Source organism: Notolepis coatsorum (assembly GCF_963971535.1).
Source record: "Notolepis coatsorum genome assembly, chromosome: 15".
Classification (NCBI taxonomy): domain Eukaryota; kingdom Metazoa; phylum Chordata; class Actinopteri; order Aulopiformes; family Paralepididae; genus Notolepis; species Notolepis coatsorum.
In genome coordinates, this window is record NC_140179.1 from 37,470,487 (window position 1) to 37,614,665 (window position 144,179).

At 42.9% G+C, this 144,179-nt stretch overlaps 1 protein-coding gene and 2 long non-coding RNA genes across 4 annotated transcripts; 1 reads left to right on the forward strand and 2 right to left on the reverse strand.

Moving 5' to 3' along the window:
• Positions 1 to 6,484: 6,484 nt before the first annotated feature.
• Positions 6,485 to 14,118, reverse strand: LOC311241596. The gene is made up of 7 exons (XR_014620561.1): positions 14,042 to 14,118; positions 13,128 to 13,157; positions 12,902 to 12,956; positions 12,569 to 12,653; positions 12,056 to 12,129; positions 11,174 to 11,299; positions 6,485 to 6,712 (listed from the first exon to the last, which is right to left on the reverse strand). It is a non-coding gene; the product is annotated as an uncharacterized lncRNA (long non-coding RNA).
• Positions 14,119 to 43,068: 28,950 nt separating this feature from the next.
• On the reverse strand, positions 43,069 to 45,544 carry LOC311241700. Its single transcript, XR_014620565.1, has 3 exons — positions 45,491 to 45,544; positions 43,941 to 44,681; positions 43,069 to 43,653 (listed from the first exon to the last, which is right to left on the reverse strand). It is a non-coding gene; the product is annotated as an uncharacterized lncRNA (long non-coding RNA).
• A 2,682-nt stretch (positions 45,545 to 48,226) lies between these two features.
• Positions 48,227 to 121,173, forward strand: net1 (neuroepithelial cell transforming 1). Of its 2 annotated transcripts, XM_084330691.1 has the most exons (11): positions 48,227 to 48,411; positions 72,835 to 72,892; positions 94,570 to 94,632; positions 111,719 to 111,826; positions 113,226 to 113,390; positions 114,719 to 114,781; positions 115,518 to 115,691; positions 116,267 to 116,524; positions 116,984 to 117,154; positions 117,642 to 117,828; positions 119,092 to 121,173. In XM_084330691.1, exons 1-11 carry the CDS (start codon positions 48,242 to 48,244, stop codon positions 119,583 to 119,585), a joined length of 1,911 nt encoding a protein of 636 aa, XP_084186817.1. In that variant the 5' UTR covers positions 48,227 to 48,241; the 3' UTR covers positions 119,586 to 121,173. The 2 variants fall into 2 exon arrangements, with proteins under 2 accessions (XP_084186817.1, XP_084186818.1); XM_084330692.1 differs by lacking the exons at positions 48,227 to 48,411; positions 72,835 to 72,892; positions 94,570 to 94,632 and adding an exon at positions 107,906 to 108,224.
• The last annotated feature ends 23,006 nt before the right edge of the window (positions 121,174 to 144,179 follow it).

Genomic DNA, 144,179 nt, shown 5'->3' on the forward strand with positions numbered 1-144,179 from the left:
GCTCAGCGTCAGGACGCCACTGCGGCCCTTGATCTCACCTTGTGGTGAAAGTTTGGGAAGGAGGCGAGTAGGTGACCACACACCTGCTTATGAAGGTAAGCGGATAGGGGTGTGGCCAGACGAATGTTGAGATGTAAAGGTACATTATGGAATTTTTTATTCAGTGCTCGTGCACGAAGTGAAGTGCGTGCAGATGACGCTGAGCGTCACCATAATTCATAGAACTTGGTTATATACATAACCTTACATTAATGGGTGTCATTTTCAGAGCTGTTTTTTCACTGCAAGTGAGTAAATTATCAACACAATACTGTGTAATATCAACACTTCAGCAGAGTTATTTGACCTCAGTGTTTTAATAACTCAATGCAGTGTTAATGAGCATTGGAATTCACCTCAATCAGAGTTAATTTGTTATCACATAAGAGTAAATTATCAACACTAATATTTACACTCTCAAGTGTTATTAAACCTATAGTGTTAAGTTTAAATAACACTATACAGTGTAAGCGAGTGTTAAATTTGTATAGTGTTAAGTTTAAATAACACTATACAGTGTAAGCGAGTGTTAAATTTGTACTCTAATTAGAGTTAATTTAACTCAAACATTTTAACACAGGAGCAAGAGTCAATTTAACACTTCGTAGTTGGACTCATATACACTCTGGAATAGTGTTAAATTCGACTCTTTAAGTGTTAATTTGACACTTAAACTTGGGTGTTCAGGTCTGTGGGACCTGTTATCAATGTGTATACTAAAAGATAAATATGTTTTATATGTTCATCTGTGAAGAACAAATAAAACAATGCATGTTCTGTGTTCTTGTGTTTGGGTCCACTGGACCCAAAAGTGTGGAAATTGTAGTTGAAAACAAGTAAACATGAAATTAAACAAAAGGGTTCACTGTGCACCTTCACTGTCTGCCTCCACCTTGCTTCATTTATTCATTAAGTTAAACATTAATTATAATGGATTCTTATTTTTAACAGATAACATTTTATCACAAAAAACGAATCACTAATGACTTTTATTGTTAAATAACAATGTGAGGTAAATGGCAATATATATATGCTGTCTATCTGCTTGTAATTGAGATAAAGTTAACATCTGTTATGTTTTTTTTTTTTCTTTTTTTTTTCTACATATTTCTACATTATTTAAAATTCCATAATAAGACCCCCGGACATTGAGTGAGGGTTAATAACACCAACCATCGACGTCCCTTGTGAAAAAATAGGGACAATGCACATTAATAAACATTTATATGTAAACATGGCAGATTGTAGCTATAAGCTCATTTACATATTTAGTCCCTTTGCAGGTTGAATTGAACACAAAACATGCAAAGAACATGCAATACAAAGGCAATGAACAATAAAGACAATAAACAATGTACATAATCATGCAGTACAAAGACCACATGCTGGACAAAAATAAACAACAAAAACATAAACAAATGTACATAACCTTATTACAACAAAACTCTGACATGACAATACACAGGACTAATTGACACACAAACAATTAACACTGTATGGTGACTGCTCTTTAAAAATGTGTATGTTATGTACAGTAAGCAATATTGTGTGTATGTATGTATGTATGTATGTATGTATGTATGTATGTATGTATGTATGTATGTATGTATGTATGCATGCATGCATGCATGCATGCATGTATGTATGTATGTATGTATGTGTGTGTGTGTGTGTGTGTGTGTGTGTGTGTGTGTGTGTGTGTGTGTGTGTGTGTGTGTGTGTGTGTGTGTGTGTGTGTGTGTGTGTGTGTGTGTGTGTGTGTGTGTGTGTGTGTGTGTGTGTGAAAATTATCGCATTTTCCAGAGTTTTATCAGGAGTCACTTGTGCTAGTTGCATATCTTGTTGGCAGCAGTTGGTTGCTATGCAACATTTGAGAAGATCAGGTGGGCAAGCCCCTTAAGGTGATTGTGCAACTGTCTACGTTTTCTGATCCTTTTTTTCTTTTTGAAATTGGAGTGACGCATTAATTAAAGTAGCAGGGAGAGAGACAGCTCATAACTAGCAATGTAGCACTTATTTTATTTATTTTATTAATTCATATTTTACCTTTTATTTTACCAGGTAGTCACTTGAGATCAAAGATCTCTTTTTCGAGCAAGACCTGGCTCATGTCATGAGAATTACAACACAACTACTCATACATTACAACATCTATCACAGTAGAAAAATATCAACAAAATAAATCTTTCTGTAGCATAAAAAGAAAACATAAAAGGAAATAAATTAAATAAAGTCAATGCATTCTTACTTTTCACTGGTTTAAAATACAACATTGTTTATTCACAACTTTGACCATTTCCTGCATACATTTAGTCTAGCTGGGACACCTTGTGGAAGTAAACACCCAGCATGTTGATCCCCTGAATGTATACAGTTGGATCTGAAAATAAAGGGAAAAGCACATAAAACCCATTACTTATTATGTGCAAAATAAATCAGATTTTTTTTTTTTTTGCGTAGTGCCCTTTTACAAGTGCTGTAGACCGCGTTTGGCTACTAGATGTCGCACTACACCTCCCCTCCCATTGCTGTCACATCACAACACCTCTGATTGATTGATTGATTAAAAACTTTATTAACAGATTGCAGAATGGGTACAATACAGTATATGGCTCAATACAAACAACTGCTAAGAGGATGCAGACCAGAAAAAGGCTTTCGTCTTGTTTACATAAGGGTCCTCTATTTTCAATTCATCAAGACATTTATGACATACAAGACATACAAATATACAGTACTGTGTAAGAAAAAGAGACCATAAAAAAATATACATCCGAAGGGGAAGAAACTGTTGGAGGGGGTTGGGTGGGTGGGGATTTTGACAGTACCAGGGCCAGTTTCTAATTGCAGCCACCCGTAGGTGCTCCTTGAGGGCGGTTTTGAAGGTGGTATAGGGATTCACATTCCTTCACGGTTTTGGGTAGGGCGTTCCACATTATTGTGGCATAATTGCGAAACATGTTTGAGCCGAATCTGGGTTGCACATGATTTGTGGAACTCTGTTGAATATAGAGGGTGTATGTATGGTTGTAACTGACTGTAATTGCTCTCTACTGCCCTCATGACTGCATGTATATCTGTGTCCACTGGAGAGCACTGTAGGCAGAGCGTCTACTGTCTACACCAGGTTGGGACTATATAAACCTTGGTTCCCTCCTACTGTTCCTTCTTCTCACTTCTGCCCCTCCCGGAGAGGAGATGATATGTGCTGCTGTATTATGAGACAACATGATAAATAAACCGCTGCCAGCAGAGCAAGGCCAAAGATGGAATACCATGCCTCTTGTATACATTATTGTCGCCCCATAGCCAAATCTGTTAACAGGTTATGGGCCCAGATCTCGCAGGGGTGAAATAATAAAGGTAGTTAGCTTAGCTGACGTGTAGGCCAGAGCAGCACCGGGAGTACCGCGTGGCTAGATACTAGGCCAACGGAGCTTAAGCTACACCAACCACCTACCACCAAGAAAGAGGATGGCGACCAAGGGAAGAAGCAAGTGGCCCACATTTAACGGGAAAGCGGAAGGATATGAGCTCTGGGAAGAGCGCATGCTATGTTGCATGCACGGCGCGGGACTCAAGGCGGTGATCCTGGCGGCCCCCGCGGGGCCACTGACGGCGGAGGACCAAGCACAAGACGACAAACTAAACGTGGACGCATACTGTGAGTTGGCGCCGCTGCTCGACGATATGAGCTTGGGACTAATATTCCGCGACACGAAGGACAAAGGCCGAGAAAGCCTGGGAGTGTTGAGGGAGCATTACATCGGACGGGGTAGTGTCCCTCTACGTAACGTTAACGGCCCTGAAGAAGGGGCACACAGAGACGATGACAGAATACATCATCCGAGCTGAGCAGATCATGATGCCGCTCAAGAGTGCAGGAGAGGCACCAGGAGAGGGGCTAATGATGGCAATGGTGATGAGAGGACTGCCGGAGTTATACAGGCCGTTCGCGCTACTGGTTACCCACGGTTCAACGGACATGACATTGGGGCAGTTCAAAGCCAAGCTGCGGAACTTTGAGGCTTCAGAGGATATCCACCCAGACGTCGCGGAAGCGGGGGGGGATAGCACTGAAAGCCCGAGCGACACAGAGGGAAAGGGCCAGGCCCACGACGGAGCTGATGTGTTGGCGATGCGGAGAGAACGGGCATCGGAGAGATAACTGCAACAAGACAGTCTGGTGCAACTTCTGCAGATCATCGGGGCACACAGACAAAGAGTGCCAAAAGAAACGAGACCAGAGCGCCCGATACACACATGGGCAAGATGTCGGCCAGAGACGAGGCAGCGCACATGGACAGGATGGCGGCGACGGACGAGACCGCGACTACAAACAAGATGGCGGCGATGGACGAGATCGCGGCCACGGCCAAGATGGCGACTGTGGACGAGATGGCGACTACAGACAAGATGGCGGCAACAGAGATCGTGTGACGGGTCGAGATGACGCACGGAGAGCGGCGGGACGAGAGGATTCCGTCTTCGGGGCGCGGACTACAGGCGTCACCCGGCCAACACAGCACCGGCAGCTCCCGAGGAAGGGGTTGATCGTAGACACAGGTGCGTCGTCCCACATCATCAACGACAGGAGCAGTTTCAAGAACTTCGATAAATCCTTCGAGCCGGAGGGACACAGCATGGAGCTGGCAGACGGGAAGCGCACCTACGGGTTGGCGCAAGGGAGAGGAGACGCACAGGTACGCCTTATAGACAGTAAGGGACGCCGGTGTACACTGTAAAAAAAAAATCGGTAGAAAAACGGTAAAAGTCTGGCAGTTTGGGGACATTGAATTAGTGTAAAATTTACATTGAAATACCCTAATTAAAATAAAGTGGAAAAGCAATAAATTTACAGATAATTCTGTTTATTATTTGAGAACCCGAGAACAGAGAATCACTGTTAATTGACAGGTTAGGTTCAGCAGTGAAACACTGTTATTTTACAGGTTTTTTCCTACATTATTATGATCAAACACCTTCAATAAAGTGACAGAACTTAAAGTTCAGCAGTGAAACACTGTTATTTCACAGGTCTTTCCTAAATTATTACGATCAAACTCCTTCAATAAAGTGACAGAACTTAAAGTTCAGCAGTGAAACACTGTTATTTCACAGGTTTTTCCTAAATTATTATGATCAAACTCCTTCAATAAAGTGACAGAACTTAAAGTTCAGCAGTGAAACACTGTTATTTTACATGTTTTCCCAGAATTATTACAATCAAATTCCTTCAATAAAGTGACAGAACTTAAAGTTCAGCAGTGAAACACTGTTATTTTACATGTTTTCCCAGAATTATTACAATCAAACTCCTTCAATTAAGTGACAGAACTCAAAGTTCAGCAGTGAAACACTGTTATTTTACATGTTTTCCCAGAATTATTACAATCAAACTCCTTCAATTAAGTGACAGAACTCAAAGTTCAGCAGTGAAACACTGTTATTTTACATGTTTTCCCATAATTATTACAATCAAACTCCTTCAATTAAGTGACAGAACTCAAAGTTCAGCAGTGAAACACTGTTATTCTACATGTTTTCCCATAATTATTACAATCAAACTCCTTCAATTAAGTGACAGAACTCAAAGTTCAGCAGTGAAACACTGTTATTTTACATGTTTTCCCATAATTATTACAATCAAACTCCTTCAATTAAGTGACAGAACTCAAAGTTCAGCAGTGAAACACTGTTATTTCACAGGTTTTTCCTCAATTATTACGATCAAACTCCTTCAATAAAGTGACAGAACTTAAAGTTCAGCAGTGAAACACTGTTATTTTACAGGTTTTCCCATAATTATTACAATCAAACTCCTTCAATTAAGTGACAGAACTTAAAGTTCAGCAGTGAAACACTGTTATTTCACAGGTTTTTCCTCAATTATTACAATCAAACTCCTTCAATAAAGTGACAGAACTCAAAGTTCAGCAGAGAAACACTTTTATTGTACAGATTGTTAGAAACAAAAAGCTTCAAGTGTTAACAAACGATCAGGATTGTAAAACTGCTTTATTTTGGAAGCAAGTGTGCTGTATAAAACAGATTCAAATGATTTAAAACTTTAGCTTGCAGTGTTTGTTCAAATATAATGTTTAAATACAGTATGTAAAGTTAAAAACCTATAGAAGTACAATCTAAACACTATTTATGGATCAATATGCATGGCAGCTGCCACCATTGGTGTGTGAATGTGTGTGAATAGGTGAATGAGAGGCCATACGCGCTTTGGATAAAAGCGCTATTGCTATATAAGTGCAGTCCATTGAACATAACATAATGGCCAAGTAGTAAATTAAACTTTATGTCCACAATTCTGAACTATCCCTTCAATGTCATCAGATGATTTCAACTTTTAAAAGCGGAGAAAGCAACATATTGTGCTGTTGAACCGAGGGGGTTGTGGTCAGGTCTACAGTTTTTTAGCTTTACCATTTCAGTTTTATATTGTTTTCCACAATATTCTCCCGACCCCTGGGGGCTCCATAATATATGTGAACATTATACTGTTTAATTCAGAATCCCAACTATACAGTGTATTACTAAGTAAAAATCAAAACATACCACACCACAAAAGGTCAATGAATCAGTGGCACAAGTGAAGAGCAGATAAGGAACAATCCTCCAGATTGGCAGTAATCAGCTGGATCCTTGGTGCATGGTGCATCTGGGAAAATGAAAAAAAAGGACACTATGATTCACTGGAAAGTCCGGGACTGTACATTAGGAGGGGGTGGGTGGTAGGAAAAAAGATATATACGGTGGGGAGGAGACTGTCTACAGATACACCTGTGTGATGTTGCTACGGAGTTAAGCTAATAAACGTATACTATACTCACAACCACAGCAGGGGACACAACTATTTTGTTACCCTGCCATGTGGCGGACAGACCTCGCAAATGTCACTCGCCCAATAGCCTCCAGCTGCAACCACTCGAGTCCCTGAGTGATGACTGCTTGGCGCCGCCTCGGTAGAAAAAATTCCCTTTTCATGATATTTGGCGCCTCTGATTGGCTCAATTTTGTTTCAATCTGTATGCATCTACAAATCATATTATACCAGGTAGTCAATTCCGTTAGACTGCGAATCAAATTGACGGATCTCCCCAATCAAATTGACGGAAATCCGTCTTGAGACGGAACACTTTAATGCCTGCATTCAACATCGATTATCTATTGTTCAGGATGTAGGAACGTTATACTTTTTCATTCATACAAAAATACAAAAATACCTTCTAGAATATAAGTATGTTTTATCATTTCCTGTAGTAATTCCTAGAACGTGAGTTATAGACCTAAATGCATCGATTGCCGTTTATTCCCTAGACACGCTATATTAAAAAATTCAACTGTATATGATCGTATACGTTATGCGTCATCATGCACGGAGGAAAGGGGGGGGGGGCGGCGTTTATAATTACGTGATCGTCAGTAAATGCTTTATGTAGTATGGGTGATATATTGATCAGATGGTTTGCAGTGAAATGAATAAATTGGGCTGAAAATAACCAGGGTTTAGCCCAGTCAGATTTAAGGCTTTAAGACTTTTTAATGCCAATCAGAATTAAATTTAATACCAATTTCACGATAACAAAATGGCAAAAATCATGGGTACTCTCAGTACTCATTCAAGGGTACTACGACTATGCCTGCACCTCATGGTACCAAAGCACCTCAAAGGCACTAAAAACAAGATTACAAACATCACAAAACAAACTGGTCAGACTACTGCTTAACCTCACTCCTAAAACCCACTTTACCCCTGCCCACATTCAAAACCGCTCTTAAAGAGCACCTACGGGAGACTGCAATTCGAAACTGGCCACCGTAAATGTCCACCCCCCCCCCCCTCCTCCTAATGTACAGTCTCATCCCCATCATATATATATAATATTTTCTGTTAGGATCTCTGGGTAACAGTACTGTATATTATTTGCATATCGTATATGTCACAAATGTAACAGTACTACAGTATATACCTGTATGTCATGTATGTCCCTATGCCATAAATGTCATGATGTCATGTATGTTTTTACTGTATTTATTTCTGTATATGTTCGGACAGAGATACGGGATGGTTTGAAAGCTCGGCGTTGCTAATAAATATTTTTAATATTTTTTATAAACTGCTCAAAGCGGCATTATTTCCGCCGTTGGGTGATCACAGCGCCTGCGCACCATCCCGTATCTCTGTCCGAAACCCTCGTGCAACTGTGAGCACATTTGTAATGTCTCTGTGATACTTGTATAACGAACGGTTCGGCCAGAACCAGTCCTTCAGGGTAAATCTAGGTTGGTTTCCCATTGAGGAGCAAGTGACTGTGGATTCACTCGGTGCAGCACAGTCACGAAAGGGGCTATGGACCCTGATGTAAACAAGACAAACGTCTTTTTCTGGTCTGCATCACCTTAACAATTGTGTGTATTGAGCCGTACTGTATTGTACCCATTCTGCAATCTGTTAAATAAAGTTTTCATTCATTCATTCAGCCAGCCGCCGCGCTCACTGGGGCTATTGATAGCGTCAATTAATTGTTGTTGTTGTTGGTACTGCCGCTGCGGATGTGAACGGGGCCGGAGGGGCTTTGGGAGGATGGGAAAGTTATTATTATTATTATTATTATAATAGTAATTGGCTATCATACGTGCCTAGCTAGCGTTAGCTAAAAGAGCCCTCGCAGTGAAGTTATTATTATTATAGCTATCATACTGCAATATAAACTGAGTTTTATAGTGAAAAGAGCAGCTTTATTTTGGTCAAGATTGAAGGCTCTATATTGCAGGAAATTGCACATACAGGTGTTCATTAAATGTAAAAAAAATAAAATAAAAAAAAAGAATAAAAAAGAATCTTGCACCCCCACTTTCAACTATAACTAGGCGGCCATGGGTGTATATATGAATTTTGAATGCCATGGCGAAAAAATTCAATATTGATCTCAATAACGCTGTACAGCGAGATCCAATAGGGTCCAGCTGCAGACTCGGAGCCTCGGTCCAGATTGGAACTTCCGCCCTGCCACAGGACTATTACTCCTGTGACAGGGCAATGCGCTGATTGGCGGAAAGTACGGAAGTATCTCGAAGTACGTCTGACGTATCTCGAATTACGTCTGACGTTTCTCTACGTTAGCGAACATTAAACGTTGTATTCATAAAATAATATAAATTCAGCAGCATGGGGAGGGCCGGGGGGAGGGGAGGTACAGGTAGTAGAAGACATAGAGGTACAGGTCACATAATTATAGTACAGTGGAGAAGTAAAAATAGAATAAAAAGGCAGTGGAAACAATATACAATATTATTAACTCTAATAATAACACGCCTCGCAGGCTCATTATAATACGAGAGCCGTGGGTCTGCATTGTATAGAGCGGATCCCCCGGCCGTATTCAAGCGCTGGAGCGCTTTGCCATGGATCAAACTGTATTAATATAGTAGTAATAATAGTAGTTGGCTAGTTGCGCGCTTCTGGCCACCTCCCGCAGTGCGCGCATACACACATACTGTCTGTAGCCTATACAGTACGTGCAAAATTAGTTGTCAAGAGCCAATCGCACAGGTTGCCTCATCTCATCTGGCTCTGCAAATAGATCTAGAGTCTGAATATCATATATAGCCTGCTGATGATCTCTCTCAAATCCATTCTGAGAACGGAATGCAGTGCCTGCGACGCGGGTCTTGATTGATTGATTGATTGATTGATTGATTGAAAATTGTATTAACAGATCATGCTGGACCTACAAAAGGCCTTTGACACTGTCAATCACTCCATTCTTGATTGAACATTTTATTAACAGATTGCAGAATGGGTACAGTACAGTACAGCTCAATACACACAATTGTTAAGGGGATGCAGACCAGAGAAAGACTTTCGCCTTGGGGGGGGGGGGGGGGGTCGGGTAGGAGGGGTGGGTGGGTGGGGGACACTGTGCAACTGTACAAGCAAAACTGTACATTGGAATATTGACAAAACCATACTTGGTCATTTACTGTACATTGGAGGGGGTTGGGTTACAACACAGGAGCAGAGTATAAACAACAGTACAGGAATGAGAAACAGTACTGTACTGTTTTGTAGGTCCAGCATGATCTGTTAATACAATTTTCAATCAATCAATCAATCAATCAATCAATCAATCAATCAAGACCCTCGTCGCGGGCACTGCATTCCGTTCTCAGAATGGATTTGAGACGAGAGAGAGAGAGAGAGAGAGAGAGAGATCATCAGCAGGCTATATATGATATTCAGACTCTAGATCTATTTGCAGAGCCAGATGAGATGAGGCAACCTGTGCGATTGGCTCTTGACAACTAATTTTGCACGTACTGTATAGGCTACAGACAGTATGTGTGTATGCGCGCACTGCGGGAGGTGGCCAGAAGCGCGCAACTAGCCAACTACTATTATTACTACTATATTAATACAGTTTGATCCATCGCAAAGCGCTCCAGCGCTTGAATACGGCCGGGGGATCCGCTCTATACAATGCAGACCCACGGCTCTCGTATTATAATGAGCCCGCGAGGCGTGTTATTATTAGAGTTAATAATATTGTATATTGTTTCCACTGCCTTTTTATTCTATTTTTACTTCTCCACTGTACTATAATTATGTGACCTGTACCTCTATGTCTTCTACTACCTGTACCTCCCCTCCCCCCGGCCCTCCCCATGCTGCTGAATTTATATTATTTTATGAATACAACGTTTAATGTTCGCTAACGTAGAGAAACGTCAGACGTAATTCGAGATACGTCAGACGTACTTCGAGATACTTCCGTACTTTCCGCCAATCAGCGCATTGCCCTGTCACAGGAGTAATAGTCCTGTGGCAGGGCGGAAGTTCCAATCTGGACCGAGGCTCCGAGCGGAAGTTCCAATCTGGACCGAGGCTCCGAGTCTGCAGCTCGACCCTACTTGCGAGATCTGGCGGTCAAAGCATGGCGGGCAATAACCCTTTACAGCGTGGATGTGTTAATAATGATTTGAAGATGTTTACACTTTTTTTTACAACCCTACTGTTCTCCCAAGAATTAAATAAAGGTTTGATGATGATGACATGTCCTAGAAGAGAGATATAGATAGAGTGGGTGTGTTTGTGTTTGTACATGGAAGTTATACTCACATCAGCTTAAGGGAGATGCCATCCATGTCAATTCAGCATAGGATGATTCAGATGGCCTTGTGGTCAGCAGGGTCCCCCTCTGGCTGCTGGCCTCTGGTAGAGGTGTAGATCACCAGTGTCATCCCTCTGAGAACACAATTAGACTTTAGACAGTGGCTTGCGAGCACGATGAGCCTCATTTCTTTATTTTGTGATTGCTCTATCTATCTGATCTTATTACAAAATACTTGCCTCCTAGATCACTAAATGCGGGGCTCCTATCCTATTGAACATATTTTACTTTGTGTGTTTATTTTAACAATAATTTGTGATGCCATCACACAAACTGGCATTTAAAGGGTCAAATTTCAAAAAGTCCTGCACCAGAATGCAGGAAATTAAGTTTTTGTAACAAAATAATTGTGTGTGTGTGTGTGTGTGTGTGTGTGTGCGTGTGTGTGAGAGAGAGAGAGAGAGAGAGAGAGAGAGAGAATGATGGACAATTGCTTGCTGTGTGAGAGAGAGAGAGAGAGAGAGAGAGAGAGAGAGAGATAGAGATTAAGTACATTTGCTGAAATACAGTTGTTCTTAATTTTCTCACTTGCTATGTGAGAATGTTAGTTATTATGTTCTCAATGCCCTTGCATTGTATGAGTTGTGTGGACGCGTTTGCTAGTTCTAGTGCTATCCCTTTGTACATTGTGGCTGTGTCTGACAAAAGTTAACAATAAATAATGGTATTAGGAATACATTTGCCTCCTGCGTGAACTGTGCATAGCTGAATAGACTGTATTTTAACACCGGTCATATGGTGGTACTTGGAGAGCCAGCTACATTCTCAGGTGGTACTTGGTGTAAAAAGTTTGAGAACCACTGATCTATCATGTATAAAATTCAACTCACAATTCTACATGGGCTTCAGGTGGTGGTCTGCGTCTTCAGGTGGTGACATACTTCCCGCAACTGGCGAAGAATCTCTGAAATATTGGATTGTTTGACAGTGACACACAACAGAATATTATTTTATGCCTGAATTTCCCCAAAATGGCTAATTGGACAGCACTTCTCCACCATCAGTGGCTATACGTGTCAGATAGGTGCAGATAGGAGAATCTGTCTGAATGACAAAGAAATCGCTTAACTCTCCCTCCCTCGGCCGCTATTGGCGCGACGGTGTAGCGGTCATTCCTATATGGCTATGACTATGAGCCCAGATGCAACGAGTATATTGTCTACTCAAAATCAACTAAGTGTCATGATTACGTCATTACAACCTGGGACTTGGATGGGAGAGCAGGAAAGATCCAATGTCTTCAGTCAAAAATCCGCCAATCAATGCAAAGGTAAACATACGTCTTTAGAGACGTTTTATATAAGAATAAACACCAGTGAACTTGTGTATAAAATTCAACTCACGCTACAGGCAGTCTCTGCCTGCGTGCAACTGCTGGTCTCTGGTGGTAATTCAGGAATGGCTTCAAGTTCCTCTGGCGAAGAATCTCTGAAATATTGAATACGACAATAAAAATGTTATGCCAGTGAGAGAGGGAGACGGAGATAGAGGGAGAGACAGACATAGCACTGCTGTGTCATCAAATGACAAAGGCTTTGGCAATGTAGGTGTTGTGTGAAGTGGAGGGGGTCGAGGTGAGAGAGACAGAAAGACAGAGATGAAAACACAGATAAAGGTGTGAAGTTTGAAGTGGGGTGAGAGAGACAGACAATATTGAATTGAAAGATAATACTTACTGAGCTGAATCAATGGCAGTGTGGTAATAGGGGCTGGAGTTATACATTGGCATTCCTAGAGAAAGAGCAACATAATTAACAAAATAAGGAAAAAATAAGCACCATCAAAGTAGTTATCAATGAGCACCATATAACCTACAGTAGCAAGTGTACCTAGCTCCATATACCTAGCGCATGTCTGGTGGTAAAAACAAAACATGATTTGAGAATGTGTTAGTTAACTCACCTTGATAGCGGCGATGATTGCCAGCGAATTCTAAAAAGAAGACGATCAAAATATTCAAAAAACCTTGTATGCAATTTATCAAGACTGTGTATATTATATATATATATGTTTAGAGTAGCAGGAGCTAGAAGTTCAAATATGTCAGTCTTTCAAAGCCCCATTTTTTATATATAACAAAAGGCAGAATGAACATCACTGCCGCCCTGCTGGATTAAATTCTGAATTGCAGGTAGGCCTGAATAAGTATTTACTGTGCAAAATAACCAAAACCAGATAAATAATATCTGTTTTTTTATGAAGCACAGATCATGTTAATTAAGTATTCTGAGTCTGAGCAGACAGAAAACCATCTTACCCTCAGCAAGGGATTACTTTGTGCTGAAGACCCACAATGCAACACAACAACTGCAAGCTAAAATGCCTCACATACAAAACGAAATAAAATAGAGCCATGGCTGTGTCCCAAGTTTAACACAATTGAACTATAATAAAGTATTTGTTAACACTAGTTACAACAATGCTTATGTAACTATTAAAAACGTACATTTTAATCACGAAACAAAATGGCAGAATAACGTTAGCTAGCATGATAGCTAGCTAACGTTAGTAGCTATAATAATATGCATCACTATTTGCTCAAACAAGCTCCAAACTATTTGCCACGGCACAGAGATAACATTTAGTCAAACGATAACAGCCCGGTGATGGTATCTGAACGGAATCATACTATTCCCATAAGAACTCACTTACCAGTTAAGTACCATCTAGCATGTTAGCTAATAATGCTAACAAGCTTCGTTCTAGCCTACTAGTTGCCACCACGGTAATAATTCACAAAGTAGCATGTAGTCAAACGATGACAGCAAGATTATGGTATGTGAATGGCATAATACATAATATTGTCAATGACTTACCAAGGAGTTTGGCTCAGACTATTTGTCAAGCAGTCAGTGAAGACACCATCCATCGCGCCAAAGTGTTTGAATACCTCAAGTCCTGTGAGATCTTCTAGGTCTCGCGAGTTGCTTAGGACTATACCCTCTCGAAGGGGAGGGGAGGGGGAGGAGGGGAGGGGGAATCTACTAAATTGATTCAACGACAGTTTTTCAAATGTTGAAATGGTATCTGTAATTAAATATTGAATCAACATAGCTTTTTCAACCTCAACCAAAAATAACCAATCTGACTGTACATTGGAGGTGGTTGGGTGGGTGGGGGGGTTGGGTAGGAGGGGTGGGTGGGGGACACTGTACAACTGTACATAAATATTACAGTGACAGTCCAGTTGAGTTAATGGATGGAGGGGGGGGGGGGCGTTGACTTGCAACGGATGGACTATAGTGCAGCAATGCAAGTTCAATTCACAGTTATTACTACAGACCGGTGGCACTCACCTCTGTGGTCATGAAATGTTTCGAGAGGCTGGTCAAGGACCACATTTGTGCCTCCCTCCCCAGTGATATGGACCCTATGCAATTTGCATACAGGACAAACAGGTCCACTGACGACGCGGTCTCCCAGGTACTGCACAGCACCCTCTCTCACCTTGACCGTCAGAAGGGGGGCTATGTGAGACTGTTGTTCATACAGCTCAGCGTTCAACACCATAGTCCCCATCACCAGACTGGTGGACAAGCTGATCGAGCTGGGTCAGAGCTCCGCCCTGAGCGCCTGGGTACTGGACTTTCTGAGTGAAAGACCCCAGGCGGTCAGGGTGGGGGGTCAGACCTCCAACACCATCACCCAATTCAATTTCATCAATTTCATCTCTGTGCGTCAGAGTTAATTTTTTTACAGAGCGCTAGCTGCTCCCTACTTCCAGTCCTTGTGCTAAACTATAGGCTATAGTTGCTTGCTTCCAGCCCTTGTGCTAAGCTATAGCTAGCTGGTCCCTATACTGCTTCCAGCCCTTGTGCTAAGCTATATAGCTAGCTGCTCCCTACTGCTTCCAGCCCTTGTGCTAAGCTATAGGCTAGCTGGTCCCTATACTGCTTCCAGCCCTTGTGCTAAGCTATAGCTAGCTGCTCCCTACTGCTTCCAGCCCTTGTGCTAAGCTATAGGCTAGCTGGTCCCTATACTGCTTCCAGCCCTTGTGCTAAGCTATAGCTAGCTGGTCCCTATACTGCTTCCAGCCCTTGTGCTAAGCTATAGCTAGCTGCTCCCTACTGCTTCCAGCCCTTGTGCTAAGCTATATGCTAGCTGGTCCCTATACTGCTTCCAGCCCTTGTGCTAAGCTATAGCTAGCTGCTCCCTACTGCTTCCAGCCCTTGTGCTAAGCAGGCTAGCTGGTCCCTATACTGCTTCCAGCCCTTGTGCTAAGCTATAGCTAGCTGGTCCCTATACTGCTTCCAGCCCTTGTGCTAAGCTATAGCTAGCTGCTCCCTACTGCTTCCAGCCCTTGTGCTAAGCTATAGGCTAGCTGGTCCCTATACTGCTTCCAGCCCTTGTGCTAAGCTATAGCTAGCTGCTCCCTACTGCTTCCAGCCCTTATGCTAAGCTATAGCTAGCTGGTCCCTATACTGCTTCCAGCCCTTGTGCTAAGCTATAGCTAGCTGCTCCCTACTGCTTCCAGCCCTTGTGCTAAGCTATAGGCTAGCTGGTCCCTATACTGCTTCCAGCCCTTGTGCTAAGCTATAGCTAGCTGCTCCCTACTGCTTCCAGCCCTTATGCTAAGCTATAGGCTAGCTGGTCCCTATACTGCTTCCAGCCCTTGTGCTAAGCTATAGCTAGCTGCTCCCTACTGCTTCCAGCCCTTGTGCTAAGCAGGCTAGCTGGTCCCTATACTGCTTCCAGCCCTTGTGCTAAGCTATAGCTAGCTGGTCCCTATACTGCTTCCAGCCCTTGTGCTAAGCTATAGCTAGCTGGTCCCTATACTGCTTCCAGCCCTTGTGCTAAGCTATAGCTAGCTGCTCCCTACTGCTTCCAGCCCTTATGCTAAGCTATAGGCTAGCTGGTCCCTATACTGCTTCCAGCCCTTGTGCTAAGCTATAGCTAGCTGCTCCCTACTGCTTCCAGCCCTTGTGCTAAGCTATAGGCTAGCTGGTCCCTATACTGCTTCCAGCCCTTGTGCTAAGCTATAGCTAGCTGGTCCCTATACTGCTTCCAGCCCTTGTGCTAAGCTATAGCTAGCTGCTCCCTACTGCTTCCAGCCCTTATGCTAAGCTATATGCTAGCTGGTCCCTATACTGCTTCCAGCCCTTGTGCTAAGCTATAGCTAGCTGCTCCCTACTGCTTCCAGCCCTTGTGCTAAGCAGGCTAGCTGGTCCCTATACTGCTTCCAGCCCTTGTGCTAAGCTATATAGCTAGCTGCTCCCTACTGCTTCCAGCCCTTGTGCTAAGCTATATATCTAGCTGCTCCCTGACACATGCCTCCTCTATTTGAACGACCACATCAAACAAGAGGTGGACGCGGGCAAATACTGCGGCATGGTCATGCTGGACCTACAAAAGGCCTTCGATACTGTCAATCACTCCATTCTGATTGACAAGCTAAAAGCAATTGATTTTGATAGCTTATCAGTGAGCTGGATGCAATCCTACCTGGAGGGGAGAGAACAGATGGTAGAGGTAAACGGTATACTCTATCCCCCCCCCTCACAGTGAGCTGTGGTGTTCCACAAGGAAGCATACTAGGACCGCTACTCTTCCTAATTTATGCAAATGACATGTCGTCAGCCTGTGACTGCAACTTGTTCCTGTTTGCGGACGACTCAGCCATGCTGGTCTCTGACAAGAACAAGTTGCAGGTTGAAAAAACCCTCAGCTCGGAACTATATAGGCAAAATCTGCATATGGCTCGCTGATAACAAACTATCATTACACATGGGCAAAACAGAGTCCATTCTCTTCGGTTCAAATAACAAACTCAGCAAGACCGACGGCTTCTCAGTTGCAGTGCATGGGTGACAATATTGTCACAAGGAAAGATGAAATTACCTACCTGGGTTCCATCCTAGAGGCAAATCTTTCCTGTGACAAAATGGCATCCAATGTAATAAAAAAAGTCAACCAACGAACTAGATTCTTGTACCGGATCTCCTCTCAAGAAACAAGAATACCCTGAAGACTCTGGCAGGAGCCCTCATTCAATATACTACGACTATGCGTGCACCTCATGGTACCAAAGCACCTCATAGGCGCTTAAATCTAAATTACAAACATCACAAAACAAACTGGTCAGACTACTACTTGACCTTACCCCCAGAACCCACCTCACCCCTGCCCACTTTGACAACCTAGGATGGCTTAGAGTAGACGACAGAGTACAGCAACTTGCAATGGGCCTGGTCTACAAGATACACTATACGACTAAGGTACCCATGTACATGTCAAAATACTTCCCAAAGGTCAGTGAATACCACAACCACTAGAGGAAGCTCAACAAATCATGTTAAACCCAGATTCGGCTCAAACAATGAACTAAACACGTTTCGCAATTATGCCACATCAATGTGGAACGCCCTACCCAAAGCTGTAAAAGAATGTGAATCACTACCCACTTTCAAAAACACCCTCAAAGAACACCTATACGGGATACTGCAATTCGAAACATGGCCCCTACAAATTTACATTTACATTTACATTTAGTCATTTAGCTGACGCTTTTATCCAAAGCGACTTACATGTTCTGTACGACAAGCCATCAGGAAGGGCACAAGCTGAGCAACAATGTTCATCAAAGTGTTGAGTGCTGGTTAGTTTATTAGGACAAGTGCATGACAGTACGGTTAGTTAGGGTTAGATTATTTTTTTTTAATTCAGATAATGGTTGAAGAAGTGCGTCTTTAGTCGACGGCGAAAGATTGGACGTGTTTCGGCTGTCCTAACTGGGGTGGGTATAGTTCATTCCACCATTGTGGGGCAAGGACTGAGAATAGGCGACTTCTCTTTGATGACCCTCCCGGAGCTTGGATAGGAGTAGGTCTGAGGCGGCCAGAAGATGCAGAGCGTAGGGGTCTTGAGGGTGTGTAGTTAGAAACCATTGATCGGAGGTAGGCGGGAGCGGTTCCCTTTGCCGCACGGTATGCTAGGTCGAGGGCCTTGAAGCGGATTCGTGCAGCAATGGGGAGCCAGTGCAGGTCCCTAAGAAGTGGGGTGACATGGGCCGACTTCGGTAGGTTTGAGATCAGGCGGGCCGCTGCGTTCTGAATGAGTTGAAACATTTCCTAACCCAGTTGTCCAGTTGCAAGACCCGACCCAGTAAGACATTTATATTAAGTCATTGTTTTCAAATAGTCATTATATAATAGAAATCTGCGACTGTCGTCTTGTCTTAAAATGTACATTTCCACGTATTTTACCGTAACAATATGCTAGCGTACATGTTTGTTCGTGCAAAGCAGCTAAAGCAATGAATGTGTTCATGCACACATGTAAGAATTAAGAATGGGAAATTCAGAAATAAAAAGTATACACTTGGTAGAATCAATATGAACAAAACTTTGCATTATATTCGAAAATCATTTAAGGTGTATTCGTGCACACGTGTCCCGCATGTCTTTGGAAAGACCAGATTACTTATTTGCCATGAAAGAGTTCTCTGCAGTATATGACAGCAGTCATAGAGTGTATATTTTCAGCAATACGTTTGTTTAGGTTAAGGTTAAAACTTTTTTTATCTTTTTTTAAATGTGATAATATTTCCACAGAGGTTGTTACAGCAGGATCTCACTGCCACCTATAGTATAGCGGCGCCTATGTACATGTATGTACCACGTGGATGGTTTGCAGGTTATTGTTACGAGACCGCCGCCATCTTATGACCGCCGCCATCTTATGAGTGAAAACAAACGAATTTCTACCATCAAATGGCATTTCACTATTTCGAAAGCCTTTCTAGGCGAGATATGCGTCAAATAAGCTTGCCCTGATTGACTTGTCCAAATTGGTTCAGTTATCTGCAATATTGGCTGAGATATATTAAACAGATTTGTTTGCGGTTTTTTGATAATCATGTCCTTAATTTGCATATAAATGATACATGGGACACTCTGACAACTTTCAAATCTAGAAACACTGGTTAGAAGTATATTTCCGGGGGGTGCATGATACCCCCCTCTATCCTAAAGATGATTAAAGCCCAACCTCCAGGTTAAACCCTACTGATCAATTATGGGTAGTTTACATCATTGGTATATAATTTCATTATTTATTTTTTTCCATTTGACACCGGAAATGCCACTCTGAAAGAGTTAAAAAGGTCCACGCACGAATAACATGCACGTGCGAATCAAAAAAGCTTATCAAACGCCGACGTCACTACAGCCAGGTGCATATTAATGAGCCGAATCTAAAAGCTAGCACGGCCGTGACGTCACTTCAGGAAATGCCTTGCCCGTCCGGGTCATAGTACTAGTTCAATGGTGGCCCACTAGGTGCATCACAGTTAGCCTATATAGTATATAGCTCCGCCGTCCCTGCTGCCTACAGTCAGGACCACTACACTGACGTTAGCCTATGGTTCTCTCCTCTTTGTGTGCCCCCGTCCTCGCGGGTGTCCTGCGGAGGAGCTTGTGGACGCGACAACAGCGGCGGCCGTTGTTAGCTCATAGCTATCGTGAACCACTAGCCTTTACGGGCTCGAGCACCCTACAGCATAGACATCTATATTCTATTATAGATATCTATGCCCTACAGGCTGCCACCATTGTCGCCGTTGTCGCGTCCATGGCCCCCCGGCAGGGTACCCGTGGGGACGGGGTGTACAGAGAGGAGAGAACCATTTTGGGTCGGCCGTTCATGCCGGCCAGCGAGCCGGATGTCGGGATATTTTGTTAGCACAATAGCTACCAAGCTAAGCTATGTTAGCTAAGTTAGCTAAGTTATAAACACAATATGTGTACAACGACACAATGATTTACATTATTACAAATATGGTAACGTGGTTGTGGCTTTAGAGATGGGTGGCTATAATCACGGAGCAATAGTGTTAGGTGAAACAGATACATTTTCATTCGGCTAGTAGTAGCAAGCATATATCAGTGCCATGCCACTAGCTGTGTGTGACTCTCAGCGCCCCCTGGTGCCCTGCACCTGTTGTGACGATCATTTCGATTACATATGAACCATTGATTAAAATATGCACGTGCAGTGATTGTGTTGGGCAGACAAAATGTTTGATAAAAACGCTAAAACTGGGTCAATTTCAATACTTTTTTTCCCCATTCTTCATGAAAGTCACTGTTGGCCTAGTCCACATTGTTTATTGAACAAAAATACAACAGAAGGTTTTGTAGATACAGTACTGAATTCTGCCATCCGGACGCATGCAATTTGAAATATGATTATAGAATATAAAATATCAGGCCTAAAATGGTTATGCGGTTAAAATGCGATTAATTAGATTAATTTTTTTAATTGCCTGACGGCACTAGAAATAACCTTTTTTGAAGTTTATTTGTGCTTCACTTCCACTTATTTTGTCTCAACAGTTTGGATTGCAGTTCCGCTTCATCAGTTGCAACATTTAGCCTATCTGCAGATTTAGGACAGGTTATATACACATGCACACACAGAACTTCCTGGAATTGTTAGATGTAACATGAGATTTGAGGGAATACTTAACTTCTGAAAAATGCCTGGTCATACATGTAAATGTAGGTCCTGTGGCCTGTCATTCAAATCGCTTAAACGTTATGTTGACCATCAGTTACTTCATAGACATGAAGCAAACAAGCAATTCCCTTGTGGTGTGGCTGACTGCAAACATCAGTTTCTGAAGTATACTGCTTTGAAAAAACATATGTACCGTGACCACAGGACCATCTCTGCTTCACAAAGAAATTATATAGGATGTTCATTCAAATGCGAGGCCGCAAGTTGTCAGGAGCAATATACTAATCTCAGGGATGTCATTGCACATCTGAAATTGCATATATTGAAAAAAGAGACAGTAAAATGTCCATTTGCAAATTGTGACAAAACCTATAAAGTAAAATCATCATTCACTAGCCATATCGCACGGTTGCATATTAATCAAACAGAGTTGTTTGTAACCCCTGGCCCTACACAATCGCAGTCTACTCAGGATTCCGCTGAGGTGCAAAGGGATTTAGATGAAAGTCATGTAGCAAGTTCATCTGACGACATGCCAGATGACACTGAAATGAGAGCCCTGTATCAAAAAAATCTATGCCTTTTTTACATGCGTCTGCAGGCTAAATGCCTCATTCCATCATCAACAATACAGATTATTGTTGAAGAAATTGACAGTTTGAATGATGCGTGTCATCGGTACACTAAGAAGGAATTCAAAAAGTTAATGGGAGCTAAAACAAACTTGTCTGAGACTGATATTGACAGTGTTTTGAGTATTTTGGGAGAAGCAGATTTGCATTCGCTGTGCAGCTCTCACCTTTCCACTGGGCACAGAAGAAAGATGTTCTTCCAAAAGAACTTTTCATATGTGCACCCACAGGCTATTTATCTTGGCACAGACGAGAATAGAAGGGAGTGCTATGCACAATATATCCCACTTCAGGATACTTTACGATCCATGTTAAAAGACCCAGTTGTGTGGCAACAGTGTGTGAAGCCACAAAATAATGCTGCTTCTACTAATGTGTTCACTGATATTTGCGATGGATCTGTTTTCAAGTCCAACGACTTATTCATGGAGCCAGGTATAAGCTTAAAGCTTATCTTGTACCAGGATGCATTTGAGGTAGTGAACCCTCTTGGATCATCAAAGAAGAAGCACAAAATTGTAGGAGTTTACTTTACACTTGCCAACTTCGAGGCCATCTATCGTTCTAGTGTTGACAACTTGCAGCTTTTGCTTCTGTGTCCTGAGAGGTACTTTAAGTACTTTGCACATGAAAAGTTGTTTGCACGGATGCTGTCAGATATTAGAGAACTTGAGAGGCATGGACTGGTCACTTCATCTGGCCAGGTGGTGCGGGCAACAGTCGTATGTATTCTGGGGGACAATTTAGGCTCTCACTCGATCGGTGGCTTTACTGAGAATTTCAGTACTGCAAGTCACTGCTGCAGGTATTGCTTAGTCCCTACAAATAAAATGGACAACCCGACAGACCGGTTTCCGGTAAGAACAGTTGAGACCTACAAGGAAGCACTGCGACAACTACAGGACTCTGAGGCAACACATGTAAAGGGACTCAAGTTTGACTCTGTTTTCAACTCTCTTAAGTATTTCCATGTATGCCAGCCAGGGCTCCCACCATGCATAGGCCATGACTTGTTTGAAGGCGTAGTAGCCTATGACCTTACCCTTTACTTGAGGTATTTTGTAAAGGTGAAGAAATGGTTCACATACACACAGCTGAACCGACGAATCGCACAGTTCAAATATGTGGGTTCTGATGCTGGTTCTGCTCCTTGTGAAGTAAGTATAAGTGGTATGAAGATTGGTGGTCAGGCGGCTGAGAATTGGTGTCTTTTGAGACTTCTACCAGTGATTATTGGGGATAAGATGTCGGATACTAAGGATCCAGTGTGGCAGTTACTGATCTTGCTGAAAGAGCTTTGTGAGTTGGTCTGTGCCCCCAAGATATCTGTACCTCAAATCTGTTTCCTCAATGTTCAGATTCAAGATTATCTTGAAACAAGGAAACAACTATTTCCCACAGAGAAACTCAAACCAAAACATCACTACCTCGTCCACTATCCCTCTTTGATCGTGAAACTTGGTCCGCTCATACGGTTGTGGACAATGAGGTTTGAGAGCAAACACTCATACTTCAAAAGATGCATAAGGAGGACACAGAACTTCAAAAATGTGTGTAAGACACTTGCAAACAATCATCAGCTGCTTCAGTCATATCTGAACTCCAGCTCTTTCTTTCCTGCAACTTTGCAAGTAAAAAACATGTTTCCTTACCACACTGACTTGTACAGTGACCAAGTGCGTGATGCGGTTAAAGCAAGCTCGCTCCCACATCCTGAGTTGGTGTCCACAGAAGTGCAGTGGAAGGGTACCCTGTATAGGAAAGGCTATTTTCTATGCATTAAGAATGAAGAGTCAGTGGAATTTGGACAAATTGAGCTCATTCTGATGAAGGAAAACAAGTGTGTGTACTTCCTGGTGATACCACACTCGTCATCCTATCTGGCAGAGTATGGCCTCTATAACCTTGGAGAAGCAGCTAGACAAATGGTTTGCATCAATGCTGAACAGTGTTTGGACTTTTATCCACTAGCTGCATATAGTCTATGTGGAATGAGAGTCCTGTCCCTTAAACACAGTGTTCTGGATCAGTAGCTTACTGAATTCGCTACTGACGATATATGGGGTGGCTGATTAGTTGGGGAGGGGATGGGAATCTCAGTTATATTTGATCTTGATTCTTGGGAGTAATGATTCGATTCATAATTGATTGGGTACATACATTCTAAATTCTAAATTGCTGCACGAGGCATATATAACATGTAGTATAGGCATCCAAATCATTCTCATACACACACACACACACACACACACACACACACACACACTGAGGACAGACTCAGGCAAAGTGGCAGGATAGGTGTCAGCAGTTGGGCGTTCAGTGTCTTCACACACTTCCACACACTGCAAGGAGGAGCTGGCATCAAACAGCTGTGCCCCTCAGCCAATGGCACCCCAGGTGAGCCAATAAAAACAGCCGTATTTATTTAGCATTGAACTACCATCCTAAACAGCTTTCATTACTGTTTTTTTTTTTCTACTTTTTCTGCCCTTTCTGTGATTTTTCTCCCCATCCCAATTTACCTCTTGTGCCAATTCTCCCTCCCCTGTCCTGATTGTTGCTTGCATATGCCCCCCACTGGTCGGTTGTAGGGAGGATCGAAGCCTTGCATCACATGTCCCCTCTGATACATGTGGAGGCAGCCTGTCGCATCTTTTCACCTGCTAGCTTTTAGCTAAATCTGGGCTCAAGCTGTGTTTATCTTTCTTTGTAGTCATGGGTGACCTGGCCAGTTACATAAATGCCGTGCTTCCAGGCTCTGGACTACAACCTTTACTACTGGATTTACTTGACGGCCTCGGAGTGACTAGTGTGGACGATCTACAGTTTTTGCAACCGCATGAACTTGAAGGTGTACTGAAGCCGGTGGAATCCAGAAAGTTACTTGCTCATGCCAAGCGTAAGTGAAACATTGACTGTCACTCTATTTGAGCATGTCTTCATTTTTATATAGTAGAGTGTATGTCAAACTGACTTTTGTTTAACAAAATGGGATTAATAAAGTATCTATCTTTAGGTTACAACCGCAGAGAATCGGAAGAAGATTCCAGTAGCCCGTCTACAGCCTTTCCTGCCAGTTCAGGCATTTTTTCTTCTAGCGGCAGTAAGTAAAACCATTGTGCACACTTTCCTTTCAAATGACAATACTTGAGAGGTCTGTTACGACCAGAAAGGAGATTGCACTGTGCTCATTACATAATTAGCTGCTGCCTTAATGAGGTACACATGGAATGAGTTCAAGTATTAGGGTTCTAATGGGTTCTCCTATTAAGGGGGGGGGGGGGGGGGGGGGGTAGGCTCCCAGATATACACAGTACATTTCACAGAGTAAATTTTACTCAAACTGAGTAAATTGTACTCAAACTGAGTACATTTTACTCAAACTGGTTTGGGTAAAATCTTACTCAGTTTGAGTCAAATGTACTCAGTTTGAGTAGAATTTACTCTGTGAAATGTACTGTGTACTTTTTTTTTTGTTATAACCTCTGCATTTGTCATGTCTCGATGGTAATCAATAAATTATGATGTCAAATCAAAATCCATAATGGATAAGGGGTCAGGGGAAGATTTACCTCCACCCAATCAAAACTCAAACCAGCAGGTTTAATTGGACGGCCTAGTTGTGCGTCAGAAGCCGAACCAGAATGCACCTATCATCATAATCTATTGATTACCATCGAGACATTATGACAAATGCAGAGATTATAATAAAAAGTACATAGAAATCTGGGAGCTTAAATACACTGATTTAAGCTTCAAATGTGAGTTTCATATTGTGGGCTCAATTTGTTGCCGTCTTCACTGTTAACATCCAACCATGGTCGCACTGAGTAGTGTACTTGCAGAGGTGGTGGTCCAAACAATATGATAATACTCCTCTGTGCCTGTTTTGAAAATAACGTTATCATTCACTACCATTTTGGACCCCTCTACAGACTTTCCCAACAACACTCCAGACAGAAATGCGGATGCGCTGTTTGACTCCTGCTCGCCTACAAGCTCCTTGTCACCTCCGTTCACGCCAAGACTATGCCCCATCACAAATAAACGTGCGTACATTTACCATGTATACTGTTGGGGATGTTGAATTCAATTGGTAAATGGTCGGCCCAAAACTGTTCTTACTGACTATGTAAATGTGTTTAAAAAAAAATAAACACCTGTCATACAGAATGGCACTATTCTAAAATGGTTCAATGTATGTTAAAAAACAACACATGAATTGAAAGCAGACATTCTGAACTTTTACCTCATAGTTCATTGTTTCATTTAAAATATAAATGATATTGTCTCAGAGGCAAAACAACCAATCTCTCATATCTGTGCTAATTATGGCTTACTGTATTCCAGGTCTGCCGATGTCCTCATTGTCCTCCACCAATGAGTGCTCCATCAGCCGTGAGAAGGGAACAGCAGCACTGGACAATAACTGGCACTTCAGTTTCAAGATACAGTGGAACATCATGCCGTCGAATATACAAAAAATATTGGTGAATGAAGAGCGGCCAACGGCGAGGGATAGAAGAGAAATAGTCAGGTTGATTTCCGCAGAAATCCTGGTTGTCTGCAAACATCCTCAAAAGAAACATTTGAATGAAATTGCCCGCAAGATGGTACAAGAGTATCCTAAGTCATTCAAGGATGTGATTGAGGATCAAGTCATAGGTAGTGGCTACGATGCTCTAGCAAAACAACTACAATGCAGAGTGGACAACCACAAAAGGATAGGTCCACCAACGATGACTCCCAGCAGTGTTGACAAGGGAAAGACACGAAGGAAAATGTCTTATGGATGTGTGAACCCAGAACCTCAACTGCGTGCTGCAAATGACGAATCACAGAGGAAGATGAAAGAGGACCTACATAAAATGTTTGAGGAAAATGAGAAAGATGAGAAGAAAATAGAAGCATTGATGACTAACACGTTTGCCTCCCAGAGAAGAGATGTCCTAGATGAGAAAGACACACGGACTTTGAAAAAAGAATGGCCCTATCTTTTCAACACAACTGGCTTGAAGGCTCATTTCAATGAACTGACTGGGGTCCAGATAAATGAAGAATTCCAAGAGGCCATGAATGTAAAATACAAAAGAGTCCTGGGATTTTTCAAGTGTCTGCGCCCAGAAAGAGATAGTGTTGCAGGAAAACTCCAACCTCAAATCCAGGCTGCGGGTTGTGATGACTCCGTTGGGACTGTGTTACTGCTTTTAGCTCACTTCAAAGAAGACCAAAACAAGATGCTCATAAATGTTGACGATACCGATCTTGCAGCAGATGTGAACTCTCAGGATCTTCCCACAACCCCATGCATATTGCTGTGTGGTAAGTTAAGTAAAGGATAATGTATAGCTATACTCTGTCATTGTCGCAAAATAATTGACAGACACTGCGTTCTGGAACACCGAGGCACAGCCGAGGTGTTCTAAACCCAGTGAAGGTCAATTATTTTGCGACATTGACAGAGTATAGCTATACATTATCCCGCTTATTACATGGCTAACTTACTAACAATATACCTAATTCATTTTACACCATCGACAAGATGAGATCAAATGCAGACTCAGTTGTTCTGTGGCTCCTCTGTCATCGCCGGCACCCGGCAGGTGTGTGGACTTGATTGCACTGATGTAGTGCAGTTGTGCATAATGGTAATGCTTAGCTTTCGTGACTGCGATCAAAATGCTTGATTGTGATTGGTCAATAGCGCTCTGTTGCCCCTGACAGCGGTCATTATTGCGCGTTGCCCATGACAGCGGTGAATTATCGAAAAATAAATGTTTTTTTTTATCTACTTTTTCTCCCCATTTTTCTATTTTTCTCCCGTCCCCAATTTCGTATTGTCCAATTACCCTACCCTTCCCCCTACCCTCCCCTGTCTCGAACGCTGTTAGGCCATGCCTCCCACAAGCCGGCTGCAATGTGGACGAAGCCTTGCATCACGTGTCCCCTCCGGTACTCAAGGAGGCAGCCGTCGCATCTTTTCACCTGCACAGCGTGATCTCTCAGCGGCGAGGGTCTGCGTGGGAGAGACACGCCGCCCTCGTTGCTTCCTGATTCTACTGCGCAGGCGCACCAACCGACCTGTAGGAGTCGCTGTCCACAACGTCCAATCCCCACCCACCAGCTTCCCACCCCCTAATACTGCCAATTGTATTAGTATGAACAACCAGCCAAGCTGGTAGCAACGCCGAGAGCTGGGCTCGAACCCAGCATCTCCTGCATTGGTGGCGAACGCCTTGCCCACTGCGCCACCTAGCCGCCCGCATTTTGGCTAATGTTAAAACTTGTCAGCTCAGTGTTGTCTATTTTTCTGTGTGTGTGTGTGTGTGTGTGTGTGTGCGCGTGTGTCTGTCATACCTTCACAGGACAAAGCCCACTGACTGCATCTGTCTTCATGGTAGCAGTGGACCAGGTGGTGGTCAATGATGGAGTCTCAACGTTCACTGAAGCAGTCAATGCCATGTTCATGATCTATTATGCCCTCAACATCGACTATCCTGTAGAGCTGGGTGCAACAATGGAGTTTCTTCAAAGGTAATTGTATATTTTTTTCATCTTTTTATTCATTTACCAGCATAATGAACTTTTTTTTTTTTTTTTTTTTTTTTATCTTTTTCCCCCTCCATTTTCCTCCGATTTTCTCCCATCCCAATGTTAGTCGTATGCCAATTCCCAGTCCCTTCCTGGTCGCTGCGCACTTACCCCCCACAGTCAGATCATCTGGGAGAGTGGAGGCTACCACGTGCTTCCTCCGACACACGTCCAGCCAATCACCGCTTCTTTTCACCTGGCAGCGCGGATTCTCATCGAGAGGGCGTAGCGTGTGGGAGGATCACACTATCCCCCTCAAGTCCTATCCGCGCTTAGCAGGCGCCCCGACCGAACTGTAGGAGTCGCTGTTTACAACGACCCGGACCCACCCCGCCAGCTTCTCCCACCCTCTAATACAGCCAATTGTATTAGTGCAGACGGCCAGCCAAGCTGGTGACAACCCCGGAGCTGTGAGCTGGATTCGAGCTGGATTCGAACAGGCGAATCCAGCTCACAGCTCCGGGGTTGGTGACGAACGCAATCTCCGCTCGGCCACCTAACCGCAGCATAATGAACTTTTAATCATAAAGTCCTTGTAGCAGTTTGAGAGTGAATCAATGCAGTGCAGAAAGCAGGGCATGAGTGACAGAGCCCATTCTTTCAAACATTCATTGAGAGCAGCACACACATAGGCTATAGCAGTATCACGGTATGCAGCCAAGGCCCACCAATGTGAGAATGAACGGAATTGTGTAAATGTACACCATTTGATAACGATGTCAATCCTTTTATGTACCACTCCTCTACAGATGCATGTTCAAGATAAATCCGGACAAGGGCTCAAAAGTCCACAAACAAGGCAATAAGAAGTGTCTCGCAGTCAATCCCAAGGTCCTGTCACTCATATCGAAGATATCAGAGCATGACTGGCTGGAATGACTGGTGAGTTTGCTGTTAATTCATTTGATTACTTGTGATTTATTTCATGTCCCTTTTTTCAAAACTATTTGGCAGGTGATCGGATCAACCTCTATTCAGGTAAATCTAATTCTTTCCACCACAAGGTCGGGAGTAAAGCGAATACAGTTTCCACAGGAAAGAAAACCTTCAGTGCTGTTCTTTGCTCTTCCAATTAAGAAACTCATTTCATTTCAGATATAACTAATGTTAATAGCAGCATCTACGCTAACCTCCGCCATTGGTGTTTTGAAATGAACAGTTGCTTCTCACTGTTGTCACACCTAAACCACCTCTTCTCGTAGATTACAAACTTCTCTCTATGGAGATTTGCCAGAATGATGTGGGCAGTGAAACGTGAGCTCACAAGATCAGAATGGTCTCATGTCCAAATTCTGAAGATTTGGACATCAATCTGATGCAATTTCTTCTTTATTTCTCCATGAGGTTGATTGAAATAGTATTTCTGTTTGTGTGTATTACAGAGAATCCAGAGCCATCAGGACTAAAATGAAGCGAAACAAGATACAGCAGCACTGGAAGAAAGAGGATGAATAACATTCTTGTTTTCAGTTCAGTTAATTTTTATATTGGACACATGACAATGGTCATAAATCGCAAGTTTTACCAGCTGCTGTTGCAGCATTGTCCGAAAAGGGCTAGGGAGAAGCACTATATAGCTTGCCGGGCCTACGCCTGAAGACTCCCATTTTTTATACACATATATACCTGCACATATTCATACATGATACATATTCATACATGATGTTTATAGCATTGTTCTGTATATACTGTATACATACACATATACACACACGCATATATATTTATCCCATAAATACTGTATCATATTATAAATAATAAGCTGTACACCAACTGGGGTGCTCTTTGCCATGGATATGTATGTGTGTGTATGTATATATATATATATATATATATATATATATATATATATATATATATATATATATATATATATCCATACACACATGGCAAAGAGCACCCCATAGTTGGTATACACAGCTTATTTACAATATGATTAATAAATTAGTGTTGGCATGTATATAAAGTGATATACAGTACATATACACATTATAGTATATTATGGTTGAGCACTTTGGTTCCGCACGGACGTTTACACTGTTATAGAATACAGCACTGACCATCACCAACCGTAACTTAGGGGTTAGAGTTAGAGGTGGTCTAGGTCTGGTTAGGGGTTAGAGTCAGAGGTGGTCTAGGTCTGGTTAATAGAGGCCATAACCAGACCTAGACCACCTCTAACTCTAACCCCTAACCAGACCTAGACCACCTCTAACTCTAACCACTAACCAGACCTCTTCCATGTGGCACTTTAACAGTACACTGACCTCAGAATGTATATTTTTATGCAAGCAGATTGCAATCAGTGTGTACTACTAGTACTACTGTGTTTAGTTTACAGTATCATGTTGTTATAGAATAAACCGCTGCCAGCAGCAGCCCAGCACTGACCAATGACCATCACCAAACTTAACTTGGGGGTTAGAGTAAGAGCCTAGGTGGTCTAGGTCTGGTTAGGGGTTAGAGTCAGAGAGGTGGTCTTGGTCTGGTTAGGGGTTAGAGTCAGAGGTGGTCTAGGTCTGGTTAATAGAGGCCATAACCAGACCTCTAGACCATCTCTAACTCTAACCCCTAACCAAACCTAGACCACCTCTAAATCTAACCCCTAACCAGACCTTCCATCACCATGTGGCACTTTACACAACAACCTCAAAATGTGATTTATCATTTTATGTTTATGCAAGCAGATTGCAATCAGATTGCTACTGTGTGTACTATACACTATTGTACTGTACTATTATCTACTCAAGTTCAACTACTGTGTTTGTTTGTTTACAAAACACAGTATCCTGTTAGTGTTGTTGACACTGTTACACTGGCTGCTGTTACTGTTATTTAATATTTTCAAATAAATCGCTGCCAGGTGAGCAAGGCCAGACATAGGCCCCGTCCACACGAACGCTGGGTTTAATGTAACCGTGATTGTATGTGCGCAGTTGCACTGTTCGGCCACACACAACCGGGGATTTGCTACACTGCAACCGCGGTCTTTGAAACCGGTGGCCAGGGTGGAGTTGTGCGGTTTTGCAGTTGCGTGTGGGCATAGCAACCGGGGTTATTCCCAGTGTTTACAGCAGAGCTGTCGCAATTATTCCCCATGTTCACGGCAGACCGCGGGGTAGAGAGATTAGAGCAGAGCCAACTACACCAGTGTTTACAGCAGAGCTGTCCCAAGTAGCGTTATATGAAAATGATTGTAACAAACTTTTGTTAAAAACGTATCGTCTGTGTTGAAGAGTGTTGTGATCGACTGATGTCTGTTGACGCTCAGAGTAAACATGTAGCTGCAGCTAAACTAAACTCATGTGTTGTCAAGTTATTGTTATAAGGAACCCAGTCCAGACTGCATCCCCTTAACAATTGTTTGTATTGAGCCGTATTGTATTGTACCCATTCTGCAATATGTTAAATAACGTTTGCATCCATTCATTATACTAGCGTTAACGTTACATTATTACGTTAGCATTTAAGCTATATACTATACATAGAGAATGCCATTGACATTAGCATGTAGCTAACAACACCGGAGATCTTTTTTGTGAGACTAAACTATCCGCTCTTGGTGGTAAATTGTGTTGCTGATGGTTTTGTTTCATCAACAAAATGAGAGGCAGAACACAGTGAATGTATCCGTTTGTTTATTGCAGTTTCTTTCTTTGCTGAAAATATATGTTCCGTTGGCAAAATGATCAATAGGGTCCAGCTGTGCTTCTAAACAGGAAGTTTACTTCTTCTTCTTCAGTAAATTAATGGCAGATCGCGACCCAACAGGAAGTTTAGTGAGCGTTCAGTCTTTTCTGATTGGTTGAAATGGCCTTCATGTCTGAACAACATCGCCGCCTACTGCTTTGGCATTGTATTACATTGTACTAAATGTATCGGTTGCTGGGTTCCAGCTCTGCCCGTGAGTACGCAGTTATACACGGTTGTCCACCTGTGTTCACCGTGTGGACGGAGTTTTATTTTTTCAAACTTCGGTCATATTAAATCCAAACTCTCGTGTGGACAGGGCCATAATGTGACTGTCTTATTAAGTTATTTCTCCATTCACAGATCGACAGTGAGTGCTGCACCCTTCCTGTTTATTACTTGTGCCGCCGACTCAGATTCCCCTATAGGTTAAAAAATAAATACGCAATTTAAATCAGAATATGTTCCATGTTGACTATTTCTGACTTCTGCCAAGTTTTTTTCCATTGACTAAAAATAGACAAAAATGTCATCCGTTTACTAAAATGCTCAGACATTTTAGTTGACTAAAACTGACTAAACGAAAAAAATAAATGAAAATGACTAAATATGATAAACGAAAAAGGAGCACTTGACACATTACTAAGACTAAAACTAAAATGAAAATAGCTGCCAAAATGAACACTGGTTTACAGTGACATTCCATATAAATGTTGTGATTTCCATATAAAATGTTGTGCTAATAAATACCGCTCTCCTTCGAGACACCACCGCCGACTCATCTCTCAGCACTATACAATAGTATGCTAGATATAGTCGTTTCCTTTTCACCATTGGCAGATTATCATCCACATTGGAGAATAGAGCTTTTAAATGCTTATTTCTACTTTTGACACATTAACTGTACTGACTTTTACAAGGTATATCAACTGTATATATCAACTGTATGTACTCCAAATATACTGAGAAGAGTGCTTGCTTGTGGGTTGTTGAACTGGAGTGCAGCTGAGACCATGCAAAATGAATACTTAACCCATTTAGACATAAAACGCCTGCTAAAAACTCCTATTAAAACCTATGCAATTAGGGTTTTTTGGAAAGATTTTCAGAATTGTCAGTTAATAAAACCTTTTATATCAGCCTCTGGAGCAGATTGAAACATGAAATGAAAACCGATAGATTAGAACTTGGGCTTTTATTTGAACATCATTCATTTTCCCTAATGTGCATTGACATTTAAAAAAGAAAAATGTCTTGTCCAGATACTTTTAAAGGGATTTCAAATAATAGGTAATTTGAATTTGTATACAGCAGTTGGGCTGTAAAAATACAGAGAATATATAGCAAATATCTGTAAAAAAAAATTCACTGCTGAACTTTGTGTTCTGTCACTTAATTGAAGGAGTTTGATTGTAATCATTTTGGAAAAACCTGTAGAATAACAGTGTTTCACTGCTGAACGAAGTTATGTCACTTAATTGAAGGAGTTTGATTGTAATAATTATGGGGAAACCTGTAAAGTAACAGTGTTTCACTGCTGAACTTAAGTTATGTCACTTAATTGAAGGTGTTTCATCGTAAATGTAGGAAAAACCTGTGAAATAACAGTGTTTCACTGCTGAACTTTAAGTTCTGTCACTTAATTGAAGGAGTTTGATTGTAATCATTTTGGAAAAACCTGTAGAATAACAGTGTTTCACTGCTGAACGAAGTTCTGTCACTTAATTGAATGAGTTTGATTGTAATAATTATGGGGAAACCTGTAAAATAACAGTGTTTCACTGCTGAACTTAAGTTATGTCACTTAATTGAAGGTGTTTGATCGTAATAATTTAGGAAAATACTGTCAAATGACAGTATTTCACTGCTGAACTTTTAGTTATGTCACTTAATTGAAGGTGTTTCATCATAAATGTAGGAAAAACCTGCCAAATAACAGCGTTTCACTGCTGAACGAAGTTCTGTCACTTAATTGAAGGAGTTTGATTGTAATCATTTTGGAAAAACCTGTAGAATAACAGTGTTTCACTGCTGAACTTAAGTTATGTCACTTAATTGAAGGTGTTTCATCGTAAATGTAGGAAAAACCTGTGAAATAACAGTGTTTCACTGCTGAACTTTAAGTTCTGTCACTTAATTGAAGGAGTTTGATCGTAATAATTTAGGAAAATACTGTCAAATGACAGTATTTCACTGCTGAACTTTTAGTTATGTCACTTAATTGAAGGTGTTTCATCATAAATGTAGGAAAAACCTGCCAAATAACAGCGTTTCACTGCTGAACGAAGTTCTGTCACTTAATTGAAGGAGTTTGATTGTAATAATTATGGGGAAACCTGTAAAATAACAGTGTTTCACTGCTGAACTTAAGTTATGTCACTTAATTGAAGGTGTTTCATCATAAATGTAGGAAAAACCTGTGAAATAACAGTGTTTCACTGCTGAACTTTAAGTTCTGTCACTTTATTGAAGGAGTTTGATCGTATTTTTTTTAAATACTGAAAGTTGCCTTATTTTCACATTCAGTAAAATGATGAGTATCTTATGTGTTTTTACATACAATTCAATGTAATTTAACATTCAACACAATTAAGCAAATACATGTATTTAAAAAGAATTACCTGTAGAATAACTGAAGGTTTTTACTGTTTTTTAATTATATTATTCTCTTTTTTAACATTATTTAACATTACATTTAAAGTTTAACAGCAAAAAAACAGAAAGTTGCCTTATTTTCACATACAGTAAAATGATGTATATTCTAGGTGTTTTACATGTAATTTAACATTCAAGACAATTAAGCAATGGAATAATCCTGTAAAAAAAAGATAATTTCTTATTAAATCAATCTACAGATTACAACCTTTATTTAATGGTTAATATTTGTATTAAAGGTTATTTACTGTATTTTTATGGAATTTCCTGTATTTTTATGGGATTTACACTTAAAGTAGAAAAACAAAAGTAATCTGTAAAATAATACATTGAAAGTCCCGTAAAAATACATTTTTTTTAAGAGTGTACAGTGACATTAAAGAATGCTTTATACATACCCTCGTTCCCACAAGAACTATTCTCAGTCAAATCTGCTACTGCTAACGGTGCCAAAGTGTTCTTCAGTGAAGGTAAAGATGTTCTTGTAGAACGAGATGGTACGCGGTTTAATATCGACGTATATGGGAGAATGTATTACTTACAAACGGAGTACAATAATAATGACAAATGTAATGTGACTGTTAGCCATGACATCCAGACGTGGCATGAAATTATGGGTCATTGTAATCACAAGGATTTGCTAAAGCTACAAGCAGTGACAGATGGTATGCACATTAAAGGTGAGAGGCATAGACCTGACAAAGAATGTGAAGTTTGCATAAGAGGGAAGTTTACTCAAACAAGGAACAGGGGCCCCACGGAGAAAGTAAAGAGACCGCTGGAGCTAATTAACACCGACCTAGCCGGTCCAGTAAGGAACGAGTCCATAGGTGGCTTTAACTACGTACAGTCATTTACAGATGTGGGTACAGGCGTAGTGTTCGTCTATTTCCTCAAAGCAAAGAGTGATGCGCTCCAAGCCACGGAAAAGTTCCTTGCCGATGTAGCCCCCTATGGGGAAGTAAAATGTTTGAGATCAGACAACGGGACCGAGTTTACGAACAGAGAGTTCCAATCACTGCTAAGAAAGAACAGGATCAGACACGAGACGTCATGTCCCTACTCCCCACATCAGAACGGGGTAGCAGAGAGGGAATGGCGCACCCTTTTTGAAATGGCCAGGTGTAAGCTAGACGATAGTAACATACCGAAGAGCCTGTGGCATTATGCGGTACAAGAAGCTGCTTACACCAGAAACAGGTGTTTTAATAAACACACTGGCACCACCCCATATACAGCAATGACTGGGAAAAGATGTAATCTAGCCAGAATGCACAAATTCGGATCAGTGTGCTATACTTACCAGCAGGACAGAGGCAAGCTTGAGTCCAGATGTGAAAAAGGGTTCTTTGTAGGACACGACAGAGGGAGCCCAGCACTCCTAGTCTACTATCCCGGTAAAGGGAAGGTGCAAAACCACAGACTAGTGAAATTTGTCACCAAGACAACGTGCGAAATCGAGACACAGACAGAAGAACCATGGCTGGACTCCGGGGTAAGGTATGGGGGGACAGAGACACCCCCGCCTAGCGTACTGAGCACAGGCGGGCAAGCAGACAGCCAGCCAGCCACCCCCAGAGGGCGATGACGAGGAGCACCCGAGGGTGACATCAAGTGCCCCAAGCAGTGGGAGGTATCCCTCAAGGGAACACAAACCCCCAAAATATCTGATAGATTATGCCCGGAGAGGGAGTGACGAGGATGACAGTCAGTGGCGGACTGGGACACAAATTCAGCCCGGGACATTCAGACGCACCAGCCCACACACCGGCCCACGCACCGGCCCACGCACCGGCCCCGAAACCGGCCCACACAACGGCCGTTATGAAACACTTGTCCAGTATTAAACAACCCAAGGCTGTGGCTAAGGAGTCAACATCAGGGAGACCAAATCTACACACCGCCCCTAGATGTGCACTCATGCACAGTGCACACACACACACACACACAGAGACACACACATACATATACCGTTACTTCCTGTCATTGGCATATGTTTTTTTTTTTTACTAACATCTTAGTGCCTCATTAGCCTAGGGATTAAGGATACATGAAGTATTAACTACACCATAATAATATTGAGGTTTTGATCCATAGAAAAGGTCTGTGCTACACAATTTCAGTTAGATTGGATTTATTGTCCTTTAATTTGGCACTCATGCCATTAGTTGCTTGCCGTTTAATCAACATCGAAAGACCCCCCACTTCCTCCCAGACACCCATTCCAAGAGCTTGTTTTCTCTCTCTCTCTCTCTCTCTCTCTCTCTCTCTCTCTCTCTCTCTCTCTCTCTCTCTCTCTCTCTCTCTCTCTCTCTCTCTCTCTCTGTGTATGTGTCTCTCTGTGTGTGTGTGTGTGTGTGTGTGTGTGTGTGTGTGTGTGTGTCTCTCTCTCTCTGTGTCTCTCCCTCTCTCTGTGTGTCTCTCTCTGTGTCTCTCTCTCTGTGTCTCTCTCTCTCTTTCTCTCTCTGTCTGTCTGTCTGTCTGGACTGGGCTCTCTCTCTCCCCTCAGGGTCAGCTGTGCTGGACTGGGCGCTCTCTCTCCCCTCAGGGTCAGCTGTGCTGGACTGGGCGCTCTCTCTTTCCTCAGAGTCAACTGCATAAGAAGAACATCAGCAATCAATAATAATGGCTTGAATTCATACAGCGTTTTTCAGCCTTTTGAAAACACCCAAAGTAGTAGTAGTAGTAGTAGTAGTAGTAGTAGTAGTAGTAGTAGTAGTAGTAGTAGTAGTAGTAGTAGTAGTAGTAGTAGTAGTAGTTTATTCAGTCATCATCTCACACAATACAATATACACCATCATTTAACAATATTTGATTTTACAGTGACTGAGAAGGTACAGACTGAAGCAATGCTTATATAGCCTATGCCTGTCCTATATTCTTAACACAAATTAAAAATTAAGACTCCAAAACAGTATTCTAAAAGAAAATAGCAAAAGAAAAACAGTATTATTCACCCTTGTAGTTTTCAAAAATAGCTTTACAAACCATTTTCTTAAAAACCAAAAGCGAATTACTCATTCTTAACTGTATATCAGCATTGTTCCACAAAGCGCTTCACAGAAACCATCAAGCATTAACACTCACACAGTCATACGCTACTGGTGGTCGTGAGCAGCATCAGCAAACACAGCTTCCCTGTGGCAGACTGACGGAATCATGTCTGCTATTCAGCGCCAACCACCATCAACAACCTTCATAAATACATTCAACATTAATGGAATAGGCTAACTACCAACTTAGCTGTAGCAGTTAGCTGTTATATGCAATCACATTTGTTTAACTACGGGGTAGTAGTTGACCTAGTTGTTAGCTTAAGCTAGTTAGCTGTGGTTATCTACAAACATGTAGATGAGACTAATCGAGAACATGGCTAACTGTTGGGAATTCTAAGGTACATCTTATTTAAGCATGTAAAATGGCAACTAATCAATTCAATCAATTAGATTACCAATATTATATCAACATGAAAATTTGAAAGGGAACATAATAGTATTTTATTTGAGTATTTACTATTATAATATTAGTAGCCAATTAATTTGCAGCCCGTCCTAGGTTCTGATTGGCTCTCTAGGTTAGCACTTTAGCTTCTGATGCTGTGGTGGGCACTAGTCCTAACATTGCTAACTAAACTTTTAGTCAGAGAAAAAACGTCACGAGTCACGACTATTTACGTCCACGTGCTGTAAGGAATCAGGAATACGGAAAGCACATTGTCTTGTAATAGAATGACTGAAATCACTGCAAGAACTAGTATAGGCTAGCTAGCCCTCATGAACCGGCACACACCAACAGTAGAATATGCACTGTGACTAGGCTACTGCACGCACCTGTCCTTCCACTTGAACTTCATCATCATTAGCAGCAGCAGCTACTCTAACGCCAGCCCTTCCTCTACTAAACATGTCTGTAATTTTAGAACATTGTTCTGCGTCTTTTACTAGCAATTCTAGCTTTTTCAGCTCCACCCTTTCTTTTTTTGCATTCTCCATTTCTGCGCTTCTAGGCCTACTCGCGGTTGGGAGGAAACGTGAATCTCATTCACTGATGTCTCATGTCTCATTCAAGACTGGCTAACAAAAGCATGTCTTTCACTTAACACCAAGAAAACAGTGTGTATGATGTTCACAAAGTCACCAGTAGAGGTCACTCACTCTAATGTGTTTCTGGGAGAGGCGGAGCTGGACATTGTACATTAATTCAAGTATCTTGGGGTCACATTGGACTCTACATTGACCTTCAAAAAGTAATGTGAAGAAAGTGACAAACACAGTCAAGTTTAACATCGAAAACTTCAGGCAGATCAGGCCCTGCCTGCCAGTTAATGCTGCAAGGATGTTTCTGCATTCAATGATTTTATCACACATCGAGTACTGTTTTATCAACTGGTCTCTTTCATATGTCACTACTCTTACACCAATAGAATTACTCTACAAAAAAGCCATAAAAGTATTTGATAGGAAACCAATTTCATTTCATCACTGTAATGTTTTAGAAAAACATAACATGCTAAGTTTCGAGAATTTCCAAGTTTTCAAATATACTTGCTTCATGTACAAGGTTCTGCATGGACTTGCCCCTCCCCCATTGAATGAGTTCATCCAACAGAAAGCAGACACTGGCATTACCACCAGGGCCATCAGTAGAGGGGACTGTAAGGTGCCTTTTCGGTATACTACCATTGCAAAAACTGTGTTCTCTGTTAAAAGTGGTAACTACTGGAATAGCCTACCAGTTGTGATTAGAGAGTGCCCTACATACTCCATGTTCAAGACCCATCTTAAACTGCATCTTAAGCAAACCAGAACTGTGATCATTTTTAATCTGATTTAGTTTATGCAACTTGTTTATTGATTTATTGCCGGCCCACACACTGGCCCACACACCGGCCCACATAATGGCCCACACACCGGCCCACATACGGCCCACACACCGGCCCACATACGGCCCACACACTGGCCCACACACTACACCGGCCCACACACTACACCGGCCCACACACCGGCCCACACACTGGCCCACACACTGGCCCACACACCGGTACACACACTGGCCCACATTAGTGGCCCATACACCGACTCACACACCGGCCCACACACCGGCCCACACACTGGCCCACATTAGTGGCCCACACACCGGCCCACACACCGGCCCACACACCGGCCCACACACCGGCCCACACACCGACTCACACACTGGCCCACACACCGACTCACACACCGGCCCACACACCGGCCCACAGACTGGCCCACATACTGGCCCACACACCGGCCCACACACCGACCCACATACTGGCCCACACACCGGCACACACACTGGCCCACATTAGTGGCCCACACACCGACTCACACACTGGCCCACACACCGGCCCACAGACTGGCCCACATACTGGCCCACACACCGGCACACACACTGGCCCACATTAGTGGCCCACACACCGACTCACACACTGGCCCACATACTGGCCCACACACCGGCCCACACACTGGCCCACATTAGTGGCCCACACACCGACTCACACACTGGCCCACACACTGGCCCACACACTGGCCCACACACTGGCCCACATTAGTGGCCCACACACCGACTCACATACTGGCCCACACACCGGCCCACACACTGGCCCACATTAGTGGCCCACACACCGACTCACACACTGGCCCACACACTGGCCCACACACTGGCCCACACACCGGCCCACATTAGTGGCCCACACACTGGCCCACACACTGGCCCACAAAAAAAAAAAAAAAAAAGTATAAAATTTTTTTTTTTTTTTTTTTTTTTTTTTTTTGGACCAGCCCACTTTGGTTCCGGCCCATCGGGATTCGTCCCGAACGTCCCGATGGCCAGTCCGCCACTGATGACAGTACACTCGCCGATATTGACTACTGCTACAGAGTGGTGTGTGGCGTGCCTCAGTCCTTTAAGGAAGCCATAGTGTCCCCAGAGTCGAGTAAGTGGGAGAGAGCGATGGACGAGGAGATGAGGTCCTTAGAGGACAACCACACTTTTACTCTCACACAATTGCCAGAGGGCAGACAGACAGTGGGAGGAAAATGGGTGTACTCAATCAAGGAAGGGATCGAAGGCCACGAAAAGTACAAAGCGAGATTTGTAGCTAAAGGTTTCAGCCAGAGGGAGGGGATAGACTATGGTGAAACATTTCCCCCCACCGCCAACCTGACCAGTGTAAGGGTAGTGGTTCAGAAAGCAGCTGAGGACAATCTGATTCTACATCAGATGGATGTGAAGACAGCCTATCTGCACGCACCCATAGATAGGGAGATATATATGGAACAACCTGAAGGTTATGAAAAGAAAGGGGAAAAGCTAGTGTGCAGGCTAGAAAAATCCATTTACGGCCTGAAACAGTCTGGGCGAAATTGGAACGAGATGCTCCACACATGCCTCATCAAGGGTCACTTCCTACAGAATCCAGTAGACCCCTGTGTTTACTCAAGGGAGTCAAAAGAGTCAGGGAAAGTGATAATCGCCATTTGGGTGGATGATTTGATCATCGCAGCAGACAACACCAGGAACCTAGATCAGGTGAAAGGTATGCTCTCCACCAGATTCAAAATGAAAGACCTTGGCAGGTTAAAGCATTTCCTAGGTATGGACTTTGAGCAGTCTGTAAATTGTGTAACAGTATCCTAGAAGAGATATGTGGAAAAGATCCTGAAACGTTTTGACATGCAGGAATGTAGAACAAGGGAAACACCATGTGATCAGAAACTTGATTACCAAGAGGATGCTCAGAAACGGACAGATGTAAAAATATACAGGGAAGCCGTGGGTAGCCTCATCTACTTAACAACATGTACCCACCCTGACCTGTGTTTAGTAGTGAGTAAGTTGTCACAGCATTTCGCTGATCCCACAGAGGAACACTGGATCACAGTAAAACATGTTTTTCGTTATCTGAAAGGTACAGTAGATAAACTACTTTGTTTCAGAAAGAGCAGCGAAGGCCTAGGGCTTAAAGCCTACAGTGATGCAGATTGGGCTGCTGACACCACAGATAGAAGGAGCACAACTGGATACTGTGTTAGTTTAAACACAAACAGCTCACTGGTTTCATGGAAAACAAAGAAGCAGCCCACAGTAGCACTGTCAACTTGTGAAGCCGAGTACATGGCTCTGGCCATGATGATACAGGAGTGTATTTACCTAGAACAACTGCTCGGAGGGATGGATAACTATGTATATAAGAAAACTGTTGTTTATGAGGACAACCAAGGTACTATTGCCATTGCGAGAAACCCTGTGTGCCGACAGAGGTGTAAGCATATGGACATAAAGTACCATTTCATCAGATCTGTCATCAGAGAAGAAAGAATGACACTGATTTATTGTCCAACAGATGACATGGTAGCAGACGCTATGACGAAACCTGCTTCCAAACTGAAATTGAAAAGATTTGCAGAGGTTATGTTTGGTGTGTAAATATTGAATGCCATACTCTTTTTGATGTTCTAAGACTGTGTTATTTCCTTTGTAAATTGTTTTGAAGAGTCCATACAGAATGTTAAGCAACCATAAGTGGGAGTGTTGAATATAGAGGGTGTATGTATGGTTGTAACTGACTGTAATTGCTCTCTACTGCCCTCATGACTGCATGTATATGTGTCCACTGGAGAGCGCTGTAGGCGGAGCGTCTACTGTCTACACCAGGTTGGGACTATATAAACCTTGGTTCCCTCCTACTGTTCCTTCTTCTCACTTCTGCCCCTCCCGGAGAGGAGATCATATGTGCTGCTGTATTATGAGACAACATGATAAATAAACCGCTGCCAGCAGAGCAAGGCCAAAGATGGAATACCATGCCTCTTGTATACATTATTGTCGCCCCATAGCCAAATCTGTTAACAAACTCCCTCTGGTGTTGTGGTCGTGGACTTCACTGACCTTTGGGAAGTATTTCAACATGTACATGGGTATCTTAGTGGTGTAGTGTATCTTGTAGACCAGGCCCATTGCAAGTTGCTGTACTCTGTCGTCTACTCTAAGAGAATATGCTATTTTTGGGACTAATGTCAACTATTGGCCTTATCAGCCAGGATACATACCTTCATCTAGAATAGTTAATATACAGGAATAAACGGCACGGACTATAACGTATAGTGTTGGGAGTCGGGACCAGAGCCCTTTAATTAAGAGTTGCGACACGCTTTGATCTCGCCGACAGGATATCACGTGGTTCACGTAGCTACCTGTAGTTCCAATTTGACCTTCCTGTCAACTTGATATCAGCGGGACAGAACGGCAGAACTAATTATACGGCTCTGCTACTACTGTTACAGCAATTTTTGGTACTTATTAATACAATGTGCATTGATCACTGTTGCGATATATCATTTACATATCTGCTACTTTAATATTTACATTATATCACTAGGCGATGACGGCAATTTCGAACGTTAAATGCTAGCTGTGCTAGCTGACTTATTTTACATGAGCCATATCACCAGTTGTTACACAATCAAGCATCATTGTATTAATCAGCCCACATTATATGTGGGCTATTTATATTCAATATATATAATAGCATTTCAGGTGAGTGGCAGAGAGACTTGTGCTTCTACACATCCTAATGCTATCTATAGTATAAGTATAGTATAAGACATTCATACATGCACATGTGAAAATGCAGTGAATATCATATCAAGCTGTTTACTCTGCATTTCTTAGCATTTACATTTCATACTGTAACCATTGATACTACTCAATTAAGCCAAGAAAGAAGTTTGGTCAACAGTACAAAATATACAAAGCAACCAATTGCATTCCACACATTTTTTATTATTATGTAAGGGATAATGTATGGCTACGAGGTCATTGTCGCAAAATAATTGACCGACACAGAATTTAAAATACAGAGGCGCCGCGCAGAGGTGTTTTAAACGTAGTGAAGGTCAATTATTTTGCGACAATGACCGAGTAGGCTATACATTATCCCGCTTATTACATGGCTAACTTACTAACAATATACCTAATTCATTTTACATCGACTCGCAATACTGGTTCTGGCTGCGTTCTGTCTCCGCTCGTCGCTCTGCCCCCTGTCATCGCCGGCAGCAGAACACCGAGTGTCTAATTGCACTGAAACAGTGTGTGTCAGTGGGCTTGATTGCGAACAGCTGCGCACTGCGGTCATTATTGAAAAAAACAGCGGTCATTATTGAAAAAATAATGACCGCTGTCGGGGGGCTATTGACCAATCACAAGCAAGCATTTCGGCGAATGTGAAAACGCCATGTAATAAAGGCCTATAATATGTCCAATGTCCATGTAGAGGTCCAGTCTTCCACTCCTGTTGTTTGTAGTGCTAGGGCCTTTCTGTCACGACTGCTGCTCACCACAGACTGGACACATGCACGTCATTATAGTGGTAATTTATCCTAGAAAACAAAACAGGGAGATAGAGAGTTATGGAGTTGCTCATGCACTCTACAACAACACACATCTTGTATCTTCTCATCTCTAACATTTCCATTCCACAGCATGCAAGCATCCTGCTTCAAGAGGTGTATGATTGTGTATGTGACAATAAAACTCTATTTGATTTCAATATTTTAGAGGGTTTAGAGTTCACCCACCAGTTTCTGCTGTGGGAAACTTGATATTTTAGTATACATATTTTGCTTGCTTAATCATAACATCTAACTTTTATAGATCAACGTCTTACCATGGTCGGCTGTTCAGCATTCGGGTGCACCAATCGGTCAGAGAAAGGGATCCGTATGTATGGGTTCCCAAAGGACACAGACCGGAGAAGAAAATGGTTGGCCAAAGTCAGCAGAAGCAACCTGACCATCACACGAAATTACAATAGTAGAAAACTGTGTGCGGTAAGTTACATTTCTACTCCACATTTGGACATTTCACTTGTGGATTAAGGTTCAATTTATTTTACTGTAATATGTACATGACTACAATGAAATTGTGATTAGCAATTATGGGGTAAAGTCTGGAATTATTCTGCAGGCACATTTTGAGGGAGAACAGTTCACAGCAAACAGAAAAGGCCATCTGAAATTGAAGGCTGATGCTGTTCCGACACTATTTGTGCATCGCCCGAGACCCAAGAGGAGGAAGGGTCCCACTGTGAGAACTCCAGAACCTCCAGCACATATTCATACAGTGGCCAGTGACCACACATATTGTGCTCAAATTAACTTTGGTATGAATAAACGTGAAGTTATAATTTATATAATATTTCTAATTTCAATGACTAGCCTACACAGTACACCCTCACTGACAATGCCATGTCATCATTTCAGATATTGAGGCAGGAAGGGAACATGAGGGAAGAGAGGGCAACGAAGGTGAAGACTGTGAGGAGATTGATGAGAGGGCCATACCAGGAGCCAATGAGCCAGAAACCAGTGTGCAGCGTCCAAGTGAACCAGGAGCCAGTGAGAAAGACCTGAGGGTTGAGTTAGAAAGAAAAATACATCAGTTAGAGGCAGCCCTAAAAAGACAAAAAATAATGAATGTGGTCCTACGGGGGAAAAAAATTGTCATGGAAAAGAAATTAGCTGGAATTTTTTCAAAAGATCAGATTAAAGCGATTGGTATGAAGAGCAAGAGGGGCATGAGATGGGGAAATGACATCATTAAAAAAGGCCATAAAAATCCGTTTTGCCACAGGCTCAACAGGCTACAGGCTGCTTCAGGAGATGGAGATTCCTCTCCCCGACATCAGAACCCTGCAAAGGAGACTGCAGCATATAAAGATGGAACCAGTCAAATGAGAGTCCTTCTAGTTGAACCTGGAATGATGTGACAAATAAACCTCTTGATTCTTGGTTTGCAGATTGCAGAATGGGTACAGTACAATACATACAATTGTTAAGGGGATGCAGACTAGAGAAAGACTTTCGTCTTGTTTACATCAGGGTCCCCCATTTTCAATTCATCAGGAAATATATGACACACAAGACATACAGATATACAGTACTGCTACATCTATACATTTATGACATACCAGATTTGCAAATACAGTACTGTTTGTGATACAAAAAGTGTCCAGAAAAAGATATACATTTAACGTTACATATACATGGTAACGTTATCTAACTGCATTTAGAATCTAACAAGCTATTAACTTATGATAAACATAAACTAAAGATTGCTACATAAAATACCACTATTGACTACATCCATGAGTGGTCTGCTAATGCGTTAAAATGTAAAAAAAAAATGCAGTAAGTAAGTAAAGTAAAGTAAACTTACGAGCGAGTGCCGCCTCGGCAACAATGAAATGAATGGCGATGAGCTGAGAGCTTGAACTACGGACCCGCCCTGAGGCGCTTTACTTCCGCATTCCACGATAACAACGAAAGTGGGTCAGAGTGGCGGAACTCTTAATTAAAGGGCTCTGGTTGGGACTAACGCACGCGTTACAGAAACGAAGTTACTTTTTGCCGCAACTAGTACTCTAACGCATTACTTTTGAAATTCAGTAACGCTACTTACGTTACTGAATGGTTCGTCACTGCGTTATTTGCGTTATATACGGCGTAGATTGATAGCGAGCGGTAGTGATTATTATTATCCTCATCCCCACCCGCGTAGAATGATACGAGGCGAGTCTGGCCACTGGCCAATCAGAAGTGCGAAAACCAGATGCGGCTACGGAAAGAAATAGACCCTCTCTATTGTAAACAAAACAACATAAAAAGAACGCAGTAACAAACTAACAAACCATTTAGCAACTACTTGGAGAGATAATTAATATACAACATGGAAACGAGATAAAGAACATGTTTGAGGCGCTGCTGGAGTCGACTAACGTAACGTTACTACATCTCGACCACCGCAGACTTGGGGGACCCTGATGTAAACAAGACGAAAGTCTTTCTCTGGTCTGCATACCCTTAACAATTGTGTGTATTGAGCTGTACTGTATTGTACTGAATCATGCATCACCGAACTCCAAACTTGGATGACCCACAACTTCCTCAAACTGAACAGTGACAAGACTGAACTTCTCATCATTGGCACCAAAACCACCCTCACCAGATCCGGACCCATCACACTCACCATCAACGACTCCACCATCACCCCCTCTCCCCTAGTCCGCAACCTTGGTGTCCTCCTTGACCCCACCCTCTCATTTGACCCCCACGTCCGCTCCATCGTGAAAACATCCTACTTATACCTCCGCAACATCGCAAAAATCCGTCACTGCCTCTCCCCCCCCGCTGCTGAATCCCTCATTCACGCCTTCATCTCCTCCCGCCTGGACTACTGCAACTCCCTCCTCACTGGTATCACCTCCCGCTCCCTCCATAAACTGCAAATGGTCCAAAATTCAGCCGCCCGCCTCCTCACTAACACCCGGTCCCGCGAACACATCACTCCTGTCCTCCACTCCCTCCACTGGCTCCCGATCAAACACTGCATTAACTTTAAAACACTACTCCTCACCTTCAAAGCCCTCCACAGCCTGGCCCCCCCCTACCTGACTGATCTCCTTCTCCCCTACCGCCCCACCCGTTCCCTCCGGTCCTCCTCCACTGCCTCCCTCACTGTCCCGACATCCAAGCTTAAAAACTTCGGAGATCGGGCCTTCTCTCGCACTGCACCCCGACTCTGGAACTCCCTCCCCCAGTCCATCAGAGACTCCCCTACACTCTCCACCTTCAAAGCTTGCCTCAAAACCCACCTGTTCTCCCTTGCCTTCAACCCCCCCCACCCCTAAACCCCCCCCTCCCCTCCAACCTGATTGATATGTCTCCAGTCTTTTTTTTGTGCCATCAGGCTGTCTCCCCCGTTCCCCCCATGGTCTCATGTTCCTTTTGTTTTTGTTTCTTTGTTGTTTTGTTGTTTGTACCCCTGCTCCCGACTACTGTCAGCGACTTCGGGTTATTGAGAAGCGCTATATAAATTAAATGAATTATTATTATTTATTATTATTGTACCCATTCTGCAATCTGTTAATACAATTTTCAATCAATCAATCAATCAATCAAGACCCGCGTCGCGGGCACTGCATTCCGTTCTCAGAATGGATTTGACTCGAGAGAGATCATCAGCAGGCTATATATGATATTCAGACTCTAGATCTATTTGCAGAGCCAGATGAGATGAGGCAACCTGTGTGATTGGCTCTTGACAACTAATTTTGCACGTACTGTATACAGTATGTGTGTATGCGCGCACTGCGGGAGGTGGCCAGAAGCGCGCAACTAGCCAACTACTATTATTACTACTATATTAATACAGTCTATTCCATTATATAGCTATAGGTGCTGTATGATGACAATATATTTGATTCCTATCTAATTTTGATCCATCGCAAAGCGCTCCAGCGCTTGAATACGGCCGGGGGATCCGCTCTATACAATGCAGACCCACGGCTCTCGTATTATAATGAGCCCGCGAGGCGTGTTATTATTAGAGTTAATAATATTGTATATTGTTTACACTGCCTTTTTATTCTATTTTTACTTCTCCACTGTACTATAATTATGTGACCTGTACCTCTATGTCTTCTACTACCTGTACCTCCCCTCCCCCCTCCCCATGCTGCTGAATTTATCTTATCTTATGAATACAATGTTCAATTAACGTTCGCTAACGTAGAGAAACGTCAGACGTAATTCGAGATACGTCAGACGTACTTCGAGATACTTCCGTACTTTCCGCCAATCAGCGCACATTGTCCTGTCCCGGGAGAAATGTCGTGGGACCGGGCGGAAGTTGCTCAATCTGGAACAATCTCCAGGGCTGCAGCTGGAGGCTACTCGCTTTGTTATAACTAAGCCCCGCCCTTAGAGCGCTGCTCTGGTCCCGCCCAGCGTGACCTCCAGGCCTATTCTCATTGGACAACACTTGGACTTCCGCCATATTCAAAATACATCCCTCTGCTATTGTACTAACAGTTAGCTTTAGTTAATTAAACAGTTAGTTTAGGTTACCGTCAGGTGATTTTTTTTAGATATAGTATAAATAAAACCCACTTGGTCTTATATATTTCAGATGGAGGAACCGGGTGGAACTCAGACCCCCGTTAAAACCGCGGGGGCCGGGTATGAGAAACTAAAAAAACAAGCGAGCTTTAGGAAACTGAAGAGGAAGTTTTCCATTGACGACGGGCCGAGGTCCCCCGAGACCGAGAGCAACAACAATAACAACAACAGCCGGAGACGGTAAGAGACACAAACTAACAAGCAACCGTTCATAGTAGTAAAGACGTTTGGCTTGCGGATAATATCAGGAAAGCAACTACCGGAATTATTCATGATTCAGAATTAGTCGTGGGATTGTTGCAGAAAAGCTCAGAACGTGTGGTCTGAACGCTAGAAGTTGAGGGAGCTGGTGTGTATATGTAGGCTATAGTTAAATTAAATAGAGAACTATTCACCCAATGCGAGCTCTTTGAAGACTAAAATAACGTTATATGCAACTTCATAGTCCATACTAACTAATATTATGCTCAAGTATATGTATTAGACCAGAGTCGCCGGTTGTTGCACAAAGAAGCCACAAGGTGGCGCCAAATACCCACTGTTGACGACACTGCTGTTGGTAATGTTGACTTTGTTACGTTTTATTTTATTTGTCACATAGGATTATGATACGTACATTACAGTGAAATGCTTGGTTATGTATGAGCCCCCTGAGATTGTGCTTCATATGTAAAATAGAAGAAAAAAAAAAATAATAAAGGCCAACATATACAAACTAAAGTAGGAAATGCAAACCTTTTTAAATGCAAAAATTAGGTTGTGTGGTGGCTTCATTCCTCTGGTCTGGTTATATTTCTCTCAAGCCTACTAGACTGTTTTCTAAATTCAGGATGTTTTTCCAACCCCATATCCAAGAGATAATATCTTGGCCTACCCCTTGATTGGGTAGAGAATGTAATGCTTGCTGCTACAGTTGACAGGCAGCACAAATGAGAATCAGTCCCTGTTTGACCTTTTTTGTGTGTCTTTTGGCGTGTTATTGGGACAGGATACCAGGTGCCTAAATGCCATCTCTGACTGAGCTCCCCATGCCAGTGAGATTTATCTCTTGAAGCTCTTGGCAGTTAACATTCTACAACAACACAATTTTTGGGGGGGGGGGGGTTATAAACCACTGAGCGAGTTTATGTTGGAAGAGAGGACTCTTTTTGACGAGCTTTCCGCCTTCGGTGCCAAAACCCCTGCCCACTGCTCCCCTGCGCTGAATAAAAAAAAGGGACCTTGTGTTTGACCTCTACAGTGAGGAAAAACTATCACAAAAGGTTTGAAAGATAGATTTAGACAGACACAAAAAATAAGTTGGCATTGAAGACTAGTTTCCCATGTGCTTCTGTCTCTGATCAACACTGCGCTTGTTAAATTGATCCACGATAAACCGTTTACTCAAAGATCACCTCTGGGTGTGTGTAGTAGATTGATTGATTTGACATTTAGAGGTAATCTGCAGCGATAAACAGAAATGTCTGCAGGCAGCCCAGTCAGTTCTGCCATTCTAAGGCTTAAATTGTTAGCTTTCAAAGCTCAATATATTTAATTGGCTACAGGATACTCTTAATAACATATGTTTATTGTTTACTGTCTGTATAATTAGATTGATTCCGGTCTTTTAGTGAGAAAATATGAATAACGGAAATTGTAATGGTAGCAAGCCTTCAACAAGCTAAACTACCAGTAAGTTAGCTTACAGGGTTCGAAGAAGTATAGGGAGGTGTAGTCTGACGTCACTGGTTGTTCCACCCGTATAGGGATTTATCATTGGGAAAATGGATTATCGGCTAAAACTTTCCACTTTTGCACAAAATGAGTTCCCTTCTATCACTAACATTATTGTTTAAGCATTTTTGGTTGAAATAAAATTCGACGATTTTTTTAAATGATTAATTCCGAATATTTTCATGTTGAGGCAGCTATAGATTGTGGATGAATAAGCACAGAAAGGTACACCATGCCAATATTAATGGCAATGCTTTATTTGTTTTAAACGAGACGATTTAGAAATGGGCAATGGGGAAATGCATTGGGTTGGACAGAGGGTGGAACACGAAAAACGGCAATGACGTAACCACCACTACACCTCCCTATTGTATGGGTGTCCCCAGCCCCCACTCTCCTGACCTTACCCCCAACCCCCACTCCTAACCTTACCCCCATCAACCCCCACTCCTAACGGTTCTCCCTCGAGTTGTAAAACATTTGTCAGACTGGTACTCGCTAGCGTTAAGTATATATTGTGTTATAAATGCACTTGATGGCTCTTCTGACATACTGTACTCGGATACTAGTCAAGTTCTGAAATATACAGGATAAACCAATGTGTTTTTCTTTCTGCCGATGATAGTGATTTTTCTCATAATGTCTGATGAGCAAAACGGGGCAGATATATCGGCAAACATATACAGCTGATACAGATCTCATCGGTTATCGGCCATAACAGAAATGTTAATATTGGTTATTATCAGTATCAGCCACATTTTTCATACCGTTGCATACCTAATCTGGATGGAAGGGTTTAATTTCCTCCTCTGCTGGCCTATCTCCTCTACAAGCCAGTATTTAGTATTAAGAGTCAGATAGTCCTAACAGTGTTTATTATTAACCCATTCTCTGCCAGGCATTGTACCCTCTCTGACAGCGCTATAAGTCTATGGAGATGTTCACCTTCTTTGCAGGGCTATAACTTTTTAAATTGTATTGCTAAATTGACATTACTATGGCCCATTCAACATCAATTATCTATCGTTCAGGATGTAGGAACGTTTTACTTTTTCATTCATACATTCATACTAAAATATCGTCTAGAGTATAAATATGTTTTTATCGTTTTCTGCAGTATTTCATAGAACGTGAGATATAGGCATAAATGCATATATTAGATGATCAAATGCAGTTTGATACCGATCAACGGTATATAAAAAATTTCAACTGTACATGGTCCTAAACGTCATGACTGGTCATCTGCGGGTGAACGGAGGAGGGGGTCGTTTATAATTCAATGACCGACGTTAAATGATTCATGTAGTATGGGTGATATATTGATCAGAGCAGTTTGTATCAAAAATGGTAAAGAAAAACGCTGAAACTCACCCCAGTCTCCTCGTAGCGTTGGGCGATGAGAGTGGAGCAAAAATATCGCTATTATGGGATGTTGATCGATGCGATCCATTTCCGGTTTGTATATTACTAATACACGTCCAAATCATGTTGATTATTGAGTTATGGCAAAGATTCATATCGACTGTCTGTATTGAGCCCTGGGACGATAAGCGAGTGGCCGGACGAAAATAGGGGACGGACCGAGCACTTCCTGGCACTTCCGGTTTGGCAACTCGTCGATCGGCCACGAGGTGGCGGTATTGAAGCGTTGCAGAGTTGTGATGACACAGACAGCATCACCCAAGACTCCGTGGGTGAAATATGAATACCATGACGAAAATATGAAATATTGATCTCAAAAACAGTGTTTATTATTAACAGTCAGACAGTCCTAACAGTGTTTAGTATTAACCGTTTCTGCGCCAAAAACCAGTTAACTCGTTATAGTCCGCCTAGCGGCCGCTATTGCACCCCGTTTGAAGCGATGTGGTTTCTTTTCTCATATTCATCACGGTATAAAACGGAAATGTACGAATTAAATTTTTCTGTTTTTTGCATGTTGACCGGAAGAAACTACTGACTGACAATCGACAATGTTATTAGATCCATAGCTATAATATTTAATATAGTTTTAGCAGTTGCAAACACCAGCATTATCCCATTGAACAAAGCGCTGGCACAAACGGCCATATGCCCACAGCGCCATCTGGCGATCATTGTGTTAAGAGTCAGACAGTCCTAACAGTGTTTATTATTAAGATTCAGAAAGTCCTAACATCATCCAGATCCTCCCTCTCGTGTTCATTGGACAGCATCCAGCAAGCATACCTTAGACTCGGTACACACAGGTTCTCAGTCGAACAGAACAGAGCGCACATAATTTTAGCAGTGCCTAATGTGTCACAGGAATCCTTCCTGTTTCACACACACACACACACAACCTGGTTCTCATAGCATACCTCCGTGCAGAACATCATCCCACATTAACATTTACCTCGCTGATGGTATTCATCACATGTCAAACTGACACACACACACACACACCCTCGGGCTCTCACGCCACATGCATGGGTGTGTGTGGGTGTGCATGTGTTCTCCGGGGAGCGATCGCTCAATTGTCATCCGTAATCTGCGATGACGTTCGACTCGGCAGTCACAGAAGGTCAAGCAAACCATCTCCCTTTTCCAGTGAATGTGGGCTGGGTTCAAAAGGCAGTCGTCACGAGGCACAGATGATGAAATGGACTGTGTACTAGCTTGGAAGTTGGAACATGTTTCTTTGAATCATAGACGACAAGTCACAGCCCCCTTGCATGGTTACAGTAAATGTGATCAGTAGGGCTGACCTTCGAATATTTTTTGGGAATTTGAAGCTTTGGGGCCGAGATTCGATTTTAATTCGAAGCTTCGAGATAAAAAAAAAATATATATAATTTATACTTTTTTTTTTGTTTTTTTTTTATGTTATGGGACTTGTACAGCACTTTGTTCAACTTTGTCAGTGTTGTAAAGTTTAAACCTTTTTAAATTTGACAAACGAAACACTTTGCTTTCATGAAATATTGTAAGCCGTCATTTGAGGATTTATAAAAGCAGCACAATGAACACAAATCTGTCAGTGCAGAGTCCGACCTCATCTTAAATAACAAACACAAACAGCATTGCTTAACCCATTCTCTGCCGGAGCTTATATCCATCCTTGTAGCCTCTCTGCCAGCTAGGGCTGACCTTCGAAGCTTTTTTTGGCAATCGAAGCTTTGGGGCCGAGCTTCGATTTTAATTCGAAGCTTCGGATTTTATTTTTAATTTTTTTTATTATATATATATATATTTTTTTATCTTATGTTGTGGGACTTGTACAGCACTTTCGTAAACGTTGTTGTTTTTAAAATGTGCTCTATAAATAAAGTGGGTTGGATTAATTAATTAAGTAGCCACTTTCGTGACTGTGACGCAGCCAACAAGGTTTCACTCGGCTGTGTGATTTAATTCAAGGTGGATTGCTGTTGTCGTTTGAACAACTTCAGATTTCATGGGCACTACCAATGCCCCAAATCAAGAATGTTTAAGATGAATGAAGTAAGATTTTGATTATTTGAAATATGGCCTGTGTAGACTAAACTATGCACAGAATTATGTCAGTCTACAAGGTCCGGATTCTACATGGTCCGGCAATGTAGACCTTGTAGACTCCACTACAGACATTTTTAAGAAGGGCAACTTCCACAAAAAAACAAAGAACTCACCAAAACATCTCAGTAGCACCTTATCTAAATGTTCTATTTCATATATGGAGATTCATATTTATTTATTGCATGCATTTCTACATTTTATTTCCTATTTTGTTTATTCATCCCAGTATCTTTCTTTCTTATGTGTGGAATTCTACAAGGCATGTAGGTGTATATGTGTTTGAGGATGATATCCTTCAAACAGGCAATAGTGATGATATAATTTGGGCAGTGCTGAGCTGGGTTACTTTCCTCCAGTGTATTTGTCCCCCGGCCCCACCCAATGGCCCCATGCGCACACACACACACGCACACACACACATTTACATTTAGTCATTTAGCTGACGCTTTTATCCAAAGCGACTTACAAGTTCTGTACGACAAGACAGCAAGAAGGGTACAACTCTATCAGCTGAGTAACAATGTTTATCAAAGTGTTGCGTGTTACAGTGTAGGTTAGTTTATAGGACAAGTGCATGACAGTAAGGTTAGTCACGGTTATATATATTTTTTTTTTATTATTATCATTTCAGATAATGGTTGAAGAAGTGAGTCTTTAGTCGACGGCGAAAGATTGGACGGTATTCGGCTGTCCTAATTGGGATGGGTAGTACACACACACACACACAAATCGAAGTAAAAAAAATTTTTTAGATTTTTTTTTTATTTATTTTTTTAACTTTAACCTTCTTTGCAGGGCTATACCTTTTTAAATTGTATTGCTAAATTGACATTACTATGGCCCATTCAACATCAATTATCTATCGTTCAGGATGTAGGAACGTTTTACTTTTTCATTCACACATTCATACTAAAATACCGTCCAGAGTATAAATATGTTTTTATCGTTTTCTGCTGTATTTCATAGAACGTGAGATATAGCCATAAATTACTAAAGAGATTGGTTTTATCGGGTATCACAGTGGCTAAAAAGCTGATAGCATCACGATGGTTTCAAGGTCTGGATTCTTACATATCTCGATGTGATTTATCAAGAAATATCTACAGCAAGAATTTTGGGTCTCAATGAATCCAAAATGACAATGTGGTTAGAAGTGGTGGAGAGAATAAAAGCTAGCATATAATGGTAGTGTCTGGTTAGGAGCGAGGGATAATGGATGGATTATCCAAATGGGGTGTCCGGGGGGGTACGAGCTAGAGCATAATGTGTGTAGGGTATTAGATAGCAGGTATTATAGGGGTATATCCTGTTATTCCTGTATAAGACATTTAACTAATTGGTGATTTCATTGGATGTGCACTGTTAATTAATGCTTGTATATCTTATCGTGTGTTGTCATGTTTGTTTATATGTTTGTTTAAAAAATAATAATAAAATAAAATACAAAAAGGAGATATAGCCATAAATGCATATATTAGATGATCAAATGCAGTTTGATACCGATCAACGTTATATTAAAAATTTCAACTGTACATGATCCTAAACGTCATGACTGGTCATCTGCTGGTGACCGGAGGGGGGGGGGGGGTCATTTATAATTCAATGACTAACGTTAAATGATTCATGTAGTATGGGTGATATATAGATCAGAGCAGTTTGTATGGATAATAATAATCAAAAACGCTGAAACTCACGGCAGCTTCCTCTTACCGTTGGGCGATCACACTGGCGCAAACAGATCCCAGTTATGTGATGTTGATCTAGGTGATCCAGTTCCGGTTTGTATTAGGGATGCACGATAATTATCGGGCCGATAATTATCGGGCCGATATCAGCAATTATGACGTCATCCCGATAAACCCGATAACGTTATTGATAGCTCCGATAATATATAATAAATTTTTTGGTTAAAATAAATCCGGTGTGGGTGGATTTGGATGAAGGGCGCTTGTTTTTATTATAGCCTCCTCCCGTTTTGCCAGTACTGTGGTAAAACTGATAGCGTGTGGTTTAGGAACAGGGAGTTTTTCACAAATCCAGCGCTCCCTTTCTTGGCTGTGACGTAGTCACGTTACATTCGGAGGCAGACAGTCGATCTGCCAATAACGTCCCACCGCTTGCACCCACCTCTTCTTCTTACCACCAATCAGAAGCTCTCGTTCGTTTATTTACCCCCGGATTGTCAGCCATTACTCTATTCGGAGCTAACGTTATCTCCCCGCCAGCCACATTGACAAGTACCAGCGCTTATACATTACTGGCAAATGTCTTGTTGCACTTGTGGCAACGAGCGTTGTCAGCATCGACTTTAGTAAAATAGACCCAGACTTTTGAACGTTTTGTTCTGTCCGCCATTATGAGAGCAGAGCTGTCTGTACTCGGCAGCGCAGCACCCGTGTGTGTGTGTGGGAGGGGAAGAGAGAAGAGAGCACAGCACAGCCCGCTCCCCGCGCAGGCAGAGACACCGAGGCAGGAGAGATATAGACAACGGCCAACAAGATTAGTTTGCGACGTTTAAGGGGCCTTTCTCACTCACGTTTGGGGATCGAATCACTGCTCCCGAGAACGGAGGGGAGTGTTCTCACTCACCCCTTTTGCGATGCGAAACGGCGCTGATTCGTTTTACCCCCCGCTGAACGGGATCAGTTGGATTAGGTGGTCTCGGAATCGAGCCGTGCGGGGGGCGTGACACACACAACGTCGTTACAAGACCACCCGCATTTCATTGTATACCTGTATGCCGTGACAATTAAAACTCTTGACTTGACTTGACTTGACTTGACTTGACTTGACTACTGTCATGCTTGCTTGAATTTTGGGCAGATAACACCACACACGGCAACAACTGGAGAATACCCACAAAAACGATATTTATGGGCAATTTGAGAGTTCAGACCTCAACCAAAAACAAGTGGATGAAAACATGAAATCACATTACAAAGCACAGCACTTCCCTGGCTCGCATTAGGCCTGGCAATTTTTGTTTGCCATGCTATTTTCTATACATTAGTTTCTTGTTTGAATGCATTTATTTCTATTAGACCAGTGGTGCCCAACCAGTCGGCCGTGGTCGACCAGTAGATCAATGACATGTAATATAATTGCCACGAACGATGGGATAATGTTAGCTGCTGGACAAGCTAAGCTAACGCTAGCATTAACGTTAACCCTGCAAAACGCTCAAAAGCGGACTCTACAACAGAGTTCCATTCGTGAGAAAAGAGGCAGAACTAGGGGTGGACGGTATGGTCTAAAATGTATATCAGGTATAATTTGAAGCAGGGTTAGAAATTAACATTTTTTTTCAAGGGCTTTTTTTGACCCCCTTAATTGATTTTCGGGGGCTTTTTTTGTATTTCGGGGGCACAACATTTTTATAATGAAAATTAACAAAGATTATAAAACATTGACACTTTTTTTACAGTCTTCGTCCCTATGTTTGATAACATGTTAATGTCTCCATATATAGGGCTCTACGCTAACCTTTTTCCCAAGGAGCACATGTGCTCCTAAATAAAATGTTAATAAATAAAATCTAAATACAAATTTAGGAGCACACAGAAATTTAGGAGCACAGTGACAATTGTTCAAGTAACACACACACACACACACACACACGATGTGTGACATCATGGCTTGGTTTCATGTTTTGAGGTACCTTCAATTATCTGTAAATAATACATACATACTCTATCTAAATAGATTAAATATTATTGTCCCTGAGGGCAAGTTGTGTTGTTGTCTTGATATATCTACAAATAGCAGACGAATAGCCGGTTGCCTCTGGATCAATGAATGTCTAATATTGAATAATATTATTAGCTATTTTATTTTTAACATCTCTAATTCCAACAGTCAAGAGGCTTGTTTCAAATTGATACATGAAAAACCCCACACACGCAACGTTTGTGAGTATAGGCTCTGGCCAGATCGATCAATGAAATACGTTGCGTGCTCAGCGCTGTGGAATGAAGGAAATGCGCATCGGGATCGGATTTGGATGTTATTCTTTGGAGTTGTATTACAAATGGAACGGTCTTTCCCCGCCGAACACAAGTTACTTAACGTTACACAGGTCGCGCTATGCAGATGCTTAGCTTGCTAACGTTAAGATAGCAGTGTAAATGATGTTACACTATGCAATTTGATGAAAGCAGAGCAGAGCTCTCTGTCTGCGTTCGCACGGTGCACCTCTCAAGCACCCTGTAACACGCAGCGGGCCCCGCCTCCCTCCCTCCTTGCATTCCACCCAAAAACTGAATTTCAGTCCAGTTTCTGAACTATTAACAGCGGAGCTGTTTTGTAATCTTCACTCGTCTCGCACACTGCAAGTAAATGATTTTTCCGGTTCGCACACACACATATTATTAGGGGCAAATACGAGGGAAATGCTCGCACTGTAGAGCATATATATAATTATATATATAATTAGTAAACTGTCGGGGGGGCTTTTCTTGCCCCCCTTAACTGATTGTCGAGGGCATTTGGTAAATTTGAGGGCATTTTGCCCCAAGCCCCCGTTAATTTCGAACCCTGATTTGAAGCATAGACGGTAACGGTATATATCACGGTATCAGTGTTTCCGTTAGAATAAAATAAAAAATAAAAAACAGCAGGGCTGGATTTTGCTAGAAGCATATGTAGCTGCTGAGCCGCAGAGCCAGCGGCGCTTTCAGGTCTGGTCACAGCTTTCAGCCGTTGGGTGGGGGGGCGCTGTTGAGCGGGCCTGTGACCAGACCTGAAAGCGCCGCTGGCTCTGCGGCTCTGCAGCTGCATATGCTTCTAGCAAAATACAGCCCCGCTGTTCGCAAATCCACTGCGGCAGCCGTCCTCCCGCCGTCGTTATCATAACACTACACGCATATCATAATGTTTACAGCAAACTGTAGTTGATCACCAGGTATGTTTTATTAACGTAGAATAATTCATATAAGAAAAACGATAGGGACATCTCTTACCTTTCTCCATTGGTTAAAAATGCCAGGAACTGAAATTGAAACTTGCTGTGCGCCGCGGTGATATGTGTTTATTATGAAATGACAATTGCGTGTTGACACGCCCACTGCGCGAAGCCTCCTAAATAACTTTTTCCAGTTTGCACATATCTATGACTAATTCTATCTATTTTTAGGGGCAAATGCGATTGAAATAGTCGCGCTGTGGTTACATGACGTCATTGCTATTTTAGAGCTGCTCTACCGGTTACACGGTATAGTCAAAATCCATACCGTAGAGCAAATTAATACCGTTTATACCGTATACCATTTATACCGTCCACCCCTAGGCAGAACACACAGTGAATGTATCCGTTTTGTTTTTTGCACGTTCTTTGCTGAAAAGAAAGTGCTACAGGCTATACTAGACTAGGCTAAGCTAACTAGCGTTAACCGTTAGCTTAGCGTTAGCCCTGGGAAACGCTCAAAAGCGAACTCTACAACACCATCCATTCGTGATAAAATGGGGTGGGTTATATTGACAAGGCTTGACAACAGAGGTTCAAATATAACTTCATATTTATTGCTTATTTATTCATTTTATATCAGCATCCAGCGCCATGTTAACACTTCCTGTGTTTACATTTTCGAACGTGACATCATCACCTACGGCAATTCTTTGTCGTTGCCGCCATCTTTAGTGTTGCATCCCCTCACACTCCAGTTCTCAGGCTGCAGCTGGTTTAAAAGCTAAAGTAAACCGGCTTCTCTGCTGGCTGTGGCTCCAGGGGAGTTGAACAGTTCTGGCTCTGCTAGTTTATTTTCGATCTTTTGGCGCTTTTTTGGTGGACAAACCACCGCACATGTGCACCGTGACTCGTGACTGGAGTCTAGCTCTGCTAGCACACATAGCCTACTGTGTACAGACGGTTTCAAACTGTATTTTAAATTAGAAAGCAAACAAAATAAATGGACAAGAGAAAAATAAATCTCAATTTGGTCAGTATTATCATTTGGACAAGCAAAGCTATTACTTTAAGTGGCAGGCAAGAAAGACAAGTCTGTCCACTGTCTCTGGTTTTAAAACTGCCCTCTTGCAGGTCACACAAAAAAAAATATATATATATATTGAAAAAAAAAAAAAACGATTTTTTTATTCGATATCGATTATTAAAATATATCGCGATATTTATCGTTATCGTTATATCGCCCAGCCCTAAAAGAGAGGCAGAGTTGATTTTGCACAACAACAAAAAAATAATCAAATGTGGCATGTTACCTCACAGCGAGAAGGTCCTGGGTTCAAACCCCAGCAGTGGTTAGCACTGTTGCCTCACAGCGAGAAGGTCCTGGGTTCAAACCCCAGCAGTGGTTAGCACTGTTGCCTCACAGCGAGAAGGTCCTGGGTTCAAACCCCAGCAGTGGTTAGCACTGTTGCCTCACAGCGAGAAGGTCCGGGGTTCAAACCCCAGCAGTGGTTAACACTGTTGCCTCACAGCGAGATGGTACTGGGTTCAAACCCCAGCGGTGATTAGCACTGTTGCCTCACAGCGAGATGGTACTGGGTTCAAACCCCAGCAGTGGTTAGCACTGTTGCCTCACAGCGAGATGGTACTCGGTTCAAACCCCAGCAGTGGTTAGCACTGTTGCCTCAGTGAGATGGTACTGGGTTCAAACCCCAGCAGTGGTTAACACTGTTGCCTCACAGCGAGATGGTACTGGGTTCAAACCCCAGCGGTGATTAGCACTGTTGCCTCACAGCGAGATGGTACTGGGTTCAAACCCCAGCAGTGGTTAGCACTGTTGCCTCACAGCGAGAAGGTCCTGGACTCCTGGGTTCAAACCCCAGCAGAGTTTGCATGTTCTCCCCATGTTTGCGTGGGTTTCCTCCGGGTACTCTGGTTTACTCCCACACCACGAAAAGATGTACAAGGTACTGGCATTACAACTGGTCCTGATCCCATGTGTTTTCCTAGGTAATACAGCTGCACACAGTGCACTAAAACCAATCCTAACAAACCAACCAATACATTGATCCGCCAGTGAACAGATAGAAATTTGACGGAGGGTATTCCTGTCAATCCGTCAAAGGTATTGCTGTCTGTTGACTTAGATACCGTGGGTTTATTCGTCATGGGACATTTCACATCGCCGCGGCAACCCTAGTCCCAAGACCCCAACGTTTAGAAGCGGCACTCTAGACCACCACAGGCTTACCTGTCCTTTCCCTGCCTCCGTCACACCGCCGTCCAGACAGAGTTATGGCTTCCTCTCCAGGCAGAGCCCGGACCCCAGAGGAATGGGTGACACGGTTGCCAGTAATGCCCATGTCGCAGAACAGACGGTTTCCGCGTTCCTGGCCGAGCGCCACCTGCAATGACTGGAATGACTTAATGTCACGACAAGCGGAATGGGACAAACTTGTGTTCTCGGGGGGGGGGGGGGGGGGGGGGCGTATTCTCAAGAATCTCCAGCTCCGAAATGCCTCTATTAGGTCTCTTGATGCCAAGGCCCCCAGACCTAACCTACATCTCGGCTGTTAATCGTCTGTTTGGACAAGATTGAAGACTTATCTTTAGCCAAGATTAGGCCGGCAATCACGAGAAATGCGGGAAGCTGAAGTCCCCACACAAACACTTGCCCCCAAAATCTTATGTAAACCGCACAGTTCTGTGTAACCGGTACAAAGGTTATTATCGGTGTGTGATAGTGCTGCGAATAGCCTGTATTTCACTTATAAGTCACTTATCGCGCAACACGCATACCTCTGCGAGTTCCGCAATGGTTTGCATAGACAACGTATTTATCACAAGTACTCTACCCTCTGATTTATGAGCCGGGTCAAAGCGTACGTAAGTAGAGAGTAATAAGTAAGTGGATAAAGTTTATTTAGTAGAGCACCACAGTGTTTTTCACAAAGAAGAATACCAAAAAAAAGTATAATAGCCTACGGTAAAAAAAGAAACGATCAAAACACAAGCAACAAAAACCTGAATGGTGTCTGGGCTATAGCATCATGGCTCAGCTGTTGTTGGTTTATGAACTCGTGAATGAATGTGAAAGTGCAACACCAATGTGAAATATTGCTTCATTAAAATTGTAGAGTAGGTCTGGGGTCTACCAGCAGAGGCTATAACAACAGTAAGGAATGTGTGGTAGAAATGTAAGGCACTTTAAAGTTTAATACTCTTCCAACCTTTTGGACAGTTTATAGCTTTGATTAGTAACCGTTTGTACATCATTCTGTAACTGCTTTTAGTCTGCTTTTCCTGTTTCTTGTTTCCTGTTTTTATTTTAACTTTATTTTATCGTGCTGATTACTTGTTTCTATCTTTGTGTTGTTCTATCTCTTTTAGTTGTACACTCGACGTCACTGTAAATGAGGGAAACCAATAGTCCCCGGAGTTTAAATAAAGGTTGAATGAATAGAAATGTAATGGGAATAGATGAATGAATGAAAAGTTTATTTTTGAACATGTATTCTTTAATGAATGAATGAATGAATGAATTTTTTATTCACACACACGATACATTTTACATGCGAGTATCCTCATGTGATAACATGTCGCAAATTGTGTGCATGTGCCAGGTCTCCCAAGAAGCTATTTAAAGCTTTTGGAGGGAGCCTGAACACAGATACAAACAGAATATGAACAAACAAAACAATAACAAATAAACAAAACAAACAAACAAAAACAAAACAAAAAAATACAACGTGGGTAGGTTTACACACCTACCTACTAACTGACATATAACAGAGATACACACACATACACACTCCTCTCACTCACACACAGCGATCAGAGTAAGACACACACACATTCACACTCCTCTCTTTACATTCCTCTAAATAAATCATAATATCAAGCTTTGTCAAATGGAATAATCAGAATGAAAAAGAAATTATAAACAAAGTCAAGAGCAATGTAGTTAGTTGACATGTTCAAAAAAGGAGTAGAGGGAAGCTAAGCTTATTGATCCCTATCCCCATTAATTTTACTCGATATAACATAATTTAGTATAATGCAATATAATATACATTTGACGATATATTATAGATCATTCTGAATGAGGCAGCACCACGACATGTAGGCACATCTTTACTGCAGAAAAAAAAACGGAATCCTATCAAATATCCATCAGAACAACCATCAGAAAATAAAAAAACATTAAGTACAGATTTTTTTAAGCCCTTTGCCCAGCTCTTGTGCTTTGTCTAAATACTTGACATAGTTTTGTGTTGCAATTTGTTAGTGTCCTCCTCCTCAGTGCACAGTCCTATCTGGGCTTAATCTAGCCTACTTCAGTGATCCAGGCAGGTCGGAGATAAAGGCCGTGATGAATGTGACAAAGTGCTTCGGAAAAGGAGGCCTTCTGGGAGGCTTTAGCCTTAAGTTATGCCACCTGCCTTTGAGTCCAAAAAAGGCAAAGCCAGGGCCCTTCCAGAAAACCCCTTGACCAAATTAGCTGAACCTGTAACAGAGTGAGCTGGGTAGTGGTACGTAACAGAGTGAGCTGGGTACTGAAGCTGTGCTACGTAACAGAGTGAGCTGGGTACACTACTGAAGCTGTGCCACGTAACAGAGTGAGCTGTACTGAAGCTGTGGTACGTAACAGAGTGAGCTGTACTGAAGCTGTGGTACGTAACAGAGTGAGCTGTACTGAAGCTGTGGTACGTAACAGAGTGAGCTGTACTGAAGCTGTGGTACGTAACAGAGTGAGCTGTACTGAAGCTGTGGTACGTAACAGAGTGAGCTGTACTGAAGCTGTGGTACGTAACAGAGTGAGCTGGGTACTGAAGCTGTGCTACGTAACAGAGTGAGCTGGGTACACTACTGAAGCTGTGGTACGTAACAGAGTGAGCTGGGTACACTACTGAAGCTGTGGTACGTAACAGAGTGAGCTGGGTACTAGGGCTGCAACGATTAGTCGACATAATCGACGATGTCGATTATAAAAAATCGTAGACGAGAAATTGTTGCATCGATTAGTCATAAAAAAAAATAAAAAAAATACTTTATTTAATTTTTTTTTTTTTCTTTTTTTTTTTGCACTACCTATCTTTGTGAGAGTGGCTTCTCAGGGTTCCAGACAACATCATAACATGATGATCCCATAGCAAATTTTGGACATTGAAAACATTGTTCCCCTGCAGGAGATGATGATCAGACTAGACACACAATACATTACACACACACTCCTCTCACTCACACACAGCGATCAGAGTAAGACACACATACACACTCCTCTCACTCACACACAGCGATCAGAGTAAGACACACACACATACACACTCCTCTCACTCACACACAGCGATCAGAGTAAGACACACACACATTCACACTCCTCTCTCTCACACACCGCGATCAGAGTAAGACACACACACATTCACACCAGCGTTTCCGTTAGCCGGTAATTACCGGTATTTGTCCGGCAAAATCTCCTGAAGTCCGACATATTTAATTTCTCCGGTCTTAATGTCCGGTGAAAATAATTCCCTGAGTCTAAGCACAATTTGATTATTTGAATTGTATTAAAATAGGCTAAAATTAAATAGCCTATGCGATGAACGAAACGATCATTACATTTGTTTCCTCGTTGCTTCTAATAATGACAACGACGTTGTCAGCGAGAGCTTTAAAAACGTAGGTCTCGGTTCGCTTCATCGGACCAAACGCGAACCAAATATAGGAAGTGATTATTATTACCACTGCTCGCAGCACTCACTGCAAAACAAGCACACTGCATCTAATCTCTCTATCTATCTATCTATCTATCTATCTATCTATCTATCTATCTCTCTCTCTCTCTCTATGTCTGTGCATCTTGGGAAGAAGGAAGAAAAAACGCGGCTTATTATTATTACCGAGGCGCGCGGCTTATTATATTATTAAAACGGCTACTTGTGGGCACTCATAAAAACACCGTGGTCTACAAGTTGTTTAGCGAGAGGATGGTGGTAGGTAATGTGCTTCAATAGAACAATGGATCAATGCCATGTCAAAACTCGGCTCCGCTGATCTGGGCTCCGCAGTACACACACAGACACACACACACGCGCGCGCGCACACACAGGATCGCAGCCACACACACATTTCCACTGTCCAATAGACAAGCGCCCTTTTCGACCGCGTGACATTGAGGTGGAGAGAGTAGTCACGCAAACCACGATAATGTTGCAGTCTCTCTGCTTTCTCAGTTCTTCGCTTGATATAATTAATACAAATGTCCAATATAACGGAATTCGTTAGCTCATAAAAATGTGATTATAACAGACTGCTGTTCAGTGTCGGACCGACTGCCACATACGCGGTCTATTTTATTTCAAGTCAGCAGCAGCACGGAGACGGAGTATCGAGGGACTTATTTTATTTGGAATATATTAATGACTGTATACGCAAAAGTAGCCTAGTTTTAAGTAATAATATTATAAATCTACATGCCTTGAGGATGACATGAGCCTGCCTATCAATTGTTTTAAAGCTCAATAAACTATGACCGGAATTAATCTCATTTGTCCGGTAGTTGAAATCTTGCAGGTCACGGAGACCGGCAACAATTTTTTCTAACGGAAACCCTGATTCACACTCCTCTCACTCACACACAGCGATCAGAGTAAGACACACACGCATACACAAATTACACAGTACACACCTCTCACTCACACAGCGATCAGAGTAAGACACACACACAAATTACACAGTACACACACTCCTCTCACTCACACAGCGATCAGAGTAAGACACACACACATACACACACACACGGACTCCTCTCACACACAGCAAACAAAATACCTAGAATTCTGTCTGATCTGACTCATCCCCCTCTCCCCTTACAGCTGTTCCACGTCACCCTCCTGGTCCTGGACCAAGTTACAGCCCCATCAGCCCCGGTGCTGGGGGCAGATGCTGCTAGTTATTTCTTTTTTATTATTATTTCTTTAGTTATTTAAAGTACACTTCCACTTTAATTTATATTATTTAATTTATTTATCTTGTTATGAGTGATTGCTGTATTGTTCTTCAAATACATTTTCATTTAAAGTGGCTTAAGATCCAAATTCAAATGTTTCATGAGTCATTATTTTAATTTGCTATGGGATCATCATGTTATGATGTTGTTGTTTGGTCCTGACAAGAGTCTCAAAGTCTGGGGTGATGGTAGACAAGCAACTCTGAGGTCATGCTCAATGTCCAATTTGTTCCTCTGCTCTGTCTTCAGCTGGATCAGAGCTGAGAAGCCACTTTGACTTTCACAAAGATAGGTAGTTAAAAAAAAAAAAAAAAAAAAAAAAATATATATATATATATATATATCCCTTTTTTTAGTTTTTTTTAGTTTTTGTTTACATAATTGGTTTTCGATTAGTCGACTAATCGAAAAAATAATCGACAGATTAGTCGACTACCAAATTAGTCATTAGTTGCAGCCCTACTGGGTACACTACTGAAGCTGTGGTACGTAACAGAGTGAGCTTTACTGAAGCTGCTGTGCTACGTAACAGAGTGAGCTGGGTACACTACTGAAACTGTGGTACGTAACAGTGAGCTGGGTACACTACTGAAGCTGTGGTACGTAACAGAGTGAGCTGGATGCACTGTACTGAAGCTGTGGTACGTAACAGAGTGAGCTGTACTGAAGCTGTGGTACGTAACAGAGTGAGCTGTACTGAAGCTGTGGTACGTAACAGAGTGAGCTGGGTACACTACTACTGAAGCTGTGGTATGTAACAGAGTGAGCTGGGTACTGAAGCTGTGCTACGTAACAGAGTGAGCTGTACTGAAGCTGTGGTACGTAACAGAGTGAGCTGTACTGAATCTGTGGTACGTAACAGAGTGAGCTGTACTGAAGCTGTGGTACGTAACAGAGTGAGCTGTACTGAATCTGTGGTACGTAACAGAGTGAGCTGTACTGAAGCTGTGGTACGTAACAGAGTGAGCTGTACTGAATCTGTGGTACGTAACAGAGTGAGCTGTACTGAAGCTGTGGTACGTAACAGAGTGAGCTGTACTGAAGCTGTGGTACGTAACAGAGTGAGCTGTACTGAAGCTGTGGTACGTAACAGAGTGAGCTGTACTGAAGCTGTGGTACGTAACAGAGTGACAGGGTTCCCACGGTACCTGGAAAACATTGAAAACATGGGATTCATTTTTTCATTTTCCAGGTATGGAAAGGCATGGAAACTGAGCAAAAGTGACCAATTACATGGAAATACAAACAGTTGTCCTGGAAAATTTTATTGGATGATGTGTAATAAAATGTAACTATTGAGCACAGAATTAACATGAGTAGATAGAAATAGATGATCCCATGTTGTAGAGCATGCTCTTGGCATCCTATATGGTATATTGGATGTTGGAATTTGATGCAGGCAACTTGGTGAGCCAAGGGAGCCTTGGCATCTACAGTGAAACTTGAGTGAAACTTCTTATGCAAGTTTATCCTCAAATGTAAGTAGCTGTGTTTTAACTGTGTGGTAAACCTGGGTTTATCAACGTTAGTTAGTAAGCAGTGCAATCTTGCTAACTAGCTAGCCAACGTTAGCTCTCATAACGAGCCAGTTAGCCAGCACCAGGTACAGTAGCTAGCCAACGTTAGCTCTCATAACGAGCCAGTTAGCCAGCGCCAGGTACAGTAGCTAGCCAACGTTAGCTCTCATAATGAGCCAGTTAGCCAGCGCCAGGTACAGTAGCTACCAACGTTAGCTCTCATAACGAGGCAGTTAGCCAGCGCCAGGTACAGTAGCTACCAACGTTAGCTCTCATAACGAGCCAGTTAGCCAGCGCCAGGTACAGTAGCTAGCCAATGTTAGCTCTCATAACGAGCCAGTTAGCCAGCGCCAGGTACAGTAGCTAGCCAACGTTAGCTCTCATAACAAGCCAGTTAGCCAGCGCCAGGTACAGTAGCTACCAACGTTAGCTCTCATAACGAGGCAGTTAGCCAGCGCCAGGTACAGTAGCTACCAACATTAGCTCTCATAACGAGCCAGTTAGCCAGCGCCAGGTACAGTAGCTAGCCAACGTTAGCTCTCATAACGAGCCAGTTAGCCAGCGCCAGGTACAGTAGCTAGCCAACGTTAGCTCTCATAACGAGCCAGTTAGCCAGCGCCAGTACAGTAGCTAGCCAACGTTAGCTCTCATAACGAGCCAGTTAGCCAGCGCCAGGTACAGTAGCTAGCCAACGTTAGCTCTCATAACGAGCCAGTTAGCCAGCGCCAGGTACAGTAGCTAGCCAACGTTAGCTCTCATAACGAGCCAGTTAGCCAGCGCCAGGTACAGTAGCTAGCCAACGTTAGCTCTCATAACTAGCCAGTTAGCCAGCGCCAGGTACAGTAGCTACCAACGTTAGCTCTCATAACGATAGCCAGTTAGCCAGCGCCGGGTACAGTAGCTAGCCAACGTTAGCTCTCATAACGAGCCAGTTAGCCAGGAAGAGAAGAGGCCGCGAAGCTGGAAGAGGAGGATGACAGAGGAAAAGGGAGAACAGTGGAGAAGAGTTGAGAAGAGTAGGAAGAGAAGACAGGAGCGGACACGAGGAGAGGTGTGGAGAGAAGAGGACAGGATGAGATGGGAGAGGAGTGGAAGAGAGAACATATATCAATCCCAGTGCTCATGTGTTCCAGTTCAATAAATTGTTGTTCATCTACAGCTTGTTGCATTATTTCATGCATTGATATTATCAATAAGACATAATCTCTAAGCATTTACAATGTAGACTTGACTGGCACATCTTTTAAATCAAGTAAGTAGTCAGGTGTCCTAGGGGGTTGTGTGTGTGAGGGGAGGGGGGCGCGGATGAGGGCGGAAAACTTCAGGGGCCTATAGATCATCACTTAATATGGTACCTGGAAAATCAGGAGGTAGTATGGAAAAAAATTTCAAGGCAAGCGTGGGAACCCTGAGTGAGCTGTACTGAAGCTGTGGTACGTAACAGAGTGAGCTGGGTACACTACTACTGAAGCTGTGCTACGTAACAGAGTGAGCTGGGTACTGAAGCTGTGCTACGTAACAGAGTGAGCTGTACTGTAGGGCTGCAACGATTAGTCGACATAATCGACGACGTCGATTATAAAAAAATCGTCGACGAGAAATTGTTGCGTCGATTAGTCATTAAAACTTTAATTTTGTTCACTACCTATCTTTGTGAGAGTGGCTTCTCAGGGTTCCAGACTACATCATAACATGATGATCCCATAGCAAATTTTGGACATTGAAAACATTGTTCCCCTGCAGGAGATGATGATCAGACTAGACACACAATACATTACACACGCACTCCTCTCACTCACACACAGCGATCAGAGTAAGACACACACATACACACTCCTCTCACTCACACACAGCGATCAGAGTAAGACACACACACATACACACTCCTCTCACTCACACACAGCGATCAGAGTAAGACACACACACATTCACACTCCTCTCTCTCACACACAGCGATCAGAGTAAGACACACACACATACACATTCACACTCCTCTCACTCACACACAGCGATCAGAGTAAGACACACACACATACACAAATTACACAGTACACACCTCTCACTCACACAGCGATCAGAGTAAGACACACACACAAATTACACAGTACACACACTCCTCTCACTCACACAGCGATCAGAGTAAGACACACACACATACACACACACACGGACTCCTCTCACACACAGCAAACAAAAGTTATTTAAAGTACACTTCCACTTTAATTTGTATTATTTAATTTATTTATCTTGTTATGAGTGATTGCTGTATTGTTCTTCAAATACATTTTCATTTAAAGTGGCTTAAAGATCCAAATTCAAATGTTTCATGAGTCATTATTTTAATTTGCTATGGGATCATCATGTTATGATGTTGTTGTTTGGTCCTGACAAGAGTCTCAAAGTCTGGGGTGATGGTAGACAAGCAACTCTGAGGTCATGCTCAATGTCCAATCTGTTCCTCTGCTCTGTCTTCAGCTGGACCAGAGCTGAGAAGCCACTTTCACAAAGATAGGTCATTTAAAAAAAAAAAAAAAAATGTTTTTTTTTGTTGTTGTTTACATTGGTTTTCGATTAGTCGACTAATCGAAAAAATAATCGGCAGATTAGTCGACTACCAAATTAGTAATTAGTTGCAGCCCTACTGTACTGAAGCTGTGGTACGTAACAGAGTGAGCTGTACTGAAGCTGTGGTACGTAACAGAGTGAGCTGGGTACACTACTACTGAAGCTGTGGTACGTCGTACGTAACAGAGTGAGCTGGGTACTGAAGCTGTGCTACGTAACAGAGTGAGCTGGGTACTGAAGCTGTGGTACGTAACAGAGTGAGCTGGGTACTGAAGCTGTCAGGGCTAGAGACTAACGATGTCCCGGGGACGATCAAATATTGATTTGGGACGAACAGAAATCTTTTTTGGGACGCAAACGGGACAGAGATGATTTTATTTTGTTCACAGGAAATGTCAATTAGCCGACTGTCAGTGCGCGCATATATATATATGAATTATTCTACGTTAATAAAACATACCTGGTGATCAACTACAGTTTGCTGTAAACATTATGATATGTGTGTAGTCTGTTCTGATAACGACGGCTGCAGCGGGAGCTGGCTCATTCTGGATTTGCGAATAGCATGCAGCCGCAGAGCCAGGGGCGCTTTCAGGTCCGCTCAACAGCGCCCCCCACCCAACGGCTGAATTGCCAATGGCTGAATCGGAGTATTGCACAGTGCAATACTCCAATTCAGCCATTGGCAATTCAGCCGCTGGGTGGGGGACGCTGTTGAGCGGGCCTGTGACCGGACCTGAAAGCGCCCCTGGCTCTGCGGCTCTGCAGTTGCATACTATTGGGATTCGTTGGAAGCAGCACGGAGTCTCGACTCGGGACTTATTTTATTTTAGCAGCAGTTATCAATATCGACCAGGAGGACAGCGCGATCTAAGGGACATGTTTCATTACTAGTCAAGTGTCATTACTTTAGTTATCAAAGGTGGAATCTCTGGACGCAATGACATTATATAGTTTAAAGCTAAACTACGTTTTTCTTTCTTGTTAGAAGAGGGATTCAGTTAGATTTGATTTGATCTTTATTTATCTCTTAACATTTTCAACCATAAACACACACATTTGTAATAACAAAAAAAACTAAAACGAAATAAAATACAAATACATTTAAATATATTTTCCTATGGAAGGAATAATCAACATGGCTCCAATTGGTTGACTATAACAGCACCGTGACCAAATATCCCTATACTAGCACCTTGTTAAACACTTTTTTTTTATATATTTATTTTTAATCATTTATTCTTGTGAAATCTTTCCACCTGGGAGCCTTTTGACTAAATCAATTTATTCTCCCCTTCTCTGAATGGTGTTTCTTATGGCAATAACAACTATGGACGACAAAACCAAAGTAAAGAAATGACATTTGATTTTTGGGACGGTTACATTCACTTTGGGACGGTTAAAATTGTATTTCGTGACGGTTCTGGGACGGTGGTGAAAAAAGTTAGTCTGGAGCCCTGGAAGCTGTGCTACGTAACAGAGTGAGCTGTACTGAAGCTGTGGTACGTACTAACAGAGTGAGCTGGGTACTGAATCTGTGCTACGTAACAGAGTGAGCTGTACTGAAGCTGTGCTACGTAACAGAGTGAGCTGGGTACTGAAGCTGTGGTACGTAACAGTGAGCTGGGTACTGAAGCTGTGGTACGTAACAGAGTGAGCTGGGTACTGAAGCTGTGGTACGTAACAGAGTGAGCTGGGTACTGAATCTGTGGTACGTAACAAGAGTGAGCTGGGTACTGAAGCTGTGCTACGTAACAGAGTGAGCTTGGTACTAGGGCTGTGGTACGTAACAGAGTGAGCTGGGTACACTACTGAATCTGTGCTACGTAACAGAGTGAGCTGTACTGAATCTGTGCTACGTAACAGAGTGAGCTGGGTACTGAAGCTGTGGTACGTAACAGAGTGAGCTGTACTGAAGCTGTGCTACGTAACAGAGTGAGCGGTACTGAAGCTGTGGTACGTAACAGAGTGAGCTGGGTACTAGGGCTGCACGATTCTTGCTCAAATGTGAATCATGATTTTTCTCTAAGAATTGAGATCAAGATTCTCTCACACTTTTATTTTTTCAATAAAATTATTTATTGCACTCTTTAGACAACATAACATATCAAAGTGCTTGACTTAAACTTAAACATAACATATGAAAGTGCTTGACTTAAACTTAAAGTATCTTGTAACATACAAAATAACCAGTCAGAATCGTCATCATTTAAAAAAAAGTAAGTACCTACCGGTAAAAAGTAAAAAAGAAAAAATATATATTTCTTTTGAATAAAAAAGAATAGTCATAATTTAGAAATGGGATTGCATAGGTCTATGAATCGAGATCGCGATGATTTTTTCCCGATTAATCGTGCAGCCCTGCTACTGGGTACACTACTGAAGCTGTGGTACGTAACAGAGTGAGCTGAGTGCATTCTGTTATGTAACAGAGTCGGCCGACATCACAGACACTCTGTATGTCTTTTCTTCTGTCTTCAGGACACGCTGGTGGTGGGCCACTGAGTCACTGTACTAGTACCTACAGGTATGAGCACACCATGTACACAGCTGTTCTCACATTCTCAGAGTCTGCGGTGAGGTGTTTTCACTTGGATAGACTCGTGGTAACCGCAGTGCACAGATGACACTGGACTTTCACTGCTGATACTGACTCCTGGGTGCTAAACTTGAAACTATCGTCAGATACTGACTCCTTGGTGCTAAACTTGAAACTATAGTCAGATATGGACTCCTTGGTGCTAAACTTGAAACTATAGTTTTGCGTGTCTCTCTTCAGTGTTGGTGGCGGCGGATTCTATACGGAGGTGTAGTGGTTACCTCATTGTTGTTTCCGGCCGGTCCATCTCGCTTGAAATCGCATTGTATTTCCCCATTTCCCATTTCTAAATCGTCTCGTTTAAAACAAATAAACCATGAACATTTGCATGGTGTACCTTTCTGTGCGTTTTCATCCACAATCTATAGCTCAACATGGAAATATTCGCAATTAATCGTAAAATAATTACGTCAAATTTTATTTCAACCAAAAATGCTTAAACAATAATGTTGGTGATAGAAGGGAACTCATTTTGTGCAAAAATGGAAAGCTTGCCAATGTTCATGAGGCAGAATTATTACAATAGCCGATAATCCATTTTCCCAATGATAAATCCCTAAACGGGTGGACCGTGCGGGCAGTCCAGACTCCAAAGTGACGTCAGAGTCAGACTACACATCCCTATAAGCGATGGTTTTAGAAACGGCATGACATTCCACACGACCCCCCCCCCCCCCTGCATGCCGAGCGTCGTCCCGCTAGCTGCCAGGTGGTGTGGAAGAAGCTATGTGGAACATGATGGTGACTCGTGTTCCTTGTTTCCCCCGTTCTTCCTCCCGTCTCCCAGGTCACTGCGAAGAGGAGGCTCCTTCACCTTCCTCACCCAGAGCGCCCAGTGGGACTTGGTGAGTACAGTTCACGTCGTTATCGGCCACCAGGCCTGGGGGGAGAAGATACGATACTTTATTGATCCCCTTGGGGATTTTTTTTTTTAATTTGATAGGGATGTTCCGATTGCATTTTTTTTGCTCCCGATCCGATTCCGATCATGTGATTTTGAGTATCTGCCGATACCGATTTTTCTGATCCAATCTTTCGGCAATGCATTAAGAAAAACGAAAAGAAAAAAAATGCAATCAAGTTGACCCTTAAGTCCTTAAAAACCCTTAGGAGTCTGAGCTCTTCAGCTCCTCCTCCTCAGAATGTTCCCTTTTTTTGTTACATAATATAAAACTACAGGTTCATACCTTCAAAATAAGCCATCAATTGTAAAATTCGAGTCAATAGTTTTCAATCAATGTCCTATCAAACATTCTGGTAAAATCCTAACTACATTCCAGCACAGGAGTTTGAAAGGATTCAAGTGAATTCAGCTATCTGATGAAAAAACTACACTCCCAGAATTCAATGTGATCAATGTCACTAGACCAATTCACACCTGGAACAAAGGCCCAGTTTCTAGTCTGTCGTTCCTTTGTTATTCCAATGACTGGACCCAGCAGGAGGCCTAGCGCTACAGTGACACACAAGCTAGGTAGCATATTATTATGACCGTCACCATGCCTAAAACCTATAGGTAGAGGGTCATAAGACTTTACCAAGTCTTCTCCATACTGGCTGCTTTTGTATGTTGTAGTGTTGTCACAATACCAACATTTTGACTTTGATACAGATAGGAAAGGTAATGGGAAAGGTAATGGAATATACAGTATTATTAGATGACAGAACATGGACAATTCTTTATACAATTATTTAATTCATTATAATTTAAACGCTATTGAACTATTGAATAATAGTTAATTAATACAATTATTCTGTTACAGCTACTGAGCTATACACAGTAAATATTGCAAATGTCTGTGTGTGTGTGTGTGTGTGTGTGTGTGTCTCGCTCTCTCTCCATCTCCCTCTCTCTACATCTCTCCTGATGTATTTCATTCAAAAGGAAGATATTGATGGACAGTAGCTATAGTACACAGGAAATCTTGCCAAATAGGAACAAATACACTCGGGAATAGTGTTAATTTGACACTGCAATATTTACTGGTGGTGGGGCTGATCTCTAACAATGACGAGAAAGCCTATCGGGAGGAGGTTGATGTATTGGCACGCCTAGCTAAGGAAGGTCAGAGTATCGGGGAAGATACTCCACTCCTTCTATTCCGGGGCTGTAGAGAGCATTCTGACTAGAAACATCACTGCCTGGTATGGAAACAGAACGGCCCATGACAGGAAAGCACTCCAGAGAGTGGTGCGCTCAGCCGAGCGTACTATGTGTATTGCACTACCACCCCTGCAGGACTTATATAACAGGAGGTGCAAATCCAGAGCCTATTTTTTTTATATCACAAAGCTGTTTAATCAAATCACCAGCCAGTATTTCAGTTATTCTGGTTGCTGTGCTATCTGAGGGGGATTTGCTTTTGTTTGCCTTCAAACATGGTCTCCATCACTTCAGCCATACATTATTTTATTATGTATGCATCAGAGAATGGCTTCTTGTGTTTAGCCAAAACCCATGCCACTGAGTGAGGACTTGGTTGCTTTTTCTCGTTGTGACATAGATTTAACAATAATTCTGCTTGCAGCTTGATATGATGATTGCATTCCATTTATTCTTGTGGTTCTTGGCACTGAATTTTGAGGAAAGGTCATCTTTGAACATGCCATATTTTTCTACTAGCTGCCTGCTGGCGAAACTAGGCTACTAGCTACATTTATCTCACGGAGATAAAACTGGGAACGAGGTTACTATACAGTACCTACCTGCAGATTAGACTACCTGTAGATGCGCTGTCAACTCGCTCTGACTGGGGTGTGGGGGGATTACCGGTTACACGAACGGCTACTCATCTTTTTTTATTGTTATTCGTTTTCAATCTAAACCGTTTGGGATTGTTTTCCCCTTTTCAAATTTGGACCAAGCTGTATTGTCTCCGCCGAGCAGCGGAGATAACAGCAGCAGAGATTGTCATTTCGCCTGTGTTTGATGCATCTGAACCAATCACGTTGTCAGAAATCTGCACCAGCCAATGGGAGCTCGTTGTTTGTTGCAACCAAAGTGCGTAGGCTAAGCGGTGTGTAAAATTGGCTATAGCCATTCTACAACAATTGAATAGGCTGAATTGTTTTTTCAGGCTGTTCGTTTTAATAAGGGATATGTACATTTACATTTTCATTTAGCTGACGCTTTTATCAAAGCGACTTACAAGTTCAGAAAGTTACTGAATTTGCTCATATGCTCCAGATTAAACTTTTAATTCATAACGTTCAGTCGGGTCCCTGAGGAGCTGTAAACACGGCCAATGAAAAGTGTATTCTCGATAATGATAATGCAGGTTCTATTATCCTGACTAAACTTGGAATACCAGAAAATAGATATAGACGATATATGATTTGTTGGAGAAATATGCAGCCCCATGGCTGAGATATCCTCGCGAGTCAAGAGAGCTTTTCAGCTGAGAGCAGTGAGTTCAACGACAACAAACAATCCCTCCCTCCTCTCGCTCTGAGGCCCTTGTTACACACACTGTTTTTGTGCTCTTTTTTATACGTTTTTGAATACGTTTGCTGTCCCTATTAGATAGAAATGCCGTTTTTGCCGGAAACGTTGTGGCCCTACTGAAAACGCTAAATTGTGTTTCCGTTTTGGAATAGCGCCAAAAACTCGCCGACAACATGTCGTGTAATCTGTGCGGAGCCGTTGTTGCTCAACGCCCATGCGCAGTAGATACCATCTGCGTGCCCTTCCGGTGACAACAGAGCTGTCCCAAATAGCTGCAGCTACCATGTGTTGTCAACAGTGTTGGGACTAACGCATTACCGTTACAAAGTAACGCGTTACAGTAACGAAGTTACTTTTGGCGATAACTAGTACTCTAACGCATTACTTTTGAAATTCAGTAACGCCGTAGCGTTACTGAATGGTTCGTTACTGCGTTATTTGCGTTATATACGGCGTAGATTGATAGCGAGCGGTAGTGATTATTATTATTATTATTATTATCCTCATATCCTGTCTGCCTGCGGGGAAAACGCTATGCTGGGGGCGTGTTTTGTTTACTAGTATTCCTGATCCTGACTGATAATGGCAGCGCCCAGCTACTCGCGTATTTCTCTTTTGTCGAGCGAAAAGAAAATAGCGTTTTAGTTATGTCATTTGTGTTTTGGCTCAAAGATACTGGAGTCTAACGTTAACTACCAGGACTCATCCAAATCCACTCGCCACCCGCGTAGAATGATACGAGGCGACACACAGCAAATGGGACGGAAAACTTTTTCCAACTACTTGGAGAGAGAATATACAGTACAACATGGAAATGAGATAAAGAAAATGTTTAAGGGGCTGCTGGACTAACGTTACATCTCGACAGACACTGGTGAGTGCAGTGATGTGAATGTAAATGAATGGAAACTCAAGTTGATCAATGGATTTTGACTACAAATCTGCCAGGGAATCTCATCAATACTAATCAAACAATATAAATATAGTCCTTTCATGCACAATTGATATCCTAACTATTCTAACGTTGCAATGCACGATTGATATCTTAAACAACGTTGCAAGACGGTTATAATGAAACGCTCCGGTGACAGATATCAAGGCTGTTCCTTCAAGCACTTATTTTCAACCTAGAACGTGCATGCGCTCAACCTAAACGTGCAAGCGCTCAACCTAAACGTGCCTGCGCTCAACCTCCCCGAGCAATTAGGCACGGTGCATTTCTTATTACATCGGGACATTTGTGTTTGTGTCAGATTTGTGTCTGTATCTAGACCACATTGCTTAGCAGAGTTCAGTGATGTGAATGGAAACTGTCAAGTTGATCAACCGATTTTGAGTATCTGTATCTGCATGGGAGCAATCTTTTTTTTCTTCTTCAAGTAACTCTTGAAATGAGTAACTAGTAAAGTAACTGAGTTACTATTTTTCAGTAACTAGCACAACACTGGTTGTCAAGTTATTGTTATAAGGACCCCAGTCCAAGCTACAACAGTCTGCATTCCCTTAACAATTGTTTGTATTGAGCCGTATTGTATTGTACCCATTATGCAATATGTTAAATAAAGTTTACATGATCCATTCATTCTGCTAGCATTACCGATTGCATGAGCACTGCAGCTGGCTAACGTGAGCTAGCGTTAGCTATCAGACCCTGTTAGCTCAAGCTCCTCTTTCAATCTTAACAAGCATTAAACAAAATGGCCCAGTCATCTATTCACCTTTGTTTAATACACACGGCGTTGTCTCTAATGTTATCTAGCTACTGATAGCTCCCGATATCATCAGTTTGGTGCTGGCTGGTTAACGTGAGCTAGCGTTAGCTTCTAGCCACAATGCTATACTGTTATACTGGCATATTCCATTCACGTTAGCATGTAGCTAACAATGTAGCTAACAACATCACCGATCTTTTTCAAGTTTCAAGTTTCTTTATTAGTTGACATGCAAAGATACAGAATACCTTCACATGGAATGCTTTTTTCTGTTATGCTCCTATGAGGATCATAGGACGCTTGGATCATACACATACAGCTCATTACAGTAATATTCCACAATTATTACATTTTAGATAGTAATAATGGTACAGAGCTTTGAGACAAACATATGCATATTCACCACCGCAAACAGACTGGCAGCCGTCATAGGCAGCGCCATTTACGGAAGGAGGGGGGAGTGGGTTGGGGTTGTTACAGGGCTGTAGGGGGGGGGGGGGGGGGGAGTGATCCCTCACACGAGGCAGCCGACAGTGCAGCGCCAATGCAGAGGAAGGGGGGGTGGGGGGGGGGGTTGGGATTGTTTTGAGACTAAACTATCTGCTCTTGGTGGTCACTTGTGTTGATGTTAGTTTTGTTTCATCAACAAATGAGAGGCAGAACACACAGTGAATGTATCCATTTTGTTTATTGCACTTTTATTACACTTTGCTGAAAAATAAGTGCTGCATTGGGTAAATAGGCATTTAAAAATGGCGGCGCCTTGTTGACATTTTCTTTGCAGGAAGTGTATTGGCACATTCAAGTTCTGATTGGTTGAAAATTGTCTTCATGTTCGCCACCTACTGCCACCTACTGCTTTGGCAGTGTACTACATCACTGTGCTCAGGTTGCAAAACGTATGTCTCACTCGGCTACCGCTACGTTGCGACCTGGAAAAGCGAAACTCATCTGAAAACGAAACGAAGGTGTAACCGCCAGGGCTCGAGACTAACGATGTCCCGTCGTCCCAGGGACGATCAAATATTGATTTGGGACGAACAGAAATCTTTTTTGGGACGCAAACGGGACGAGAGGATTACATTTTTTCACAGGAAATGTCAATTAGCCGACTGTCAGTGCGCGCATATATATATATGAATTATTCTATGTTAATAAAACATACCTGGTGATCAACTACAGTTTGCTGTAAACATTATGATATGTGTGTAGTGTTCTGATAACGACAGCTGCAGCGGGAGCTGGCTCATGCTGGATTTGCGAATAGCATGCAGCTGCAGAGCCGCATAGCCAGGGGCGCTTCCAGGTCCGGTCACAGGCCCGCTCAACAGCGCCCCCCACACAACGGCTGAATTGCCAATGGCTGAATTGGAGTATTGCACTGTGCTTTGCGCATATGAGCTATGTTGATTATAAACCAAACTTTATTGCCATTTCAACACTGTTGATTGGGATTTGTCTAGAGCTGGCAGAGGATGGTATAAGAAGGGTACAATGCCTGGCGAAGAATGGGTTAATATGTAATAAGTTATTTATCAATATCAAAAAATAATATACCTGTCCACTACAGCAAAAGATAAATAATTACAAAAATACTAGTTCACGTTATTTTCAAGCTCCTCTAACTTATACTTGTCTAAGAATTCCTATTTATATCTGCATTTAAACATTTCAATAGCATTACTTGTTTTTATTGCTACATCAAGGCCATTCCAAATGCGGGTGTCATGGCAGCATTAGAGAGGTCACGTATAGGCATGGGCAGGGTAATAGAAGAGACGTAACTATAGGCAATCAAATGTAATCTGAATTTTAAAAAAATTAGGAAAATAAACGGTATACACAAGGTGCAGGTGAGGGTCTGTCCCGATGTATCTCACACGTTATAGTCTGTGCGGGTTTTGGTGGTTAAGAGTCAAGATTTACTTAGTGGTCAGACATTCCTAATAGTTCTCAAGTTCTGCAGCCATTAGTTCTCCAGCTGCTGAAGCAGTCCATGCTCACGGCTGAGGAGCCTGATGGCCTCTGGTACGAAGGACTGTTCGAGGAGGTTGGTGGAGTGCCGGGGGGGTATGAGTCTGTGGCTGAACATGCTCCTCATCTTGATTAGCTCCTCATAGAGGGGCTCGATGTGGTTCTCGAGGATAGCGGCCAGCATGCGTTGGGTTGCGCGAGTGTCTTGCCACATAGGTTGACGGGCCAGGGAAGTGAATTTTATCCATTGAAATAGATATTCAGTTACACCTTTTGAACACAAGAGGGCGATACTACACAGGTTCGCTGCTCAGAGCCTCTGGGAATCCTCTCTCTGGTCCCTGTTTACAACAGGGAGATGCCACAGTGAGTGTTAATTCCCACCGTTGTCCATAGAAAATTAGCCCTCTTTCATATCTCATGAACTGTTTGTAGTAGAGACTTATGGGAGGATGTTTTAAATGAATCACAATCTCTGCCAAAAATGCTTGTGAGTGGTTGCCATGGTAACTAAGTACTCTGGCAGAAACCACTGAATGGCGCATGCGTAGACGCTGGTCTACGTGGGGGGCAAAGGGCATTTTTCTATCCCAAAATTGTCCTTTTTGACAAATCAACCATTCTGTGTTGTCGGTAATTTACCAGTGAGTCAGTGACTTAAAATAATGAAAGAAAAACAGACGACTCCCCGTTCAGAGAGATAGGGGTCCGATTTCGTCAGTCTTCTTGAACCAACTTCTCTCTTTAGACGGACGTCATCTGCAGCGCCGAGCAGCAGAACTAATGCACGTTCCTTCGCGGCGCACATCACAAGAGCGATGCAGCGAATGTTCCTCCACACGCTGATCCAGTCTCCTTTTTGGGACGTCTCCTGCCCCCCTGTCACGCTGGCACCGTGGAAGCAGGGTTTACCTGTGTCCCCGTCACACAACCCTCAGCCACGCGGCTCTCGGACCGGGCCTGCTCATCGTCAACGGAGGACGTAGTGAGAGGAAGTTCCTTTTGGCCCGCGGCCACTGGAGCCCAGAAAGAACAGCCAGATCATCTGTTATAATACAATGGCTGTTATTTTTAGAATCGGAATTCTGCCGCCACTTGCGATTCTGTACTGGGGTTTATGTATTTCTACTTAACCCTTTCACTGCCACACTACAGAAGGTTAACCCTTTACTATCACACTACCGACGGGTAGTGTGACGTTTGGTAGTGTGGCAGTGAAAGGGTTAATCGGATTCGAGACGTATTCTTACTCTCGGATTGTTTAATTGGGCTTTTTAAGATAAGATATTCCTTTTATTGATCCCCTTGTGGAAATTCGGGAGTTATGGTCATTGCTGGACTCAGCCGCGCTGAAGTAGGGTTGGGTATCGAGAACTAGTATTATGGGGTTGAGTATCGAGTGTAGGGCTGGAACGATTCCTCGAGTAGGATGAGATATTCCTTTATTGATCCCCTTGGAGAAATCTGGGTGTCATAGCAGCATCGAGGGAGGGGAGGTACAGGTATGAGCAGTGTAATAGAAGGACATAAATAGGCAATAAATAACATTTAAAAATATGAGACGGTGACGGTGTAAACAATATAATTCACTCTGGTTATTAAAGTATGAGAAAAATAAACCGTATACATATACACAAGGTACAAGTGAGGGTCTGTAGCCTAACTGGCATGATATACGTCATACGTTATAGTCTGTGCAGGTTTTGGTGGTTAAGAGTCAGACACACTTTAGTGGTCATGCATATGCAGCACTAAGATGGTCTGTGGCTGAACGTGCTTCTCATCTTGGCTAGCTCCTCCATAGGAAGGGGTTAACTCAATTATTAAAAAGCAATTCTTTAACGTTTCTTTTCTATGGGCCGTCTATTGGAAAATGCCTTTCTGGGCAAGAGGGGATTAGGCTGCATTCTAGGGTTTGGCCAGCAGGGGTGTGGGATCAGCGTGCTGCCTGAAACCACTGCACTGGACTGGACATGTGAAGAAGACTTGTTTTGGCGGCACGGTTACGACAAGAGACAGGCCAGAGAAAACGTCAGAAAGTATCCAAAGTTCGGGATCGTAGACAAAACGATAATGCTGCCACTTCCTCACCGTGTCTGGAAAAATAAGTAGCTGAGTTTTCCCTCCGACACCAGAGACACACTGGACTCAGGAGCGCTGGGAAGAACGGCCAGTTTTCCTTTTCGGAGCCCTTGTTAACCGATTGGACCGGTTCGAAATTATTCATTTTCCAGCGACTCTTTCTTAACTCATATTGAACACCCAGTTCTCGGCGGGTGTGCACACACAACATCCTGCCTGGCTAACCCCAAATCCAAGAGTGGGGGAAAAAAAAACATTTACAAACTGGGCAGAACATTAAATGGTGCATTTATATAACAGCTTTTATCCAAAGCGCTTTACAATTTGTTCCTCACATTTTCACCCGTTCACTCACACATTCACACACCGACGGCGGAAGTGACCGTGCAAGGTGCCGACCTGCTCATCGGGAGCAGTTGGGGGTTAAGTGTCTCGCTCAAGGACACTTCGATACGCTGCCCGGGAGAAGCGGGAATCAAACCGGGGGAACCTCCGGATTACCAGACGACTGCTCTACCTCCCGAGCCACTGTCATGTGTGTATGTTAGGCAGGCAGTGTTCCTGGCTTCAAAGAGCACCGCTAATTGATTATTAAAAGCTAATTTATTGCTGGTCTACCCCTTCTGGCACCACGATGAGGGATAATTCTGAACAGCTTGTTTAGACTTGGTAATCTGACAACTTCAAGGCGTCCCTACAGCATGTAATTCTCAGCCAGATCTGTGACGAGGCAAGACTCATTTCTCACAATATGTCCACCTTTAATTATATAGCCACATGACAACAAATTGCGAGTTGATCTACCACCGTGCCAGATTTTCACGTCTCATCGTGTACCACGTTTTGTCAAGTTGTTGTGACTGATTTATGGACCGACCTACTGGCTTCTGGTCACAGCAAAGAATCTGGGACGTCGGTTGATATACGAGATCTTAATTGCAATAAAACGCCTTGCTTCCATTGGCGTCGGAATCCCATCCCAAGTTCAATCACCAAAATGGGATTTTAAGATGAGATATTCCTTTATTGATCCCCTTGGGGAAATTCGGGCAGCATGGGGAAGGGGAGGCACAGGTATGGGCAGCGTGCAGGGTAATAGTAGAAAGACATAAATATAGGAAATACAATTAGATCTGAATATGAAATATGAGAAGGTATTAGTATATGAGAAGATATTACAGTGTAAACAATATAATTAACTGTCATCACGTGGCCTCACGTGACGGATGGAACAGAGAGGCCGAAACCCCCTGGATTAGATCATAACCCCATAAATGGTAAAACAGTAAATGGTGCATTTATATAGTGCTTTTGCTTTTATCCAAAGCGCTTTACAATTTGTTCCTCACATTTGACCCATTCACACACAGACGGCGGAGGTGACCATGCAAGGATCCAACCTGCTCATCGGGATCAGTTAGGGGGGTTAAGTGTCTTGCTCAAGGACACTTCGACACGCTGCCCGCGTTGGGAGGAGCGGGAATCGAACCGGGGGAAAACCTCCGGATTACCAAAACGGCCGCTTTACCTCCCGAGCCACTGTCGCCCCGTACCGGCCTGCAGATCGACCTGCCTGCAGTCGTACGGTGCCCATGATGAGACGAGTTGATTGGAAACAGAGGAGAGGAGAGAGATTAGAGAGCGGGACTGAACAATGAGAGCGCGAGCATTCCAGCGCTTTATGACCAGAGCCCAAACCCTACTATCTCTCGCTCCTCTGAGGCCTGGAGAGGAGGAATAGAGAGAGAGGGAGCCTTCATCTCCTGCCAAACGACCAATTCGCTGCCTTTGATTTCAGAATGTCCGTAAAACTCTCAGCTTAGCTCATCCACCAAAAACGACCCCCCCCCCTATTATCTCACTTTTATGAATCCACCAAAAATGTGATAAGTGATAAAAGAACAAATTTGGTCTCTTTGATCTCTCATTCTGAACTTTAGCCTGTTCCTCCTTTGTCTTCCCCTGTCTCGCTCTCCTTTTATCTCGACCCCTGCGCTTCAGATGTGAATGCGGTTCTGCCAGGTCTTTGATGTGGTGGAGGGGGGGCTATGTACAGGTGGGGGGGGGGGGGGGGGGGGGTTGTGCTTTTTTTGCACCGCTGAGAAGAACACGGGCGTCGGGTTTCCAGCCCGGTGCCAGAGGTGCCGCCAGATAAAACCCCGGAACCTCGCTTGCGCGCTCGTCAGAACGCCAAGGTAATTAACGCTGCGGCGGAAATTCAGGGACACGCCGCTCGCTTTCCGTCTCTTCCAGCGACGTGTTCGGGGGCGCTGGAGAGGAGAGTCCGCATGCCGCTGGAGGAACGCCACCTGCCAGCTTCTCATCAGATACCCCGCCCTCTCGTCAAGGTGCGACGTCGGGGCTGTTGACGAAACAAACATTCCTACGCCTGGCCTCATCTGTGTCGAGGACATCGCAGTTGGACAGATAAGATTTATAAAAGTGTTCAAATTCCTCTACGTCTGACTCAAGGACTACAACGTATGACGCATATCATGCCAGTTAGGGAACCTTGTGTCTACTGTTTACTTTTACTGATAGAATACATTCAGATTCAAATTCTTTATTGTAACATATAATGTAACCCAGCGGTTCCCAAACTTTTTTGGCCGTGCACCCCCTGTCACCTCCCGACCTAGCTGACGCACCCCCCAATGGGTTTCTGTTAGATTTTTTTTTTTGCTTGTCTCCGTGCACAGATTTTATTTCTTATTTTATCTCTTCCCACGGCGACTATGGATAGGGAATTTCTTTATTTAATTAAAATGTTCACGACAACATGGATGCATGTACTCTGCCAGCATGTTTAATATCCATAATACTAAAGGTTTGACTAAGATTTTTATGAGATTTTATTGTAAAAAAAATTAAATATTTTTTATTTTAATTTTTTTTACCACCATTAGCCTTTTCATGTCACGCACCACCTAGAGGGCGCTCTCGCACCACAGTTTGTAACCGATAGGGCATACAGACCCTCATCTGCACCTTTGTTTATTTTTCTAATTCTATTGCCTATAATTATGTCTTTCTGCTATTACCCTGTCGCCGTCCCCCCTGCTGCTATAATGCCCACATTTCCCCAAGAGAAAGGAATATCTTAATTAACTTAATCTTATCTTATCTTAACATAGTTAATGCGCGCCCCTCCCTCTCGTCGAGGTGCGATGTCGAGTCTGTTTACGAAACAAACATTCCTTACGCCCGGCCTTGTCTGTCTGAATCGACCACATCGCAGTCGGATGGAGATGAGATAATTAATGATGATACTTTTATTTTTTTTTATGTTCGGTGTTCAGATTCCTCAGCATTCCAATGTGTGAGGAATATACCCCCCCCCCCCCCCCCCCCCCCCCCCCCCCAACCCCCTTCCCCCTCCCCTGTAGGGTTGCTTTGTGCTGGTAATTGCGCGGGTCGGCCTGTGTATTCTGGCTGCAGACCAACTTATGGTTTTATTGGGACGTTTACATAGGAGTCAAGTGGAGCAGGACAAAGATAGGTGGGGTGGGGGGGGGGTTGGGCTGGCGATTCATATGTTCCAAAGAAAGAGAGAGAGGGCAGGACAGGACACTCCACCCAGATTGTTATGTTAGCTCCACCCCACACTAAACTATTGCTGTGTGAGTGTGCCCCCCCCCCCCCATCACGCTATCTGTACAGTAAATATTGGCCTCCCTTTTGTCTCACACACTTAGGATATTCTACGTGTCAATCAACTCTCCCGGCGTGTTTTCTTTCTGTTCTTAGCGCCTACCTGCCAGGTCCACCTCCTCCAGGTTAGCTGGGAGCATCAAAACTTTAAATTTTTTTCTTTTCCAGGTCAGAACGGGACTTGTGTTTTTGCTTTGAGCGCTCAGCCCATGATGTCATGGTAATGCGAGGCCATGTAATTTGTGTGGGTAGAGAGAGAGAGAGGCAGTCGAAAGACACTCTGTCAGAGAACTGCTGTCTCTCGCACGCGCACAGACTATATGCCTGGGGAGAGAGGATCCACCTGTGATTCTCCCCCATTGTAGCCACCCATCGAAGATCAAAACTACAAGGATTAGATTAAAATGTATCATCATCATCATACAGCACAAGTACAGTACAACGTAAAGACGTTGGCCATCCAACCAGAGTGCAAATGTAACAGTAAAGTGCAACAGTAATATACAATGTGCAGGTGATTAAACTGGATATAAAATATATAAATGAGTACTACTGAGTAATAGTGCTAAGCGGATCTATGTACAGAGTTGTAGTATAACATGTACAGTGATACAGGTATAATTAAAGACAGTATGGTAGTAACTAAGTCATACTGGCCAGCAGCGTAACTAGTAAGAGTAGGATATGTACAGATAACAATATAGTATCTACAGATATGTAAAAGGACTATGTGCAGGTATGTACTGACAGGTGTGTGGATAGATACTGTATATATGCTGTGAGAATAAATATATAGGCTAGCAGTGGTAGACATTGCAGATCTAACCGTATAAAGATAAGATAACCTTACTGTCATGTCATGCACTTGTCCTAATACTAACCTACACTGTAGCACTCAACACTTTGATGAACATTGTTACTCAGCTGATAGAGTTGTGCCCGTCCTGATGACTTGTCGTACAGAACTTGTAAGTCGCTTTGGATAAAAGTGTCAGCTAATTGACTAAATGTAAATGTAAATAAGATGATCCTTTATTAATCCCCTTGGGGAAATTCAGGTGTCAAAGCAGCATGGGGGGGGGGGGGATACAGAGCTTCACATTCCTATACAGTCCAGTATCTATACACTATAGATGCAATATAAAATATAAATACAAATACAATATAATATTAAAAAGTACTACAAATACAAGATAGTCCAGTGATATATATATATATATATCGATATCTATCTAATGATATGAGTCTCTAGTTCTCAAGTCCTGTCTCAGTATCTGCCTCTTACAGCAGGTGATAATGGTGACGTCATACAGCTTTTGATCTTATTCACAGCTTCAGATGTAGATGAAACTCATGTTCTTTACATAATCATAGCTAATACCTCACCGATGATCATTCTCAGGCCCTTTAATGCCCCACTCCTTTTGGATATTTTGATCAAACCCCCCCAGCTTCTCTCTGCATGACCAGAGCTACTGGGCTGTAAACTGAGGTGCAGCACTGAGTGAATGTCAGGTGATTAACTGTTGCCACATCTTCTGTTATCAAAGGTTTCTGTTCGCCAGGCTTCTGTTGAGATGTAGAGGGTCCATTTGAATTGGATTAGATTAGATTCAAATGTATTGTCATCATACAACACAAGCACAGTACAACGAAAATAAGTTTGGCCTCCAGCCAGAGTGTCAGTAACTGTAAAGTGCAACAGTAATATACAATGTACAGGTGATTAAACTGGGTATAACATAGTACTAATACTGAGTAATAGTGCTAATCAAATGTATGTTCAGAGTTGTAATGTTAATATGTACAGTGATACATTTATAAAGACACTATATAATAAATATAAAAAAAGATAATAATGAATGAATAAAACATTTAAACAAGTGAACAACACATACCGATACCTATTTCACAAGGGCTTGTATTTCTAACAGGGTTTTAGGGTCAGGAACGTAGACAGGTTTAGCCCCGGCCCCTCCCCCACCCGTCTACACAAACAAACAAACAACCAACCCCATTCATTCTTCCTCAGGCCTCCCTCAGTCCATTCTGTCACTCCTCCTCAAGTTTCAAGTTTTGTTTCATTTAGTCACATATAAAGTACATGTACATTACAGTGAAATGTAAAAAAAGGTAAAGTAACAATATACAAAATATACAAAAACTAAAGTATCAATGAATGAATGATTTTTATTTCTGTCTTCTTTTACAAAGCAGTAGAACATTTAATAAAGAAAGAAAATGACTGAAAAGGTGTAGGCTGAAGCCGAGGCTTATAATTGCCTACCCTTTTTACATTACATTATTTACACAAAAAAATACAAAAGAGAAACATAATTCAGTACATTTTGCAAAAACAAAAGGTTACAAAAGTTTCATAATTGTATGTACAAAACGTATACACATTTATTATTATATTTTTATATATCTTTTTTTTGTCACGGTTTGAATACAGTTATGTTATAATAAAATATAATTAGGATAATAATACGTTTTATATTTATGTATCACCTTATATTTGAATAATTTCTTAAATGTATGTATCGAACTACACATTTTTACTTCTTTGTCAAAGTTATTCCATAGTTTTGCCCCTTTAACAGATATACATTGACTTTTTATATTTGTCCTTGCCTTTGCGAGATTGAATACACAAGTTTCCCTAAGTACAAAATACAACAAATGCAAAAATGAGGTAGTGCAAATATTTTCGTAATAAATGGATCAAATATGATGTGGTTTTTAAAGTGAGTGAATGTTTAAAGTGAGTGTGTGCGTGTGGAGGTTGTGTGCAATCAATGTAGAATGGAGGGGTTAGTGTTACAGCGAGTCCACATTGAGCATCCTGATGGCCTGGGGATTGAAGCTCCTTTTTGAGTGTCTCTGCACTGGCCATGAGACTCCGACTCACTCCGGTAGCACTTGCCTGACTCCTCCTCGGCCCGCCCTGCCAGTCAATCAGGTCTTGACGTCCTGTGTGTTCAGTCTGGCTTCTGTGGTTAATGGGCCATAATGACGGAAGCCCCGAGGGTGGGGTGGGGTGGGGGGGGGGACGACCACCCCTGGTCCTCCAGGTTTTTACGGCCCCTCTGCTGCTCATCTAGTCCGTTGTCACCTGCCAACTGGGCCCCGACTGACCGGCCATCTGCATGCAGGTGTTAAAGAGTTCCTCTCTGCCTAATTAACGCTTTCCTGTTCCCTGCCGAGCCCCCTCCCCCTCCCACCAGCGGCGGTCGTTATGGAGTTGTGCAAGTAAGAGCCTAGCAGTAGTGAAAATGGCTTTTTATATACCTCCCTCTGCGCATAAGTGGCCTTTATGGAGACTGTGGAATGGAGGTTCATCTGGGTCTGGTCTGGACTAGTCTTTGCTTTAAACGGGTCCATGTCTAATTTCATATTCCTATGGTCTAAGACAGTCCACAAATATATATCTACAGATTAAAGTATTATGTGCAGGTATGTGCAAATTAATCGCATATTTTTTATCTGTTCTAAATCTGCCTTAAACTGATCTTTTTCAAGTTTTAATACTCTTATCAACAAGTAAAAAAATGCTTATATATATATTAGGGCTGCAACTAATGACTAATTTGGTAGTCGACTAATCTGCAGATTATTTTTTCGATTAGTCGACTAATCGAAAACCAATGTAAACAACAACAAAAAAAAAGGATTTTATTTTTATTTTTTTTTATTACCTATCTTTGTGAAAGTGGCTTCTCAGCTCTGGTCCAGCTGAAGACAGAGCAGAGGAACAGATTGGACATTGAGCATGACCTCAGAGTTGCTTGTCTACCATCACCCCAGACTTTGAGACTCTTGTCAGGACCAAACAACAACATCATAACATGATGATCCCATAGCAAATTAAAATAATGACTCATGAAACATTTGAATTTGGATCTTTAAGCCACTTTAAATGAAAATGTATTTGAAGAACAATACAGCAATCACTCATAACAAGATAAATAAATTAAATAATACAAATTAAAGTGGAAGTGTACTTTAAATAACTTTTGTTTGCTGTGTGAGAGGAGTCCGTGTATGTGTGTGTGTCTTACTCTGATCGCTGTGTGAGTGAGAGGAGTGTGTGTACTGTGTAATTTGTGTGTGTCTTACTCTGATCGCTGTGTGAGTGAGAGGTGTGTACTGTGTAATTTGTGTATGTGTGTGTGTCTTACTCTGATCGCTGTGTGTGAGTGAGAGGAGTGTGAATGTGTGTGTGTCTTACTCTGATCGCTGTGTGTGAGAGAGAGGAGTGTGAATGTGTGTGTGTCTTACTCTGATTGCTGTGTGTGAGTGAGAGGAGTGTGTATGTGTGTGTGTCTTACTCTGATCGCTGTGTGTGAGTGAGAGGAGTGTGTATGTGTGTGTCTTACTCTGATCGCTGTGTGTGAGTGAGAGGAGTGCGTGTGTAATGTATTGTGTGTCTAGTCTGATCATCATCTCCTGCAGGGGAACAATGTTTTCAATGTCCAAAATTTGCTATGGGATCATCATGTTATGATGTTGTCTGGAACCCTGAGAAGCCACTCTCACAAAGATAGGTAGTGCACAAAAAAAAAAAAAAAAAATTAAATAAAGTGTTTTTTTTTTTTTTTTTTTTTGACTAATCGACGCAACAATTTCTCGTCAACGATTTTTTATAATCGACATCGTCGATTATGTCGACTAATCGTTGGAGCCCTAATATATATACGGTATATATATATATATATATATATATATACACACTGTATATACATACGGACGGTAAGATTAAGGCTGTCAAAGTTAACGGGTTATTCTTTTAACAGCACAATTTTTTTTAACGCAAGATTAACATTTCAGACTTCACTCGGGTGTATTATTGATACTCATTGATACTATGTTTGTTTCTGACTCAAAGTGTGTGTGTGAGAGAGAGAGAGAGAGAGAGAGGGGGGGGGGGGGTGAGAGAGATGAGGAAGGGGCAAGATAGAAAGAGAGCTGGGAGTGTGTGTGAGAGAGAGAGAGAGTCATCAGCCCTTGTGTGGGTGAATGTAACAAGTTCCTAACATTTTCTTTCCCCTATTATTTCATGCACACTTTATTCATTGTTTTAAATTATTATTTTCTTACGTTATTTTTCTCAGTTTTAAATTTGATGCAAATTTGCAATGCATGAGGGTCATCCTTTTGTGTTAAATGGCTGCATAAAGCACACACACATATCTGTCTGTACACATCTGCACATTACACATTAGTACTTTTTACATATATCTATACTATATATCTGTACATATCCCTTACCTACTCTTACTAGTTACACAGTACACTGCTGGTCAGTACGACTTACTACCATAGTGTCTGTCTTAAAGGGGAACTATTTTACTATTTCTTTCACTATTTGGGCACTTTTACACAATTCCTGTGAGTCTATGGAACACCTCTGTACGTTTTTTGTTTTGTATTTCTAATAAAGTACTCAAAAACAGCATTTTTCTACCTCAAGATCTTAAGCCGTTTTGAGGCTGGGCTCCAACCACGGTGTGGCCTGGTGGCAACTGCCACATCAACTGCCACATTATTATGCAGCTGAGAAACCTCTGACATCACAGATATGCACATTTTCAGATGACTCAGTTCAGTGAGGGTGAATATTGTGAGAGGAGAATTGGAAGAATGTGCCAATATGAGAATTAGAGACATGGATCCTATTAATATAAGTCCACATAGCTAGGAAACAATGCTAAACACTGAAAAAGGCCACTTATAAGATTGTTCCCCTTTAATACTACAACTCTGTACATACATGTGATTAGCACTATTACTCAGGGGTGGAGGAAAGATATGTAGTAGTATCGCGATACTTTGCGTGGCGATACTGTATCGATACAGGGACGCCAAGTATTGATATTTAATTATGTATAAGGAAGTTGCATTGTTCATTTCAATACCTGTAATAGTACAGTAGTCCACACACACACATGTGCATTCAGTTAAGTTGGAATATGACTGTAATACAAACAGTTCTGGTACATGCAACACAGATTACAGTGTTTACATCTGTCTGCTTGAGAAAATACCATGTTCTGCAATAAAAATTATTGAAGTGAGATGAACAGACTGAACTTTATTTTATTAGATAAAACATGTTGACAAAGTTTTACTTTGCAGTTGAAAAAAGGTAATAATAAAATTTGATAAAAAAATTTATTTCGCAATACTCAGCGTATCGCGATATATTTTGTATCGCGATACTCTCCTATTGTGGCGCAAGTATCGCGATAGTATCGTGAGGTCTCTGGCGATTCCCACCCCTATTACTCAGTAGTACCCATTTATATATTTTATATCCAGTTGAATCACCTGTATATTGTATATTACTATTGCACTTTACTGTTACTCTGGCTGGATGCCAAACTTCTTTTTGTTGTACTGTACTTTGCTGTGCTGTATAATGACAATATATTTGAATCTAATCTAATTAAAAAATATAAAGATAATTTGCTGTGAAAAGCAAATAATAATAATAAAGTAAGCACAAAGCTTACGGATAACTTTCTCCGTAGCTGCTCTGGCCTTCCTAGTACTGAATACTTGTGTTTTAATAAGCTCAAAATGTTTTAAAATATTCTTATTACTATAGTATATATTGTTCCCTAGAAGGTTTGTACTGTTTAGTAACTTGCAAAATTGCCATCGAAAAGCACAGCAAAAAATATTTGTGATGCATATGGGAATCGTGAAAAAAATTTATTATAATAATTCTAACGTTTATTTAAACTCGAAAGGCAACTGAGGTTTGCCTCATTTACAGTCAAGTTGAGTGTACATACAGGAATGAGCAAAAAAATCATAACAAAGAGACAACAAGACGAGGCAAGGATAACAAATCAATCAAAACATGTACAACTTGATTGACAACGGTTGGAGATCAAGGTTTTAAACTCTGCAACCAAGCAAGGTACCAAAATTCCATTCCAATAATGATGTAGTATAAGGAGGTAGCTTACCAATAAGGGCCTTAAAAATGAACAAACACCAGTGTTTGTTGCGCCTCTCCGTCCGAGAGGACCAACCAACCTTCTCATAAAGGACACAGTGTCGTATCTATCGTTAGTGATGAATCTGAGGGCAGAGTGATTAGGGATGCTCCGATATTGGTATCGGATATCGGCCCGGTATCACTAAAATAGCTGGATCGGGTATCTGTAAAAAAATATATATATATCGGATATTTTTTTATATGTATATGTATATATATATATATATATATATATAATGAGAAATAAAATAAGAAATAACAATTCAGTACTTCAACTTCAAACTTCAAATTACTTTATTTTCCTTTTGGAACTTCATTTGTGCAGTGGTTGAAAGACAAACATACAGTCACAGTACATAGGCACTCACCACTATATATATACAAATTTGTTAAAACTACAATAAAAAGACCACTATATTAAAAAAAAAAACTACATTAAAACTACAGTACTTAAAGCATGATATATTAAAAACCATGTGGAGCAGTTCTATATATTAATAAATAATAGTAGTACAGGTACATAGTATGTGTCCATTAGGTGGAAGGGGGAGTCTATTTTAAGTAGTCCAAAGTCCTTTGGGGGGGGGGGGGGGGGGGGGGGTCCGTCCTCCACCAGACCTAGGTGTTCAGCAGTCTGATGGAGGTTGGCACGAAGCTACCTAAGCCCCTTTTGTTCAGTGATGAAGCTCTGTATCGACGGCCTGAGGGCATTAGTTTGTAATGGGTGTGAAGGGTGTGTGTGTTATCTACAACTATTTGGGAGGCCTTTTTAACTGTCCGTTTCTTGTGGATGCTGCTGAGTGGCTCCTGGTCCTTCCCAATTACGGTATCTTGCCGCTGATCTTAACGACCCTGTCGAGAGGTTTCCGGTTGATGGCACGCATCACTCCAAACCATGATGTGATGTTAAAGGACATTATCGATTCCACAAAGGAGTTGTAGAAAGCCTGCAGGATTGATGGTCGCACCTGAAGCTTCCTCATCTTCCTGAGGAAGAACAGTCGCTGTTGGCACTTAGAGTGGATGTTATCTGTGTTGGTCTTGAAGGTGAGCTTATGGTCGATGGTGGTGCCAAGATATTTATACTCCTCAACGCGCTCTATTTTCTGGCCATTTATCTCCAGAGCTGGGGGAGTTGTGGGGTCACGCCTGAAGTCCACCAGCGGTTCCTTTGTTATGCTGGGGTTTAGGTCCAGGAAATTGTTCTTACACCACTCTGCGAACCTGTTCATTTCTCCAATGATGCGGTCATTGGAGTTGATGACTGTGTCATCAGAGTATTTGATGAAGAGCATCTCAGGGTCTGAGCTGCTACAGTCGTCGGTGTACAGAGTGAACAGGACTGGTGAGATGACAGTTCCCTGGGGTGCCCTCGTCCAATCAACAGTCATCTCCCACCTCGACTACTGCAACGCACTGCTCGCTGGCCTCCCGGCCACTGCCACCAAGCCTCTTCAACTCATTCAGAACGCAGCGGCCCGCCTGATCTCAAACCTACCGAAGTCGGCCCATGTCACCCCACTTCTTAGGGACCTGCACTGGCTCCCCATTGCTGCACGAATCCGCTTCAAGGCCCTCGACCTAGCATACCGTGCGGCAAAGGGAACCGCTCCCGCCTACCTCCGGTCAATGGTCTCCAACTACACACCCTCAAGACCCCTACACTCTGCATCTTCTGGCCGCCTCAGACCTACTCCTATCCGAGCTCCGGGAGGGTCATCAAGGAGAAGCCGCCTATTCTCAGTCCTTGCCCCACAATGGTGGAATGAACTACCCATCCCAGTTAGAACAGCCGAAACCCGTCCAATCTTTCGCCGTCGACTAAAGACGCCATTATCTGAAATAAAAACAATAAAATAAAAAAAGATATCTAACCTTACTGTCATGCACTTGTCCTAATAAACTAACCTACACTGTAGCACTCAACACTTGATGAACATTGTTACTCAGCTGATAGAGTTGTGCCTTTCCTGATTACTTGTCGTACAGAGCTTGTAAGTCGCTTTGGATAAAAGCGTCAGCTAAATGACTAAATGTAAATGCCCCGGTGGATACCGTTCTGTTGGAGCTGTAGTTGCCGTTGAATCGAACAGTCTGGTGTCGATTTGTGAGGAAGGAGAGAATGAGCAGTATGAGTACATTTATATCTGTGTTAATTTGTTACATTTAGTTTCACTAAGTTAGGAAAGTAATGTTTTAATTCAAGTCTGATTGCCTTGCACAAAACTGATCCCAGTCTCTTCCACACAGTGAGGCATACAGTTTATTAATTGAACAATAGGTATTATTTACATTTACATTTAGTTATTTAAGTTAACTGACTCTTTTATCCAAAGCGACTTACAAGTTCTGTATGACGAGTCATCAGGAAGGGCACAACTCTATCAGCTGAGTAACAATGTTCATCAAAGTGTTGAGTGCTACAGTGTAGGTTAGTTTATTAGGACAAGTGCATGACAGTAAGGTTAGTTAGGGTTAGATATATTATTTTTTTCTTTTCAGATAATGGGATCGGTACTCGGTATCGGCCGATACCCAAAGCCAGGTATCGGTATCGCGACTGAAAAAGTCGGATCGGTGCTGCATCCAAAGGAATGCCTATCAGTCCTTGTCTGCTGCTATAATATCCTGATCTCTGTCTGTCCTCAGAAGCGGAAACACAGGGAGAAGGATGACGGGGACGCGGTCAGCCTCTGCAGTTTCGACTTCAAGGTAAAGAAACACACACACAGGCCCGTTGACATTTTGACCTGGGAGGATCTCTCTGGTGCTCTGCTCTCTCTCTCAGCCGCCTGGAGAGACCGCGCCTGATATTACCTAGAAAAGGGCTCCCTGTTATATAAGGCCATGTGGCCTGACTGACGACACACCAGGAGACGGACTGTTTTTACACACTAAGATTCTATGATGGTCAGATGTTTTGCCTCATCACTAACACCACCACCAGCACCACCTCCCCGCTGGATAGGGCTGCTCCATTATGGCAAGAATCACAATCGCAATTGATTGGTATTGAAATCACATTATAATTGAACACGATTACTCAATGACTTGAGAACATCATATGACGGAACAATAATCATTTTCGATCATCTTGTTTTCATGATCGTGGGCATGCAAGCAATAAGATAAGATATTCCTTTATTGATCCCCTTGGGGAAATTCAGGCATCATAGCAGCATGGAGGATGGGAGGTACATGTTTAATAATCGTGAATCAGGGTTAGAAATTAACATTTTTTTTCAAGGGCTTTTTTTGCCCCCCTTAATTGATTTTCGGGGGCTTTTTTTTGTATTTCGGGGGCACTGAATTTTTATGATAAACGGTAGGGGTGGGACGGTTCACAAAATGGACGGTTTGGTTCGTATCACGATTTTGGGGTCACGGTTTTCAGTTCGATATACGTACATTTTTATTACACTCAAATCTAAACATGCTTCTCATTTATTAAAAATAAAATAAAAGGTTCACAGTGTTTACAGCCTTAAATAATGTTTGGCACACAAAGACCGAACTGACTGAAAAATATAGGCTACATTTGTCAAAGTATTAATTAACTTAGTGCAAACAAACAATATGCTCAGCCAGCACTAGACTTTCCTTTCTTTAATTAATATAAACACACAAAAACAATGTCAACCATGTTTAAATTCCCTGATTGTCAGTTCTTAATGGAAAGATTCGTTTTCTGCTTGAAATTATTATGTTTCTGTCTACATTTATTTAGACTAACATTATTTAAATATTGAGTGCAACTGTGGTGGATCCAATGTACAGTTTCTACGCCAAATGTATATACACTCTTTTTCTGGACACTTTTGTATCACAAACAGTACTGTATTTGCAAATCTGATATGTCATAAATGTATAGATGTAGCAGTACTGTCTATCTGTATGTCATGTATGTCATTATGTTATGATGAATTGAAAATGGGGGACCCTGATGTAAACAAGACGAAAGTCTTTCTCTGGTCTGCATCCCCTTAACAATTGTATGTATTGAGCTGTACTGTACCCATTCTGCAATCTGTTAATAAACTTTTCAATCAATCAATCAATCAATCAATCAATCGATTACGTAATTCGGTGAGTTGGAACTATCTATGGGTTGGCGCCGGGTCCCCACGGACATTTTAGCGTGTGGCACCTTCAGCTCCGGTCACGTTAGGACATCAACAAGCAGGAGTTAGTAAAACACAGTTGTATGTTAGCCTTCTTGGATGTTGAATAAACGCCTATCATTGTCTTTAAACACCCCGCCTCTCAGACTCCCATTTCCTCCTATGCTAGCTAGTAGCTACGGTAACATTTCATTGACTGTACAGTAGTAGCTTGCGGGCTGCGTCGGGCTACCATAGTTAAAACGTGCGTTGTGTTTACAAACTGCTAACGATATGGCAAGATGTGTGTAGGCCTATGTAATGTTAATGGCTATGTTTTTAAAGTCGTAATGAAGATTGATTTATATTGTGCGTGCCATTTTTACACAAACTGACTAGCAACGGGCTGCAGTGCTGCTGCTGCTGCCTGCAGCCAGTGCAGAACACCGGCTCCCCGGGCTCCGCCAAATGAATTTTTTTATTTGCGCGTCATCTGAACCGTACGCTACACAGACGATCCATTACCGGATAAATATATATATATATATAATTAGTAAACTGTCTGGGGCATTAAGTGCCCCCCTTAACTGATTTTCGAGGGCATTTTGTCCATTTTCAAGGGCATTATGCCCCAAGCCCCCGTTAATTTCGAACCCTGTCGTGAATTGAAACTTGATCAATCACCCAGTTTACGACTTGTGTCATTATTGTCATCAAACATTTTGTTGGAAAGCGGGGATTGCCGGAACGCAATTTAAAAGTTCTTCTTGTCTCGTCCTGTTTATTTAAGTGAGTGTGTATCATGGGGAAGACTCGAGCGTTATCAGCGAAACCCTGTGTGTTTGGAGCAACCGCCACAACAGCAACTACATCCACTAACTTTTGGGGAATTTAATCTTAACAGAATTGCACCACGGTGACTATAAACGATTACAATTTTGAGACTGTCGCCGGGAACCAGTCGGATTGGAAAATGTCCTTGGCGCGGACAGTGAGTGTATTGTTCTGACAGCGCACACGCCCCAGAGCAGTCACTGTTCCTCCAACGAGGGAATGCCATTTTGTCAATAGGAATCCTAGCAACACCTGTGAATCTAAAACAGAAAATGACTAATGTGCCCTGGTCTTTGTGGGTGCGGGTGTGGGGGTGTGTGGGTGGTAGGGATTGTGGTGTTTATATGCCATCACAGTCATCGCCCACCTCGCTGTCTCATTTTGGAGAGGTACCTCGCAGATGGTGAAATTCACCAGTTTTTTGGGATTGCATCACAGAGATTTAGGTTTAGGTGGGCATTGCCTAGTCTTTCGATTAATTCGATTTAATGATTTAGGACGATTTTGAAAAAGTAAAATCGATTTTCAAAACAAAAATGATTATAAAAGAGTCACATTTTATTTTACAAAAAGTGATGTTTGGTGAAAGTTAGATTTGCACTTTATTAATCCCAATAGGGAAATTCATTCTTGTTTGATGATCAAGAGGCACCTTTTATTTGTTTTAAGTGAAGTTTGGTGAAAAAGCAAGTTATTGCACTATTAATCCCAATAGGGACATTCATCTTTATTTGATCAAGAGTAACCTTTTATATATATATATAATTCTTTTTTTTAAGTGAAGATTGGTGAAAGTTAGGTTTGCACTTCAATCCCAATAGGGAAATTCATCTTGGTTTGATAATTTTTTTGTGTCAAATAAAAACAAAGGTTATTTGAATGATTTCCTTGGCGTTTCTAGTTTTCAAGAGAAAAAATCGATGTAAATCGGATTAAAAAAAAAATCATCTGGGATTTTATTTTTAGGCCATATCGCCCAGCCCTACTTTGCAGTCTTCTTGAGGTATTGGCTGTTTTGGTTTGTTGTCACGTTCACCTGCACCGGAACCAGGATTCCTTAGAGAAAACGAAACCAAAGCAGATCGAAACTTGACTATCCTGTTACAGCCCCTCCCCCATAGTGCACACTGATGTAGTATGTATCAGGCTATAGTGCACACTGATGTAGTATGTATCAGTGTATAGTACACAGTCACTGATGTAGTATGTATCAGTGTATAGTACACAGTCACTGATGTAGCATGTATCAGGCTATACTGCACACTGATGTAGTATGTATCAGGCTATAGTACACACTGATGTAGTATGTATCAGTGTATAGTACAGTCACTGATGTAGCATGTATGTATCAGTGTGTAGTACACAGTCACTGATGTATCAGGCTATAGTGCACACTGATGTAGTATGTATCAGTGTATAGTACACAGTCACTGATGTAGTATGTATCAGTGTATAGTACAGTCACTGATGTAGCATGTAGCAGGCTATAGTACACACTGATGTAGTATGTATCAGTGTATAGTACAGTCACTGATGTAGCATGTATCAGGCTATAGTGCACACTGATGTAGTATGTATCAGGCTATAGTGCACACTGATGTAGTATGTATCAGTGTATAGTACACAGTCACTGATGTAGCATGTATGTATCAGTGTGTAGTACACAGTCACTGATGTATCAGGCTATAGTGCACACTGATGTAGTATGTATCAGTGTATAGTACACAGTCACTGATGTAGTATGTATCAGTGTATAGTACACAGTCACTGATGTAGCATGTATCAGGCTATAGTACACACTGATGTAGTATGTATGTGGGTACATTTGAGACATTAGATATTGAGTTAAAAAAAAAATATATATATATTCAGAGCAGTAAAATATATGACAATAAACAGCTTTATGTAATGAATGTAAAAGTTTAAACAGTGGCGGTTAGGGGACAAGATGAGGTGGAACTCACCCTCACAAGGCCATTATCCTCCATCTCTAGGGGTGACAGTGGCTCGGGAGGTAGGGTAGTCATCTGGTAATCTGCAGGTTCCCGGTTCGGTTCCCGCTCCTCCCGTGCAGCGTGTCAAAGGGTCCTCTACTCCTCTAGCAAGACACTTAAGTTAACCCCTAATTGCTCCCGATTAGCAGGTTGGCACCTTGCATGGTCGGCCTCTGCAATGGGTAAAATACTCAAATGTGAGGAACAAATTGTAAAGCGCTTTGGATAAAAGAGTATGTATATGCATTATGCACCATTTAGTTCCTTCTCCCAATTACCTTTGGTCTGCGTGAGGGGCGATGTCTCATGAGATGATATGATGTGAATAAGACCAGGCCATTTTGGAAGTGAGAATTCTATTAACAAGTGATATATATATATAATTAGGGATGTCCGATATTATCGGCCGACCGATATTATCGGCCGATATCGGCAGTAAAATGTGATATCGGAAAATATCGGTATCGGTTTAAAAACAAAAAAAAACAATAACAATATTTGTTATATATATATCCAGTGAAATTATTAGTTACCTGAAATTATTCAGTTTTTTGGACGGGGAAACCCTGCATATATTGATATCGGTTGATATCGGTATCGGAAATTAAGAGTTGGACAATATCGGAATATCGGTATCGGTAAAAAAGCCAATATCGAGCATCCCTATATATAATACACACGTTTAATATTACAGGTATGTAATATGCTACTATAATACAACATCATGTTTAGCTAAAGCCAATAATACAACATCATGTTTATTCAAGTGAAGTCTTCCTTTATTAATCCCCTTGGGGAAATGCAGGTGTCATAGCAGCATTGGAGGGGGAGGGGGGGCTGGGGGTGGTACATGCAGGAAAAAAGGTGCATAATGTACGTTATGTTATAGCCATGAGTAATATATCTATTGTAACGGAAATGTAACGTGTTATATACATAAATTAAAAATGTTCCCCTGCTGGGGATGGAACCCTAACCCTAACTTTGTCTTAACCACAACCGTTAAGTGAATGTTAAAACCAACCTTAACATTTAAAACTTTGTCTTAACCATAACCGTTAAGTGAATGTTAAAACTAACCTTAACATTTAAAACGTTGTCATAACCAGAGAGAGAGAGAGAGACTCTGATTCTCTGTGTGTGACTGTTTTTGTTTGTGCATATCATGTGTGTGTGACTGTATTTGTTTGTGTGTGTGACAGTCTGTTTGTGAATATCATGTATGTTTGTGTGACTGTATTTGTTAGTGTGTGTGTTTTTGTTTGTGAATATCATGTGTGTGTGTCTGGTTGGTATGGAGGTCTCTCAGCCTGGCTCTGCTTTGTAAGTGTGTGTGTGTCTGGTTAGAGGTCTCTCTCTGTGTGTGTGTGTGTGTGTGTGTGTGTGTGTGTGTGTGTGTGTGTATGTGTGTGTGTGTGTGTGTGTGTCTGGTTAGAGCTCTCAACCTGGCTCTGCCTTGTAAGTGTGTGTGTGTGTGGTTAGAGCTCTCTCAGCCTGGCTCTGCCCCTGTAAGTGTGTGTGTGTGTGTGGTTAGCGCTCTCTCAGCCTGGCTCTGCCCCTGTAAGTGTGTACGTCTCTCTCTCTCAGCCTAGCTCTGCCCCTGTAGAACCCTTGGTTTTGACTGTGGGTCTGTGCTCCTTGGTTACCGTGGTCTTGTTTGGTAGCAACAGGTCCTGGCTGCTGGGTGTGCGAGCGCTGACTAAAAGCCTCCCGCCTGTTGCGAAACCGCACAATGTTGGTTTGTCTGGTTTACTATCAATGCCGCTCTGTTTTTACTGGACAGGTTTCAGTCTCGTACCGCTCTGGGAAACGTCTGCCTGATCTTATCTCTGAACACTAAATGTAGTACTTTTATAGGTGTGGTGAACAGACTTCTCTCAAGCAGGGTAAGAGCCATGGTTCACTTGTTTCCCCAGCCCCAATCAGTAGCTGCTCTCCCATGCTCCACCACTAGGGGGTACTAGTGTCTCCCCTTCTGTTGATTCCTTGGGGTTTTCAAGAGTGTGTGTGTGTGTGTGTATAAATGGTAAATGGTAAATGGTAAAAACCTTCCGATTACCAGACGGCTGCTCTGTGTGCACTGTGTGCCTCTAATTGAGCTGTATTTAAAGGCACTGTTGGTTAGAAGTTCATGGGATGAGCAGCCCGGCCCGACTGACTGAGGGAGGGAGGGAGGGCGGGAGGGAGGGAGGGAGGGAGGGAGTGAGGGGCCCTCGGGGGCCTCCAGTGTTGGCTGTTCCTGGCACGGCACAGGTTACGGAGCGGTGAAAACCGTGTGGCTCACACTACATGACTCACTCGCTCTCAGGTGTGTGTGTGGGTGTAAAAGGTACCGGTAGGCTAGTATTAGCTTATAGTCGCGTGTGTGTGTTCATGCCAGCTAGTATATTAGCTTCTGTGTACACGACACGTATCACCACCACGCCTCCTCCTCCCCAGCTGTCTTGGAGCGTTCGAGGGGCAGGTAGGCAGGTAGGTAGGCAGACAGGCAGGCCTGGCCATGTTGCCGCGGAGACCAGCCCACCCGCGAGAACGCACGCTGCTGCTCCCAGACATTCCAAGTGTCTTCACACCATCACCACCACCGCCGGGTGAGGGGGGTGGGGGCGGGGGGGACAGACACACGGCACGAGACGCCCTCCTCACACGCATCGCATCTCTAGACAGACCAGACACATTTATGATCTCTGACTCCTCGCCACATAGTTATTAAGCACTAGCACCCCCCCCCTCCTCTCGCCCCCAAAGGTGCGGTTTGTGGATGTTGCTGTTTGTCTTCCACGTTTGACTCGTCTGAGCGCTCTGAGCATCAGTTGACCTCCGACATCAAATATTGCTCCCACAACATGTTCTTTTTGCAGCGACATGGGCAAAAGAAAGAGGAAGAAATCTTCCCAGATACTATAGTATAGTTGTTTATTTGAATTCAGTCAACGTCTTGTCAATGTGAAGCATCCCCGCTTGCCATACAGCGACATGACATACAGCGACATGACATCACAGGAAGTGGAGGAACGCCAAATGCACTTCGCCTCACATTTACCTAGACTTTAATTTACTGAGACAATTTTACAAACATAGCAAATGGAACTTTCACACAATAGGCCCTCGATAAGGTTTATAAAAGTTCCTACCTCTCTGCCCTCGATAAGGTTTATAAAAGTTCCTACCTCTGCCCTCGATAAGGTTTATAAAAGTTCCTACCTCTCTGCCCTCGATAAGGTTTATAAAAGTTCCTACCTCTCTGCCCTCGATAAGGTTTATAAAAGTTCCTACCTCTCTGCCCTCGATAAGGTTTATAAAAGTTCCTACCTCTCCGCCCTCGATATAGCTTCTAAATGTTCCTACCTCTGCCCTCGATAAGGCTTCTAAATGTTCCTACCTCTGCCCTCGATAAGGCTTCTAAATGTTCCTACCTCTCCGCCCTCGATAAGGCTTCTAAATGTTCCTACCTCTGCCCTCGATAAGGTTTCTAAATGTTCCTACCTCTCTGCCCTCGATAAGGTTTCTAAATGTTCCTACCTCTCCGCCCTCGATAAGGCTTCTAAATGTTCCTACCTCTGCCCTCGATAAGGCTTCTAAATGTTCCTACCTCTGCCCTCGATAAGGCTTCTAAATGTTCCTACCTATGCCCTCGATAAGGCTTCTAAATGTTCCTACCTCTCCGCCCTCGATAAGGCTTCTAAATGTTCCTACCTCTGCCCTCGATAAGGCTTCTAAATGTTCCTACCTCTCTGCCCTCGATAAGGCTTCTAAATGTTCCTACCTCTGCCCTCGATAAGGCTTCTAAATGTTCCTACCTCTGCCCTCGATAAGGCTTCTAAATGTTCCTACATCTCCGCCCTCGATAAGGCTTCTAAATGTTCCTACCTCTCTGCCCTCAATAAGGTTTCTAAATGTTCCTACCTCTGCCCTCGATAAGGCTTCTAAATGTTCCTACCTCTGCCCTCGATAAGGCTTCTAAATGTTCCTACCTCTGCCCTCGATAAGGCTTCTAAATGTTCCTACCTCTCTGCCCTCGATATAGCTTCTAAATGTTCCTACCTCTCTGCCCTCGATAAGGCTTCTAAATGTTCCTACCTCTCTGCCCTCGATAAGGTTTCTAAATGTTCCTACCTCTGCCCTCGATAAGGCTTCTAAATGTTCCTACCTCTGCCCTCGATAAGGTTTCTAAATGTTCCTACCTCTGCCCTCGATAAGGCTTCTAAATGTTCCTACCTCTGCCCTCGATAAGGCTTCTAAATGTTCCTACCTCTGCCCTCGATAAGGTTTCTAAATGTTCCTACCTCTGCCCTCGATAAGGCTTCTAAATGTTCCTACCTCTGCCCTCGATAAGGCTTCTAAATGTTCCTACCTCTGCCCTCGATAAGGCTTCTAAATGTTCCTACCTCTGCCCTCGATAAGGTTTCTAAATGTTCCTACCTCTGCCCTCGATAAGGTTTCTAAATGTTCCTACCTCCGCCCTCGATAAGGCTTCTAAATGTTCCTACCTCTCCGCCCTCGATAAGGCTTCTCTCTGCCCTCGATAAGGCTTCTAAATGTTCCTGTCTCAGGTAGGGAGTTGCCATCCGCGCCGAGCTCTAGCTGCTGCTGATAACGTGAAACTCCGGCTGCATCTGCGTGACGGAAGCCAGGCGAGTTCGAGATCCATAAAAGTCGACCCGTTCTCAGCCGCTCTGTAAAACCCACCTAATGAACAAGCAACCGTTACATCGGCATCGTGCCTTTTCTCTATCTTTCTTTCTTTCTTTCTTTCTTTCTTTCTTTCTTTCTTTCTTTCTTTCTTTCTTTCTTTCTTTCTTTCTTTCTTTCTTTCTTTCTTTCTTTCTTTCTTTCTTTCTTTCTCTTGCACATACACCCAATACACACCATGAGGCCTATCTCCTGTCTGACGCCTCAGTGTTGACACAGGTGGGTGAGTTAGCGCCCACGCACACATGCTTGCACCCGGGGTCGGTCACGTAGCACAGCTTGGTGGATCGGCACCTCCTTTTTGCGGCACGTTATCCGTCCCGTCGGAACCTGACGCCCCCTACGCTTTGCCGTCCATTTGTGCACCACGTGCCGTGGCCGGGTGTGTAGAGCAGCGGGGCCGCCGCGGCCGCTTGAGCCACAGGTGCGGTCGTCACTTCTCGAATCACTGCCTCTGTGCACTTTTCTCAGTTGTCTGTGTGTCCAGTGATTCCCGCTGCATGTTAATACTTTGGGGGGCCCCCAAAGTATAATGGCTCCCCCCAAAGTATTATAATGTCTCCCCCATTTTTTTTTTTAACTCAGTGAGCACTTATTTGCATTGGTGGCAATGAGTGCTCAGTGAGTAAACAAAAAAAACTTAAAAACCCATTCATTATACTTTGGGGGGAGCCACTCATAAGATGTGTGTATGAAAGAACACCACAAAAAAACAGCAGTGACTGCTCTCAGCTGTTACACTTAAAGACCCAGACACCATCACCAGTTGTCTGAAGTGCAGTGTTAATATGAAAATTCACTAGAATGCAGGATTTGATTTTTTTTTTATCTCAAAATTGTTGCGTCGTTCCCCCAAAGTATATTTCATTTTTGCGGGAATCACTGGTGTCTGTGTGTCTGTTTAAGATAATGTATTCCTTCATTGATCCCCTTGGGGAAATTCGGGCAGCATGGGGAGGGGGGGGGGGGGGGGGGGGGGAGGACAGGTATGGCAGGGTAATAGTGGAAAGACATAGATAGAGGTGATAAAATTGTATCTGAATATAAAAATACGAGGAGAAATAAACGGTGTAAACAAAGGTGCAGATGAGGGTCTGTATGCCCTCTCATTTATGATATTATATGTTAACTTACAATAAATATATATATTGTTTAAATATACAATACCTTTCATCTCCTTTAATCACCCTTCGTCTTCACTTGTGGGCCTACCCAAGTAAAAGAAAAAAATTAAAATTTGATTGGATTATACAAACATACTTACACACTTTAATATACTAACATTTTATACAAACATTATACTAACGCACTTTAATATACAAACATTATACCAACACACTTTAATATACTAACATTATACTAACACGCTTTAATATACTAACATTATACTAACACACTTTAATATACTAACATTATACTAAGGCATAAAAAATATATTGTTTGTTTCCTGCTGGTTGTCAGTTAAGGCCATGGGTAGGTAGGGAATTTATTTTATTTTATTTTTTATTTTATTCTTTCCCACGGCGACTATGGATAGGGAATTTCTTTATTTAATTAAAATGTTCACAACAACATGGATGCATGTACCGGTACTCTGTCAGCATGTTTAATATCCATAATACTAAGGTTTGACTAAGATTTTTATAAAACTTTATTGTAAAAAAAATTAAAAGAGAATTGAAACTCATAAATTGGGTCGCACCTAAATCGGCATGGTCGGTCGGCAACCGGAAACGAACCATTTTTTCTTTTAGGCCTAACACGCTTTAATATACTAACATTATACTAACACACTTTAATATACTAACGTAGTAACATTATACTAACACTTTAACATACTAACATTATACTAACACGCTTTAATATACTAACATTATACTAACACACTTTAATATACTAACATAGTAACATTATACTAACACTTTAATATACTAACATTATACTAACACGCTTTAATATACTAACATTATACTAACACGCTTTAATATACTAACATTATACTAACACACTTTAATATACTGACATAGTAACATTATACTAACACACTTTAATATACTAACATTATACTAACACACTTTAATATACTAACATTATACTAACACACTTTAATATACAAACATTATACTAACGCACTTTAATATACTAACATTATACTAACACACTTTAATATACTAACATTATACTAACACACTTTAATATACTAACATTATACTAACACACTTTAATATACTAACATTATACTTACACACTTTAATATACTAACATTATACTAACACACTTTAATATAAAAACATTATACTAACATACTTTCAGTGTTCTTCCATTGAAACCGGCAGTGAAACATATAAAGCTTTTCAAAAGCTATTATAACCCAACTATCAACATGATGCTGGTAGTTGCTTCCCGCCCCCAGCACACCTCAGTATCCCTGGTATCACCAACACTATTGATATTCTAATTGATCAACACTCTCAGTTCCACTGTACTGATGAGAGAGATAACGCTGTACTGATGAGAGAGATAACGCTAACATCTGTGCTGTTGGCTTAACAAAGACAACAAACACGTAAGACTTAACACCCCCACACCACCGATCACTAGCCCTGGCTTGTTTTGCTTTTAATAATAATAATAATAATAATAATAATAATAATAATAATAATAATAATAAACTATTTGTTTAGATTAGATTCAAATGTATTGTCGTCATACAGCAAAGGAAAAATTCAAGGAAAAGAAGTTTGGCATCTAACCAGAGTGCAAATGTAACAGTAAGGTGCAATAGTAATATACAATGTACAGGTGATTAAACTGAGTATAAAATAAACAAATGTACTACTGATATACTATAGCACCTTTCATGCAAGAATTGGAAGCCTAGAGTGCTTCACAACAGTGAAATAGACATAACATGAGCATAGAATAGACAGAATACAAGCAATGCAGATAATAACGAGACAAATATTGACTCACACAGTTTAAAACCTGAGTCTTCCACCCAGCCGTAGGCTTTTACACAGTTAAGTAATATAGACTAAAGTAATTACTTTATTGTTTGTTCAGGATTGTTGCCACCAGAGTAGGCAAACATTTGTTTTATTTCTATAAATGTTCAAGTAGCATAAAGAGCCAGTGAAATGCTGGTGACATTTTGACTGGTTGGTAAAGTTGTCGGCAACCGGTTTGGGAGTTCTAGAATACTATTTCAAAGGGGAAATAGTCCTATGTGTCCATGCAAAGGGATGGATTTTTTTTTTTATATATATATACTATACCACCGTCCATGATATGTAAAACAAATTATAATAATAATACAAAATGGTTCCTTGCAGCAGAAATGGCACCATGACAATTGCATTACAAGATAATGGCAAAAAAATAAATCATATCACATTGTACCACTGGAAAACTAAATATTGTTATACCGTCAAAACTATTGATATATTTGTTCTCAGTCCTACAAAAAGCCCCCAGTGTACAGTATGTTGGCAGATGAAAACATGACTTTCTTGGACCTGCCCTGAGCTCTACACCGCTTCACCCTTCAAGGAGAACTGATTATGACGTTATTATGATTATTCATACGGGTTTGCTGAAGTTGGCAATGCTGTGTGTGTGTGGGTGGGGGGGGAGGTATTTTATATCCCAAAGGGGATCAATAAAGGAATATCTTATCTTAATAAAGTATTTATAGTCATGTTAGACTTTGTCTTGGCAATGGGACTTTGTTTCTTCATTGAGCGCTTGTCCTGATCATTAGACACAAGTGTTTCTATCATGAATACTAGTCACAGACGACCAGCTCCCCTGAACCCGGACAGAGCCAGCTGTAAAAACTGTGATTGGGGTTAATTAATATTTAGTAAATAATTATTAGTAACCTATACATAATAATAAAAAAAAGGCTATGTGCTGTTTGAAATCAAATTGAGCTGAATTCAATGAATTTGAACCATTTATGAATTGCATTTGACACAGTTTTGGTTGAATAAAATGAGCTGATAGTTTAAAAAATGACCAGATGACGCTCAGTTTTTACAGTGTACATGGGGAATTCTGCGCGTCCCGCATGAAACTCCATCGACCGGCGGCCGAGACGCTGGTTCTGGGTGAAGCACCACCTGTCTGTGATCTGCTGCACGATCCTCACTGTTGTTGTTGGTGGTGTGAATGGATGGGGCAACAAAAAACGCTACGGGCCTCTTCACACTTCCAAGTAAAGTGATCTCTCTCTCTCTCTCTCTCTCTCTCTCTCTCTCTCTCTCTCAGCAGTGGGAGGGCTGTCGGGACTTAGCTCCTCCCCCTGCTCCTACTATAAAAGCCCTCCCTCTCTCCCTCCACCTCAGAAACTAAAGTTTAGAGTGAGAGAGAGAGAGGAGTTTTTCCCCTCAAGTCCCATCTTTTGAAGGGACAAGGAATACATTTTTTTTTGGTTCATTATTTATTTATTATTATTATTATTATTATTATTATTATTATTTTCTCGTCTATCGTTTCCTTTCCTCGTGTGGATTACCGAGAGCTCCAGCCGTCGGGATTAAAAGAAAAAGCAGAAAAAGTGGATAATTTCTTTATTGTTTTTTGGAAAGCTATGGTGGCTTACGATGAACTGGGTAGCTTGGTGCCTATCAAACGGACCCTGCAGGTCATAGACTACCAGAACCAGAACCACAAGGAGTCCGAGGTGAGAGACAGCAGAGGGGAATGATCCCACTTGATTGTTTGTGTTGTGTGACTTTTATGTGGCTTTACTGTACTTCTCCTTCCATCCTTTCCTTGCGGGTCCTTTGGCTCACGCAGCAGGATGGGATCGAAGTCCACCACCTCTCCCTCTCTCTCCTAATCAGACGTGACTCACTCAGAGCCATAACCCTGTTCTTATCTTCCTCCTGTGTGTTTTTATGCTCTCTCTCTCTCTGACACAATTTGTACTTTCATGTTCTCTGGGAACAGCACCGCTGTCACCGGTCTCGTCCTAAAAAAGATAAGGTAACACAGTCATCGGAGGTCATTGTACTTTTATAGCAACGCCGACTGCACCCTTGGAGATTGATTGATTTATTTAGTGTTGCGTTGCGTATTCTCCCCCCGCCTGGTCTGTCTGCGTCCTCCTGTCCCTCTCTCTGTGGGCTGCAGGAGGATTAGGGAAACCCTCGGATCCAGAGACCGCAAACGCAAGACAAACAGGCCGAGCAACAGGAGGCAGATGCTGGGGATTTATATGTTAAAACGCCGCCCTCCCTCTGCAAACAACCCCGCTCGCTTCCTGCCTTTCAGCACCAGGCCCTTTTGAACTGGGAAGGTTTTTGGGGAGTTTTTCTTGATGTCAAAACTTGGGATTTCCAATGACAATAGATTAGTAGGAATGCAAATTGGCCCCCCCAGGTTGGTTGGGTTGGTTGGTTGGTTGGTTGGTTTGGTCCTGAGCCTCAGGCTGGATTGTCAGCAGGTGTGTTTGAGTGCTGCTCTCACACGCACACACACACACACACACACACACACACACACACACACACACACACACACACACACACACACACACACACACACACACACACACACTCTCACAACAAACTGAGAACATTCCTCAGTCAGTACCACACTATTAAAAGTAACAGGAGAGAGAGAGAGGGGGCCAGGTGGGTTTTACCGCTGTCTCTCTACCTTCTGTGTTCCCACTCATTGGAACAGTCTTTCTTACTGACTCATTTCTCTACAACTAGAGAGAACTGCTCACTTCCCATGTTTCAGAAGAAGAGGCTTCTGGGAAAGCAGAAGTTTCATTGTCGAAAAAAAAAAAAAAAAAAGGAGAAGTTGGATAAGGAGCCATTCATAAAGCAAAGTCTTCTTTTTACTCTTAGTGATTGTGTCATGTTGTTTTAGAGTCTGAGATGCGGGGAGGGTACCGGGCCTTTTTATCTGCTGTTATACAAGGCCTGCCGGGCCGCTCCGGTTTCCGGCCCCCGTTAGCCGCTCGAACCTGCGCCCTAATCGGGAGCCAGACCTCTGGGATTAGCTTCTGGCACAGGGGTCTACTTCAAAGAGGAAGAAGGGAGGAGGAGGAGGGGGGAGCGAGAGGGGGGGAGGGCGGGGGGCTTTTTGGGTCCATGGGTTTGCGAGTCTCTCGGGACAGAGAGAGGAGCGCTCGCCTGTACGCCGTGCAGCTCGCCGATAACATCAGTCGATGTTTGGGTTTTGGAGGAAGGTGGGGGTAGCAGGGGGGGGGGTTTGTTCCACAGACAGATTATTATCCTGAACTCGGTGGGCACGGACCACAGACCCCGGATCTGCTGGGGCCGGCTTTCCTGGAGCTCCGAGCCCCGGGAGTAGAAACTCCCTCTATCTCTGCTCTATCTGTCTGTCTGCACAGTGTTGCAACTTTCCAGCTGAGAGTGCACTAGGTGGAGTTGTACAAAGAGCAGCGCTAGTGGCCCTTTGTTATTCCAGGGACAGCCCCCCCCTCCCTCCCACACACACACACCTAGTGTAACAGGAAGGCCACAGTGGGGCAACACATTTTCCAATATTGACTTTAGAACCCCCCCCTACTTGAAACCAAATTGTAGGTGTTTTTTTTCCCTCTTTTTATCTGTGGGGTTTGCATAGCCTTTTTTTTTTAGTTTGTTTTAATGCATAGGCTGTTCTAGCGGGGATCGGGTGGGGGGTCCACCATGACCACACTCTCGCCAGACCACCGTCATAGCGGTTCGGATGTGGCTTCTCTCTCTCTCTCCCTCTCGCCTCTCTCTCTCCGGGGAGTCTGCGGTTCCATAAGATATCTCGCGGGCCGCCCCGGTCCGACGTGGAGGAGACGTATGGACCCCACGACTTACTTGACCGCGGCGTTCGGAGGCTGGGCTTCCTCCTCCTCCTCCTCCTCCTCCTCCTTGCCAGAGTCAGCCAATCTGTTCCACAGCTGTGTGTGTCTCTGACTTGAGTCTGAGAAGAGGGGGGGGGGGGGGGTTGTCGGAGCCTATAACGTCCACTCTTGTGTCTCAGTTTCACTGAGTCAGGAGAGGCAGCTTTTCATTCAGCACACAGTCCTAGTATAAAGCACAACATTTTTATAAAATGCATTGGGAGGTTTTTGTTCTCTCCCCCACTGCAGAACATCTTTCAGAAACCATAATTACGTCTTTCATCCTGTCCTTTTTTGAGTTCTGCGGTCTGTAAAATCATTAGCTCATACCTGCAGCCCCCCTTTGATTCCTGTAGCTTATGTTCTTGGCAGCGAGCCCGACACATCTCTCTCCTTCTCCCTCCCTCAGGGCTCTGTGGGGGGGGGGGGGGGGGGGGGGGCTGGGGTCACCTGGCCCAGGTGCTCTCACGCGAGGCCTGCTCCAGGGCTTGTCCCGACTCGCAGCCACAGACACACACCCCCGCCTCGCTCGCTCTCTCGCTGGTGGTCTGTCTTGCTCGGGGGACCCCCAGCGCCAAACTGTCCCGTTCCACACGCTGCACCCCGGGAGAGGAGCCCCGGCTCCAGCGGCACAGCTTGGCTGTTGTCGGGCAGGTCTTATCGCTGAGTCGTTGTGTGTGTGGGTGGTTGTCTGTGTGTGTGTGGGTGGTTGTCTGTGTGTGTCACACAGTGGCTTTCGGGACAGCTGAGAGCAGGGTCCTGTGCATTCCTGGCATGCCTCCCTCCAGGACCCCCTTCCTTCCCCAAGCGGCGGCTCTGCAGCCAGAGAGGCTCTTTGTTGCGGCTCTCTGGGCCTCGGAACAGGACTCCTCCTCCTCACATGATGCAACGGACAGCTGTTTCCTCCTGTTCACCCCCCGGCCTCCCCCGTCTTGTCCGCGGCCTGCCCGCCTGTCTGTCCACCAGACCGGTCTGTCTGTCGGCCTGTCTGTCTGGTGAGTGACTGCCTGATCTGGGCTCTACAGCACTACTCCCTGCTTGCTACAGGCAAGGAGCAGAGCCCCCGCCGCTTGTAGTGGTTTTCTGGGGCCCTGACGGCATGGCGAGTTTCCCCCACGAGGGGAGGTGTCTGTGTGGTTTCCACTCCAGTGTCTTCCCGTGGAAATTCTCGCGTGTCGTACGTGTGGTCATTCTGTGCCGTCCGGCTGTGTCTAGTTTCAGGTTTGTGGCACAGGAAGTCTCTCTTTGGTCTGGCTGTGTGACTTACGATAAGAAGCGCATGACTAAATCTCTTTCTCTTTCTCTTTCTCGCTCCTCAGGAACCCAGCACCAAGCGTGTCCGTCCTCTCGGCAGGGTGACGTCGCTAGCCAGCCTCATCTCGCCGGTGAGGAGCGGGGCCGTCCGGCGCTTCGGCCAAACCATCCAGGTGAGCCCCCTCCCCTCCCCCACACTCCTGACACGGGTTAAAAGACAGAGGCACCTTTTTTTTTTATCAATTTTTTTTTATTATTACTTACATGAAAACAAGACAACACAATAACCACAATAACAATACACAGAACTTCACAGGGAGATAACAGAAACAATAATAATACAGAAATAACAAATTATAAAAAATAAAAAAAACAGTACAACATTTTAAATTTAAAGGGGTACTATCTCATAAATGGCCTTTCCCAGTATTCAGCACCGTTTCCCGGCCGTGTGGCCCTATATTAATAAAACTTATGTCTCTAATTCTCATAAAGGCGTATTCTTCCAATTCCCCTCACAACATTCACCCTCACCGAACTGAGTCATCTCAAAATGTGCATATCAGTGATGTCAGAGATTTCCCAGCTGCATAACAATGTGGCAGTTGCCACCGGGCCACACAGTGGTTGGAGCCCAGCCTCAAAACGGCTTAAGGTCTTGAGGTAGAAAAACGCTGCTTTTGAGTACCCGAATAGAAATACAAAACAATGAACCTTCTTGAAAAACAAACACCTACAGAGGTGTTCCATAGACTCACAGGAACCGTGTAAAAGTGCCCAAATAGTGAAGAAATAGCAAAATAGCTCCCCCCAATAAAATCCCCCCAGTTAAAGTCAAGAGGACAACACAAAAGACAAGACAGACAAGACATTTCCTCCTCCCCCTCCCACGAGACCGCCGGACTCCCCCGGACAAGCACCCCAACCCCGCTCAGCCGCACACGGCGGTTCTGACCTTTTCAGCTGCTGCGACCCACAGTTCAATCCCAGCCTGCCCCACCCCAATCACCCGCGCCGTGGATATCTCAAGATAAATTACAAAAGACAGAGGCACTTATTGTTTAACCATCATCACCATTCAGCCCAAGGCCTAAAAAAAATAATGGTTTGGTTCCGGTTGCCGACCGACCCTGCCGATTTAGGTGCGACCCAATTTATTTTGAGTATAAAAAACTTTTTTCATAAAAATCTTAGTAAAGTATTATGGATATTAAACATGCTGGCAGAGTACATGCATCCATGTTGTTGTGAACATTTTAATTAAATTAAAAGAAATTCCCTATCCATAGTCGCCGTGGGAAAAAATTAAATAAAATAAATTCCCTACCTACCCATGGCCTTAACTGACAACCAACAGGAACCAAACAATATTTTCTTTTATGCCCAACACACTTTCTGAGCAGTACCACTACCACCACCACCACTACCAACACCACCATCAACACCACTACCACCAACACCATCAACACCACTACCACCAACACTACTACTACCACTACCACCATCACCACCAACACCACTACCATTACCACCACCCCCAGTGACTCACAGGCTATTCCCTCCAATCCGCAGGCCTCCTTCCGGGGCGATGGCAAGTCGCAGGGCGTGCCCCAGAAGCCCTGCAGCAAGGCAGTGGCCCCGACGCCGCCCAAGCGGAGGAACAGCACCCTGTGGTCGGAGACACTCGACGTCCACCAGAAGGGCACCTTCTCCACCAAGGAGATCAAGCGGCAGGAGGTGAGAGCTTCTTCTAGTATTACTGTTAGGATATATATATATATATATATATTAGTGATGCACGATATATCGGCCGCCGATATAATATCGGCCGATTTGGCCGTTTTTTTTACACATCGGTATCGGTCCGATATCAAGATAGGGCCGACATTTATAAAAAAAAAAAAAAAAATTATCTTTTTTTTCCTTCTTTTTACATGTTTTGGCCTTAAATAGTTTCAAAATATCAGTCATTTCTGAAAATAAGTTACAAAAGTAAAAAAAATTATGCGTTTTGGAAAATAGCTCTTTATTTGATTATCATAAAAAAGTGTTTTCTATACAGAGATATCGACATCAGTAAATATCGGTATCGGCCAGAACAGCAATATTAATATCGGTTATCGGTATCGGCCACAATTTTCACATCGGTGCATCACTAATATATATATATATATATTACTGTTAGGAGAGATATAATATATATATATTACTGTTAGGAGAGATAACGGGAGCTACTGTAAGGGAACAGCAGGAGGTGAGAGTAGGACACCATGGCAGTATGACAACAGGGCAGGAGGTGAGAGGAGGACACCATGGCAGTAGGACACTATGGCAGGAGGACACCAGGGCAGTAGGACACCATGGCAGTAGGACACCATGGCAGTAGGACACCATGGCAGTAGGGCAACGGCACTGCAGCCGAAGTGAAATGCGCTCTAGGGTAGAAAAGCCAGACGGTATTCCGTTCTGGCTGGAGAGGGAGACAGTTTGGATTATTAAACCCAGGGGGCTGGTGGTAAGGAAGGATTTCCTGCTCTCTCTCGACTCTCTCCTCTCTCCTGCCTTTCTCTCCTCTCTTCTATCTCCTGCCTTTCTCCCTATCTCTCTTCTCTCTCTCTCTCTCTCTTTCTCTCTCCCTCTCTCTCTCTCTTTCTCTGTTTTTCTCTACTTACCGTGAGCCGGGTCGTTCCGACTTGAATGTTTTTTTTTCACACGTCCCTGCTGTATTTACGCCAAATAAGCAAAGTGTGGGGGGGGGGGGGGGGGGGGGGGGGGCTCTCATTCTGCAGCTTTCGCTGTTGCTAGACCGTGTGAGCTAACGGGGACCCGGCTATAGCTAGACCTCTGTAGCTCCAACGTGCCAGACATCTCAGCTAACTGTCAGAGCGGCTCCAGTCAGACAGACGAGGAGGAGAGAGAGGCCGCAGTCATATAGAGCCAGACGTCGACCCTCGAAGTCTTTTGAGGTCGAAACCTGTCTGTGAATGTAGTCATGTAGTCGACAATCGCCGCTTTGCACGTTTTCTTTTTTTAAACTATTCTCTCTTGTTTATTTTCCTCCTCAGGCCATATTTGAGTTGTCTCGCGGAGAGCAGGACCTGATAGAAGACCTACAGCTCGCACGCAAGGTTTGTACTATTTTTTTTTTTAAACTGTTAAATCAGGGGGCGGGGGGGGTTGTTGTTGCTGGCAGACCTTCCACAGTCAAAAGCTGTGCGCTATATATAGAAAGGAATGATACCTCAAGCCTCTCTCTCCTGTTGTAGCTCCTATAAATCTATTCACCAAGATATTCAAGATATTCTTAGCCTCTCTCTTGTGGAAACAAACTTATTAAAAATCTGTTTCACCTAGATTCAACTTTGCCTATATGTATTGTAGAACCGTCGCCGATGGGGCGTAATTAATGAATTAATGACTTTATTTGACAATATATAAATAACAGAAGGACAGTCTGGAATACCGCCAAGGATAGACACAAAAAAGCTCAGAGCTTATTTCCATTGTGGTCCTTCTCGGGGAACGAAGTGTTCAGACATGCATCATACAGACACATGACATCACAACACATCACATAGACATAACATAGACACGTAAAAACATGTACCAATATACCCTCATCATCTGCACATTTTACTTTACACTGTTTATTCTTCTTCATATTTTTATATCCAGCATTACTTATATTGTTTACACTGTTTACTTCTCTCATATTTTTATATTCAGATCAAATGTTATCGCCTATATTTATGTCTTTCTACTATTACCCTGCCCCCAAGGGGATCAATAAAGGAACATATCTTATCCTCACCCGAACCAAGTGGGCGTTATTTGACCCTCCTCTCCTCCCTCTCCCCCCACCAGGCGTACCACGACCCCATGCTGAAGCTGTCCATCATGTCCGAGGAGGAGCTCACCCACATCTTTGGCAACCTGGACGCCTACATCCCGCTCCACCAGGACCTGCTGTGCCGCCTCTCCGAGGCCACGGGCGCCGATGGCACGGTGGGCCAGATCGGCCAGATCGTGGTCAGCTGGGTGAGTGGTGGCCCCTCCCACTTCCTCTATCTGACCAGGACGATGAGAACAGAGCTCTGCTCGTTTACACAATGGGGACCTGGCGAGGACAACACATAGTATATCACTATTCACTCCTCTAAAACATAGTATATCATCACACCTCTAGCACACATAGTAAGTTAAAATCAACCTAAATACATACTGGCAATATATAGAGAGAGGACATGTACAACAGTCAGCTAGGGACTGTTGCAGTTTCTGCTTAGCCCTTTCACTGCCACGACAAAGGGTTAACCCTTTCACAACCGCACTACAGAAGGTTAACCCTTTCACTATCACACTACAGACGGTTAACCGTCTGTAGTGTGATAGTAAAGGGTTAACCTTCTGTAGTGTGGTAGTGAAAGGGTTAAGCGAGTTTTTGGAGAGAGTTCCAGTCATTTGCTGCAGCCAAACGAAAGGAATTCTGTCCAAATACAATAGATCGCCATGACTCTTATTAAGACACAATCAATGTTTCTCATCTGGGATGTGAGCGTTAAATGACCTCCCTCTCTCTCTCTCTCTACCCCCCCCCCTCCTCCTCCCTCCAGTTGCCCAGGCTGAACGCCTACCGCGACTACTGCAACAACCAGCTGGCGGCCAAGGCGCTGCTGGACCAGAAGAAGCAGGACCGGCGGGTGCAGGACTTCCTGCAGCGCTGCCTGGAGTCGCCCTTCAGCCGCAAGCTGGACCTGTGGAGCTTCCTGGACATCCCGCGCTCGCGCCTCTTCAAGTACCCGCTGCTGCTGAAGGAGATCCTGAGGCACACGCCGGCCGAGCACCCCGACGCCGCCAGCCTGGAGCAAGCGGTGAGTCTTTCTTTTTACTTTCTCGTCGCCGAAGCTGCCCATTGGTTGATTTTGTTTTGAAATTTCGCTCGCCACCTAGCAACTCCTCAACCAATCGAGTAATTAACCAGCCCGATTAATTAACCAAATTAAAAAGAAATTACTTCCTCGTTGCCGAAGCTGCCCTGGTTGCTTTTTTTTTTTTTATTTTTTTTTTTACAACGTATAAAGTACATGTACATTACAGTGAATGCTTGGTTATGTATGAGCCTCCTAAGAATGTGCTTCATACAGTAAAAAAAATAGTAAAAAGAATAAAGTCCAAACACTACAAAATAATATACAAAACTAAAGTACAAAAGTACAAAGTAGAGGTGTAGTGCAAATAGGGCACAGGTAATGACATTTATTTTAATTTAGTGGCAATCATTTGCGATTATAATGTCTAATATTATGTTTTGTTTTTGTGTGTGTGTCTAGATCACCATCATCCAGGGTGTGCTGTCTGACATCAACATGAAGAAGGGCGAGTCGGAGTGCCAGTACTACATAGACAAGCTGGAGTACCTGGACGAGCGGCAGAGAGACCCGCGCATCGAGCGCTGCAAGAGCCTGCTGTGCCACGGAGAGCTGCGCAACAAGAGCGCTACGGTGAGTCAACACACACACACAATACACACACACACCACACACACCACACAATACACACACACACCACATACACACATTTACGCACACACACAATACACACAACACACACACAATACACACACACACGACACTCACATTTCTCCTTTAGAAAGGCTCTCAAGTAAAAAATGTATTGGCTTCAAACCGCCCATATAAGGCAGTCAGGATTCTCCCCAAGAAAACAATGACATCATCGAATATCTCTTACATCGATAACAATCTCCCAAAAGGCCCCCATGCAGAAAACTCTCGTTAGCGGCGAAGGATGTAAAGAAAGAGAAGAAAAAAACAACACTCGCCGTTAACCCTTTTCACTGCCGCACTACCAAACGGTTACCCCTTTCACTGCGACAATACACAGAAGGTTAACCCTTTACTATCACACTACCGACGGAAACCTTGATTCTAATCATCTCTCCTCTCTCCATCTCTCCTCTCTCCGCTCCAGAAGCTGCACGTGTTCCTGTTCAACGAGGTGCTGGTCGTGACGCGGCCTGTGACCCGGAACGAGCGGCACTGCTTCCAGGTGTACCGGCAGCCCATCCCTGTGCGGGACCTGGTGCTGGAGGACCTGCAGGACGGCGACGTGCGCATGGGCGGCTCCTTCAGGGGGGCCTTCAGCAACGGCGATAAAGGTGAGCCTGACCTTTTGACGTTTTACCCCCCTTTTCAACCTCTGAACCGATTAGATTAAAAATGTATTTGTCATCATACAGCACAAGTTTCAAGTTTCTTTAATAGTTGTCATACAGAAGTACAGAATACTTTTATACAAAATGCTTCTTTCTGTTACGCTCCAGAAACTGTGCTAGACAAAAGATAAGTATGAAATAAAATAGTATAGCATGTAAAAATAGAAGTAAAAAATAGAAGTCACGTACGTAGTCACACAGTGTTCAGTATATACATATGTACAATGTTTGATGCAGAATAGAAGTAACTGAGTATGGTAATACAATATACAATATACTATGCAATATACTAATATACAATATACAATAGTGCAAAGCAGAAATGGGATGAGGTACAATTTAGGTACAATTTACAGTAAGGTGTACTGAGGTATGGGTTGTAGTGCAAATCCTTTACCAATAAATATAAAGTGTGTTTAAGTGTTCTAAAGTGTGGAGAGTGGATGCTGCAGTGTGTTGTTTGTTTAAAGTGAGCGTGTGAACTCCCTGTAGCAACCCCCCCCCCTACCTCTGTTGCTATGGACATAAACTGTGATATTGTGGTCTTTGTAATTATTATGTATTTGACTGCATGTAGTATGTATGTATTGTAAGTGATGTTATGTGTTCTATGTTGTAACAATGCTGTAACTGCACTGAAAACAAATTCCACCAGCCTGGGCGGGTGGTCATTAAAGAATCAAACCTTATCTAAGTACAGTACAACGAAAATAAGTTTGTCATCCGACCAGAGTGCAAATGTAACAGTAAAGTGCAATAGTAATATACAGGTGATTAAACTGGGTATAAAATATATAAATGAGTATATATGTATGTACAGAGTTGTAGTATAATATGTACAGTGATGCAGGTATAAAGACACTATGGTAGTCTTTTATACCACAGAGTCTATGGTCACTGTGGGTCTACGGTAGTCGTACTGGCCAGCGGTGTAACTAGTAAGAGTAGGTCATCAATCAAAGGGATATTTAGGGGCTGGAAGAAATTCCGATGAGGAAGTGTTTGTTCTGTTCTTCTAAGCAGATGGAGGAGGTTTGCCAAAAAAATTATAATAATAATTAAATAGGACTGTTGCCCATTTTGGACTCGACTGCAGCCAGGAGAACGGTTTCTTATACAAACATCCTATAAAGGAAGTGTACAGAGACTTCTGCATAATGAAGCTGAATCGCTAACGGATTGTCTTCTCTCTCTCTCTCCTCGCAGCCAAGAACATTTTCCGCGTGCGCTTCCAGGACCCGAGCCACGGTCAGGCGCACACACTGCAGGTCAACGACGTCTTCCACAAGCAGCAGTGGCTCAACTGCCTGCGCAGCGCCATCTCCGTCCACCAGGGGCCGCTCCCGGAGACCCCGGCCTGCAGCCCCGCCTCCACGCCGGCCTCCGCCAAGCGTAGCGTGTCCTCCGTGTCCTCTTCCTCTTCCTCCTCCTCCTCCGGCTCCGCCATCGTCCACATGGAGGAGGCCGACGAGAACAGCCGGCCCGCTCCCCCGGGGTCTCCGCTCGCCGCAGCGTCCGCCCCGGGCTCGCCGTGCAAGACGCCGCCTTCCACTCCGTCGTCCCTCTCCTCCCGCTGCTCCTCCTCGTCTTCGTCGTCCTTGACGCCGTCGTCCCCGGTCTCCCCCCCGAGGCACAAGACCAAAAAGGACAAGAAGAAGTCCCTCTGTTCCCTCGGGAAGAGAAAGGAGACGATGGTATAAGAAGACGACCGAGGGGGGGCGTGGGAGAAAACGGACTCCTTAGAACGCGAGAGGACATTTTGTTTTGTACATAAAAAATAAAACAGACGCGGAGTGGCGTAGAGCGGGAGGGAGGGCGGGGCTAAAGTTGGCCCCTCCCTTCCCTCTCAATTGGACTTGTATTTATGATTATGTGTGTTTTATTATTACAACAGTGTTCTGTGTTACTGTCCCCAATGGCAGCTATTTACATGTCCCCTCCAACCCCCGCCCCCCCCCCTCCCCTCCCCCTGTTGGGGTTCAGTTGAACGGGGGGGGGGGGGGGGGGCTGAGTGCATACCATACAGATGCAGTATTCTGAAGGGGGGGGGGGGGGGGGGGCACAACGCGACTGCTTCATCGCTAGTTTATAAAGGGAAGCGTCACGAAAAGAGCGGTAAAATCCACACCTTTGATCTGTGTGAGCCGAGAAAAGCTGTGCGTCATGTTTTTGTGTTTACCGTCGATTTGATGTTGAAGCATTGTTTTTAATTTTAGATTCAGTGTTTTTTGGAGGGAGTAATTAAAGTTAAAGTTTTACATTTTTGTATTCTGAATCTAAATCTAACTGTAGCTCTTTTTCTTTTTTGACAGCACTGTTTTGTTTTATTAGTTAATTGAAACTTTTGGGTGTATGGAAAATATGTGAAATACACGAAAATGATAAGATGTATACCAAACTGAAAAAAAAAATGTATTGATTTTTTTTAGATTTACCAGAGGATAAGTCTTATTTTTGTACATTCCTTTTAGATGTAACAATCCGGCCATTTCCCCCCCATCTACTTCAAAGGCATTAATTTAAATCCAATCGCATAAACATTTGTGTAGTTGTTTTATTTTTATAGGACAAACACTCATTTGCTACAGGGTGTAGCGATGCTATATCTTTTGACGTCGACAAAGACGAGACATGAGGTATTTTTTAGTTTTATTCGTAAAACAAAAAAAACAACACATTTTGAATTGAGCCATGTTGGTTTAAACAAAAAAAAAGAAATGCTGGAAAAAAAAGTTGACAATTCGCAATGAAATGGATCACTTTTCAATGTAGCATCTTGCACAGAGCTTTAGTTGTTGACACTGCTTAGCGTATTTGGCGGGATATCGAGGACAAAGGAAGTCAGCTAAAACCGGCACAGACCGGTTTGATTGTAAAAAACAAGAGAAGGTTGTCAGGAAGGTTCGAGAGGAAAAGTGAAAGATGGGAAATAGTTTGTTGGAACCGAGTTGGGAGTTTTCTTTTGGGATGCGAGGCGTTGTGCCCACATAAGCTAATACAGTTGTTAAGCTAACGTGGTGCCCTGCTCAAAGAAAACAAGAGTGATTGAGGCGCTGGTGAAAAGCCAGTGAGCGATAAAAAAGATGGTGGAAGTAAGTAGGGGTAGGGAGATGGAAGGTGTGTAAAAGTTAGATGTTTAATGGAAGTAAAGACTTGTCTTTTTTGTTTAAAGGATGATGGGGAAAAAGCTAACTGAAAAGGGTAATTGGACTGCCATACCTATATGATGTACGTGGTGTAAATGAATAATTAAACAACAATAAAGATCTGTGTAAGATTTGCATCTGACATTCTGAGTTCTGGTCTTTCCTCTCCGCTCTGTTCTTCTGTAGTACAGACTTTTCACGGGTATTTTCCAGGAGCTCCCTTACTTATTTGTAATATGTACACATTGTACATTTTTGTAAATACATCAATATATTACTTATTTGTAATATGTACACATTGTACATTTTTCATAAATACGTCAATATATTACTTATTTGTAATATGTACACGTACATTTTTGTAAATACGTCAATATATTACTTATTTGTAATATGTACACTACACATTGTAAATGTTCATAAATACATCAATATATTACTTATTTGTAATATGTACACATTGTACATTTTTCATAAATACGTCAATATATTACTTATTTGTAATATGCACACATTGTACATTTTCGTAAATACGTCAATATATTATTTATGGCTATAACATACAATATGTACCTTTTTCCTGTGGTCGATAAGTACTTTATTTACATATTTTAAGCGAGATAGAGCTGGATAATGATGTGACCGCGTGAGAGGTCGAATCAACCATGGAGGCGGGTTTTTATCCATCGAACCAACTGCCATTTTAGCCTAGCGGATATGACTCACCCTATGCCTAAAAGAGAAGTGCAAGAGATATCTATTTATTATTAGACTCTTTCCTAAACTTTACCGAGCACCTGTGGGCGACGAGGTAAACACGTGTCCACTTTTAGAATTCATCAGGAGTCTCCTCCAAATTGCCACCCCTGTGCCTATTCAGAGAAACCTTTGTTGATAGTAATGAAGCCAAGTGTTCATTGGTAATGGATTGTGTTTATCATTTCCTCAAATAGTCGCCCCCAAAGCTGTTTATAGCTGCTGGATCCCCAACAGTGCTTTCCATTAGGGAAGAGCCGGCGGATGTTCCATCACAGCCTCTTAGCCTCTACTAACAGAAGGCCTGGGGCCTCTTAGCCTCTACTAACAGAAGGCCTGGGGCCTCTTAGCCTCTACTAACAGAAGGCCTGGGGCCCGATGGTTCATTACAGCCTCTACTAACAGAAGGCCTGGGGCCCGATGGTTCATTACAGCCTCTACTAACAGAAGGCCTGGGGCACGGTGGTTCATCACAGCCTCTACTAACAAGGCCTGGGGCCTGATGGTTCATTACAGCCTCTACTAACAGAAGGCCTGGGGCCCGATGGTTCATCACAGCCTCTACTAACAGAAGGCCTGGGACCCGATGGTTCATCACAGCCTCTACTAACAGAAGGCCCTGGAGCCCGATGGTTCATTACAGCCTCTACTAACAGAAGGCCCTCGGGCCTCTTAGCCTTTACTAACAGAAGGCCTGGGGCCCGATGGTTCATTACAGCCTCTACTAACAGAAGGCCTGCGGCCCGATGGTTCATCACAGCCTCTACTAACAGAAGGCCCTGGAGCCCGATGGTTCATTAAGCTGAGCTGACTACACTGTGATCTAGCTGAGTAAATGTAAGTTAGTACCCAATCCATTGTATATTTTGGTAATTGTTTGTTCTCTGAATCAATCAGGCTCAGTTCACCCCATAGGGTTTGACTTGAGCAGCCTGTGCTAATTAGTCCAATCAGTCAGAGTCAAGGCCTGTATTAAATGCTGCTGCCTGTAGCTCACTTTGCATTAAGCTGAGCTGACTACACTGTGATCTAGCTGAGTAAAGTAAGTTAGTACCCAATCCATTGTATATTTTGGTAATTGTTTGTTCTCTGAATCAATCAGGCTCAGTTCACCCCATAGGGTTTGACTTGAGCAGCCTGTGCTAATTAGTCCAATCAGTCAGAGTCAAGGCCTGTGTTAAATACTGCTGCCTGTAGCTCACTTTGCATTAAGCTGAGCTGACTACGCTGTGATCTAGCTGAGTAAAGTAAGTTAGTACCCAATCCATTGTATATTTTGGTAATTGTTTGTTCTCTGAATCAATCAGGCTCAGTTCACCCCATAGGGTTTGACTTGAGCAGCCTGTGCTAATTAGTCCAATCAGTCAGAGTCAAGGCCTGTGTTAAATACTGCTGCCTGTAGCTCACTTTGCATTAAGCTGAGCTGACTACACTGTGATCTAGCTGAGTAAAGTAAGTTAGTACCCAATCCATTGTATATTTTGGTAATTGTTTGTTCTCTGAATCAATCAGGCTCAGTTCACCCCATAGGGTTTGACTTGAGCAGCCTGTGCTAATTAGTCCAATCAGTCAGAGACCAGCCCCCTACAGGTGTGGGACAATATTCATTAGGGATTTAAGTGTAGTCTATCCAAGCGCCAGCAGAGCGCCGGCGACCGACTAAGACAGACAAAGACTTGGAGTTTTCCTGCTGGAGTTTTCCGAGGAGGCAACCGAGTGCATTAGAGTATCTACTGCCCCTCACTTGCCCCCCTCCAGCAGGCCACTCTTTTGTACCTGCATTTTCTGGTCTTGCCTTTGTAACAGGGTGGATTATCCCTGCTTCGTGGGAACGGTTGCTGGCAGTCACGAGGTAGCTGGACACAGTAGAACTCTGTCTGACTGCACCCTCGTCTTTGGGCCTGGGGCGTCGACTGGAGGCTGGTAGTGTGAGTGGATGGGGCCCGGGATTTACCAACCTGGTCTGGTACTCTGGTCTTCCTTCCCTGCAGCAGGGCGGTCAGCAGTACTCCCCAACACGCTCCCACTCCCCCCAGTTGCTCCTTAAACCCTCCCACACCTCGTGACTGAATTGTAATCAAATACTCTGAGTTCCCCCCGCAAGCAGTACCCTCCCTCAATGACCCTAGAAACCTTACCATGAAGAGGGAACGGTGGAATAGGAAAGGGTTAATTGTATTAACATTACCCACACCAAAAGGATTGTCAACCGGCCCATGGATAGACACACACACCAAATCTCCCATCCGATTCTTTAATGTTATGTACTGGTCAGTTACAATGATCTACTACTAGTGGCCAATTGGACGGAAGTCCCACTATAGTACCGTTGGTAACTCCATACCTCATAAACACGTATATTATGCACCCACCTCTGGGTTAATATCAGGGATAATATACTTCACTGTGTTTGACTCATTACCCACGTCTGGTTCTTCACCCTGTATAATACCTCAAAAGGCTTTAATTATACGGCCAGAATAATACCTCTCTAGGCTTTATTTATAATACACCAGGTCTGTAACTTCCCCACAGGGAAAGGGTTAATTGGATGGGAAAATATTATTAAACACACATGTTATCACGCTCAAATGAAAGGAATGAAAACAAAAGTGTGGGCCCACTAATACCTTGCAAAAAGCCCTATTCTAATGCCGGCATATATTGTTTGGGGTCCCCTTAGACACTGGTTGTTAGCGTTCACTTCGCCCGCAGGCCGCACCACACTGTGTAACGTGCAATAGATCATGGGCACCGAAGCCCTAATGTTACTCTACCAAAATGGCGGCCGCGCCGCTCCACCACCATCCTGGTGGCAAGATGGCGTCGAACGCTCTCGTCGCGGGTGCTAGCAGGCGGAGCTGGGCAGAGAGGCAGTACTGGCTGAGAGTGTGTGCTGGGCGATGACGACCTCTGCTGGACGGGACGACTCCCGTGCTGGCTGCTCACAGCCGGTGCAGAGCTGATGCAGAACGCCGGTGAAGACAGCTGCTGACGGCCGGAGCAGACTGTTTGTAGGTCCACGCGCGTCTCTGGGCTCGCACTCTATACCGGCACAGTAACTGCTATAACCCGACTACTAAGGACTCAGATATGTTATTAGCCGCACGCTACTTATACCGCACACAGTAGCTACTATAACCCGATAATGTTAGTACTTTGTTCTGTACCGTTCGCTCACACACTATCGCTGGTACTCCTAGGATGTCACGTCAACTAGCAAGTACTTCCTATCACCCGTCGCTATCCCACGGGGCTCTCCAGCTTCACTTCTTCAACGGGGCTATTCCAAAGCACACGCCCGTTGTGGCTGCGACCGTTCACGGTCAAGTCCAAAGCCGAAGAGAGCGTCTTCCGTCTCTCTCCTCCATATATCTCCTCCCAACTCTCTCCGACACTCTCTGCCTGCTACCGCCCCCTGCTGGTCGCCTACTAGCTCCACAGGGAAAAGGATTGTAGAATATGATCCAGTAATGTCGTTTATAATCCATATTCCAGCGATAGAAGAAGAAGACGCTTGTGTCATTGTTCGTGCAAATATCAATGAAACTAATTAGAATGTCTTGGTGCAGAAAGGGGAGATAAAAAGGCAAGTCAGCAGCTCTGAATAATAAGCAATATCTTCAGGCTGCTACACCTTGTTAGCTTGTCAACTAGCTCGACCTACTGGTTTTAGCTCTTTAGCTAAACCTTCAATCGGCTTCATACACATAGCCTTTAGCAGTTGATCCATAGTACTTCGTATTTATATTTGTTCCTGCTCTACCTGGTGTGATTGATTGATTGATTGAAAAGTTTATTAACAGATTGCAGAATGGGTACAGTACAGTACAGCATCGAGTAATCTTCTCTGGCCCCCTGCCTGTAAACCGGCATGATGATGAGTTCATGAGTAGGACAGCTTCTCTACACCGATGGCTGGAAAAATACTGTAAAGAACAGGGTTTAGGGTTCGTGGATAACTGGTCCTCTTTCTGGGGGCGCCCTGGCTTGCTGAGAAAGGACGGCGTGCATCCTAACATGCAAGGCACCTTTCTCTTATCTCGCAATATAGACAAGATTATAGCTTCGGGCTGACAGCCACCCCACAAGCATGCCAGGGTGCAGGCTCTTAGCGAGCCTGCTAGTCATGCTAAACCGATGGAGCCTGCCAATCCTTATACTTTTCTTGCTGGGTCCCTCCTCCACCAGGCTCCCCACTCCTCTCTTTCTATCTCTATCCTTAAACCGGTATACCCAATCAAAACTAGAATATCTCGTTACGCTCCGCTTTACCCAGCTCGTCCTTGTGCGATAAACCATGCCAACTTAATTGCGATTAAACCTACCCGCATGGCTGAAAATCGCGCTGCTAAGTATACAGAGTGTGTGAAGGTTGGCCTTATCAACATCCACTCTCTGCCAACCAAAGCTCTTTTGGTAAATGAACTGATAACAGACCATAGTCTCGACCTATTGGGCCTCAATGAGACATGGCTTAAACCTAATGACTTTCTGCCCTTAAACGAGGCCTCACCCCCTAATTTTAGTAGCTCCCACATCGCACGCACCTCCAAGAAAGGAGGCAGAGTTGCTCTAATTTACGACTCTAAGCACAACTTTACATCCGACGCAAACTGTAAGTTTTCCTCGTTTGAGGTGCTCCCTCTCCACCCAACAGAAAGTGTGGCGGTCTGATTCCTACCTCCACTGCATCCTTTGTAATGGCTGTCCTATACCGCCCCCCAGGCCCTTACACCTTCTTCCTAGATGAATTTTCAACTTTCATCTCTGAGCTTGTTATGCGCTCAGATAACATTTTAATTGTTGGTGATTTTAACATTCATTCCAACAAAACTCTAGATCCCCTAAATAAGGCTTTTACCGACATCATTGACTCTGTCGGTCTCATTCAAATCGTTGACCAAGGGGAACACCCTTGACCTAGTCCTAGCCCGTGGTCTCACTGTGTCATTTGACCGTCTCCCCCTATGTTCCTGCTCTCTCAGACCACTACTGTACCTCATCAAATTTAAAATTGATCTGACGGTTTCTCGACCAGACAGTGTAGAATCCTACATGAGCCGTCGTATTAACACCTCAACTGTCCCAACTCTAGTTAACTGCCTACCAGACACCCTCTCTCCCTTCCTCTCTTACTCTGGCCCCCTTGATCTCTTTACAGACAAACTTAATGCCGCCCTTCGTAGCACGCTCGACATTGTCGCTCCCCTTAAGCCTAAAATTAAACATGCTCCGCAAAAACTAACTCCCTGGTTTACGGAGGAAACATGCTCCTTTAAAAAGGCTTGTTGCAAACTTGAACATAAATGGCGTTCGACCAAACTCGAAGTATTCCGCCTCGCCTGGAATGATAGTTTACGTAACTACAAAAAGGCACTCTCACTTGCCAAAACCTCATATTTTTCCAGGCTCATAAATGAAAACAAAAACAACTCAAAGTTTCTGTTTGACACAGTTGCAAAACTTACGCAGAAACAACCAAGTGCCCTAAACCATGGGTTCTCGGCTAATGAATTCATGACATTCTTTACCAAGAAAATTGACCTCATTATAGATGAAATTGTTGCTTTACTCAACAATCAGAGTCCCTCCCAACCTCTGATGGGCCTTCCCCCTGACTTTGATTCCAGCCATACGCTATGCTGCCTTGAAAACGTCTCACTTAGTGCCCTCTCTAAACTGGTTGGCGCGGCTAAACCCTCAACCTGTCTGTTTGACCCTCTTCCAGCAACTCTCATCAAAAAACTTTTCCCAACTCTAGGCCCTGCCCTACTCAATATCTTCAACACCTCCTTGTCTACTGGCGTGGTGCCCCTGGCCTTTAAATCAGCCGTCATTAAACCACTACTTAAAAAAACCGAACCTTGACCCTCTAATCTTGAAAAATTACAGACCTATCTCCAATCTTCCGTTCCTATCCAAAGTGTTAGAACGGATCGTCGCAACGCAACTTACTGACCATTTATCAAACGATAATCTTAATGAAGCATGCGTTCAATCTGGCTTTAGAGCCTTACACTCCACCGAAACGGCGGTTACCAAAGTCACAAATGACTTACTGCTCTCTCTTGACTCAAACCTCACTTCTGTGCTCTTATTGCTTGATCTCAGTGCAGCCTTTGACACTATCGATCACTCGATTCTTCTAGGTCGGCTTGAGAATCATATTGGCATTCAGGGTCTCGCACTAGCTTGGTTTAAATCCTATTTAACTGATAGAACACACTGCGTGGTCTATAATGATTTAACATCTGAGACCCTCCCAGTGCAATGTGGTGTCCCACAAGGCTCTGTCCTGGGCCCTTTGCTATTTTCGATTTACATGCTACCCTCGGCGATATCATACGCAAATTTGGCATAAACTTTCATTTTTACGCTGATGACACCCAATTATATATACCTATTAAGCCAAATGATTCCTCCCAACTACAAATTTTTTTGAGGCCTGCTTGCTTGCCGTCAAAAAATGGATGTCGCAAAACTTTCTACTCCTTAATGCAGATAAAACTGAGATGTTAATTGTTGGCCCCCCAAACCACAGAGGCCTGTTTCAGGACATCTCCCTCAACTTTGATACCTGTCATGTATCCCAGAGCTCCACCATAAAAAACCTCTGAGTCATTTTTGATTCCTCCCTCTCATTTAATGCACATATAAAAAATGTCACCAAAATTGCATTCTTCCATCTTCGTAATATCGCAAAAATTCGCCCCATTTTAACTCTGGCTGATGCTGAAACCCTGATTCATGCTTTTGTCTCATCACGTCTGGACTACTGTAATGCACTTTTTTCAGGCCTACCTAATTCAAGCATCACAAATCTTCAACTCTTGCAAAATGCGGCTGCACGATTACTAACTAGAACTAGAAAATTTGATCACATCACACCAGTTTTGTCCGCCCTACACTGGCTTCCTATTCAAGCCCGATCTGACTTTAAAGTGCTACTCCTCACCTACAAAATTTTAAATGGGCTTGCACCGCTCTATCTATCCGATCTCATCTCCCGATACTCGCCTGCTCGTGCTCTGCGCTCACAAAGTGCGGGGCTTCTATCGATTCCTAGGGTTAAAAAGAAATCCGCCGGCCACAGAGCCTTTGTCTACCGCGCTCCCTACCTGTGGAACAAATTACCTGCCGTCATCAGGGGCGCCTGCTCTGTCGAAGCTTTTAAATCCCTGCTTAAGACCCATCTTTTCTCTCTCTCCTTCAACCTACCCTGATCTCACCTGGTCGGGGACTGACCTTTAGATTAATCTGTCTAGTTTAGTTAGGAAGTTTATTTTCCCCCATGTCTGCTTTTTTGCAGCACCACAAACATGGGAACTCTCTAACTCCTCCCCCCCCCCTTCCCCCCATCCCCCCCCCCCCCTCCCTCCCCCATCTCTCTGAGTGCCCGTCTCCTAGCGCTGACTAAGGTGATGGATGCCTCGGGGTCTTGGCCAAGATTGCAGTGACTGCTCTACATGCACCACCGAGGCCTTGGATCAGTTACTTACCGTCGTCTGTCCATGGTCCTGTCAACTGATCTGTCAACGCGGTTTCATTGCTGGGTTAAGTACTTCTATTCTATTCACATAATATGCTTACTTCATATATCTACTCTATTCACATATATGCTTACCACTTGTATCTATTGCTATGTCCGCCCACTACAATCACATGAGCTGTCTAACGCCTGTCCCGTCTCCCTGTCCCCCTATGAGTTGCTGTCCTGGAGTGCTGACCGGAGTGTCGGACGTCCCGTGATGAAGGCCGGGAGGATGCAACCCTCTCTGCGTGCCCTCCTATCTCCGGAGGTCTCGTAGTGGTGACCGGAGTGCCGGACGTCCCGCGATGATGTCGGGGAGTTCGTGACCCTCTCTGCGCCGCCCCCTATCTCCCTGTCTCCGGCTGTCCCTGAGCAATGACCGGAGTGTTGAATGTCCCGTGATTAAGACGGGGAGGACGTGACCCTCTTTGCGCCGCCCCTGTGCCTCAAATAGATTCGCTATCAGCTCTATCTTCAATCTTTCAAAATGTTCAGTTGCTATCGCTATCAGCTAGGGGTGGGCGATATATCGAGTATACTCGATGTATCGCGGATTGTTCTACCCGAGATGTAGTACTGTACTATATCGCGAACATCGAGTATTTAGTTTATATGGCGCCGCCCGCGGCCGAGAGACACTCGCAGTGCTTTCCTCGAGAAGGGACGGCGGAGCTATAGGCTAACGTTAGTGTAGTCAGGGCTGTACAGTGCAATATAATGTTGCGGTTGTAATTTCATTAGACAGACCAGCGCGGACCTTTAATAACATGTAATTTAATTGACACGAGCAATGAGCTAACGGTAGCTGCTAACCAAGGTATCCATTAGGATTATGCTAAGCTAACTAGCGATAGCTGCTAACCCTGGTAAACGGTCAAAGCGGACTCCACAAGACTAGTTCCATTCGTGAGGAAATGGGGTGGGTTATATTGACAACGCTTGACAACAGCAGTTTAAACATAACTTCATATTTATTAGTTATTCGTTTCTGTATATCATTAAATTTCCATCTCCGTGTGTCTCCATCTCCATCTCTTCCTGTTTACATTCGAGTGTGACGATATCACATACGGCAGCTTAGACGATCAAAACGCGAACCTAGAACAAACCCCGAGAGGGGGGGGGGGGGGGGGGCTGGCTCTCTTGTTCATTCTCGCCCCCTCTCTCTCTCTCTCTCTCTCGCTCTCTCTCTACATTCAATGATTTAAAGTAGCCAAACGTTACAGACAGTATAAATACTAACTGGATAGTTGATGATATAAACATTTAATTTCATTATCTGAAATATTCTAAAATCATTAAGTCTGCTATAAGCCATTATACCTTTGTGTGTGATTATTATTTTCTCACAGTAGGGTGTGTATATATATATACATATATGTGTGTGTGTGTTTGGCTAAAGTGGATAGAAAACACAGTACTGTGTAAAAGTCTTAGGCACCCAAGAGTTTTTATATAAATTGTCTTAGGTGTAAATAATTTTTTTTATTAGTGTGTCAGTAGACTACTCTTAGTACATTTTCATTAAATTATTTTTTAAAGCATCTTCATGGTTTAATAATGCAAACATATGTTGCAGGGACTTATTATAATCATCATATTGGCGTGACTGTATGCATCAAAGGGTTAAATCAAGCATTTTTAAGTGATTTAGAGGAAATGTAAAAATATCGCGATATATATCGTGTATCGCGATATAGCCAAAATATATCGCAATATCATTTTTGCCCATATCGCCCAGCCCTACTATCAGCTCTATCTTTAATCTTTCAAAATGTTCAGTTGCTATTGCATGCACTCATCTGTGTTTCACTACACACTTGAGTGCATGCTTACCAACTGTTAGTCTGCAACACTACTATCACCGACATCTAAGAAGGGAGATCCCCCCTTGAATGGCCCTTCTAAGGTTTCTCTCCTCCACACTGCCTGTGGAGCATTTTTCCCTATTGTTAGGTTTTAGTGAGTTTTTCCTTACCTTCGCGTGGGGTATGTCTGGGAGTGCTTGCATTCTTTCATTTATTTGCATTTATTTAAAATTTGTTGGACCTTATGGTGTTCTTGTTCTGTTCTTGACTTATTGTTATGTTTTCTTCTTGACTTGTTTAAAGAAGACTTGTACGGCCCATGGGGACATTAACGTGTGTTGTCGGGCCTTATAAATAAATTTGATTTGATTTGATTACAGCCTCTTAGCCTCTACTAACAGAAGGCCCTCGGGCCTCTTAGCCTCTACTAACAGAAGGCCTGGGGCCTGATGGTTCATCATAGCCTCTACTAACAGAAGGCCCTGGAGCCCGATGGTTCATTACAGCCTCTTAGCCTCTACTAACAGAAGGACCTCGGGCCTCTTAGCCTCTACTAACAGAAGGCCTGGGTCCCGATGGTTCATTACAACCTCTTAGCCTCTACTAACAGAAGGCCCTGGGGCCCGATGGTTCATTACAACCTCTTAGCCTCTACTAACAGAAGGCCCTGGGGCCCGATGGGTCATTACAGCCTCTTAGCCTCTACTAACAGAAGGCCCTGGGGCCTCTTAGCCTCTACTAACAGAAGGCCCTGGGGCCCGATGGAAAAAATTATTGTTTCTGTCTACAGTACAGGCTCCGCTTGGCAGTACCCAGACCCACGCTTACAATTTTACTGGGAAATGGTCTTGCGTCCGCCCTTTTCAGAGGTAGCGGGCCAGGGTCGGGCCACATTGCGCCTATTTACTTTCCAACGAATGTCAGAACATTCACATCCGAGCGAACGGACACTCCTACGTTTGTTTCGCCAGTAAGGGAGGCTTATTGTAAAAGAGGCCTTATCAAAGTTCATCAAGTCTGTGTTTAGACCAGACCATTATACGGCTCGTATAGTAGACTGCAGCCATCCAGCTGGTGGTGGGGAGGGAATAATGTCTCCATTTGGCTCAGAATCTTTCCTGAGAGGAAGTCTGAGTGAGAGATGGCTTTCAGTGATTGCCTTTTTTTTCTTTTTCTATTTATATACAACACAGAGACTGAGACTAAATATTCAGCTATGGCTGAGGTCAGCTTTGAGTATCGGGGTAAAAATGTCCCTGAGTGGATGTTGCTTTGTGGAAACCTCGGTTTTGTTTACTTCTGTGGTTCTGATTTCCTCCACATGAAGAACTACGACGTGATCTGTTTAGAGCGAAGGAGCTTCTTGACCCCTAAGTGTTTATAAGAGGTCGATGAAACCGTCTAGCGATTCATTCATAGGCCTCTTAAGCAACGGTGTAATTTTGACAAAAAAGATACGAAGCTCCGATTAGTTTTTCCCACCTATGGTGAAAATGAACAGTGGGTCTCATTCCCGAACGAAGTTACGACAAAATATTTCGGCCCATTTAAGACATATTAGGGCTGGGAGTGGGAGTCCCCAAACTTTCATGAGATCTTATTTGATCGTGGCTGAGAGCAGATTTAAAAGTGCTGAGGATCACACTTAAATATGCTCTCAGCCCACGATCAAATCTCATGATTGATTGACTAATTTAAAATGTTATTATAACTTGACAGACTGTGTTCTCATAGTGATTCCTTCACGTCAACACTACAGGCCTCCTTGGAATTAATTACTTAATCATAATTAAAATTAATATGACAATATTTGTACGATAAGAAATTACGCATTTGATGTCGGAAAAATAAATAATATGGATTCATCTGATCACAGGGCAGCTGCTTAACCATATCTGAACCAGCTATTTTGGACAAATGTATAATTACTTTAATTACTCAGATATTCAAACACAATTATGCAATTATTGTGAAATGATTGAAAATAATAATAATTTAATGCCTTCTGTGGAATTTGTATTTCTTATTTGTTACACATCTGTTTTAATGATTAATTATATACATTTGAAAGAATGCAGGTCAACATGCAATGTATCCCATTGATTGGTATACAATAAGACAGACCTTTGTTTGATTGATTGATTGAAAACTTTATTAACAGATTGCAGAATGGGTACAGTACAGTACAGCTCAATTACATAAGGGGATGCAGACCAGAGAAAGAATTTTGTCTTGTTTACATCAGGGTCCCCCATTTTCAATTCATCATAACATATATGACACACACGACACAGATAGACAGTACTGCTACATCTATACATTTATGACATACCATATTTGCAAATACAGTACTGTTTGTGATACAAAAAGAGTCCAGAAAAGAGAGTACATTTGACGTAGAAACTGTTGGAGGAGGTTGGGTAGGAGGGGTGGGTGGGGTGATAGACTTACACTGTACAAGCATTGGAATATTGACAAAACCATACTTGGTCATTTACTGTACATTGGAGGGGGTTGATATAACTATAAACCTGCATTCCTTCAAATATATCATTAATCAATTAAACTTATATTGAAATACACTATATAGCCTATACACCAACACTGAAATGACAGTGGATAAATAAATAATGCATTAATATTCCATAACAAGTCTTGTGTGTGCCTACGAATGAACAGTAGCCTATGGGCTTAATTATGGAATAATAAGCCATACTGCGTTCATTCATTACGCCCGCCGTAGGCTATATATATTATATGTCATTCATTCATTCATATACAGTACTGCGCGCGCGTGTGTGTGTGTGTGCGCACGAGCTGCGGCAGGTGTGTACCGCGAGCTGTATATGATGCCAATACATTAATCTAATCTAGTTTTGATGGGCGCAAGCGTGATTACGAAACCTAGCCGCATTTCTCGGAGACGCTCTCTGATTGGCACTGACTGACGCTAGGTTTCGTAATCACGCGGCTCGCAAAGCACTTCCGCTATTCCATTTCACACAGCTGCGTCACCAGTTGCCTTATAAGGAGATATGGAGGCGTTGTTTTGTATGCAAATGAGCTGAACGGGAATGCGCTTTGGAGTAGAATGCCATTCTCCAAGCAGATATCAGATCATATAATTTCTGCGACCGTTTCAGCCACTTAAGACATATTACCAGCACGTTCAGGACTCAGAGTGTACTTGTCATAGATTATGTCTCAGTGGTTCCAAGATAAGTCTTCCAGAATATATCTTTGAAACATTTCGGGAATGAGACCCAGTGTTACTCCCGTTTAAGATGAGATATAAGATAATATATTCCTTTATTGATCCCCTTGGGGACATTTTCGGATGTCATAGCAGCATGGGGGAGGGGGGAGGGGAGGTACAGGTATGGGCAGGGTAATAGTAGAAAGACATATAAATATAGGGATTTTCTTTATCTGAATATATATGAAAGAAAATAAACGGTGTAAACAATATAATTGACTCTTAAAAATAAACAAAGGTGCATATGAGGGTCTGTATGTCCTATCGGTTATACATTACAATACATGTAGGCAATAAAGAATAAAAAAGTTTAATCTAGTTGAAACTTATTTAAAATGAGTATTCTTGTCCTTTGGGGTCAGAGGTAAAGTGACGTTTTACAGGAGGATTATCTGTTTTGCTAACTAGCCTAATTTTAACAAAATGTTACATTTTGTTGCAGTTTCGTTACACATTCACTACAAAGTGTAGTTGGTGATGATGGAGGACCTGAGCTGCAACGCTAAGCTAGTTTTGGCTAGTGATGTTCCCCTTCTGCCTTAGCAGAGAAGGAAATTGATATCAGGCCTAGATAAAGAGCCCGTATGAACCACAGACTAACATTGTAAATTCACATTAGATTAGATTAGATTAGTTTAGATTATATTCAGATTTATTGTCATACAGCACAAGTACAGTATAACGAAAATAAGTTTGGCATCCAACCAGACTGCAAATGTAACAGTAAAGTGCAACATTAATTATGTTAAATATACAAATTAGTACTACTGGGTAATAGTGCTAATCAGATGTATGTACAGAGTTGTAGTATAATATGTACAGTGATACAGTTATAAAGACACTATGGTAGGGTGGATAGATATATGTGCAGTAAATATATATAAATGTATACAGGTATATACAGTACTGTATATACAGCACTATTGTACATACTATCATACAACAGTTATATGCACTACATTCTATGCTACTACATGTTATGCTACTACATTCTATGCTACTACATTCTATGCTACTACATGCTATGCTACTACATTCTATGCTACTACATTACTACATGCTATGCTACTACATTCTATGCTACTACATGCTATGCTACAGCTACATGCTATGCTACATGCTATGCTACTACATTCTATGCTACTACATTCTATGCTACATTCCCGACACTGTATTCTGCTGTTGACAAGCGCTTGTCTTTAGTTTTTGGCAATTCTTTCAGTATAACAATAATGGCTGTTTACAGATTTTGTGACTATCGAGGGGCAGAGTCCAGTCCAGAGACAAACACAATTTAATTGATTGAAACTTTTATTAACAGATTGCAGAATGGGTACAATACAGTACGGCTCAATACACACAATTGTTAAGGGGCTGCAGACCAGAGAAAGACTTTCATCTTGTTTACACCAGGGTCCCCCATTTTCAATTTATAATGAATTGTAAGTAGGGTGCACTTAGCACTGTGCAATCCATTCTTTGTGGATCCTGCCCTGGTCTAACAGGACTCTTCGCTCAGCGGCTCATGTTGCTACTGACAGGAGTTATGTGAGTGGGGGTGGGAGGTTGATTGACTGACATGGATGGCTATGTCTTTCTCGTCAGAGACCCATCACCGCCGCATCCTGTAACACCCCCCCCCCCCCTCCACACAAACAAACAAACACACACACACACACACACACACACGCATGCACGAACTCACGCACGCACGCACACACACACTCCCTAAAAGCTACCAGTCAACCTGTGACTTCATTACCCAACGTGCCCTTGGGGGCCTCATCCATCCAGCCTGAAGAGGAGCCTGAACCTGACATGGTCTCTCTCTCTCTCTCTCTCTCTCTCTCTCTCTCTCTCTCTCTCTCTCTCTCTCTCTCTCTCTCTCTCTCTCTCTCTCTCTCTCTCTCTCTCTCTCTCTCTCTCTCTGTCAATTCAATTCAATTCAATTCAAATGGGCTTTGACATGGGAAACATACATTTACATTGCCAAAGCCAAACAAAACAAAACAATCAAACAGATAAAACAAATGAAATCAGTACATTACAGAAGGAATTTCTTGTACAGTCTTTATGGTGGTTGTATTCCGTTGGATGTCCTTTTCTTGTCACAGCAGCTCACAAATCTGGCTGCTGTGTTTGCACATTCTTGTATTTCTCCCAGTAGGTATGGGAGTTTTGAGTTATTGTCCATGTTTTCAAAGTCTCTTTGGGTGTTTGCAATTTGTGGGAAGTATATGACTCTGATGTCTTGGTATAGTGGGCAGGTTGTTAAGAAGTGGAGCTCAGTTTCCACCTCATCTTGTGTGCAGTGGGTGCACAGTCTGTCTTCTCTTGGGACACTTTAAACAAACACACTGTAGCACCCACTCCACACACTTTATAGCACACACCCACTTTAAACAAACACACTGTAGCACCCACTCCCCACACTTTATATTTATTGATGAAGGATTGCACTACAACTCGTACACCTTACTGTAAATTGTACCTAAAATTGTACCTCATCCCATTTCTGCTTTGCACTAGATAGTACTGTACATTAGTACACTGCATAGTATTGTATATTATATGGTAACTCAGAACATTGTACATATGTCTATACCGAACACTGTGACCTCATTTTTCTTCTTCTAAATTACATGCTATATTATGTTATTTGATACTATCTTGTCTAGCACAGTCTCTGGAGCGTAACAGTAAGAAGCATTTTGTATGAAAGTATTCTGTACTTCTGTATGACAACTATTAAAGAACTTGAACTTGAGCCAGGTCTGCCTATGGCAGCCTTTCTCGATGGCTAGGCTGTGCTCGCTGAGTCTGTACCTGTACTCTGTCTCTGTCTCTGTCTCTCTCTCTCTCTCTCTCTCTCTCTCTCTCTCTCTCTCTCTCTCTCTCTCTCTCTCTCTCTCTCTCTCTCTCTCTCTCTCTCTCTCTCGCTCTTCTCTCTCTCTCTCTCTCTCTCTCTCTCTCTCTCTCTCTCTCTCTCTCTCTCTCTCTCTCTCTCTCTCTGTCTCTCTCTCGCTCGCTCTCTCTCTCTCTCGCTCGCTCTCGCTCACTCTCTCTCTCTCGCTCTAGATTAGATTGAGATGAATTGTCATCATACAGCACAAGTACAGTACAACAAAAAGAGGTTTGGCATCCAATCACAGTCCAAATGTAACAGTAAAGTGCAATAGTAATGTACAATGTACAGGTGATTAAACTGGGTATAAAATATATAAATTAGTACTATTGAGTAATAGTGCTAATCAGATGTATGTACAGAGTTGTAGTATTTATATGTACAGTCTGTACATATAAATAGTGATATGGGTATGAAGAAGACACTATGCAACGAACAATAAACACTATGCAGCAACCATCAAATGCACACAGCACACACATCCACACGCACACACTCACTTTAAACGGGCAACTCACTGCAGCACCCACTTTACACACTTTAGAACACCTAAACACACTTTACACTTTATATTTATTGGTAAAGGATTTGCACTACAACTCGCACACCTTACTGTAAATTGTACCTAAATTGTACCTCATCCCATTTCTGCTCTGCACTATATAGTATTGTATATTAGTACATTGCATAGTATATTGTATATTGTATGGTAACTCAGTTACTTCTATTCTGCATCGAACATTGTACATATGTCTATACTGAACACTGTGACCTCTATTTTTACTTCTATTTTACATGCTATACTATTTTATTTCATACTATCTTGTCTAACACAGTCTCTGGAGCGAAACAGTAAGAAGCATTTTGTATAAAAGTATTCTGTACTTCTGTATGACAACTATTAAAGAAACTTGAAACTTTCTGGTCGCGTAACTATAGTAAGAGTAGGTAAGGGATATGTACAGATATAGATATAATATCTACAGGTATGTCAAATCCTGTGAAAAGGATTATATTATATAAATATATAATACAGCAGTGGCACTATTGTACATGATATCATACAGAGTTATATGGGTTATATGCAGGTGTATTCAGATAGATATGGATTAATATATATATACAGTATATACAAGATTATTGTACATGCTATCATACAGAGCTATATGGGTAGACTATAGTTTGAGGTAGGTGTTTATGATTATAGTCTATGGCAGTTGTACACATACTCTATTACCATAATAACAACATGGAGGTCACACCCCTTGTACTCGATACCGGAATTCAGGAAAAGCTTGACAATGACCAGGCAGAGAGAGAAACAATGACCTGCCTCACACACTCACTGCACGAGCCTTGAGGCCGGTTGACCCACGTTGTTCGCATTTTCCATGGCGGACAATAGGAACAGTCCAGCAGGCCTCTGGCCAGGAGCCCGGCTGTCTGAACAACATGCAGAGAGCTGGGGGACGAATCCTATTAAGTGCAGCTCACGCATGTTGAAAAGGGCAGACGAACCCACACACACACGCACACACACACACACACACACACACACACACACACACACACACACACACACACACACACACACACACACACACGCACGCATACTCACACACACACACACACACACACACACACACACACACACACACACACACACACACACACACACACACACACACACACACACACACGCACGCATACTCACACACACACACACACACACACACACACACAACACACACACACACACACACACACACACACACACACACACACACACACACACACACACACACACACACACACACACACATACACACACAGACACACACACACACACACACATACTGACACACACACACAAACAGACATAGAGACACAGACACACACACAAACAGACATAGAGACACACACACACACACACACACGCACACCACACACACACACACACACACACACAGACACACACAGACACACACGGACACATACTGACACACACACACAAACAGACATAGAGACACAGACACACACACACAGACACACACACACACACACACACACACACACACAAACAGACATAGAGACACACACACAGACACACACAAACATAGAGACACACACACACACAGACACACACACACAGACACACACACGCAGCAAAGATGAGACAAAGAATGATTTGTCTGTGTGGGTAATATGGAAAACACACGCACACGCAGTGTATTATGATGTATACAGCTTATTATGTTGCACACACAGTGTATTATTGTTTATCTTTTAAAGGAACACGCCAACATTATGGGAAATCTTCTCCAGAGTCAGACAAGAAGATTAGAACAAATGATTGGAATCGGATATGGATGCAGCTAGCCTTGGTTAAAACTCTGGGAGAGGTGTTTTTGGCCAACGCTTAGGCTAGTTGATCCATATCCGCTTCCATTGAATGTGCACAAATCAGCATAGTTCATTTTGGTGAAGTGTCCCTTTAAGTTCAGCACATTTTTATCTAATTTAAATTTGTTATCATTAAATTGTAGCAACACAAAAACAAACAACCATTATATCATTATGTCGTCCGCCCTGATCTCTAATTATCTGCATCGGCATTGATAAATCCATATGGGTCGACCACTACTTACTTAGTAGGTAGGGCCTACAAACCTCGGATTAAAGCCACGTCCTGACCTCAACCACAAACACCCCCCCTGCCCCACCACGCCCCCCACAAAAAACAAACAAAACCCCCCACATCTGACCAGTGACATGGAGCCAGGGAACAAACTTCAGGGGGACAGGCCTCAGGGGGACAAGCATCGGGGGGGGGGGGGCTGTGGGGGTCAAATGAGTGCACAAAAAGCCCCTTCTTTGAAATCTAAACTACCGTGTTTATGTCAAAATACACTCTGCTCCGCTCATCGTTGCATCAGAAGGGAACAGACGCTGGGCATGTTCAGTCAGCGCTCACACGGCGCTGTCAAAAGAAGCTGTCACTCCAAGACTAATAGTCTGCTAGAAGCCTTGTCTCCGGGATTTCCTCTCGCCTCAGGAGACGATGGGCACTCATAATGGGTTAAAAAGAAAAGATGCTCACCTGTCGTAAGTTGCGTCGGATGAAAGCGCCAGTGGTTCTCAACCTGGGGGCCGGGACCTCCCAGGGGCCCCCCTGGGATGATTTTGCAAGGGTCACGAGAAGATATACATAAGTTCATTCAATCTTTATTTCAACTGGAGAATTCGTTGAGGGCAAGGCCTCGTTTTCAATGATGTGGAGCTTACTTACTGTACTTACGCCTACTACCCCTTCTGGGGCACAGGCCGTCAACAAGAGACCCTTCTGGGGCCTAGGCCATCAACAAGCGGTGTGGAGCTCACAAACATAATAAACAAGATAAGACAAGACAAGATATTCCTTTATTGATCCCCTTGGGGAAATTCGGTATATACATCAAATAAATACAATAAATCTACAGTAAATGCAAAACATATTACAGTTATGAGAATCAATTAAAACAACTGCAGATTATGGTGGAATGGTTGGTTATTTAGGACGTATTGAGTTTTAGAGTTTGTTGCATGATGTTCCACGGGTCAGGAGAACAGAAGCTAGAAGCAGACTTCCTATGTTCAGTACAAACTCCAGGTGCTTTCAGTGTAAGAGCCAGTCATTGGAACGTGTAATGTAGGGTCCAGACGTCCACTCCAGCAGAGAAGTGAGATAAATTGGACAATCTCCAATTATGGATTCATATAGAAACAGATACCAAAGCAGCTGTCGCCTCTCTGCTAGGGAGGACCATCCAACTCTATTATACAGGACACAACAGTGAGCACCATAACTATCACCAGTGATACATCTAATGGCTGAATGATGAATGGAATCTAAGGGGATAAGAGACATCATATTTATAATCTTTGATGCAGATGTTTCTAACGTCTAAAGCTCCTCCCACCCTCTGGAACTCACTCCCTCCAAACATCCGTAGTGCTACATCCCTGCACTCCTTCAAATCCCAACTCAAAACCCACCTCTTCACCAAATTTGTAAATTACTCTGCCTGATTTCCCTTTTTTCTTTTTCTTTCTTTCTTTCCTTTAGATTATTACTTTGTTGTTATGTTGTTCCCTGTTCACCTCCCTTAGCCGACCCCTCCTGTTAAGCACCTTGGGTCTCCTGAAAGGCGCTATATACATTTAAGATATTATGATTATTATTATTATTAAGTAATAAGTATAGTATACAAAAAGGCATTCCTCCGTTCATAGACGTCACGCATTAGAAAGGTAAAACGACGGGGTGCCAGGAGGAAGTATAGCAGGAAGGAAAACATCTTAAAAAGCCTTTATTGTATCACGGCTACATAGTTGATAAACACTAACATGTTTATCTTGCCCTGATGAAGACCAGCTTGCTCTGAACATGTTGGCATGTCTAAACTATGTAGTCGTGATACAATAAAGTATTTTAAAGATGTTTAACTGCTATACTTTATGAGTGCCTATGATCCTGTCATGTTACTAGTTATCTTCTCCAAAGACTCAAGAGCACCTGACGATTCTTTGTGAAAACATTGTCTCATTAGAGAGCAGGCCTCGTTGAACTCGGCTGATCACATTACATTACATGTTGGACATTTATGTTAGATGTTTTCTACCTAGGCTTTCACACACACACACACACACACACACACACACACACACACGCACGCACGCACGCACGCACGCACGCACGCACGCACGCACGCACGCACGCACACACTCACGCACGCACGCACGCACGCACGCACGCACGCACGCACACACACACACACACACACACACACACACACACACACACACACACACACACACACACACACACACACACACACACACACACAAAATGGACAGGGTGAGACTGCAGCATTATGAATTGAAAATGGGGGACCCTGATGTAAACAAGACAAACATCTTTCTCTGGTCTGCAGCCCCTTAACAATTGTGTGTATTGAGCCGTACTGTATTGTACCCATTCTGCAATCTGTTAATAAAATGTTCAATCAATTCAATCAATCAGTCAATCAATCATCAAACATCAATCATGTCTCATCTACACTAACAGGGCTGTAGGCCTACTGTCTTCCTTATGTCACCCGGTTCTAGTCTGTCCTCAGGCCAAAGAGCTCACATGACAACAAACAATTAAGTGGGAATGTGATATATCACAAGAAATTACTCAACCTCAACTGTCTTTAACTATGAATGAACACAACACGCTAACTTACCATCATTAGATAATAAAGTACTCAACCTCTACTGTCTTTAACTATGAATGAACACAACACTCTAACTTACCATCTTTAGATAATAAAGTACTCAACCTCTACTGTCTTTAACTATGAATGAACACAACACTCTAACTTACCATCTTTAGACAATAAAGTACTCAACCTCTACTGTCTTTAACTATGAATGAACACAACACTCTAACTTACCATCTTTAGACAATAAAGTACTCAACCTCTACTGTCTTTAACTATGAATGAACACAACACTCTAACTCACCATCTTTAGATAATAAAGTTTGAAAACATTGTTCCTCTGAAAACTTAAACTAGACTTCTATGGTTCTTCGTCTGAGGTACTCAATTAACGTTATTTATTGCACCTGTGTTTACCCTGCAATGACATAGACGAATTTCCCTCGATATTCAGGTTTTTTCTCCTAAGGCTTTGTTGACCGGCATCCATTCTTGTTTACTGCCCTGTTTACACGTGAGCCGGAATGGCGTCCGCGGCGCCCCAGGCTCACCAGGCTCCGCCCCCTCTCCTTGGCTTCCTGTCAGCTGGGAAGCGCCTATCTCGGACCAGGTGTTGTTTGTGCTCTGCGGCCCGTGGCCTGATCCATCTGGCTCAGAGGTCAGAGGTCGAGGCTTTTCATCTGTCAACGTCTGAAGGGAGGGATCAGCGAGCAGGTTACGGGCTGTCGGCTGAGGTATCCACAGTGAACTTGAACGACGAGACACAGGCTGAACCTGCTGTGTCTCTGCACTTTGTGACTTATTGATGTTCAATGAAAATTTAAATCCACCCAAGATATAATATTCCCCCCCCCTCTCTCTCTCTCTCTCTCTCTCTCTCTCTCTCTCTCTCTCTCTCTCTCTCTCTCTCTCTCTCTCTCTCTCTCTCTCTCTCTCTCTCTCTCTCTCTCTCTCCCTCCCTATCTGCCCCCTCTCTCTATATCTCTCCCTCTTTCGCTCTATCTCTCCCCACTCCCTCTCTACCTCTGTCCCTCTTTCTTACTCTCTTTCTCCCCCCTCTCTCTCTCACTCTCTCCGCCCCTCTCTCTACCTCTCTCACTCCATTCCCCTCCCCCGTCTGCCCTCTCTCTCTCTCTCTCTCTCTCTCTCTCTCTCTCTCTCTCTCTCTCTCTCTCTCTCTCTCTCTCTCTCTCTCGCTCTCTCTCTCTCTCTCTCTCTCTCTCTCTCTCTCTCTCCCTCTCTCCTGTTCAATCTCTCTCACTCCCTTCCCCTCCCTCCCTCTCTGCCCCCTCTCTCTATATCTCTCCCTCTTTCGCTCTCTCTCTCCCCAATCCCTCTCTACCTCTGTCCCTCTTTCTCACTCTCTTTCTCCCCCCTCTCTCTCTCACTCTCTCCGCCTCTCTCTCTACCTCTCTCACACTCCATTCCCCTCCCCCCATCTGCCCCCCTCTCTCTATCTCTCTCCCTCTTTCTCTCTCTCTCTCCCCCCTCCCTCTCTACCTATGTCCATCTTTCTCTCTTTCCCGCTATCTCTCTATCTCCCCCCTCTCTCCCCCCCTCTCTCCCCCCCTCTCCCCCCTCCCTCTCATTTCCTCTTCAGAAGGCCTGTAGCTTTGCAGGGATATGAAACCATTCAGTTGTAC

Coding starts and splice junctions, on each gene's coding strand:
- net1 (XM_084330691.1), top strand. CDS start 48,242: ATGGAGGAACCGGGTGGAACTCAGACCCCCGTTAAAACCGCGGGGGCC. Junction 113,391..114,718: donor AGGAGATCAAGCGGCAGGAG/GTGAGAGCTTCT, acceptor TTTCCTCCTCAG/GCCATATTTGAGTTGTCTCG. Junction 117,155..117,641: donor TGCGCAACAAGAGCGCTACG/GTGAGTCAACAC, acceptor TCTCCGCTCCAG/AAGCTGCACGTGTTCCTGTT.